This window comes from Carcharodon carcharias, chromosome 5 (genome assembly GCF_017639515.1).
Source record: "Carcharodon carcharias isolate sCarCar2 chromosome 5, sCarCar2.pri, whole genome shotgun sequence".
NCBI classification, from domain to species: domain Eukaryota; kingdom Metazoa; phylum Chordata; class Chondrichthyes; order Lamniformes; family Lamnidae; genus Carcharodon; species Carcharodon carcharias.
Window position 1 is genome coordinate 156,642,856 of NC_054471.1, and position 144,179 is coordinate 156,787,034.

General features: G+C 43.7%; 2 long non-coding RNA genes across 2 annotated transcripts; one reads left to right on the forward strand and one right to left on the reverse strand.

Moving 5' to 3' along the window:
• Positions 1-2,534: 2,534 nt before the first annotated feature.
• On the forward strand, positions 2,535-10,081 carry LOC121278323. Its single transcript, XR_005943104.1, has 3 exons — positions 2,535-2,567; positions 6,184-6,273; positions 9,040-10,081. It is a non-coding gene; the product is annotated as an uncharacterized LOC121278323 (long non-coding RNA).
• A 12,584-nt stretch (positions 10,082-22,665) lies between these two features.
• LOC121278322 lies at positions 22,666-84,325 on the reverse strand. Its single transcript, XR_005943103.1, has 3 exons — positions 84,193-84,325; positions 41,795-41,909; positions 22,666-22,761 (listed from the first exon to the last, which is right to left on the reverse strand). It is a non-coding gene; the product is annotated as an uncharacterized LOC121278322 (long non-coding RNA).
• Positions 84,326-144,179: the final 59,854 nt, after the last annotated feature.

Here is a 144,179-nt window from a genome sequence, read left to right on the forward strand (position 1 = left end):
GTAATTGCCTTGCTTCAGTGAGAGACTCTTAGCAACATAGAATTTAGGAGCATGAGTAGGTCATTCAGCCCTTCGAGCCTGCTCTGTCATTCAATAAGATCATGGCTGATCTGGTCCAAAAATCTGTCTAACCCTGCCTTGAACTTATTTAAATAAATTTAATTTTTTTAACATTTCATAATAACTCTGAACTGAATGCTATCAGTTTCCATTCCTGTGCAAGGCAAGCTCCTAGCCCTTTCTGCAACATATTGACTTCCAAGACTGTTTCCTTTCTTGGGTCATAGTATTAAAGGAAACATGTCTTCCCTGACAATGACTGCTTAAATATTCAAATACAATTTGGCTGCCTTCTTGCCACACAAACGGGACACCTATTCCTAAAAATTCTGTCAATGATGATGCTCAATTAGCGAAGTTATGTATATAGGGGCTAAGAAACTGAATAACCCTAGACATCGCTGCAAACATTCTTGGTCTTGGGATGTAGGCATAGATTGTATATCTTCTACTTTGCCTGGATTCGATGTACCCCAGTATTAGAATAAACCGAACTTAAAAAAAATTAATGAGCCTTATGTTTATTTCATACTTTTTGCTGTTAAAATCAAAGCCCTCCCTTCCAGCCGTCTGCATTAACACATGAAGATTTCGATCATGCTCTTCCCTACTGGCACCCATGACTGCAATGTCATCCACTAGACATATGCAACCTGGGGCATTTTCAGTGATCCTAACCAAATGTTGCTGGATTATATCTTGATTTACAGTTAAGCCAAATGGTAATGCCTTCCAAAAAATGCCTTCCAAATGGTGTTCTAAATGTGCTTAGTTTCTGTGATCCTTCTGATAAATGCCTGGGCCAATAACAATGTTTTGCATCTAATTTGGAGGAAAAAAAAATTGCTTCAGCAAATCTTGGGTTTAGTTCCTCCAATGTTATAAATCTACGTGGACACCTCTTAAATGCACAATTCAAATGTCTTGGGTCCAAACACACCCAAATTGTTCCATCTTTTTTCACTGTTGCACACAACGAATAATGACATCCATCTTCAGTTTTTCCTGGATGTATACACTGTACTTCCCAGGGTGGATCAGTTGAAGGAATTACATCAGCAATTAAATGCAAAATGGCAAAAGAAGCAACAGCGACATGAGGAAAGACTTTATCATGCAGCGAGGATCTTGTACTGCCTGAGAGTATGGTGGAGGCAGGTTTAATTGAGGCATTCAAGACGGAATTGGATTGTTATTTGAAAAGAAAGAATTTGCAGGGCTATGGGGAGAAAGCAAGGAGTGGAACTAGATTAATTGCTCCTACGGAGAGTCAGTGTAGGCACAACAGGCCAAACAGCCTCCTTCTGTTCTGCAACAAATTAAAACTCCGCACATCATCAAACCTGTTTGGATACTCCAGCTGCAAGTCATGGACTGACTAGATAGGGTCATTTTTAACATTCTCTTTCACCAATGGTGCATTATTGATTTCATATATGGTCACAATTTTGAGCTCCCTACACACTGCTACTAATCCTGCTACTAACGGGCCATTCGTGTCTACCAAATAGAAAACCTGCGATGACCATGCAGACTTGTGATAGCTGAATTTTAATACCATTGTACTGATACAATGGATTGGTGACCCATTGGAACTTGTCAACCTGGCTGTCATAGGCTGTACCATTGACTCCCATCGGCATTTTAAGATTCTTACTAGAGGAAAGCTGGCACTAGCTCTGCTCTTCATCTTGGTTTTGAGCATGTTTTCCATTTTTGTTCAGATACATAGGCCCATAACTTCCAAGCTCTGGGGCATCATACCCGAGGGTTACTCCAAAGATGTGCTGGGGGAAGTTCAAACTTCATTGGGAATTGCCTTGCAATGGGAACCATCCGAAACTTTGATTTAAATCAGAGTCTTTGGATGATTTCCGACTGTCTTACAGCAATATCTACCCAGAACAAGTTAGAAGAATTAAAACCATTTCTAACTCCTGGATAACTATACCACTGACCTGCACCGACCCCTCCCACAGGATTCCTCTCACACACCCAACCCTCCACAGGCCCTCCCCCTCCCCTTCCTCCACCCATCCGCAACAACTCCACCCAACCCCTGATCCCCCAGCCTCCCCCCCGCCGAAAACCCAACTACCCCGCACACCCCGACTGTCCTCCTCACCCCCTGACTACACCCCCGCCCCCCAACTGCCGTCCCCACCCTCCAACTGCCCTCCCTACCCCACCCCCCCTCCAATGACCACCCAATCCCCATCTCCTGACCACCCAATCAGCCCAGCCACCCCATACACCAAACCCACCCTACTCCCCCCACCCATCCTACCCACTTAGCTTACACACTTACCTTCACCCTAGCTTCTCAAAGTGGCTGGACCTTTAAACTTATTTGCTTTATGGCAACTAGTGCCGAAAAAAGGGGGTGTGGCATCTTTACTTCTGACTCAGCTGCCTTGACACAAGATCTTGGGAACCTGCTGCACTGCAACTTTCTCACCCAGCCTGAGTCAGAAGGTTGGGCGAGAAAGATGCTGCTACATTTCAGGGTAAGTAACTAGGAGTGGAGTGGCAATCCAACTGTGATTGCTACTCCACGAAAGTTATGGGCCTATATGGTTGAATAAGGCATAAATCTTTAGCTATGTAATCATGGCCACACATCTTGCCACGTTTGTGGTTTAGAAAGTCAGCTCACTTTCAAGTAGAAGAGTTTTCTTCTCAGCATTTTCCACCTGGTCTGTTCTGTTATCAACCTCATGTATGTGTCTGTGCTTGTGTTGACTTGTGGCACACTCCTTGTTGCTGCTGCAAGTACACTGTATGCAATTTTTATTTGATCGTTGCTTATTGTAGCCCCTGACCACACTGTCATTGTCAGATATCCTGCACTGACCTGCTCAATGCCCTTTCAAGCTGCATGCCTTGTAGTGGTCTTGAAACATCAGACAATTCTGCAGCAGGTGCAGTAGAGTGCACTGCCCACAAGGTCTATTCAGTTTTGGCACCTTGGCCACTTCATCAATAATTGTAACCACATCCAATGCTTGCAAGCATTGCTTTCCAGTCACAATGGCTTCATGCTCCCTTCTGCCTTTCAAGGTGTTGATGCCCTTTCTTCGTCTCTGATAGGTTCTCTGGAAGTTTTCAATTGGCGTTGAAGCAATAATGAGTTCCATGATTGTCTCCAACAACTCGGCTTCAGAGAAATCACAATCTCTGCCCTTATCACAGGATCAGCCTTACAAGCTGGTCAATTGATTCCTTAGGCTGTTATCTGAATGCCATTAACTCTAAACAGTGGATCCTGAAGTCACCTTTATGTAGAGCTGATCTTCCAGTCCATTCCAGAACTTCACCAGCTCTTTTTAATCCTCATCAGATAGACCTGGTGTGTTCATTCGATGGAATCCCTCATTTCCAATTGGTATTTTCATCTTCAATGCTTGTCTGTCAGGTTCAGCGATGGATAATTCCATTTTCTGGTGAGAAAAAGCTTGAACTCATATGGACATGGACATCTGTGCCCTTCTAATTCATGACAAGAAATGTAGTTCTGATGCTCCTTGCTTTTCCAGGATTTTTAGTTGAGTTTCCTCAAAACAGTACTGCAGAACCACTGTGTCTTTGCCATGCCCAGCCTGGGGCTCTGTATCACTGAAGCTCTGTGGCACTGTGGCCTGCATCGCTCACTTTTTCTTTTGCCTTGCCCATGAAGCTGTTTTTGTCAGTAACCGTATCACAACATCCAAATGGCTTGCAACCTGTTAGCCCAATTCCAAATTAACCTTTGCAGCCTGATCCTGAACCGGCTTAATATTCTTGCTGAGCACTGACCCAGTTATCCTCCTAGTCAGTCACTCACTATTTCTTTGGGCACTGATCTCCAAGGTCTCTTCTACGTCCCGGTATCTCACTGTATTTCTTCTGTGTTTGTAGCAAACTTCTTGTTTGTCTCAATTTCTTTTTTCTGGTTTTCCAGATCTTTGAACTGACTCTACTCCATGATCTCTGCACTGAAGCAAGATCCCAATTTTCACTATTGCACCTCGACTTTATTTCTGCAACCCAGATTTCAAAATTGCACAGCTACCGCCATGTTGAGTTACTGGATTCTTCATACAAACTTACCAGATCACACTGATGAATGGTTAAAAAGTACTTTGGGTTATTTTTATTGAAGACCCACAACACTATATACAAGGTACAGGAGAGCTCGACACACACACCTAACAACATAATTCCTACTGCTGAATCACATGCTGTATGACATCACTTCCTGCAGTGATGATGCACACTCAGACAACAGTGAGCATTTTTGCTATCCTCTTGTCACAAAGTTATAATGTTTTTCATAATATCTTTGTGGTTTATTGTAAAGTAGGTTTATGAGAGTATAGGATTCTGTCTGTGCAATTTAATTTAATTAGAATCATATAGACTGCAAGCTTGCAATTATCAAAAGAGGTTAGGAATAAAAGGTATTTGAAATGCTAATGAGTAAACACGGATGAAGTCTTAGCATATAGGGTGTGAAGAAAAGTTGCATTTTTAGATATGTGAAAGAGTTGTTTAGCTTTCAAAGGGATGATGGGATGCTTATAACTAACAAGATAAGCAAGGCTAAGCAGTGTGTTTATTTTTTCCAAAGGTACTGACTATATTTCTTCTGTGCAATCTATTTCTTACGTTCTTATATTGGCAACATGAAAGATTTTTATATTATGGGAAAAGTAATTTTTTATTTTCCATTCATTCATGGGATGTGGGGGTGATGGTGAGCTGCCTTCTTGAACTGCTGCAGTCCCTGTGGTGTAATATGCCCACAGTGCTGTTGGGGAGGGAGTTCCAGGATTTTGACCCAGTGACAGTGAATGAACAGTAATATATTCCCAAGTCAGGATGGTGAGTGACTTGAAAGGGAACTTCCAAGTGGTGGTGTTCCCATCTATCTGCTGCTCTTGTTCTTCTATATGGCAATGGTCATGGGTTTGAAAGATGCTGTCTAAGGAGCCTTAGTGAATTCCTGCAGTGCATCTTGTAGATAGTACACACTGCTGCTTCTGTGCATCAGTGCCGAGGGAGTGAACGTTTGTGTATGTGGTGCCAATCAAGCGGGTTACTTTGTCCTGGACGGTGTCAAGCTTCTTGAGTGTTGGGGGAGCTACACTCATCCAGGCAAATGGGGAGTATTCCATCACACTCCTGACTTCTATCTTGTAGATGGTGTGGACAGGCTTTGGTAGTCAGGAGGTGAGTTACTTGCCACAGGACTCCTAGCCTCTGACCTGCTCTTATCGCCACAGTATTTATATGGCTAGTCCAGTCCAGTTACCTGGTAACCTCCAGGATGTTGATAGTGGGGGATTCAGTGTTGGTAATGCCATTGAGTATCAAGGGGAGATGGTTAGGTTCACTGCTGTTGGAGATGGTCATTGCCTGGCACTTGTGAGGCACGAATGTTACTTGCCACTTGTCAGCCCAAGTCTGGATATTGTCCAGCTCTTGCTGCATTTGGACATGGACTGCTTCAGTATTTGAGGAGTTGCGAATGGTACTGAACATTATGCAATCATCAGCGAACATGCCAGCTTATGGTGGAAGGAAGATCATTGGTGAAGCAGCTGAAGATGGCTGGGCCGAAGGCACTGTCCTGCAACAGTAAATTGAATATTAAGTATTTTTGACTGTTCATGGCGGTTAATCTATTTGAACATAAAAGTTTCCAATGATTTTACAACAATGACCAAATGGCACCTGACTCCAGTGCCACACCTCATAATCTATTGTTGATTATTACAATGTTGTTAGCAGAGAAGAATAATAAAATATCATCATTATAATAGGTAGTACATTACTCTACAGTGCATATCTCAGGAATCATGATGTTTTGTTGTGGCATGTTTTCTCCTGTAGACCATTACCAGATGGTGTGGGTTTGTGCTTTCTGCTCCCTATCGCAGATATGAGCATGTATGTATCAAGTAAAAAGGAACTGAAAGCCTAAGTTGCTGCCCATGCTGATCCAGTTCAAACATCAAAAAGACCCACCTTATGACAGACATTTTTCATTAAGATTTATGCTTGTCATATTGATTTATAAAATAATTGGTTTCTACTGTTAAGGTACTTTTTGATTTATTTTTAATTTTAAAATTCTTGCAGATTTTTATATCACTGAAAAACTAAAGTGACAGGCCATCATGCAGGACACTGCCAAGATGAAAAGGAGAAAAAGAGAAGACTGCTTAATGAGTAAGTAGTGATTAGGTGATGCTAAGGTTAAAAGCTTGCAGATTAAAGGTGGAAGGAAAAGGGAAGGGTGTAAAACAGTCCAGAGTTTAGAGATCTAGGCACAGAATGAATTAAACGATTGTTTAAAGAGTCTTGGGACAGAACTTTTCGTCCTGAGTGCGGGCGAGTACACGATGCGAACGGGAGTGAAATACTGTGCGATGATGTCGGGCGAGCGTCCCAATATCATCATGCACTCTTGTGATCTTTTGGTCGGCGGGCGAGCGCAAGAATGCCAACAATGGCCTGCCGACAATTAAGAGACTATTAAGTCCCATAAACAAGTAATTAATTTAATTAATTCGCTGCCCGCTCAACCATTTGGTTGGTGGGTGGGGTAATAGGCCAGGTGGCCTTTGCATTTCTTACGAAACCTTATCTACGGGCGGGATGAGGTTCCAATGGTAACTAAAAAATAAATGAAAACATTTTAACATCATTTTTAACATGTCCCTCTTCAAGTGACTAAGTCTCATGACATGTCTATTTGATTTGTAAAATCTTTATTTTTTCATTTTAAAGTTCTTCAACTCCCTGAGACAGCTCTGGGCCTTCAGGAAGCATTCAGTGCGTGCTCCCCCCCCCACATGTGCGGACTTCAGTGCTCACGCTCCTCCCGCCCCCACCCCAGCAGCGCTGAGGCTCTCAGCGCACGTTTCAAGCTAGCCGGCCATTAATTGGCTAGCCAGCGCGAATTCGCGGTCAGGGCCTGATCGCAGGTGGCGGTCCATCTAGGTGCCATTCCCGGGCCAAGCCACCAAGCCCGCCCGACAAGTGGAAAATCCTGGCCTTGAGTTCAATTTTGGAAGAATGCGAAAAAGAAGCAAGGCATGTGGCACTTGCAACATAGGAGGCGCACGTGAAAAGTGCAGAGGCACACTGACCATATTGTTTAAAAGAACAAAAGAAAAATTGTGGTGGAGTAAGACATTGGAAGCCAGAATTGAAAGAGGGATTACCTGTCAATGCTTGTGTTCTTGCTTGATTTGCAAGAGAGGCACTGCCTCCACAGATACAGGAGTTATATTTAAATTCTGGGAGAACTTGTTTATGTACCATTGCAAAATTAGAAGAGATAATGATGATTATTGCATCATCAAATGATATAAATAAATTAAAGATGAGGTAACTCAGTCAATGCACTGCAAAAAAAAATGGAAGCTGTAAGCACCAAGGCATAGGACTGGATTTTCAGCCCTGCCCAGGCTGGTAATGGAGGCTGGCAGAGCTGAAAATTAGCCCCACTAGGCAGCTTGTCAGTTTCCTGGCCCCATTTTGCCTCTGGGCCACTTGTGTAGTGGCAGAATCAGGGCCGGCAGGGCTACCTGCTCACATGCAGCGGGTCATAGATCAGGCTCATTAAGATCCTAATTGAGAGCAATTAAAGGAGGTCAACTGCAAAATTCTTGTCAATGCCCAGCTCCTTACACAAGCAGGTCTCAGTTTAGGTGCCTAGAGACAGGTTGGAGGACCAGGGCTCCAGGCAAGCCTCGAGGTACCTCCCTGCCTACCTGGGGGTGAGAACAACCACAGGCCACCCGCTAGGAGGAGCTCCCCTCTCACATTGGGGCCTGACTGCTGAATTAATTTTTTAAATTAAAAATTTAAACAAGTTGGAGAGAGGGCATCACAATGCTGATGCAACCTCACTTATTTCCTCTGTGGCTCCTCTCAGTCTGGAAGGATTCTGATTGCCCCTCCAGCCTTGAGAGCCCACCCAACACCCTTAATTAGACAGCAGACCTGCCTCCATACCAATTAAGCGTGAGGGGAGGGGAAGGTGCCTTTTGAAATCCCAATGAGTGACTTCCCCCCACCCCCCACAGCAGCAGGTTCTGGACCTATGTCTCAAATTCTCTTTCCCACCCGCAGAGGGAAAATCCAACCCATATAGACTGGAATTAAACAGGGAGGAGATGGTCCAGCATCCTTGGCTGAAAAGTTAGGGGTGAGCGGCCTCCAGGAGCCCAGGAAACCCTAAGCTGATTTTACAGTTTATGGCCCAGAATAGTTGATCTGTGATTGTGAATATCATGCACTTTGACACCTGTAAACACACAGGAGGAACAAATACAGTGAGGTTCATAAACTACTAGAATTCTACTAGACAGTAAGCGTTATAATGCTTGGATATAACTGCAGATCTGCAATACAGACTCCAGAACCTTGAAAGCTTACTGTGCTCTGCATAATATCCATGTAGAAAAGGTGATTGTTTTGAAATTTAAAGTGTGACGATGATAAAAAGGAGAAGGCCTCCATCCTCACATCAGGAGGATATTGCACTGAATGGAGAGGAGGTAGAGAAGGAGCAGCATCAGTTTGCAACCAGAGAAAGGAGGCAGCAAATTAAAGCTGAATACAATGAGTAAATAGGAGTTGTGAAACTGAATAAAAGTTCCTCACCTGATTATGCCTCCCCACGCCAAATAGTTCACAAGAAATTGCATTGCATAAGGCTCCTATACTTTGTTCCCATCATCACAAGGTCACATATCTTGAGTCGATTCCACCAAGTTACAAACATCCAGAGAAATGTACTTTGAAGTTTATGTGGTCAATGAATTTTTATTTTTCACAACACAATTTACAAAAATCTTCTAATAATTTTATATATTCTAACTACAATTATATCTTACCACTGTGTTTGTGTATATATACATATAATATGTATATATATATCCTTATTAATATAATTATATCTTACCTTTGTGCTATTTACCTCAGCTCTTCCTCTACTTGTACAAGAAATTAAAGAAGAACAATGCACCAAAATTGAATCCTTTTCCATTTAAGAGAACTATAACATTAAGATGAACAAGGTCCAAAGGCGGATTCACAGCACTTACAAGAAGCTGTTCTGACAAAGGACTAGACGCTACAACTGATAGAGGTACAGGGAGATCACAATAGATATAATGGTGTTCTCTCTCTCCAGTTTATATAATAAATCTTTCTTCCCCCATCCCCTATTAAAAAGTTGGAATGGAACCAGGACACAACAGTTTATCAAAAGCATCTTAAAGAAATACAAAAAAAATCAGATTATGCATTTGGCATAGAATCACAACCATGGCTATAATCTCAACTATTCAGAAAGCTATAGTGGCGGTTTTCAAATCAACATGCTTTATGATATCACAAGCAGATGCACCCTTGTGTATGTACTCTACTCATTCTATGATTGTCTAATGCAGCCTATAATCATAATTTAGGGCCATGATTCCTAATTTTGCAAGTAAATGGCAATAAGTTGCATTGTACAGAAATAAATGAAATTATAGTAAGTCAAAATTGTAGAAATCGATGAATTAAAACCAAAGTGCTGATATGATTCTTTTGCCTCTATCAACACATATCAGAGAACTGTGGCAGCACTGTGTCTCTCTGCAAAGCTCTCTGATTATGTCCTGTCTTGCAAATTTCCCAACTGTTGCACTTGTGTGTAATAGCTCACTTGGGTGCAGCACGCAAATGAATCGGGCAAAGAGGATCATATGCTAATAATGAAACCTGCCTGATTTATGTCTATTTAAATTTGTGATGGAAAAGCCTGGAAGGGGCAATCTTTGTTTATGGCGGTGCGATGCTCCATGTCTGATTTTGTTCGATGTATTAGGTGCAATAACAGAAAAATTGGCTCATATACTTAACCTATTGGAGCAACTTGTTGATATTGTGAATAAACATCCTCTGGAGATGGTGCAGTTTAATGCATTCCTGTGACATTCCTTCATCCATTATCTTAACACAGACAGTAACCCAATTATTTTAACTGGGTTAAACCCTCTGCTAAAATAACAGATGGAAGAATTCAATATAATTATAGAATTGCTAACAGCTTGCATCTTTTAGCAACATTTTCTGTAAGAAATGCCCTTTATTTATTGATAAATATAGATGATTTAAAGTGTAATTACCTTAACGCACTAACTTCAGAATATTTGCAAAAGTCATAAAAGAAAAGAAATCAATTACCCCAGCAGTAGTTATATTTGTTAACAATTTCCTTATCCAGGAATGTAATGGTGATTTTCCATTGATATGACTTTACTTAACTGTTTTTGTAAGATTGTTATCTCCTCTTTTGAAAGTAAGTTACTCGTATGTAACTGAAGAAAAACTTGTACAAAATGTTTTAATAGGATTATTTTAATAAATAAAAGCCCAACTTCCTTGTGTGAGGAAATTGATAACATAGCTTGTTTTTTTTTAAATTGCTGATCCTAAATGTTTATAACATGCTAAAACTTCAAAGCCTCCTGCAACATCTGAAGGATTTTCCAAGCCTTCCAAGAGTTTCTGTTGATGTTGCATGTCATCTTGAGAGCAAATTCTGATCCAGTTCAATCTTTTCTCCTGCAGAGTAGCAAGACCCGAAACTGTAGAGGTTAGTTGAACAGCTGCTGCAACTGAGTGTCGGAGGTGAACTCAGAAACAGCACTTATAACATTTATTTCATTTCATTTGAGGAATGCTTGGAATATGACTTGCAGTTCAAATCATGTCAGTGGCACTTGAACTGTTCTCATGAGTACACCTGGTTATTTGCTTTTGAAGCTGTAGCTGTTTACTGCCTTTCTCTGCAGTATAAAGAGTTCCATAAGTTTTCTATTGTACTTTATATGGCACTAAACGGAAACAGAAACAAAGATGCATTTTATCTTTCAACATCTGGAAAGAAGTGACATTGTGTGCTGCTGCATTTCTTTATCCTGGGTAATCTGACTTTCAATCCAACCCAAATAGTTCAGATGATTGTCTTTTCTCTTTGTGGGGCCGGTAGGTAAGGGAGAAGAGTTTGTCCACTTTCAATCTGTCTCCCAATTGACGTGATTCACTGTGATGAAAGAATATTCTCTTTTCTAAAACATTACCCTATGTCGCATGATCTTTCTGTAAAATAGCTATACAAGCTTCCTGTAGGACTCATTGAACCTGAATTGTCAAGTATCCCATGTTCAAAGTTTCTTGGGCAAGCTTAATTTGTACAATTGTTTATTTTGTAAGATTATGAGTTTTGCACTGGAAATAATGCATGACAAGAGGGATCCTAGACTTAAGCTGCCCATCTGTTTTTTGCAGCTTTGATAAATTGTTACCTTACTGATTGACTAAGTTACTGTGAACAATTTAGGAGTTAAAAATGCAAAGCTTTAAGGGTACAATTGCCCCTTTATCAGGTAAATAATGCAATAAGAAATCCTGACAATAATGAAGCAACATGCAAAGGGAGATTTTGAATTTATATAGCACCTTTCACAACCTCATGACACCCTAAAATGCTTCACAGCCAAATAAATACTTTGAACCATTGCCGCTGTTGTAATAAAAGCCAATTTGCACTGAGAAAGGCCCCACTAATAATATGAAGCAAATGATCAGATAATGGTTGGAATCGTCCCAGTTTTGCGCTAAGTTTGGTAGCAGGCATCAAAAATTTCCAGTGCAAAACTCAAAATCTTACAAAATAAACAATTGTATAAATTAAGCTTGCCCAAAAATTATGATTTACCCACCACCTGCAATGGTGGGTTTTCATGTCATACTGTCCGCTTCCCAGTGGGGTTTCATGGGAAACACACCGGAACGCTGGCGGGTGGGCTCAGATTTGCCCACCACACTGTGACCTCAGCATTTCCTCACTCTGGGCACCATATTTAAAGATCACCAGAGCGCAGCTTACTTCATGTCTACAAACCATGACTGCTCCAAGCGACGGGTGGCCCCGGAAGCAATGGTGACGGCAGCCCCCAAATTTAGTGAAGCCTCTCTGTTGGACACAGTGGAAGGCCATCACTGTCCTCTATGCCCACTCTGGCAGCAGGAGCTCCACCAGAGTCACCAATCTGGCCTAGGAGGTGGTGACAATGGCAGTCAGCGCCGATGGAGCACAGAGGAGGTCAGCATCCAGTGCAGGAAGAGGATGACTGATCTCATCAGTTCTGCCAGGGTAAATCAGCCACCACATCACTCTCAACTCATATATTTCCAAACCTATCACACATCTACAAGGATCTCATGCCTCAAGGGACAACAACACTAACTCTCACACCTGCCCTAACATCTCCATTTGGCTCATATCCTCTGGAGCTCGTATCCTCATCCCATCCATGGCTCTGCTTACCACACAAACACTCGACGCATCCTCATCATCTGCCCTGGCATGCATCCTGCTCACTCTCTCCCCATCTGTTTTCATGCAGGAGAAGCTGGCACACAATAAGAGGGAGAGGTTCCAGACTGGGGAGGGTGGGGGGTGGGGTGGGGGGTGCGGGGGGGCAGGGGGGGGGGGGGGGTGGTGCGGTGGAGTGATGGGGGTTGGGGGGCGCAGAGAGTGGAGTGACTCATATTAGGCCCCTCACTCACTTTAAGGACTGTGCTATCATGCTGACTGGTGAGGATGTGAACTGTGCCTGCGGTGACAGTGAAGTCAGTGATGAACACCCACGTGAGGATCCTGCTCACATCATCCCTCTCTTGACACAACTGTGAGTGCTCTCTCTCCTACTTTTGAATCTGCTGCCGTGCACTAATTATCTCTACGTTGGTTCACAGGGAGCTCTGCCAAACTACCGACGCCCTCAGCCAGCCAGTCCCTCAATTCCATCCAGGTCCTCACCTCCAGCCAAGAGGACACCTCCTCCATGGAACAGCTGGAAATAAGCAGCCTGGAAGATCCGTCACATTGCTTACCCACACCCTCCACTAGCACAGAGATACACACCTTGGTGGGACCTAGATCTAGAGCAGGCTCAGAGTCACAATCTGGTGGTCACTGCACAGACATGTGTCCACAGCAGGAGGAGGCAGGTTCAGCCGAGCTCCCTGGCATTTGGAGGGCTGCTGGGCAAGAGGCACCTGTGAGGTCCTGCTCAGATGATGAGCCTCTGGATTCGGCCTTCCAATTCATCATGGAGAGTCAGCAGAAGGCAGGGAACATCACGCAGAGCTGTTGGAAGCCCACAATGGAGAGGAGTGCGTCTGCCTGCTCTCTGATGAAGTGGTGCCCACATGTGTGCACATGAAGGTCTTCATGGGAAGGATGGCAGACTCCTTGGAGACCCTGGTCCAGCAGAACATGGAGATGCGCGCAGACCTGCACTCCAGTGCAGTAACCAAGGGCGAGTTCCTGCAGTGGCAATGCAAGAGGGAAATGGGGCACATGGATGTCCCTCCAGGTGTTCATTCCTCTCAAGAAGTCAGACTGGGGTCCTTGGGTACCCAAAGGGAGGAGAAGCAGCAGCTGGGTCATCAACTCAGGGATCTCAGAGGCTGTCCACGCTCTCTGTGACCCCCTCAGCCTCAACCTCTATCACTGCAGAGGGAGCAGTTGACCCACTGGAGGGCAACCAAAGCAATCCGGGGCCCTCCAGGCCATGCCTGTCCAGAGGACGCACGCCAAAGTAATCAAAGGCAATAGGGCCAACCATTACACAGGCTGTCTCCACCCCTGCTGCAGATGTCAGGGCAGCACCTAGAAGAAGCGATAGGCCAAGAAAAGTTAAGAAACTGATCACAAGTTGTTGCATGGGTGAACACATTTTGTCACTTTTTATAATTTGAAAATATATTCACTTTCACGGGATAATGTCTAATGTTATCATTCAGCTTCATTAACTGGCTTCATGAGTCCTCCCACTGCATTTACCCCCAAAGAGCTGTTCAGCTGCACGCAGCCAGTAATTCTGGAGGGAGAAATGTATGTGTGGCAGGGCCTTTCGGAGCCTTGTGCAAGCACTCTCCCACGCATGTAGAGCTTTCATCCATCAGACTCAGATCACTGTCCCGAGTATTTTCGATGCTGCCTGTTAGGGTTCTCTTTCAGTTGTCCATCTGAACTGATCTGCATCTCTGCCCACGAACTAAACAATCTTCATCTGCAATTACACCAGTCCTCTTTGTTAGGATTGAATTCTCCCATTGTCCCCAAATATGCTTTTTGTATATTTTTCTTCAATTGTGTGGCACGCTGACTCACTGAGCTGGAACTGAACACAGCGAGCACCTGGAGCAATCATTCAAACTGCTCAAACTTCCTCAAAATCAACTTTAGTAGTTCCCAAAAGTGTGTCAGGTGTTCTTCAGTCCTTAATTTCTTAAATGAAATGTAAAAAAGATTTCCATCCCAGCCTCATCACTAATTTTCTGTTGTGTATTACACTAAGAAAAGACTCACCACAAGGACTCACTGCAAGCAGCCATTGTCGAACTAACTTTATTTACACCTCCCCAACAGAAAGGGTAGCAGAGAGGCAGCTGTAATATACAGCAGCATGAATTTCTCCATGTTGGGATTCTTGCAGGCTGGAGCAGGTGACATTTACAACGTCTCCCAGTTTGCTGTCCAATGTATAAGAATGGTGACTGATGCTCTTCATGCCAGGAGAGGGGAATATCTAGCATTTCCTCTGACCAGAAAGCAACAAGCTGAGAGGCTAGGAGAGGGACTTCCCCTAATACAGGATGTCTTTGATTGCATGCAAGTGGCTTTGTGGACTTTGCCTCTAAATGCACAGTTGGTGTGCGACAATGCTGAACACATCACATCATGAATGTCCGATATCCTGGCAGCAGTCCTAATGACTTGATTATTTTGTGAGTCTGCTGTATCAGCATTTGAGTTGACACATTAAACCTGAGGGCAGCTGCAAGGCAATAAGGCCTTTCCACTGATCACCTGGTCTCATGAAATCTATGCGTAACCTAACCACAAGTGGGCATCAATGACCTTCACTTCATCATAAGGTCAGCAGTAATGATGCTCACTGACTATAAAAACATAAGAAGTAGGAGCAGGAGTGGGCCATTCAGCCCCTCAAGCGTGCCCTGCCATTAGTAAGATTATGGCTGATCTGCCCCAGGTGTCAACTCCTCTTTCGTGTCAGCACCTCATAGTGCTCAATTCCCCAATATTTCAAAAATCTATCTACGTCCTCTTTAAATACTTTCAGTGATCTAGCCTCCACAACTCTCAGGTAGACAATTCCAGACATTCACTACCTTCTGAGAGAAGAAATTCCTTCTCATCTCAGTTTTAAATGAGTGTCCCTTTATTCTGTAACTATGTCCCCAAGTTCGAGCCTCCCCCACTAGTGGGAACATCTTCTCAGCATTTGTCCTGTCAAGCCCCCTCAAAATCTATGTTTCAATAAGATCATTCCTCATTCTTCTAAGCTCAATGAATAAAGGCCTAGCCTGTTTAGCTGTTCTTGATAAGTCAATGCCTTCATCCCAGGAATCAGCCTAGTGAATCACTTTTTAACTGCCTCCAATGCCAGTATACCCTTAAATACAGGGACCAAAACTGTATACAGTATTCCAGGTGCAGTCTCACCAATGCCCTGTACAGTTGTAACAAGACTTCCCTATTTTTAAACTCCAACCCCGCTAGCAATACAGGCCAAAATTCCAATTGCCGTCTTAATTACTTGCTGCACCTACATGCTAACTTTTTGTGTTTCATGCACAAAAACAACCAGATCCCTCTGTGTTGCACTTTTTTGGAGTCTCTCTCCATTTAAATAATAGTCTGGCTTTTGATTCTTCCAACCAAAGTACATGACCTCACACTTTCCTACATTAAACTCTATCTGCTAAGTTTTTGCCTACTCACCCAACCTTCTATATCCCTTTGCAGATTCCTTATGCCCTCATCACAACATATTCCTCCCACCTATTTTTGTATCATCAGCAAATTTGAATACATTATACTCTGCCCCCTCCTGCAAGTCATTAATATAGATAGTAAATAATTGAGGCCCTAGGACTGATCCTTGTGGCACTCCACTAGTTACGTCTTCCCAACTAGAAAAAGATCCATTAATCCCAACTGTTTGTCTTCAGTGTGTTAACCAATCCCCAATCCATGCTACCACATAACCCCCAATACTGTGAGCTCCTAATTTGTGCAATAACCTTTTATGTGGCACCTTATCACATGCTTTCTGGAAATCCAAATACAACAAAGCTACCGGTTCCCCTTTATCAACTCTATTTGTTATATCCTCAAAGAATTCTAGCAAATTTGTCAAACATGATTTCCTTTCACAAAACCATGTTGACTCTGTTTGATTGCGTTAAGCTTGTCTATATGTCCTGCTATTTCTTCCTTTATAATGGACTCAATGACAAATACTAGGCTGACTGGCCTATTGTTTCCTGCTTTTTGTCTCCCTCCCTTCTTGGACAGGGATGTCACATTAATGGTTTTCCAACCGCTGGGACTCTCCCGGAATCCAGTGAATTCTGGAATATTTCGACCTATGCCTCCACTATCTCTGCAGCCACTTCCTTTAAAACCCTTGGATGTAGACCATCAGGTCCCAGCGACTTGCCTGCCTTTAGTCCCATTAGTTTGTCAAATACTTTGTCCCTCATGATAGAGACTGTTATAAGATCTTTCCTCCCATTAGCTCCTTGCTTATCTAATACCTTTGGGATGTTTATAATGTCCTGAAAACCGATGCAAAATATTGTTTGAAATTATCTGCTTTTTCCCTTTTCCATGTTATCAGTTCTTCAGTCACATTCTCCAAGGGTCCCAGGCTCACTTTAGCTACTCTCTCTTTTTATATACCCATAGAAGTTCTTGCTGTTTGTTTTTATATGTCTTGTAAATTTACTTTCATAATCAATTTTCTCCCTCTTTATTAGCTTTTTAGTCATCCACTGCTGGTTACTAAAAATTCTTCTGGCCTACCATTAGTTTTTGCTGCTTTTTATGCCTTAGTTTTTGATTGGATACTCTCCCTGGCCACCTTTATTAACCACGGGTGGTCATCCTTCTCATCGAGTCCTTCTTTTTGAATGGGATAAATTTTTGCTGAAATATCTGCTTAAATGTCTGCCACCACTCATTCACTGGCCTTCCCCTTAGTCTATTTTCCCAGCCTGCTTAAGTCAACTCTTTCTTCATACCTCTGTAATTGTCCTTATTTATGTTGAGGAGACTGGTTTGAGACCCAGGTTGCTCGCCCTCAAACTGAGTTCGAAATTCTACCATGTTGTGAACGCTACCCACTAGAGGATTCTTAACTGTGATATCTCTTATTAATCACACCTCATTACACATTACTAGATCTAAAATAGCCTGTGCCTGGGCAGGTTCCACAATGTATTGCTCTAAAAAACAATCCCTGATGCACTCTACAAATTTATCTTCCATGTTACCTCTGTCAATCTGATTTGTCCAGTCAATATTCAGATTAAAATCACCCATGACAATTGAAGCACCCTTCTAACATGCCTCCATTATTTACCAATTTATACTTCATCCTAAAGTGAGGCAACTCTTTGGAGGCCTATAGGCGACTCCCACCCATGACTTCTACCCCTTGCTATTCCTTATTTCCACCCAAACTGATTTCACATCATAACTAATCGCACCTATATCACTACTCACCACTGCACTGATATCTTCCTTTATTAACGAAGCTATCCCACCTCCTTTTCCTTTCTGCCCATTTTTCTGGAATATCGAATATCTTTGATTATTGAGTTCCCAGTCTTGGTCACCTGCAACCATGTCTCTGTAATAGCTATTAAGTCATTTTCATTTATTTCTATTTTTGTCGTCAACTCATCAATCTTGTTACAAATGCTGCGTGCATTCAGATAAAGAGCCTTAAATTTTGACTTTTTACCATTATTCTCGTTCTGGTTCCTGCTGCACTCTCCTGCTTACATTTTCTGCCCCTCCCTGTCACACTTTCATTATCATTCACCTCTTCACTACCCTGCACCTCTGCTCTCTCATTTCTTTTTGACTTTTTAAACTTCCCTTCAACTGAACCCCCACCCCCCCACCCCACCCGCCCACTAATTCGTTTAAAGTCCTATCTACACCTTAGTTATGCAATTCTCCAGGACACTGGTCGTAGCATGGTTCAAATAAAGCCCTTCCCAACAGAACAGCTCTCTCCTTCCCCAGTCCTGGTGCCAGTGCCCAAGGAATCAGAACCCATTTCTCCCACGCCAATCTTTGAGCCACACATTTACCTCTCTAATCTTATTTACCCTATGCCAATTTGCATGGTGGGTCAAGAAGTAATCCAGAGATTATTAATTTTGTGGTTCTGTTTTTAATTTAGCCCCGAGCTGCTCATAGTCCCTCAGCTGAACCTCTTTCCTAGTCATACCTATGTCATTGGTATCTATGTGGACCACACCAACTGGATCCTTCCCCTCCCACTCCAAGTTCCTCTCCAGCCCAGAAGAGATGTCCTTAACTTAGCACCAGGTAGGCAACACAGCCTTCAGGATTCTCTGCCTTTGTTGCAGAGAACAGTATCAATTCCCCTAACTATGCTATTCCCAATTACTACTATATTTCTCATTTCCCCTCGCCACTTGAATGACACTCTGTACCACGGTGCTGTGGTCAGTTCGCTCATCCTCCCTGCAGTCTGTACCCTTGTCCACAATGGGAGCAAGAACCTCGTACCTATTGGAAAAGGGCACTGGCTGAGGCTCCACCAAAGCTAAATTTTGAATCCCCAAATCTGCCTCACTCACAGTCACACCCTCCTGTCCCTGACCACGGTCCAAATTTGATGTAGTTAGTCTAAGGGATGTGACTGTCTCCTGAAACATAGTGTCCAGGTAACTCTCCCCGCCCTGATGTGTCGCAGTGTCCGCAGCTCAGACTCCAGCTCATCAACTCTGAGCTGATGTTCCTCGAACAGCCAACACTTGTTGCAGGTGTTGTCACCGTGGATTGCACCAGCGTCCACCAACTCCAATATACTGCAATGCAACATGTTGCCTGCCCAGCCATCTCTATTCAATTTAATTAATTAATTTGGATGTTAAATTTTTTTAAAAGTGAATTTCTTAATTGTACTCTTCAGCTATAGTAGTGTATCCTGATTTAAACCACTTGGCCAAACAAAAGAGACACGGAAGAGATACTCACCAATCACCTACCTGTTTTCCTTTGACGTCACACTTCGGCTCTGACAGGTAGAAACAGGTCCTCCTCTCGCGCTCTCCTCTAGGTGCTGCTGTCTGCCTGTCCCAGGGTCCTCCTCTCACACTCTCCTCTAGGTGCTGCTGACTGCCTGTCCAGGGTCCTCCTCTCGCACTCTCGCTCAGGATTCAGTACCATTCATGACTCCTGAGATACTGAAGCAGTCCACACCTGAGCACGATCCAGACTTGGATTGTGAAGTGGCAAGTAACATACGTGTCACACAAGTACCAGTCAATGACCATCTTCAAGAAGAGAGAATCCAACCATGTTGTCTTCTCATCATCCAGTTAGGCACTTTATAGCCTTCTGGATCCAACATTGAGTTCACCAGTTTCAGACCATGAACTCTGTCCTCTATTTTGATTCTGTTTTTTTGCCATGTGCTGGTTTCGATCTTGTTTTTCATGCATTTGCTTTTGGACAGAGTTATTTATTGTTCTTTCATTTCTTTCATTTACGCTCATTCCGAACAAATTTGTTTTGTCTGTTTACTATGACCATTACCACTGCCTTTTGTTCCATGACATCTTTTGTCATTTAATCTCTCCCACCCTCTACCCTATCCCAGACCTTCCCTTTTGTTCTTATTCCTCCTCCCCACTTTTCAACAGCATAAAACGCATCCCATTTCTATCCTCCTTCAGTTCTGAAGAAGTCATATTCAAGTGGAAACATTAACTCTGTTTCGCTCTCCACAAATGCTGACAGACTTGCTGAGTATTTCCAGCACTTTCTGTTTTTATTTCAGATTTCCAGATTTGCTTTTATATCATTATTGTGTACTTGAATGCAAGTTATCATACTGATTGATTTCTGAAATCTTGAATGAGAAGCCGTGATAGTTTGTTGGCTAAACTCATTCTAAGAGCAGGTATCCTCTGAACCAATTGGATTAATTAATTGATCTGATCTTGTCCCTTTATACTGCACATCTCCCTGTAACAGAATGTGCTTATTGTAGGTATCTGAAGGATGCAACAAATACATTTTTAAAACCTCAGAATACACACACTATAAGGACACAATTAATAATATTTGGCCTATCCCATTCATTCCATAGATCATAAGCAATCTCCTCTGTTAAAGACTCTGTGCACTATTGTATTTACCTTCTCTGACTGAGATCAAGGCATTCAGAATTCAACTGGGATTTAAACCAAGGTCGTTTTGTGTACATAGAATTCAGTAATACCCCTAAGACATGCACTTACTCACATAGCTGTCAGAGAAACTTTATGATTTATGCATGAGTCCTAGTACTGCTGAATTGATGAAAACTTAGAAAATTCAGTATTTCTATTTGTAAACTTTATAAATTGCACATTTCACAATACTTAAAGGTGCATTGGAAGCCAAAATAAGGCAAATAGTGGAACAGGTCTCTATGAAGAGTGTACTGTTTCAGTTCTCCAATAAAAATTAAGTTCCAAATAATCAGGAATGACCCACAATATATCACTGCCTTGCATGATTTCAGCACTACTACTAATCAAAAGGTCTGCACTCAACAATCTATTGGTCTATTTTCTTATCTCCTCCACTCCACACCCATCCCTCCATCAGACCCCGCCAACAACCCCACCACTGCCACCAGCCCCCCATCCCTGACGCCCCCCCCCCCCCAACTCCCCACCCACAGCTTAGTATAGGAGCAGACAGAAAAGACAAAGTTGAAGTCCAGCTGAGAAACAGGAAGAGAATGGCCTAGAATGGCAGCCTGAAGGGTCCCAGGCCTAAAGAATATTGGAGAGGCTATTAAAAATATATTGGTAGCTACCTTTGTAAGTTTTCCTAGCCTCTGATCTTAGCGGGCCAGGCAAAAGGCCTATTATCAACATAGCTGATGAAAATTAAATGAGAAATTTGATGAAAATTTGATGAAAATTAAATGGGAAGGCTGTTGAGCTCAGCCCCTCCCTCACCACCCTCATTTCCATAGGGTGCAGCCTCTGCATCTGTTGGAGGCCTAAGCAATCACAATTCCTTGGGAAAAACCAGGATAACACAATGAGGGGAATGGAGGGTGTGCAAAGGCCCAATATCATGCATCCTTACCCTTTCCCTATCTTTTGTAGCTGGGAACTGAACATTCCCCTGACGCACAGATAGGTCATAGTCTAATCTGAATAGCAGATTTGTTGAACTCCAACTTTTATTAGTTGAATGTATAACTCAAAGTATTATTTTTTATTTGAAAGGATGGCAAAAGTTGAACTTCTTTTATGACATATCATCCTTTTGGTTCTTTCTTTCTATCACAGTGTACATAGGATTGAGGAAACAGGTTCATTTAGAGAAAATGGTTCAGTTTGTTTTGATACACAATAGCAGTAAAAAGGCTAACTTATTCAATTCAAATACAAATATCAAGACATATGAAGCTGCTGTCCTTAACCTGCTACTTTTTAAAATTTATCCTTTCAGGGGATTTGTTGCCCTTAAACTGAATGACTTGATAGACCATTTCAGAGACCAGCTAGGAATCAACCATGTTGCTGTGGAGTCATATGGAGGCCATACCAGTTAAGGGCCAGATGGGTTTTTATGATAACTGCCATGGTCACCATTACTAAACCTAGCTTTTACATTCCAGATTTATTAATTATATTTAAATTCCACAAACTGCTATGTTGGGATTTGAACCCATTCCCCAGAGTATTAGCCTGGACCTCTTGATTACTAGGCCAGTGGCATTATCACTATGCCATCCTAGCTATATGGATTAATAAACAGATTCATCACCAATCCTTGGTGCCGATGGGGGCAACACTGCTCACAAAAAAAGCTCAAATTCTAGAAGGATGGACAGAGCACTTTAACCGCATCTTCAATCAGCCTTCATCCATCAATGAAGAAGCAATCAACAGGCTGCAACTGGTTGCCATCAACTGCTCTCTTGAAGACTCTCCCAAACTGTTAGAAATAATTAATGCAATCAAACTCCTGTCTAGCAGCAAAGCTGCAGGAGCTGATGCTATCCCAGCTAAAGTCTACAAAGCCAAAGGTCAATGCCTGGTCAAGAAGTTCACTGAACTCTTTCAGTCTTTGTTGGAGCAGGGCACCATCCCACTCAAATACAAACATGCCTCCATTGTCCACTTATATAAGCAGAAAGGAACAATCTTGCAACAATCATAGAGGAACCTCATTCCTCTCCACCACCGGAAACATCTTTGCCGGATTCCTCCTGAACTGCTTAGTGCAAAATCTCAACCAGGATCTGCTGCCAGGCAGTTAGTGAAGGTTTAGAAAAGGTTGAGGAATGACTGATCTGGCGTTTGCATTTAGAGAGCTCCAGGAGAAACACAAAGAACAGAACATGGACCTCTTTATTGACCTGACCAAGGCCTTTGACACAGTCAGCTGTGAAGGCCTTTAAAAGGTGATGCAGAAAATCAGCTGCCTTGAGAAATTCATCACAATGGTACAACAGTTCCATGAAGGCTTGTTCATGTGTGTCCTGGATGATGATGAGTCTTCTAAGAACATAAGAAATAGGAGCAGGATTAGGCCCTTCATCCCTTCAAGCCCTCTCTGCCATTCAATGGGATCATGGCTGATCTTCTACTTCAACACCATTTTCCTGCACTATACCCACATCCCTTGGGCTGGAATTTTATGGCCCAGTTGTGGTGGGGACTGGGCCCTAAAATGCAGTGAGCCATTCTAAACTCCATTGGTTTCAGCAGGAATGTAAAATCCCGTTGCCATAAAATTCTGAGGTTATGTTTTTAATATGTAGAAATCTATCGATCTCAGTCTTGAACATACTCAATGACTGAGCCTCCACAGCAGAGAATTCTCTGGGGTAGACAATTCCAAAAGTCCACCACCCTCTGAGTGAAGAAATTACTCCTCATCTCAGCCTTAATGACTTACTCCTTATTCTGAGACTGCACCCCCAGGTTCAAGAACCCCTCCCCACCCCACCCCAGCCAGGATACATCCTCCCTGCATCTACACTGTTGAACCCTGTAAGAATTTTGTATGTTTAAATGAGGTCGCCTTTCATTCTGCTAAACTCCAGAGCATAAAGGCCCAATCTATTTAATATTTCCTAATGGGCAATCCCTCCATCCCAGGAGTTAATTTAGTGAACCTTCATTGCCCTCACTCTATGGTAAGTATATATTTTCTTAGGTAAGTAGACCAAAGCTGCACACAATACTCCAGATGCTGTCTCACCAAGGCTCTATATAATTGCAGTAAGACATCTTTACCCCTATACTCAAATCCTCTTGCAATAAAGGCCAACATACCATTTGTCTTCTTAATTGCTTGCTGCACCTGCATGTTAGCTTTCAGTGATTCATGAGTAAGGATACCCAAGTCTCTTTGAAGTTCAACACTTCCCATCTTCTCACTATTTAAGAAATACTCTGTATTTCTGTTTTTCCTACCAAAGTGGATAACCTCATATTTTTACACATTGTATTCCGTCTGCCAATCTTTTGCCCACTGGCTCAGCTTCCCCAAATCTCCTTGGAATGTCTTTGCATCCTCCTCATAACTCACACTTCTACCTAATTTTGTGTCATCTGCAGACTTGGAAATATTAACTTTAATCCCCACATCCAAATCATTGATATGGATTGTGAATAGCTGGGGCCCAAACACTAATCCTTGCGGTACCCTACTAGTCACAGCCTGCCAATCTGAAAATGACCATTTATTCCTACTCTCTGTTTTCTGTCCATTAAGCAGTTCTCAATCTGACCCATTCCCAGTCACTAATGGAGTTAATCAGGGCTGCACGCTAGTTCTATCCCTCTTCAGCATGTATTTCTCTGCCATGTTCTAGGATGCCTACCATGATAGTGACCTTGGCATCGAAATCACATGAATGAGAAGCTGCTCAATCTGAGATGACTAGGCAAAATCCAAGGTCTCCAAGAACATGCTTTGCGATTTCCTTTTTGCCAGTGACTGTGCACTAGCTGCTAGTTCAGAGCTGGACATGCAACTTAGCATGGACTTGTTCACCAATGTATGTGACAACTTCAGCCTTACAGCCAGTGTGAAGAAAATGGAAGTAATGTACCAGCCTGCTCCAGGAAAACCCTATCTCGAGCCCAGGGTTTCAGTCCATGAACAGAACCTGTCAGCAGTGGATAAGTTCACTTATCTCAGCAGCACACTGTCTTAAGTTATCTATATTAACGAGGAGACCCATGCAAGAATTACCAAAGTAAGTGTAACCTTTGACTGACTTCGCCTGGGAATGAAGAGGAGTAAGTCTGTTGACCAAATTGAAAGTCTATAGAGCAATCCTGCCCACTCTGCCCCATGCATGTGAGACTTAGATTGAGTACCAGTGTCATGCCAATAAGCTCAACCATTTTCACTTGAGTTGCCTTCAGAAGCTTCTGAAGATCAGATGGTGGGAGAAATTGAGGTGCTTACCTGAGCTGGCATGCCAAGCATCCACACTATATTGAGACAGTCACAACTGAGTTGAAGTGGTCATGTAGCCAGAATACTTTATACTTGCTTATCAAAGAGAATTTTTTATTGAGGGCTTGAGTCTGGGCTTGCTCATTAAAAAAGTTACATACAAATGAATAATAGCACTAAAAAGAAAGAAAATTATCCATCACAAAAGTCTGACTTTGATTAAAATATATTTAAAACTATTCCAGTACATTAAAATGTTCAGTCAATGAGTCATTTCACGGGGGTATATCCTCATCCATTCATCACTTCCTATTAACCGTTCTTATAGAGAAGGATGACTTTCCTGGCAGTCAAAGGAAGTACTGTCGAACACTCTGCAGACTTCAATTAGAAGTTTTGATATCGATTTTGAGTTCTGGGAAAAGTTTGCCCAGGATCACTGCACCTGGCACAATCAAATAAAATACATTGTAGCCTCCTTCGAAAGCAGGTACATATCAGAGGAAGAGAGAAAACACAGGAAGAGGAAATCTCAATTCAGCAACTCATCTAAAACTCAGTCATCTGCAGTATCCTGTCTTACTTACAGCAGAAACATCAGAGCACAGATTGGCAGTCATGTAGGTACCCAGCGGAACTCTACCAAACACTCCAGATGATGAACATGGTCATCTTTGCCTCAAAGGACAAACAAGGAAGGATGTGGATTGGACTGGTGAATCTTCTCTGTTACATCAGGTGATCTGACAATTTCTACAATGTACCACTGGCATCATGTGGTACAACAAGATGTCTAATTCAATTTAATCCAATTTAAATTTCAATTCAATTTCAGTTTATTGTCCAAATGGAAATTTGTTTTGGGTACATTGCTCGCTCCTTAAAAATATTACATATAAATGAATAATAACACTAAAAAGAAATAAAATTACCCTAACACAAAAGTCTAACTTTGATTAAAATATATTAAAAGCTATTCCAGTACATTAAAATATTCAGTTAATGAGTTCTATCACTGGTGTATATCCTCATCCATTCATCACTTCCAATTAACCGTTCTTATAGAGAAAGATACAAATACGTTCAAGTACTGGTTTGTCCTGCATTTAAGAGATTGTAGTCTTTTTCCTGAATTCAACAGTAAGACTAAGACAAGGGATGATTCTCACTGTTCATAATTCTCTTTATTTTCATCAAAATTCTTCGAGTAGATTTCATCAAGAAAGATTTGCTCATCAAATACCCTTCCTGCCTGATTCAATAACCTCTGTACCCTTAAAAAGTCTATTTTCCAAGGACAACAGTACCAGGAGAGACATCCAAAAGGATAGCACTCTCAACTACAGCCGTGTAAAGGATTTTCATGATTTTGGGATCTACTCGAAGGAATGTTAACTTTCTGAGGAAGTATAATTGTGTATATTCCATAGCCACAATACCTCTACACTGCTTCCCCCCAATTCAGCTTATCATCTACTTTAATAGCTAGATCCTTGTAGTTAGTAGCTATTTCAATGTCCACATCATGAATCTTCATGGGGACAATATAAGTAACTGGCTTTTTCCTTAAGTCAACCACCAGTTCTTTTCGTTTCTTTTGTTTGGGGGAGGTGATGGCGTAGTGGTATTGTCACTGAACTAGTAATCCAGAGATAATGTTCTGGGGGTCTGGGTTCGAATCCTGCCATGGCAGATGATGGAATTTGAATTCAATAACCATTGTCGATTGTTGTAAAAAACCTCTGTTTCACTAATGCCCTTTAAGAAGGAAATCTACCATCCTTAACACAACACTGTGGTTGAAAATGGCTTAGCAGTTGTAACAAACCAGTACAAAGCCACCAAAAAGGGAAGAAACTAGGTGGACTATCTGACATCTGAAATGTCAATGACATTCTCAGCCCTGTCGACCCTGCAAAGCCCTTTGGGAGAGCTGTCTCACAGACTAGTCAAGCAACAGCCTAACATCGTCGGAATCATAATGTGCCAGACACCATCATCTCCAGGTCCAGAGAGGTGGCAGCACAGTGGTATATGGTTGGGAGGGAGTTGCCCTGGGAGTCCTCAACATTGACTCTGGACCCCATGAAGTCTCATGGCATCAGGCCAAACATGGGCAAGGAAACCTCCTGCTGATTATCATGTACTGACCTCCATCAGCTGATGAATCAGCACTCCTCCATGTTGAACACCACTTGGAGAAAATGCTGGCAAGGGCACAGAATGTACTCTGGGTGGGGAGCTTCATTGTCTGCCACCAAGAGTGGCTTGGAAGCACCACTACTGGCTGAGTCCTAAATGACATAGCAACTAGACTGGGTCTGTGGCAGGTAGTGAGGGAAAGACATACTCATCGTCACCAACTTGCCTGCTGCAGATGCATCTGTTGATGACAGTATTGGTAGGAGTAGCCATTGCAGAGACAAAGTCCTGTCTTCACATTGATGATAGCCTCTGTTGTGTGGTACTACAATTGTGCTAAATAGATTTTGAACAGATCTAGCAACTCAAGATTGGGCAATCCATGAGGTGCTGTGGGCCATCAGCCATGGCAGAATTGTACTTGAGCACAATCTGTAGCCTCATGGCCTAACATGTCCCCACTCTACCATTACCATCAAGCTATGAGCCCTGACAATATTCCAGCAATAGTACTGAAGACTTGTGCTTTAGAACTTGCCGTGTCCTAGCCAAGCTGTTGTTGCAGTACAGCTACAACACTGGCATCTACCTGGCTTTTGTGGAAAATTGCCCAGGTATGTCCTGTACACAAAAAACAGGATAAATCCAACCTGGCCAATTACCGCTCCATCAGTCTACTCTCCATTATCAGTAAAAAAAAATGGAAGGGGTCATCAACAGTGCTATCAAGCGGCACTTGCTTAGCAATAACCTGCTCACTGATGCCCAGTTTGGGTTCCGCTAGGTCACTCAGCTCCTGAACTCATTACAGCCTTGGTTTAAACAAGGACAAAAGAGCTGATCTACATGGGTGAGGTGAGATTGACTGCCCATGACATCAAGGCAGCATTTGACCAAATGTGGCATCAAGGAGCCCCAGCAAAATGGGAATCAGGGGGAAAACTCTCTGCTGGTTGGAGTCATACCTAGCAAAAAGGAAGATGGTTGTGATTGTTGGAAGTCTGTCACCTCAGCTCCAGGACATCACTGCAGGAGTTCCTCAGGGTAGTGTCCTCAGGCCAACCATCTTGAGCTGCTTCATCAATGACCTTCTTTCCATCATAAGGTCAGAAGTGGGGATGTTCGCTGATGATTGCACAATATTTAGCACCATTCATGACTCCTCAGATACTGAAGCAGTCCACGTCCAAATGCAACAAGACCTGGAAAATATCTAGGTTTGGGCTGACAAGTGGCAGGTGACATTTGCACTATGCAAGTGCCAGGCAATGACCATCTCCAACAAGAGAGAATCCAATGATTGCCCCTTGATGTTCAATGGCATTGCCATCACTTAATCCCCCACTATCAACACCCTGGGGGGTTTACCATTGATTAGAAACTGAACTAGACTAGCCATATAATTACTGTGGTTTCAAGAGCTGGTCAGAGGCTAGGAATCTTGCAACGTGTAGCTCACCTCCTAACTCCCCAAAGCCTGTCAACCATCTACAAGGCACAAGTCAGGAGTGTGGTGGAATACTCTCCACTTGCCTGTATGAGTGCTGCTCCCAAAACACTTAAGAAGCTTGACACCATCCAGGACAAAGTAGCCCACTTGATTGGCACCACATCCACAAACATTCACTCCCTCCACCACTGACGCACAGTAGCAGCTGAGCGTACTATCTACAAGATGCACTGCAGGAATTCACCAAGGCTCCTTCGGCAGCACCTTCCAAACCCATGACCACTAACATCTAGAAGGACAATGGCAGCAGATAGATGAGAACACCACCACCTGGAAGTTCCCCTCCAAGTCACTCACCATTCTGACTTGCAAATATATCGCCGTTCCTTCACTGCTGCTGGGTCGAAATCCTAGAATTCCCTCCCTGACAGCGCTGTGGGTGTACCTTCACTGTATGGGCTGCAGCAGTTCAAGAAGGCAGCTCACTATCACCTTCTCAAAGGCAACTAGGGATGGGCAATAAATGCTGGCCCAGCCAATGAGGCCCACAGCCCGTGAATGAATAAAAAAGAGTTCTAACATGGCTGGATTTGAGGCCATAATAAAAAAAGATCCAGTGACACTGGTCTAGATATATCACTCGCATGCCTGATTGCAGAATTCCAAAGCTCTCTTCTATGGTGAACTGCAATCCTGATATTGCAACAGAGGTGGACAAATGAGATGCTATCGAGACACATCAAAGGCCACATATTTTTTGCAACATATTTTGCAACATTAACATTGATAGCAGGGAAAACTTAACCACCTATAGGCTGCAATGCCAGCATGTCTGCTGGATCAACTTGAATGAATTTGAAACCATAAGCTTGTGAGATGGCTTCCAATCATCTGGCAACTCACTTAGTGGCCTCATCTGGCTTTCAACTTGATATGTACAACCATGCATCTGGGATTGGGCTCTACTTCCAACAGTACACCCATGACAGCAGAGACTCACCCATTGATTCAACAGGAAATTCCAACATGATTACTCTGTAAAAGTGGAGAAAGGGGCAATAGAGCTCACCAAGCAAGTAATTGATGTTAGAGTAGATTATAGCACATATTATAAAACCCCAAATTAGCGACCCACTCAACCACAGTGCAATGTAAAAGGTAATATTTGGGGCTTTTCATTCAATGAATGCAATCTCAACCACTTCACAAACTACCGCACAGTACAGAAAAATGTTTAATGCTTCACAGGATTGTACAAAGTAAGTGAAAAGCAATGCACTTTCTGGAAAGGAGACAGATATAGCTTATCTCCTTCCTTCTCATGCCTTTGCTGTGTGGCAAAAAAATTTGAACCTCACAGGAAGGAACTGCTGGAAGCAACACATTATTTCAAAAAAGTTTTAAAATAGATGAAAAGGAAAGGGGGATTACTATCTTTAGATGGGTGCCCTTTGCACATTGATGGCACCCCCCTAAAGATAGTACCCTCCCCTTTCGCCCCGCTTGCACTGCAAAATGCACACCCCCACCCACTTCACTCCTTTCCCTAAGGTACCTGATCTCTCCCTACCTAATATCCCTGCTTTACCAGAGTCTGGGATCTATTTGGGCCTTCATCCTAGCCTGCTTGCAGTCCTAGCAGTGTCCATTACTGAGCTCTAGCTCTACTAGGACTGCAAGAGCTGCCGGCCAATCAGATTGGTTGGCAGCTCCTGAGGGTAGGATTTTCTCCCAGTGAGGGGTGGGTCCCATTCTAACCTGCGTGTTATTGTTGAGGGCGGTGGAGTAATTATAGTTTTGATAAACGTTAGGACTGTAGCTTTAAGAATAATACTGTGTTGTAAGATCACATGCTCTGTGTAATCCAATCAGTTAACAGCACGGGGAACCTCGAGAAGGAATTCTTCTTTAGTAATAGAGTTTGATGCACACATGTAGCTGTTGTTGTTGTCTTGTAAATAAAATTCATTGTTTCCACCAAGAAAAATTGCCTGGAAAATCAACTCTATAACAGGCGGACTTTTTCTCGTCTGTCGGTTTCCCACCGATTTTTTTAGTCGGGGTGACAAGTAGTATGTTCCCAGTTTTGTAGCCAGCTTGATAACTGTTCTGCTACTTGTCCCCTGATTCCATATGTTTTGACGTAGTCATGAATCTATTATGTGGTTCCTAATCGAAAGCTGTTCTCACACAGGGGGTAAAATATACCAACCTACAGCCGAGGAGTCATATTTTTAAGATTCCAAACTTCTAAAAGAGCAAAGATTAACATGTATCAAACTTGCATGGGTAGAGGGGATATTCCCCATGCTTGAAGTGAAGGATGAATGGGAGAAATCCACGATACACATATATAAAACAATTCAAAAATATCTCATAATCTGCGAAAAACTCTGAAAATTGTGGCAGGCCAAGAGGTAACTGCAGCAACCAGATACCAGGATGAGATTTTAAGGAAGTTAGAGGTTTTGAGAATGACAGCTACCTGTACTTCCTAAAAGTTAGTCTGAACATGTCACTCTCGCAGGACTTCCAATATTTAATTAGGGCAATTTGATCAGTACTCATACTGACCAGTAGCATCTCTAAGCCTGTGCATAGCACCAGTGGTCCGCAGGGAATTATAATGAATGTTACTTTCTTTCCTTAGACTGATTATAATCTTACTTCCTTAAGGTATTTTTCACTTAGCAAGAGAAAGGCTAAGGGAAACATAACTCACAGGGACAATGACCTCATTGAGACAAGAATCATCTCAACCCTCAAAGCCATCAGCAAATATGTCCTAGCCACTCATCTCTCAACCTCTGTCAGGGGATATCATATAGAGAAAAGTGATTAGGAGCATAAGGCTGTAAAAAGTTAGGTAAAAGCTGTAGACATGGTGGTAAGAAGTAATATTAGTATAGTGTTAGAAATTGTCATAACTTAGGAAAACATTATACTAAAAGTGAAAATGATTTCACTAAATAGAATTCCTCATGGACTGAAACTTAGTAGGCTTAGTAGATGAAATATGAGGATATAAGATTTCCATGACTGATGGAAGGTACAGATGCCTTTGGCAATGGGAAAACTTAATGAGGTAGCATGGAGGTGACCAGCCACGAGAGAAGAATTTTTATTTCTTTGTACAACTTTTGTTTTATTGAAAGCAATAGCAATAATATACTTATCTGGCAGTGTGCTGATGCATCGTTTGCTCCACTGTCTCCCAGCCAGGCAACATTGTCTCCTGTTTAGATAGAGGTCCACCTCCTTTTTCACCTTTACCTTATTATGCAGAATGCAAGATGTTACTGTAACTGTGGACATTCTTGCTGGGCTGAACTGCAGGATGCCAAATTTGTCAAACCTTCAACAAGACTTCAGAATACCAATGGTCTGCTCTATGCTACTTCCTGTAATCCCATGGGCCTCATTATATTTGTACTACCCCTCTGTCTACGGATGCCTTACTGGAGTCATTAGCCATGACCGTAGGGGAAATCCCAGATCACCAACAAACATCTTGAAACATGGTTTTGAATCATCAGAACTATATGGTGGATTGACACATGATAAAAGCATAACAACGTGCAGGACAAGATGATTGGCATCATGTATTAGCTGAATATTGATAAAACAACATCCTTCCTTATTAATGAAATTGAGTGGGTTTTCATGTGAGACTCTCAAGACCACTTGTGATTGGTCCAACTATTGCCAACTGTGGGAATTCTGCCTATCAAACTGGACAGCATGTTACCTTTGTTTTTCAGGTTTCATTGAGCCATTTAGGAATTTTGAGGGTCAGTTGAAAGAAAATCAATGATTCTTTTCACAAAATGTTTAGCTACTGCTTAATTAATGTGATGAAGGCCAACTGAGTCTGTCTGGAAAGACCCAGTAATAAAGAAAAAAAATCAAGGCAGTGGTTACTTTCATTGCTACAGGTAATTCTGTGTTCTTCAATGACGTGGACTGCAGGTCTTCAGCCAGTAGGCAGGATAAGTCTTCAGAAAAAGGTGCTGATTATGGGACACAAAGAGATAGAAAATTCTAAGTAAGACTTTCTAGATCTACAAAAACACTTAGCGTGGGTACTGACATGTTGAAAACAAATATCTTTGATGCTTTCACTTGGAGTTTTTCTAATCTAACCCTTCACATTTTTAATCTTAGAGGATACAGATTGGAAGCAAAACAAATGATAACCAATGGTTCCATGGGCCAAGAAGTGGTTTAGAACCTTGGAAAACATTTGTAAGGTTAACAGAATTTAAAATAAATGGGTAACTGGTCCATTAGAAAATCAAACAAATACATTAAGCATTCATGCACTAATAATTTGGTACTTCTTGGATCTTTTAGATGACTGGGGCAATATAAAGCAGATGCAACTTGTTGTGGTGGTGTGTTATAATTCACTCAGAGTCTGAGTTGCTGTGGAAACAAACACTTTTACATACATGTTGTAGTCTAGAGGTATGGATAGTGATGGTAGAGGCTCCAATTTTCTTCCCATCACATGACTGACCAGGAATCTCTCCAGCTTTTACCTCCTGCAATTGTCATGTGCTAGAAGGATTTTCAGGTTTCCAGATTATGAACTCACCTTCTTTGGCCATCAAGTCACTGAGGTGGGACTCAAAATCAGAGCTTCTGATTCAGAGACAGAGATGATCCACACTCTGCTACAAGATGTCCCAGATGGCCTTGGATAGGTGTAACTAATCAGGATGGGAGCAAAGACCTAAAAGGAGTGTGTGTTGGATAGTGGCATACAACTTATTGGTCATGAAATATTGCACAACAGTGAATTAATCTATCAGCATGATCTTTAGCTGCAGTTTAAAAAAGGTGATAAATGTTTAAGGTTCATAAGTAGACATGTAAGGGCTAAGTTTTCTAGCTAATGGTTTGAAAATGATGGGCAGTGTCTGGGAATTTATCTGAGGTGTGCAGCTAAACAGTGAGGTTCCCCTTTGGTGATACAAACTTGGAAAATTAACTCCATCGAATGCAAATCAAGAGAAGTTGTATTAGTGCCATTGATCAGACCCTATTTGGAGTACTGTACTCTTCTGGTCACATAGGGCAGCATTTTCCTGTCGGCGAGCGGGATGGTGGAGCCGTCGGGCGTCTCGATGTCGCATCACGTCATTTAGATTTTCAGGTCAGCGGGTGCGCAGCCGAATCGGCTGCATTTCTGCCGAACTCTCAAAGGCCTATCAAGGCCTATTAAAAAGTAATTAAAGCATTTAAATGAGCTGCCTGTCCAACCTTAAGGTTGGTGGGAAGGTGAAGAGCCCAGGCGGCCTTCACATATTTCATAGAACCTCATCTACAGGTGGGATGAGGTTTCATGAAGTGTTTAAAAAATCATTAAAACTTTTTCCAAAATTTCATTAACATGTCCCAGCTCATGTTTCAAAAGTTTAAAAATCCATTATTTAAAAGCTTAACACTGAAACAAATTTCCCTGACTCAGGGAGATCTCTATGCTCTTTCGTGCGCATACGCGAAAGAGCACAGGGAACCTCTCACGGAATCCCCCCTGCCTGCACAGGGAGTGCTAAACGCTTCCAGGCGTGTGTCACGATGGGTGGGCCTTAATTGGCCCGCCCATGTAAAACAGTGGTGCAGACCCGAACAGGGTCACCAATCGGGTTGGCTCCAGCCCCCGACCATCCCCACACAACTACCCCAACAGGGGGAATTTTCTGGCCACAATTATAGCAGGATTTTTTTGTGCTTATTAAGGCACAGAAGTGAATGACAAAGATTATTTCAACATCAGAAAGGTTAACTTATGCAGAAATTTAAAGTCAGTCTTTTTTCTTTATTTTTTCATAGGATGTGGGCATCGCTGGCAAGCCCAGCATTTGTTGACCATCCCTAATTGCCCTTGAACTGAATGGCTTGCTACACCATTTCAGAGGGCAGTTAAGAGTCGACCACATTGCTGTGAGTCTGGAGCCACATGTAGGTCAGACCAAGTAAGGACAGCAGATTTCCTTCCGTAAAGGACATCAGTGAACAACTGAGCTTTTTCTTTGAAATGTCCCTGAAGTGACCATGTCGAATTATTCAAATGATCAAAGATAACTGTTCATTCTTGGAAAGAATGAACTAGGGTTAAGATTATGAAGTTAGCAGTAAAAGAGAGGTCTTTTGGAACTTATTCATCAAAAGAGGTGCGTGGAATAAGTTAACAAGAATGATCATTGACATTGATAGATTCAAAGGATAATTAGATATATTTCTGAAGAAAAAAGGGATTAAGGAATATGATGTGATGATTGATATGGAAGAGTTGGTCTATGAAAAAGTGGAAAGTTTAATGGCATTTTCACCTTCTTGAACTGTGTTGCATCAAACTTAGACAAATGACAAGTCTGAAGAAGCGCAAAAAAGTTGGAGGAGGAGGGAGTCTTCCTTTGTAGATCTGCAAATATGTTCCTCCTGCAAAGTCATATTGATGTGTGACACATACTGCACCTTCTGCAGAAATTTCATAATGTTCTATTTTTCTATCAGGGACAGTCTTTGACTGATGCACCAACCACCCAAGAAGTTCTATTCATGAGTTTTATCAGAAATAGTTCAGAGCCTTTTTCTAATAGTTAGAAATAAAAGTAAAGATAAAATCATTTGTTCTGGCAAAAAAGGCATCAGGTATCTGATATATGCAATGCTGCACTGCAGCTTGGTGATATGGCAGATGTCACCAGCTTTAAATAAATTAATTGCACAGACATTCAAGCCACCATTGATTTTCACAGGGCTGATTACTGGAACTAGGGAAGTTAGGGAAGATGTTGGAGCTTTCCTTGATTACTGTTGAAGACCAGGGAGTATTTATGTAAAACTTTCCCTCAGTAGAACAAGTCCATTACAGTTTTATTTAAAAATATGGTCTGTGGGAGGAGAGAATGTGAACTTTACTCATTTTGTGTCAAGAAAACACACTGTACAATTTTGATTCAAACCAAAGCCAGATTTACTGAAGTCAGGAACGGTGACTTCACTGTAGTAGTGTAAAGTCTAAAAGTGCAAACCCTGGAAGATGCACCTTGCTCCCCAACAAACCAGAGAGCAACTGGCCATTTGAAGCACAAAGCTCTGCTGTCAATCTATGATAATCAATTATGTTAAAAATCCCTTGCTGCAGAATGCTGACTGGCCAAATCTGTTACTTCGGATAGATTAAGGTCAGGCTCACCCTCTGCACTCAAATTTATGAAGCTAAAGCAGACATTTGTATTTCACAGCTCTTACCAGTAGCCTATAATTCAGCTGTTAATGATATACAGTCCAGGTGTGTTCCCCCTGGCTAGGGCGGGAGGCCTAGTGAATACCATCACCTTTTGTTTTACATGTTTCTGTTGGGTAAGCTGTCATGAAAGTGCCTACGTGTATGCATGAAAACAGAGATAATCCAATTAAGAATCTGTCCACTGACTTCTCTCAAAGTTCTCAATCCTACGGTCACTTGAGGACAAAGGGCATATTTACAACTTTAATTTAAGGGCATCCAGGAAAATTAGTCAATCAAGATTCAAAAGTAAGGTAACACAAAAGTAAGGGTTTGAATTTAGACGGCACAACAAGCTTAACCAAGCCTCCCTTGACCTTTATAGCTCCTTTTGATTTTTGATCCCTTTCAAAATGGGATCGAATGCCCCAGTAAAATCCAATCAACTGCAGCACAAACTAAAGTTTAGTTTTCAAAATAACTCAAGCTTTTTGAGAAGTTTTATTTTCTAATGGAAACAATGTACTTCAGCAAAGTAATTACTAAGTGTACATCAACTTAAACACAGACCAATGGATTGATATGTTAAACAGCTGTTGCTATTAGTTTACACAAATACTAATTACTTTTGTAATAAAAATAAAGGCCACAAATGAAGTATTTTACGATTATGAAAGATGTATTTTCTTGTTCATGGAATATTTCTTTGTTTATGCTTTCAAGCTTTTACCATTGCTCCTGGAGGAAGTTGAGCTTCAGTATTTTTAACTTGTTTCATTTTTACAGAGAGTTTCAGTGACAAAGCTTTGTGTCTCCAAGGAGCTGAAGAAGTTGAAGAAACTTGGAAACACATTTCTGTCAATTGAGGATTGCTAGTCTTGATTTGACCTATGACTGAAAATTTATTCACCCCAGTTTTAGGATGCAGGCATCATGGTTTGTAATGTGCCTACACCCATTCAGATTGAAGTGTGCAACACGCAAAACTCGTATATTAACCTCATCTGAATGATTGAGGCACTAGCTGGTACACCTCCAGCGCTGCTTTCAGCTTCTTAATGCTGCTGAAAAATGCTGCACACAGCAGGAAGCCCCCAGCAGTATTGTTTGTCCATCAGTAAGAGGTGCGCGAGGAAAGAGAAGGCTACGCCTGAGTGAGACGCAGACAGAGTATGGAGTTGGGAATTTGGTTCATGTGGTAAGTTCTGGTAAGCTTTTCTAAAATAAAATAGAGATTATGAGTCAGACTTTGACAGAGAACTAACAACATTCTAATGAGTTAAGTAGCTGCTTGCCTGGTAATGGCAGCTGTCTGTCAATCAGCTGAAAGTAGTTGGTTTAATAGGGAGCGGCTGCTTGGTAACTCTTTCGAGTACAAACCCGTTTCCATCTGTTTCAGATGAAGTTACATTGTTTCATAGTTTGCCATTGTGAGATTTGAACTCTTGATCTTGGGGTTACAAACCCAGTACGATAACCACTTGGCTATTTAGGCCAAGCGCGGCTGCTTGGTAGTGGCAGTTATCTGTCAATCAGCTGAAAGATGTTGGTTCAGTTGGCATTAATTACTGTAGCAGGAAACTAAACCAGGTAGTAACTCATCTGAAGCTCTATGTGAGACAGGTTCTTCAAACCGCACAGGTCATAAGGGGTGCACAAGGAGACAGGGGAATACATTGAGTGAGATGTAGATGGAGTGTGGATTTGGGAATTTGACTCACTGGGAATTTGGTGCAAAAAAGCAAGAGATGTTCCATCTGATAGTATTTTTATCAATGTCCAGTAGTTGGTGAGTTTTTTCTTTTCTTGTCTCTAAGCTAGGAAAGTGTAAAATTCTATTATATTAGAAAAATAGAAAACCATAAAAATTTTACATAACCCTTGAGTATCTCACTTACAGGAACAAGAGAAGGAGCTGATTGGTGAGTAAGTCTACTATACTTTCTAGTCTCCAGATAATAGTGTATAGTTGAAAAGTAATCTTGAGCCATGGCAGGAAGGCTTGGCCGTGCAGAATGCCCATGCTGTGAAATGTGTGGATTCGTGGACACTTCACGTGCCTAGACGAGCATATGTGTAGAAAGTGTCACCTGCTGCAGAAACTTGATCTCCGGGTTTCAGAACTCAAGCGGCGGCTGGGGTCACTGTGGTGCACCCGCGATGCTGAGGACTATGTGGATAGTATGCTTAGGGAGGTAGTCACCCCAACAGGTTAGGATCATGCAGGCAGAGAGGGAATAGGTGACCATCAGAAAGTCTAGGAGGACCAGGCACGTGATAACTCTAAGTCTATCTTGCTCATGAACAGGTTTTCCATTTTTGGATGCCTGTGAGGGAGTTGGCTCCTCAGGGTAGCACAGCAAAAGCCAAGTTCAGGGCACCATAGGTGGCTCAGCTGCATGGGTGGGAAGAATGTAAAGTGGAAGAGGAATACTGGTAGGGGATTTGATAGTTAGGGGAACAGGCAAGCGTTTCTGCGGCTGTAGATGTGACTCCATGATGGTATGTTGCCTCCCTGGTGCTAGGGTCAAGGGTATCATGGAGCAGCTGCAGGACATTCTTAAATGGGAGGGTGAACAGCCAATGTGATTCACATTGGTACAACGACTGAGGCAGAAAGCGGGATGAGGTCCTTAAAGCAGATTTTAGGGAGCTAGATAAGCTATTAAAAAGCAGGATTGCAGAGGTAGTAATCTCTGTATTACTACCAGTGCCATGAGCTGGTGAGCACAGATATAGGTTAGAGCTGATAAATCCATGGCTGGAGAGATGGCTTGGGCGGGAGGAATTTAGATTCCTGGGGCATTGGGACCGGTTCTGGGGAAGATGGGATCTGTACAACTGGATGGTTTGCACCTCAATGGGGCTGAGACCAAAATCCTTGCTGGGAGGTTTGCTAGCACTGTTGGGGAGGGTTTAAACTAGTTTGACAGGGGGGTGGGAACCTGAGGGTAGACTCAGATGGGGCAAAATCAGAAATGTTAATGGAAGGCAGAAAATCAGTGAGTGTGTCTGGATGGCAGAGAAAACAAAATTTAGAAAATAATAAAAGAGTGTTTGGCAGTGCTCAAGGGTATACTCTTCAATGCAAGGAATATAGCAAATTAAGCAGGCGAGCTGATGGCACAGATAGAAATGTGGCAGTATGATATCATAGCTATTATGGATACATGGTTTAAAGAGGGACAAGAATGGCAGCTCAAGGTTCCCGGTTACAGGCTTTTCAGATAAGATAGAGACGGGGGTAAAAAGGGAGCGGAGGATGACAATTATTGTTTGTGAAGCAATTACATCTGTGTGGAGGGATGATATGTTGAGGCCAAATGGATTGTGCTTAAGAACAAAAAAGAGGCAGGCATACTACAGTGATTGCACTAGAGACCCCCAAACAGTAAGGAGGAGATAGAAGAGCAAATATAGAAGAGGAACAAGAATAAATCTCTGAGAAATGCAAAAACAGTAGGGCAGTAATAGTAGTGGATTTTAACTACCCCAATCTGAAGTGGGATAGTTTTAGTATGAAAGGGATGGTAGGAACAGATTTCTTGAGGTGCACTGAGGATATGTTTTTTGGTCAGTATGTAACAAGTCCATCGAGAGGGAGCGTGGTTCTGGACTTAGTTTTAGGAAATGAGGCCGGGCAGGTGGAAGGAGTGACAGGGTGATAGCATTTTGGCGGTAGTGATCTAATTCAGTTAGTTTTAATATAATTATGGAAAAGGATAAAGGTAAAACAGGAGTTGAAGTTCTAAATTGGAGCAAAGCCAATTTTAGTAAGCTGAGAAGTGATTTAGCAAAAGTGGACTGGAAACAGCTACGTGAAGGTAAATCAGTGTCAGAGCAGTGGGAGGCTTTCAAAGGGAATACTCAACGGGTTCAAAGTAAACATGTTCCCATGAAGGAAAAGGGTGGGATGGCCAAATCTAGGATCCCCTTTGGATATAAAGGAGCTACATGGTAAGATAAGGCAGAAAAAGAAAGCTTATGTCTGACACTGAGAATTCAATACTACAGAAAGTTGAGAGGAGTATAGAAAGAGGAGAGGTGAAATCAAAAAGGAAATTAGGAAAGCAAAGAAAGGGCATGAAATAATATTGGCAAGCAAGATCAAGGAGAACCCAAAGATGTTTTATCAATATATTAAGAGTAAGAGGATAACTAAAGAAAAAGAAGGGCCCATAAAAAGGTAACCGGTGTGTGGAGGTGGAGGATGTGGGTATGGTTCTCAATGAATACTTTGAGTCATTTTCACAAAACAGGGGACAATACAAACATTGCAGTTAAGCAGGAGGAGTGTGAAATACTGGATGTGATAAACAAAGGGAGAAGGGAGGTATGAAGGAATCAACTTTGAGGGACACAATAAACTGTCACTTAGAAAGGCATGGATTAATCAAGGACAGTCAGCATAGATTTGTTAGGGGAAAGTTGTGTCAGAGTAATTTTATTGATTCTTTTGCGGAAGTAACAGGAAGGATTGATGATAATAGTGCATTTGATGTGGCCTACATGGATTTTAGCAAGGCTTTTGGCAGACTGGTTAAAAAAATAAAAAAATTAAAGCCCATGGGCTCCAGGGGAATGCAGCAAGATGGATACAAAATTGTCTCAGTGGCAAGAAACAAAGGATAATTATTGATGAATGTTTTTGTGATTAGAAGGCTGTTTCTAGTGGGGCTCCACAGAGCTTAGTACTAGGCCTCCTGCTTTTTGTGGTATGAATTACTGACTTGGAAGAAAATGTAGGGGGAATGATCAAGAAGTTTGCGGATGACACAAAAATTGGCCAGGGTCTTGATAGTGAGGAGAATTGTTGGAGACTGCAGGAAGATATTACTGGACTGGTCAGGTGGGCTAAACAGTGGCACATGAACTTTAATCCAGAGAAGTGTGAGGTGATGTTTTTGGGGAAGTCAAACAAGGCAAAGGGTTACACAATAAATTGGAGGATACTGAGAAGTGTAGAGGAAATGAGGGACATTAGAGTGAATGTTCACAGATCCTTGAAGGTAGCAGGACAGGTTGATAAGGTAGGAAAGAAGGCATATGGAACCCTTTAATTTAATAGCTGAGGCATAGAATGTAAGAGCAGGGAGGTTATGCTGCAGCTATAGAAAACATTACTTAGGCCACAACTTGAGTATTGTGCGCAGTTCTGGTCACCTCATTACAGAAAGAACCTAATTGTAATAGAGAGGGTACAGGGGAGATTTATGAGGATATTGCCAGGACTGGAAAAATGCGGCTATGAGGAAAGATTGGACGGGCATGGGTTGTCCTCCTTGGAACAGAGGAGGCTGAGGGGAGATTTGACTGAGATGTACAAAATTGTGAGAGGCCTAGATAGAGTGGATGGCAAAGGCCTATGGACTTTAGTGGAGAGGTCAGTGTCTAGGGGACAGAGATTTAAAGTGATTGGTAGAAAGATTAGCAGTGACTCGAGTAAAACTTTTTTCACCCAGAGGATTGTGGAAGTCTATAGATCATTGCCTGAAAGAGTAGAAAAGGCAGAAAACCCTCAGCTAATTTATAAGTTTTCTGGTTGTACACCTAAAGTGCTGTAACCTACAGGACTGAGGACCAAATGCAGGAAAGTGGGATTAGGCTGGATGGCTTATTTTTCAGCCAGCACAAGCGCGATGGGCCAAGTGGCTTCTTCCTGTGATGTAAACGTTCTATGATTCTATGATGTGGTACAAACAGGCTACCTCTTTAAAAAAATTGCTGCAATGTCAATTGTTGCAAAATGAACACCAGCACTCACAGAGGGATTACACGAAGCTGTGGAGGCGCTAATAGTGCAGGATGGCAGGAGGAAAGATGCCATGGTCTTTCAGAAGGGAATGGGAGCATGTGGCCAGAAAGTTAAACTCCCAGAATTTGGACCTGGCAGCAATGGAACAAGAAGTCTAAAGCTGTCATGTGAGTGGTCAATGTCAGCGAATGCACCTTCACATGACATCTCCTACCCACAATAATACCTGCCTTCGAGGGTACCTCCGTGTTGAGGTGCCCTCGTGGTCCCTGACCTGCCTCAGCAGCACCCACCTCTCCTGGCAGCATGAAAAAACTGAAGGCAGTGGCTACTTTACTGCCACTAGCATGGCTTTCTCCCTCCCCACACTGCATTAGGCAGGAATCCTTCCAGGAGGCTGCAGAAATGAGTAGCTACCTGCCTGGACAGTCTCAGCCTGAAGAACTGCTCCTCAGACTGGTCCATTTAGATGACCATTGGATTTAGATTACCTTGTGCGTAAGGCATTCTACAAACAATCCCCCTCACCTGAAGGCTTTCCTCCTGCTTCTTACTGGGTCTTCTGCTACTGCTTGTTTTCTTCCTCCTCCTCTTCCATCACGTAGACCTCTACTGAACCAGCATCCATGCTCAGATTTTCAGGCTGCAGTGGGGTAAGGGTGCAAAATAAAGCGCATAAATGCAATGAAATACACAGCAATAAGTTCCTGACCCTAAATGATCAGTTTTAGCACCTGCAACCAATTTGAGTTTGAACAGATTGTAGCCACTTTAGACCTGGCAGCCGCTTTAGTGGAGAGTCAATCTGACCAGAGCTTCCCTCGATGGCTTGCCAATGGACTGAAATTCCTTGTTCTGGATGTTAAAATGACACCAGGGTCCCAAATGAATTATAGCATTTCAATTTACATAAAATTTAGGAGGTTCCCACCCATCTGCTGTAAGAGTCTCATCTCTGAAGAAATGCAGCTGGATGAAAATGGAACCATGAAGGGGCTAGTAAGTACACTCAGCCCACTTTTTAAAAATTCATTCATGATATGTGGAGGTCACTGGCTAGACCAGCCTTTATTGCCTATCCGTAATTGCCCTTAAGAAGCATTTCAAATTCCTTACTTGCCGTTTTACCACCCAGCAGGGGTTAATATTGGGGCCCATATCTCCAAAGTTTATGGTTCCCTCAGAAAATGCTATGTATTAAATCATTCTTTCAACAGGATTTAAAATATCTTCTGGTGCATTTGGAAAGTTGTCCTGTTGTAAATAATTTCTGTGCCCAGCTTTGCAAACAATGTAAATTTGTCCCACATTTATATTTGAAAGCAGTAGATATTATCTTTACTGCCCGGATAGGTGGAAAATAATTTGACCCGAGGCCAAAATAAAAATAATTCCTAAATAAAAGCAAAATATTGCGGGTGCTGGAATTTTGAAATAAAAAACGCTCAGCAGCTGTTTCCAGCACTTTCTGTTTTTATTTTATATTAAAAACAATTCTTGACTTCCATTAATTGTTACTTTTCCAGTTTTCGCATATTGGTTGCAGGTGTCACCAATTGCATGAACTATATCGCCCTGCACCTTTTATTGCCATATTTAGAATTTCTCACTTTAATGACACACCGTTCCCAGACAGAGACATCCTGTGTAGCCTCTGTCAATGCACCCTGCAGCCTCACATTAGAAAAATTGCCCTGCATCCCACTTGGACCCTCTTTCGAGATTGATGTTAACCATGGTGGAATTGTTTAAATTCACCATTCAGTGTGTTATTCATATATACAGGCCAGAGAGATCTAACATTCAGAGAACAGCAAACTAGTGTGCCATAACAGCGTTATGATTTTTACAATAGCGAACATCTGACCATCTCAACGCCTGCATTTTTCAGGCGCGATTACCTATAGTCACCCTCAATTATTCAACTTTTTAACACTAATAGCTATTTTAAGCCTTAATTTTGAAGCTGAATATCCTCCACCTCCACACATCCTAACTGTTAGATTTTTAAAACATCTCCAGATGAACTGAATTCACAAAACAAAAAATTGGTTGCATTCTATTTATGTGTTGTTTGTGTCTATAACTTTGTGGCATGCAGGTACAGAGGCAGGAAGTGCTTAAGGCCTCTTCCCACTGTGCAGGCTCAAAGCCTCACTACCAGCAGAAATTAGCCTGCTCCGGTGGCTGGTCATAGTGGTTTATTGAAATGCTTAAATTTATTGCTGGTTGAAAATCATAATCTTTCGTGGCAATGAAATTAAGCACATACATCTGGTCCAAGATATTAAGCTTGTGCTGCATGTTTTTTGTGTAAGTAAACAAATGAATAAAGTCTGTAGGAAAAAAGATTAAGGACAAGACAGCATGCACTGTCTATGGGCTTGAAAAAAAAGATACAAATTCAAAACATAACATCCAAAATCAATGTGAATAAAATGTGCAAAGGTATGTTAAGCCCTGTAGGCACAGAGAGAAAAATGTTGCACAGGCATTTATTACCTAGTGCTAATGAGGCAGCAAACCCACTGGCAACCCAAAGACTATCAGCAATTACTGTCAAAGTTGTCATGTACTGATGGCCTGTCTCCATGCTCTGCTCTGCATGGAGTCTTGACACAAGTTGGAGCTGGACACTTCCATGCTCTGTGAAATTATGTACTAGACTCCTGGCAGGATGCCCAGTGCACCTAGCATTTGGTGGTATCCGCCTATGAGCTTTCTTCAGTAGCCTGGGCCGTCAAAGTCAACATCGGAGTCTGATGCAGCAGAGCTGACATGCATTCCCGGCCTCCATCATGCTGGCACACACAGAATCATCTTCCCCTGTCCTAACTCTGGTGGTTCGTCATGGGAAAACCCCTCCTCAAGCTGACAGATGAAAGCAAAATACTGCGGATGATGGAAATCTGAAATGAAAACAAAAAATGCTACAAAAACTCAGCAGGTCTGGCAGCATCTGTGGAGAGAGACACGGAGCTAACGTTTCGAGTCCCTATGACTCTTCTTCGTTGCCGATGAGGGAAAAATTCAGGCCACAGGTTAAGTGAATGGGCAAAAAAGTTCGCAGATGGAGTATAATGTGGGAAAATGTGAGTTTATCACTTTAGAGGGAAGAATAAAAAAGCAGAATATTGGCCAGAATTCTCCCATCCCGCCCATGGCAGGTTTCGTGATGGGCGGGAGTGGAGAATCCAGCGGCAGGCAAAAAGTCGCAAATCTGCCATAGTAAAAGCAAATCGTAATTCTCCCGACAGTGTGTTCATAGCAGGTGGGTTATCCTGCCGACTATTGGCACGAATGCCATTTGCATTCATTAGCATATCATGAATGCTCATTAAAACAGTTGCTCACCGGAATCTTGCCACACCTTTTAATCTTCTGTCACACCAGCGGGAAATTATGTCGGCCTCAAATCCATTTGTAAAAGGGTGGCATGCACAAGTCAGACCTCAGTTCATTGGTAACGTCAAGGTGAGTGGAACATATCTGCTATAGTGCTGTGAGGGTCTTGTTGTGGTGAATGCCATTCTGCTGGGGCTGCAGAGTTGGTCTGCTCCTTATCTTTGCCTACACTGTCCTGAGGAACACCACTGTGCTGTGGTACTTATGCAGGCCTCCACTTTCAGAGACTAGCACATCAACCAGGGTGGGCTGTGAGGTGAGGGTTAGGTTGACAAACACTATAGGGGCAATGGGGAGGGAATGGCAGTCAGGGGGAAGGGCGAGCATAACGGGGGCCTTTCTGGGGTCGCCATCTAACCTCCTGTTGCTGCAGGAGTGAACAGGAGTCTGCTTAGAGGGAAAGGAGGAAGACTTCCTCGTAATGAAAGCCACTGAAAGCCAATGTCTTCATTAGCACTGATAAAGGACTACTCAGAACTCAGTGGCTCACATCATAGTCACCGCATCTCAAGTGTAACACATAGGAATGTAGAATTTGGGAATGCTGGCAATTGTGAAGGAGGCTGCATCATATATGGCATCCCATCAATGAAGGCCTGTCACATGTTTACCAGATGTGACACTCTTAATGGGCCAAGGGGCATCCACTCTTTGACCACGTGCAACTGATTGGTCATTAATATGCCACATGAGAGACTGGAGCATAGAGCTAGGCTGGGTCACTCATCTCACTTAAACTTTAGCATCCCATGCAGGGCTCAAGATGTTACATCTGCAATGCTATTTTGGTCACCTCAATGTGTGTGTTAGTGTCTCAGGGACAAGGCAGCATCAGCCACCATGCAAGTAGGTCAGGCGAAACTATGGACCCTTACAGATTCAAAATGTGTCATCTTCTGAGGTTCATTTTCTTGCCCATTGAGTCATTAATTTCTTCAGTGCTTCATTTCAGAGAGAAGGCAAAAGCACATGTGGATCCAGGGCTTAATGCTGCCTTTTTCAGGGTCCTAATGCAATGGAGGAGGTGAAGGAGGGGGAGGCGACACTGCGCGCAGCTCCAGCAGGAGGGACATGGTCAAGCGGAGCTGGAGCATGAACAGGAGTACCAGGAGGAGAGACCCAGATAACAGGGGCTACTTGCCAGACCTAGGGTTTATCGTCCAAGAGTCTCCCATTTTCAAATGAGTGAGAGGCAATGCCATGTACGTCTGCACTTGACCCAAGCTCTGGTACATCACATATGCCACATTTTTTGTGAAAACCTGATTCCACATGGAGTTGGAGGGTATCCCCTGCTCATGGCTTTCAAGGTGACTGCAGCACTCAATTTCTTGGCCTCTGGAGCGTTCTGAGGATCAACAGGTGACCTGTGTGGCACCTCTCAGTCCGCAACACATCAATGCATAAAGCTGGTAACAGATGCCCTTTACAGGAATGCCCATTATTATGTCAGGTTTGCTCTGGATGAAGATAGCCAGGCTGCAAGATTCACTAGCTTTGCCGCCATCTCAGGTTTCCCTAGAGTGCAGGATGCAATAGACTGGACCCATGTGGCTATACAGGTTCCATGGCAGCTGGTCCTAATGCTTATAAACTGCAAGGGCTATCATTCCATCAATGTACAACTGGTGTGTGATCACCAGAAGCACGTGTTGCATGATTGTGCACAGTTTCCTGGGAGTTGCCATGACTCCCACATCCAGAGTAACTCCCAGATACCTAAGATTTTTGAGGGGCCATAACATCTTCAGGGACGTAAGGGGATAAGGGGTACCCACTGAAACCTGGCTGATTACACCAGTGCGTCACCCTCAGAATCGTTCAGAGGAGAGGTACAATGCTGCTCACAGCTCCACATGCTCCCTTATAGAGCAGACCACAGGGCTTCTGAAGATGCGTTTTAGATGCTTGGACTGCTCAAATGCCTCAATCTAATACACTCCCAATAGGGTTTCCCACATCACTGCAGTGTGACAATGCAGACAGGTGACCCTCTGCCAGAGGATGACCTGCAGGAGGATGAAAGCTTATCAGAGGATGAAGATCCGGAGGCCCAAGTACCTCATGAAGCTGCTGAGGGTCAGTAGGACACAATCATGCCATGAAGGAAGGAAAACATGGGAGATATGCCCCTGATACATTGATTGCTGACAGGTTCCAGGAAAAGTAAAGTTAAGTGAGAGAATATGGTCACATCTCTCCTAGCCCTCAATATCATTTTCTTTCAACTCAGGAAATGTCCACCCACTTGCAGCAAGAATGAGTCCCACATTCACGCTTGCGCGTTCTGACCTCATGAATCACCAGGCCATGACCTTTGCTTTGATCCGTGGGGCCCTGTGAGTGAGCTCACTCTGGGAAATGAGAGCCCACTGAGGAACAAGAGCGATATGAGAGAAGACTTGAAACCTTCACCACCATCTAATGATACAAACATTGCTGCGACTGAGATGTGGACATGCCACGAGATTTCCTCCTACTGTGCATGTCTTTTCTTCTGCCACTACCAGTGAAGAGACACAAATGCCACTAGGTTATCAATGCTGATGAGCTGCTTGTTCTTTGAGGAAGAAGGGTTAGAAACGCTTACCTCACACATTTCCAATAAAGATTTAAGCTCATCATCCTGACATCACACAAGGGTGTGGAAACTATGTCAACTGAGGTTGACATCACAGGAATGTGAATCTCACAGTGGGACACTATCACTGAGTGGGAGGAAGTCTAAATCTCGAAATAAGAAGATTCCAAAGTACAAAATCACAACGCCTTCAGTTGACAGGAACATTCACATAACCATCGAATGTGTTAACAGAAGTGCAATTTATTTACATATCTAGCACACCTGTGACCCAAAAGTGACATCAATGTTCCTTAATTTTTCTAACTACCGCTATGCTTGGTTGCAGCCCCGACATCCACAGCAGAGGTAGAGGCAGCCCGCTGACTGCTACGTCTTGGTGTCTGTGATGACCTTGGCAGACGTCCTCTGGTGGCCCAAGGCCTGGAGGGCGCTGAACTGATAGGGATTACCTGTTCAGGGGCAGAAGCACTTTCAGCGGCCTGAGAAGCTGGAGTGGATGGGTCACAGGCAGAGGGGCTGTGAGCGGTTACACACCCTTGGAATGTCCTGAGAGGAGGTCCCTGGGGTGTCTGGCTGTTGCTAATCCTCCCTCTGGGTGCCCGACTCCTGCAGGAGATGGTACACCTGGAGTGAGGTCAAAGTGCCTCATCCCCATGTCGCCTACATCCTGATGGTGCCCAACGGGGTTTGTGGCCATGGAGTGCAGGACCAAGTGCAAATCTGGCAAGAGCTGCTGGACCAAGGTCTCCATGGTGGTCGCCAGCCTTCCCATGGTGACCTCGAGGTACTCACATGTCAGAGCCACGACATCAGACTGAACTTGGATGGACTCCTCCATCGTTCAGTCTAGTCTGCTGAGTGAGTGTTGAATCTCTGCCTGATGTTCTGCCACCTGTTGCTGCATCTCCAGCATAGATTTGGCGGCCACTTCCAGAGGATCATCATCTGACTCAAACTGAACAGGTAACTAGTCTCCAGCAGCCTAAACCCGAGACTAATTTACATCTGTGCCCCACTGATGTGTGTGTCCCTGAGCTGGTGGAGGGTGTGTGTGAGCACCGTAATAGATTTTGCAGAGCTTCCTTCTCAGATGAAATCTGGAGGCTCACACTGCTGCTGGACTGGCTTGGGGGCTTCGATCTGCTAGTGCCCAGAAAATAGAAAATAGAGTTTCAGTTAATGAGCATAAGCTAGGTAAGACTGCATTGACTCACTGCGATTGTCAGGGTTTGATGAGGTAATGTAGCTGTGATCTGTACTGGGTTGGTGGGAAACGCCGGTCTTCCCTTCCCCGCAGGAGTACCCCCTGTCCTCCCCAGCCAGCTCGGCTGCAGCATCCTCAAAATCAGTGAGGGCGATGATGTTGACCATCCCTCCCCGGTCTGCATCTCTAATCCCTGTTGTACACCAGCTTGGCCTGAATGAAGAAGGAAGATGAGAAGGAATGGATCAGAGGTTGGGTGAGATGCATGTCCCCTGTGTGTGGTGAGCCTTCCCTAGAAAGGCCAGAGGACGTAGTGTGAGCAACATGATAGATGGGATGTTGATGTGAAAGTCTCAGTGAGAGAATGAGTGTCCATATGTGTCCCCCACTAATGGTTGCGTGAGATCCCTAAAGAGAGTAGCTGTTTCAGTGCATGAAGCCATGATGAGAGTTTGCTTTTGGAGGGAGTTGAAGGACGACTTACCCTGGCGGAGCAGATGAGATCATTCATCCTCCTCCTGCACTGCTTGGCATTTTAGGCTCGGTTGCCAGCTGCACTGACCTGCTCCATGAAAACCTCCCAGGCTGGAGAGGTGAGGCAGCTATGCTTCCTGCAGCCATCCCTGGGATAAACTGCTTGCTCGGATGCTTGTACCCCTCTGATCAAGGCCTGGTGGGTGAAGCTGGTGCTGCCTTCTTTCTCAGGCTCTCAGCCTTTCTCTTCTGGCTGTCAGACATCTCTAGTGGGCTGGAGAGAGTGGGATTGTGTGTTGGACTGGCCTTTAAATATGGTTCCCGCATCTTTGAACCTGCCAACTGATGGCAACCACACAAATCAACTCCCGACCCGCCAGGTGACTTGGACTCAGCATAATTTATGAGTTCCCGCTATTCCGGGCAGCAAGGTTGATACTGCTGAAAATGCTCACCACCTCACTTAGTCTCATTTATGGAAAATTCCGTTCATTATTTAAATGGAGAGACTGAAATGTTGCAGTGCAGAGGGATCTTGATGTCCAGCATTTGTTGCCCATGCCTAGTTGCTCTTAAGAAAGTGGTGGGTGAGGGGCTGTGCAGGCTGGGGAGGCACAAAGAAGGGGTATGGAGTTTGATGCACACATGTAGTTGTTCCTGTTGCCTTGTAAATAAAGTCAAACGTTTCCATGAAGAAAAGTTGTCTGAAGGTCAACTCTATAAGAAACTGGTGACAAGGATAAATCAAAATCAGTGCTGTACCTTGACAGCGATTGTGAGTATCTAAATTTATTAAAAATAACAGATGATATACTCATCTGAACTGCCACAGTTTGGCAGAATCAATCCCTTTGAGCTGGACACAGATGACTGGCCTCAGTATATAGAACATCTTGCGTTCATCTTTCAAGCAAACAAAATCATGGAGGAAGAAAAGAGGAGAGTAATCCTCCTGAGTACTTGGGGGAGCAAAATCTACAGTGTGGTTCGAAGCTTGATGGCCCCCAGTGCCCCAGATTCATAGGCTTTCAGTGAATTAGTAGACCTCGTTAAGGGACATTTTCAACCCAAGCCCTAAGATACAATGCAGAGGTACAGATTCAATTCACGGAATAGAGCCCCTACGTGGTGAAATTAAAGCAACTAATGGAATACTGTGATTTCGGTGAAACCCTGAATGACATGCTCAAGGATCATTTAGTATGTGATGTACAGGAGGATGCTATTTAGCGAAGATTGCTGGCTGAATTGTATCATGATCTTAAGAAAGCGTTAGAAATAGCACTGGCGATGGAAAGCACTATAAAGGATTCATAAGCAATTCAAGGGACGCAAAATGGCACCGTACTCCAAATCTGGTGGGAACAGTTGGCCGAAAGCCAGGACTCTGCCACAAAGTGGGAAACAGCCCCCACTAACCGAAAAATGAGAAGGAACAGCTTACCAACTAAATTGAAAAATAACTTTCAGCGATGTGGAAACTATAATTCTTCTAGTGATTCACAATATAAAAAAAGTAGAATGTTATTTTTGTCACAGAAGTGGACATATAATGAGACAGATTTAAATAGGCTACCAAACAGCAAACAAAGTACAGTGAAGTTTATAGTATAGAAGAGTCTGAATCAACAAATTCTGACATTTATTCACTATTCAACATGAAAGTTGGAAAGACAGGGCCAATATTTGTTACAAAGCAAGTGAATGGTAAACCATGACCATGACACCTCCTCAAGGGCAACTAGGGATGGGGAATAAATGCTGGTCCTGCCAACAAAGCCCACATCCCATGAATGAATAAAAAAAAATTAAAAATGGAAGTAGACACTGGAGCTTCTATCATTGTAATAGGAGAACACACTTTCCGATATCTAAATGAAGGTGAACAATTAAATTTGGAACAACCATCTGCCAAGCTGAAAAACGTATACAAAGTTTGACATAAGTCATGCATATCAGCAATTGGGGCTGGATGACACCTCTCGGGAAGTCATCACCAGAAATACCCACAGAGGGTTATATCAATATACCCGCCTGCCCTTCGGCGTTTCCTCAGCCTGTGTGTCATTTTTCAGAGGACAATGTAAAGCTTACTGCAGGGACTACCACAGGTTGTGGTCAACCGGGACAATGTACTGACACTGGATTCACAGAAAAGGAACACTTGGCTACCTAGAGGAAGCCCTGAAATGATTTTTAGAGTCATAGAGTCAGAGGGCAGAATTTTATGGCCCCGTTTCAGCGGGGACGGGGCCATAAAATGCGGCGAGACATTCTAAACCTCATTGGTTTTGGCGGGAACATAAAATCCCGCTGTTGTAAAATTTCACCCATAGAGTCATAGAGGTCTACAGCACAGAAAAAGGCCCTTTGGCCCATCAAGTCTGCGCCAGTCAAACAAGTACCTAACTATTCTAATCTCATTTTCCAGCACTAGGCCCATAGCCTTGTATGCCATGGCATCGCAAGTGCACATCCAAATACTTCTTAAATGTTATGAGGGCTTCTGCCTCTACCACCCTTTCAGGCAGTGAGCTCTAGATTTCCACCACCTTCTGGGTGAAAAAATTCTTCCTCACATCCCCTCTAAACCTCCTGCCCCTTACCTTAAATCTATGCCCCCTGGTTATTGATCCCTCCACCAAGGGGAAAAGTCCCTTCCTGTCTACCCTATCTATGCCCCTCATAATCTTATACACCTCAATCATGTCTCTCCTCAATCTCCTCTGTTCCAGGGAAAATAACCCCAGTTTATCCAATCTCTCCTCATAACTAAAACTCTCCATCTCAAGCAACCTCCTGTAAATCTCCTCTGCACTCTCTCTGGTGCAATCACATTCTTCCTATGAAGCGGATTCCAGAACTGCACACAATGCTCTAGCTGTGGCCTAACCAGCGTTTTATACAGTTCCAGCATAACCTCTCTGCTCTTATATTCTATGCCTCGGCTAATAAAGGCAAGTATCCCATATGCCTTTTTGACCACCTTATCTACCTGTCCTGCTACCTTAAGTGACCAGTGGACATGCACAGCAAGATCCCTCTGATCTTCGGTACTTCCCAGGGTCCTACCATTCATCATGTATTCCCGTGCCCAAATGCATCACCTCACACTTATCCGGATGAAATTCCATTTGCCACTAATCAGCAAAAAACCAATTGAACTCATTAATGGACTCTCCCACCCAATCTTAAGCTTGATGAGCAGGCCAGGAGCCCAGGTGGGTTTGTGAAAAAACATGAAACCTCATCCTGCCCTGGATGAGGTTTCATGAGAGATTTTAAAAAATACAGAGTATTTTACAATAAAATTTATGGCCAGTCCCAACTCATGTGACAGTATCACATGAGGGGACATGGCAGGGAATTTTTTTTCTAATCTTTATTGCAAGTTTTAAATCGGAGCTGATCTCACTGAGGCAGCACTTTGCCTCGGGGGATCTGTGCGCTCTTTCGCTTGCATGCGTGAAAGAGTGCACTCCCAGCTAAGGGAATCCCCCCCCACCCCCGCCCACACAGGGACCACACAGCGCTTCCTGGCTCACATCATGCTGGGCGGACCTTAATTTGCAAAATGACAGCGCACCCCCAACTGGGGGCAACAATCAAAAGCCCGCCATCTCGCACCCGCTCCCGCAATGGGGTAAAGGCTGCACACTGGCTTAAAAAGCTCTCCTGGATGCATTTTAATAATTTTGCTCCCTCTAAACCTATCTAAACCTTTCACACAATGACTAATCCAGTTAATGTTGGGGAAGTTGAAATCCCCCACCATGACTACCGTATTATTTTTACACTTCTCTGAAATTTGCCTACATATCTGCCCTTCTATTTCTGACTGTTTGGGGGCCTCCTTATGAGCAGGAGTGCGCCCGAAGAAGGAAAAATATACTTTTCAAGCAACTGAAGTCATCTATTTGGGCCACTGGGTAGATGCTCAAGGGTTACATCTAGTTGAAGAGAAGGTTAAAGCAATAGGAGAGGCATCTGTACCCAAAAACACCTCTGAACTTAAATCATTTTTAGGGATGATAAATTATTATGTGTGATTTTTACCAAATGTATGCTTAGTTCTGGCCCCTCTGCATTCACTGCTAAGAAAAACCAGCATTGTGCTTGGGAGTCACCACAAAAAGAAGCCTCCATGAAAGTAAAACAGCTCTTACACTTCCAATTTCTAGTGCATTATGACCATGAGGGAATTGGTGCTAACCTATGATGCATCCCGCTATGGAGTGGGAGCGGTACTATCTCATAAAATGGATGACGGTAGAGAGGCCAATAGGCTATGTACACAGGACGCTTACCACAGCTGAATAAGGGTATCCTCAGATCAAAAAGGAAGGTCTGTTGATTATTTTTGGTGTAAAAAAATTCCACCAATACCTGCACGGGTGACATTTCATGATAGTATCAGACCACAAACCACTTCTGGGTCTGTTCAGTGAGGAAGAAGCTATACCTTCCATAGCCTCTGCAAGAATACAAAGATGGGCTCTAATTTTAGCAGCATATGAATACATCTTTGTACATAGACCAGGACTTCATATAGCAAATGCTGATTCACTGAGTCACCTGCCCTTGCAAGAGAACAATGAACATATCCCAGTTCCACAGGAACTCGTGTTAGTGATGAATTTCCTACGTTCCTCACCAGTCTGTGTCAGACACATAAGAAACTGGACGAATCGTGATCCAGTCCTATCTTGAGTGAGAGACCAAGTGTTACATGTTTGGTCCCAGGAGCCAGTCTCTGATGAATTGAAACCATTCTTCAACCAAAGACATGAGATGAGCAGTCAAGATGGTATTCTATTATGGGCTGCATGGGTAGCGGTTCCTCCACGGGGAAGGGAACCACTCTTAGTAGAGTTACACAGTGCGCATCTAGGGATCTCCCGAATGAAGACCATAGCGCGAAGTTATTTATGGTGGCCAGGGATGGATGGTGATATTGAAAAGGTGGTAAAACACTGTGTGCAATGTCAGCAGCTACAAAAGTTGTCGGTGGCAGCCCCATTGCACCAGTGGCCTGGTAGACTCAGGATGCAATTGCATGTTGACTGCATCAGTCCGTTCCTTGGAACCATGTTTCTACTGACAATAGATGCTCATTCCAAGTGCTTAGATGTTTATGAGTTAAAGTCACCAACACCAGGTGCTACTATAGAAAAACTAAGCCAGAGCTTCGCCATCCATGGATTGCTGGAGGTAGTCATCTTGGATAATGGAACTGCATTTATAACCCCTGAGTTCCAACAATTTATCAGCCTCAATGGTATCAGCCATGTGAAGGCTGCAACGTACCATCAATCATCAAACAGACTGGCGGAAAGGGCAGTACAAACTTTTAAGGCGAGAATGACAAAGTTAACAGGTGATTCGCTGGAAACCAAGCTTGCTCATTTTCGATTTCACTACAGAACAATGCCCTATACTACGACAGGAGCAACACCTGCAGAAGCACCGTCTTCAAACAAGGCTAAGCCTGATACTTCCCAATTTGAGGGGAAGGTGGAGAAAAGTCAAGGAAACCAAAAACTGATGCATGATTTGCATAGTCATGACAATTTATTATTGGAGAATCAGTATGTGTAAAGGATTTTGATTGAGGACCAAAGTGGTTACCCGGTAAAGTAATTTCATTGATCAGACCATTGTCATACCATGTGGAAGTGGAAGGCTGGATCACCCACAAGCATGTGGATCATTTAAGAAAAAGAGAGCTACTCCAAAAAAATGATGTTCCACTGTAACCATGGCTGAACCAGTGGTTCCTGTTGAAGGTGCTCAACCAAAGACAGACATGCCTGATGTCTCTATCAGAGTGGAAGACATTGAACTGCCTGTGCCTAATGAGGTACCTGATGTTAATGTGGTTCCAGAGAATGTGTTTCCTTCAAAAGAATCGGAAGTGGTGGAACTGCGACGTTCCACACGGATCAGGAAGCCACCTGAAAGACTGAACTTGTAATTTCATGACCTGTGTAAATATTGTAATGTCATGAGATAAATATCCTTGTAAATACAAAATGTTCAGAAAAGTTAAAGGGGGAGGAATGTAGTAATTATAGTTTTGATAAATGTAGGACTGTAGCTTTAAGAAGAATCCTGTGTTGTAAGATCACGTGATCTGTGCAAGCCAATGTGTTAGCAGCACGGGGAACCTCTGCAGTGAGAACACTTCTTTATTTATGGAGTTTGATGCACATTTGTGGTTGCTACTGTTGTCTTGTAAATAAAGTTAAATATTTACACTAAGAAAAGTTGTCTGAGGATCAACTCTACAACAGCCCTATTGAAGATGGAGATGAGGAAGATTATTTTCTCTCAAAGGGTCATTAATCTTTGGAATTCTCTACCCTAGACAGCAGTGGAAGTTGTGTCATTGACTATGTTCAAGGTTGAGACAAACAGATTTTTGATTTACAAGGGAGTCATGGGTTAGGGGGCCAGGCAGAAAAATGGAGTTAAGGCCACAAACAGGTCAGCCATGACCTTACTGAATGCAAGTGAATTCTTGTGGGGTCAAATGGCCGACTCATGCTCCCGTTTATTATGTTCTTATGTTCTACGCTATATAATATGCATGGTGCCTGTATCTAGACTGGTGCTTGTGAGAGTGAAATGCTGTATCATCAGAAAGCCTGGCCTCCTATTCTTCCATTAGCACACAGGCATCCATATTTTTAGCAGGCACTCCACAGGCCCAAACATCTTCAGCAGCTTCACTCATGACCTTCTCTATATATAAGATCAGAAGTGGGGATGTTTGCTAATGATTACGCAGTGTTCAGCACCATTCACAACTCCTCAGATACTGAAGCAGTCTGTGCTTGTATGTTGCAAGACCTGGATAGCATTCAGGCTTGGGCTGTTAAGGGGCAATTAATACTCACACCACACACGTGCCAGGTCATGACCATCTCCAACAAGTGAGAGAGAATAATCATCTCTCCTTGATATTCCCATCATTGAATCCACCAGTAACAGCATCCTGGGAGTGACTAAAACCAAAATATTAACTGGACAAGCCATATAAATACTGTGGCTACAACAGCAGGTCAGGGGCTTGGAATTCTGTGGTGAGTAACTCACCTCCTGTCTCCCCAAAGCCTCTCCGCCATCTACAAGGCACAAATCAGCAGTGTGATGAAATATGTTCCACTTGTGTGGATGAGTGCAGCCCCAACAATACTGAAGAAACTGGACAACATCCAGGACAAAGCAGCCCGCTTGATCAGCACCTCATCCGCACCTAAAATATTCACCTCCTCCACCACTGGTTCAACATGGCTGCAGTATGTACCATTTACAAGATGCAATGCAGCCATTCACCAAGGTTTCTGTGACAGAAAATCCCAAACCCGCAACTTCTATTGCCTAGATCAATATCTCCAAATTCTCCTCCATGCTGCACACCATCCTGAATTATCGCCATTCTTTCACTGTCACTGGGTCAACCTCCTGGAAGTCCCTACCAATGTCCCTCCTGGCCATGCAGCAATCGGGAATGTACAGTGTTGGGAACAAACAAGCTGAGCACAACCAACAATCCCTTTAACATGTGCGCATGTGTGACTGCACATCAACCTTAAAGGGATCATGCAGTGAAACAAGCAGGGCATGCATAGCAAAGAGAATTTTGAGGGAACGTTGCTAACTGAGCCTAACAGTGCTGTGGAATTACTATTGCTACACAGACTGCAGTCCTCTAAGAAGGTGGTTCGCCACTATCTTCTCGTGGGCAGGTAAGGACGAGTAATAGCTACTGGACTTGCCAGCAATGTCTCCATCCTATGAGTTAATACATTTTGAAAAATTAAAAGAGAGCTGTTTATTTACCTTGATAGACCTGATGATGCCATTGAACTTCTTCCAGAATTGTTGTAATGTCCTTGGAGTTAGGTTCTTGCCACTGACATCCTCGTAACTGTCTTTCCACTGGCAATGTAGCTTTCACTGGAGGGCTTTCTGCCCCTGGGAGCAACAGGATCTTTCTCCTCCTGTCCAAGGCAGCATCAGAGGACTTTAATTCTCTCCCAGTGCTTGCTGCATCCATTTCTCACTTAAGAACTGAGTCCTTCCTTTAGTAGCCAGAGTGCATCTTCCCTTTAAGAGGTGCTGGCTGCCTTTAAGTAACATCACAGATGCTCGCTATCCCTCAAACGGGTGTGCAGCCAGCGCTACCCACAGTATTTATTGGGCATGATAATTAGCAGGCAGGATGAACATTATATGTTGCCTGGGAGAACACAAGCTTGCACATTCAATGCTCCCCAATGAATGCTCGTTTTTAGTTGTGATCAAATTCCTAGGCCAATTTTTCAGAAGAGGAGGGGAAAACTGAACATTAGCAAGAAAAAATAAGTCAAAGAAAGAAATGCATGAATTGTAAAAATCTACAAGCCTTTTGTTTGCAGAATGCTCCCCGGTGAGTTTGTGCCTGTGATGAACTGCCATTTCTATACATAATAAACAATCTCTCACTTATTTTATGCAGCACAGTTTTGATATCTACAATGTGACTCTCATTGTTTGACTACATCATTCTAACAGATTACAGAAACCCGTGATTGCTAATTAAATAGTTAATTATTCATGGTGCTTTTCTATTTGCATAGCAGACACATGTTGGGATATGAGTTATTTGAGGTTTTTGAATCTTAAAAAATAAGGATTCCTCAATAAATTAATAAAGGGACCCAAGGGTTTCATTAAAAGGTGGCTGGAGGCAGCCAGTCCCAGAGAAAACCATAGGTGGCTCTTTCTCTTTTTTTAAAACCTTTTTGGGCCAAATGACTTGGGCCTGTGCATGCTACTCTTTCCTCAGGCATCTAATAGAACAAATTAATGAAACCACTGTTGTCTGCTGCACTGCTTTCATCCCATCCTGAATTCTCCAGTGGTTTATATGGGCAGGTCAGGGTGGGGGAGGGGGTCTAGCGCCATCCCTTCAGAAATAAGAATGGAATTGAGCAACAAATAGAGGAAGCACAGGCATTTGGATTAAAGAAAGACCAGCAAAGAGAAGAGGTGACCAAAAAGATGGAAGTCATCTATCAAAGTCTCACTGATTATAATCTACTCCAGTCTGCAAAATAAGCACAGACTTATATATTTTAAAAAGTTAATGGCCTCCCAGTTGGGCCCTACCTTTGGCGTTTCTGCAGATGTAGAATATTTAAAACCCCAGATGCTTTGAGAACTTTGTCATTGGACAGGGTTCAGAAATTACTCTCAAAGATTAATATAAGCCACAACGTTTCATAGGTACAATTTTACAAATACTGCATCCTCTTTTTCACACAGTTTATGAAATAACTCTCTAATAATTTGATGCTAGTTACTCTCCAAATCATAGAAGTACTAGGTTTCACAGGTAGGCCAACTCTACAACAATAACAATTGCTTTTATATAGTGCCTGTAACATGGTAAAAATGTCCCAAGTTGCTTTGCAGGAGTACATCAGACAAAACATGACACTGAGATAAAGAGATGGATAGTAGGAAGGATGATTAAAAGCTTGGTAAAAGAGATAGATTTTAATCTCGATCATAAAGGAGACGAGAGAACAGACAGTTTAATGCTAAAGGCAATGACTTCTGTCTTCTCAATATTGTATTGGAGGAAATTGTGGTGCATTCAGAACAAATATCGGTCAAGCAGGTTGACATCAGAGAGGCAGAAGAGATGGTAGTGAGTTAGTGTTGGATATCATCACTATACAGCTTAATTTTAGCATGATTCATGGCAGAAACAGGCAAGCAGGCAGATAAAAAAGAGGGCTGACTTACCTTCTACTTACCAGCTCTGACCCAGCCAACTACACTTTAAGGCAGCCAGGATACCTTTTCCAATATGCAGATCAAGCTCCTATGGCATCACAGACTGGCAAGAACAGAAACCAGGGATAGAAGAAGCTGAGATCAGTAAGCTTTTAACATTTTATTTCATATTTTTCTGTGCCAATAGGAGTGGAAGTGCTCTCCTGGGCTCCACATGGAAAGCTTAGACCCTTCCTGCCCCGGACTTTCTCCTTTTCAACCCCTTTTTAATGGGGTTTTCCTCCCACAAAGCGTACATTGTTTTGGCACTGTACCAACTTTGGCTTTGGCCTCCTGGTGCCCAATTTCAATGACACAACAGCTGCTTTCTGCTGACTTCTGGCCTTTTTGATAGGGAAGCTCACAACTGACAGGCTAATGATGTCTGGCTGTTAAAATCGGCCATGCCTGCATGCTGTCGATTCTGAAGGGGCGTCCCTGGCTGGGAGTTAAAATCGAATTCCATGACTTTGAATGATCTTGCTGAGAGGCAGCATGAAAATTTTAAGTGGCATGTAAGGTGCAAGGAAGAATAAACCATTAGAGGAACTCCAGAGACAACAGGGCGAGGCTGGAAGAGAAGCCATTAATGGATAATCACTGGGTACGGTAAGATAGATAAGAGTGAAAACAGGGAGGCAGTTAAACTAACAATCTCAAACTAAGTGACAAAGAAATTCATGGCCTTTGCTGGAGGTGAGGATAGAGTGGGGCAGGGGAGTGGGGGGTGTTGTTAAGAAGATGGCTGATGCTGCAGCTAAGAAGCCAGATAATTTCACCATGACCCTAGACTAAGGAATGATTTTGGTAGAGGTGAATAGAATCTGACATTCATCTCTTAACAGACTTGGGGCCTGATTTTCATGAACTTGGGAAGACTCCACGGACCATTAAAAATGGTGAATAGGACATGGTTTGGAAGTTCCACCCTCATTTCATACAGATCCAATTTTTGCTGGCAGAGGAAAGGGGCAAGGTGTGACAAAAAGGAAGCCCAAACACAGCAGGGCCATTTCAACATAGTGCTGATTTCAACCAAGCCCCATTTTACCTGGTCCAAGGACCTTGGCCCGCAGTGTGGGAGTCACAAATTGATGGAATAGATGTAAATGCTCTTGAAGGGCAGATAATGTTTGTTTAAACGTCATAATCATAATTTTTTCTAAATTACTTACTCTTTAAACATGAAAAATGGCTCAAGCTGGCCATGAGAGTTTTAAAAAATCCTCTGCTGGACTGCTTTGATTGACAGGCCATCTGGTGTAGGTTAGAAAAAAATCTGTTCATGCAACAGGCCTTTGTTGACATTTCCCAAGGACTATTAGTATGCCATTGTGAATGCTTGGCTGAGTTTCAAAAGCTACAATTTTCTTAGTGGGGGTTCTGCATTCACAGTTTGATTAAAAGTTTAAAGAAGCTTTTAAAGGATTGCTTGTTTTTATATGCGATTAACCACTTGAGGAGATTTAAAAGCTTTTAAAGGGTTTCATGAATAGGAGTTTTTTTTCACTATCATTTGTGTATGAGTGAGAGCTGTATTATATTGTTAGATATTATTTCTTTTCATTCCCACATGGCTCCTGTCGTCTGCCCATGTTGAATACTGGATGAGTGACTATGGAGGTGGCATGTGGTATGAGGGGGAAGGGGTTTATGAGGGGACATGGGTGTTGGTGGGGCATATGTTGGCATGGGGGTATGATGGGTCATGGGGATGATTAGAAGAGTGATGGCTAGTGAACCTACCAACTTTTAATACAACTAGGACAAAGTCCCAGAGAAACAAGGCAGCCCTTCTGACCAGCTCACCTTGGCACATGTCCACCCCTCCCAGGGCCACTTAGGATCTGCTTCCGGGGCTGGCAGACACAACTCTATCCTGCTCCCACCTCCTTGGAGCAGAAACTGAGTCTAACTTGGCCCTTTAAACCAAGGCGGGTCTGCCAAACTGGGAAATTTTTCGACTCAAGCTATCTGCCCCATTAGCAAAGACCAGCCCTTGTTCTTTTTTGCTTCTGTACAATTCTTGCATTCAGATTTTTTCTCACTTGTGTAGTTCTGGATTGCAGTGATATTGAATAGTTTGAATTGAATCCCAACAGTCATGTGGTTTCAATTAATTTGCCACACTCAAATGTACAATAAAGGGCAGAATTTTCTGCCTGTCGGGCGGGTGGGCCCGGCGGTCAGGCCCAACCCAATCTCCGGCTGATCCCCGCCGGAGAAGTGGGCCCCACCGCCATTTTACGTGGGCAGGCCAATTAAGGCCCGCCCAGCATGACATCCGGTGGGAAGCACTATGCTCCTCCTGTGTGGGCGGGGGGGGGGATTCCCCAAAAACGAGAGTGCGCTCTTTCGCGCATGCTCATGAAAGAGCGCACATCGCCCTGAGACTAAGTGGTGCCTCAGGAAGATCACTGACACTTTGGAAAATATGAAAAATAGAAAAAAAATTCCCTAACATGTAACGCTCATGTGACAATGTAAAATGAGATGGGACATATTCATAATTTACATAATAACTTTATTAAACTTTTTAGAACCCTGCATGAAACCTCATCCCACCGGTGGATAAGGTTTCGTGTTTTCACTATTTTCTGCTGGGGCTCCTGGCCTGCCCGCCAACCTTAAGGTTGGACAGGCAGGTCCTTTAATTGTATAATTGATCCTGTCAATGGCCTTAATTGGCCATTGACAGGTCAGCAGGCCCGCAACTGATTTTGCTGAAAATTTAAATGGGGTGGGATGACGTCGGGGTTCTGCCTGATGTCATCCCGCGTCGGTGAGCAGGCCCCGCCCCCTGTTCGCCAACAGCAAAATTCTGCCCAAAGTGTTTACTTTTTCAAAATATACTAAATAAAATAAAACGGATAAGGAAGAGGTAAAATACTGTAACTGCTATATTCCTGGGAGACTTAAATAATGGGCTTTCATCTTTTAAAAATATTTGACTGTTGTCTATGCAGAAATGATTTAATGGGCAGACTTTTACATCCTGCGGGTGAGCGTGTGCCCAACCCAATCAGCTGTAAAATTGCATGAGCTGACATTGGGTGAGTGTCTCGGCATCATTACACACTTGTGTGATATTTCGATCACCGGGTGCACGCAAAAGTCAAAAGCACACCCGCCGACAATTAAGAGGGCAATTAAGCCCATTAACAGCACACTTGTCTGCATTTTTTTTGTGGCCCGTCCAACTTTACGGTTGGCGGATGGGTCAATCAGCCAGGCAGCATTTACATTTTTCATGAAACCTCATCTAAGGGCGGGATGAAATCTCCGTTAGGAAATTAAATAAAAAGAAATATCTGGGGACAGCATTTTTATGAGGTATGCTTTCAGGTGCTTGATTGTGATGCATGGACATTTTTTATTTAGCTTTTCAGTGCTTCATTTCATTATTTGCAGGTTTGCAGCTCCCTGATGCGTCAGTCTGCCTTCAGGCTGCTCTCTCGAAGCGCTCACCTGCGTCTGTGGTGGCATTATCGCCCGCCTTCTTCCCACCCCAGCCCAGCAGTGCTGAGCTTTAGTTGGCCAGCCAGCATGAAATCAAGGTCGGGGACTTGTTTCCTGGCTGCTCCCAGGCCCGCCGACCTCACGCGCCTGACGAGGGAAATATTCTGGCCAATAAGAAAATTGGATTTTTACGCCTTTTAAAAATTACATTAATCTTGTGTCTTGAATTGCATTGTTCTGGAGAAGTCCTTTACAATAATGATATGGTGCCGAAATGACACAGTGATGTTCCACTCTAAGTTCATATGCTTGAAATTCTCATCACCACGCTAATGGGGACTTAAACTCATTTATTTAAAACTAGCTAATGTCTCTAACAAAAAAGTGAGGAAAAAAAAATAAATTTGAACAAATGGGTTAAGCATTCATTCATTGGTATCCCATGGTCTAGCTTCCAGGCCTATATGGTAGAAATTCATGTTGGCAATTTTATCATCAGAACATGCAATGTCCTTCTATTGAACTCCTCTCTGCTATTTTAATAGAGGCATTAACCAATGTATTTTAAATTGGTTAACAGCTCTCTTAAAATAGCAAAGTTATTTGACTTGACTTTGATTCTTATTGCTGACAGTATTCCACCTTTAAACTTTTATCTCTTAGCTTTTTAAGATAAACGTCCTCTCCAGCAATATTACCTTTTGCTTGTCATACAATGTTCATGAACTGATATAAAATAATAAGAAATTTTGCTGCAGTTTGATGACTTCCAGTGGCTTGGAGAAATTCAGATACCACTTTTAGCTACATTTAATTAATGCAATCAGGAATGCAGATGTCTTAGGCAAACATTAAAAGATTTGGCTGTAAGCTGTGGGCAGTACTTAAAATAAAGCTCAAATAAACTATATACAAGTTTATGCCTTCTAATAAGATATACTTTTATTGGTAGCTAGATAGGTTCCATTGGACAAGTATCTCCCATGAAGCATCTTAAGCACTGTTACGTTAAACGACTGAACAACAAATAGTTTTACAATGGCTGCTTTTCAAGCCACCCGAATGAGGAAACAAGCTTTTGGGCACTGACAGTGAATGTAATTTTTATCACATTAGTATAAAAGTTGATTTTCTATCCAGATACCTCAGACATTACCCATTCCTAAAAGCAGTTTATAGTGAATTCATAGTGAGCCCTGCGAGTTTATCACCAGTTTCTGGTAAAATTGTAACAAATTGTGCAGCATTATATTAGGTTATTGTGAATTGTGCTGAGTTCAGATATATAATTATCATTCTGTGGTGAGTTACTGTCATGTTTAATTTTTCCTTACAGTATTTTAGATTCATAAGACTTTCATGGGAAATATGATTAACAAATGTGGTTGTGTTTCTAAAAACAGTTTGTATAATTTGGTCAACTGAAAACCTTTCTGGTCTGTATTATGTTACAGAGTTTGTGCAAATGCCTTCTTTGATGGGGCAACTTCCTTTCTATTTAATTAGCTTAATTCTTTTGAATGTTTTATCAATTTCACTTAACATTAAATTGGTGAGCCAGTAAGCTCATGGCACTGATGGCAATACTGAGAAACAAAAAAAAAAATCTCCTTTCATTTCCAGATGATTTCACAGAATTGTTCCAAAAAGTAAATCTTTTCTATGTTTCCTGCAGCTAATCTCTATGATTAATTTGAAATTTCATACTGGCTTTACTAAATCAATCATAACCCTTTGCACATTTCTGTCTACCCCTCAAATCCTTTATCCCTTTTCTTGTTAGTGACATTTGCCCCCAACTGTGTGGATGGACACCACTTTCTTCCCCTTTTAATGCCATACAAGATTTGAATAAATTGACAAGATCAGATAAATAAGATTAGTATCTGCATCTTTAAGCTGCTTTTACACGCTGCAAGCTTTATGAGTATTTGTGGTGTCACAACAAGAGATCTGCCGATACGAGTAATTCTGCTTCTCCCCAGTACAAACCAGTATTCATACCTACTTATTAATGTTTTATCAAGTCACGCATTAAAAAGCACAGAAAGGAACCAAGCTATAACATTGATATATATATATATATATATAAAACTACAGGCTACTCACAGGAAAAATAACAAAAAATTGTACAAATAACTGACAATCACAAAATGCTTGATTCCAAATATGCCATTTTGGTGCAATGTTTCTTTCAACACCCAGAGTAGTAAACTCAGGAATACAACCATTCTGTGACCAGCGGAAGTTGTTTTTACCTTTAAGACCCTGTTCTGGAAAATTAATAATCAAATAATGGCTCCCAAACTCCATGCTCTGTTTCTCCTGGTTATATTTGATACGTGCTGCCTCACCAAACTAAGGTTGACTTTTAAAAGAGAGGAATTGCAGCTCCATGCATTTAGTTTTGAGTGGAGAGTCAATGGCATACTTACAAAAACACTGTCTTCATTGATGTCAGGTCTTTGTAGTTCCTGCATCTGAAATTGTACAGCGTAATGGAAAAATTGCATATCTGCCATCCTGGCACACTCCTCAGGCAAAACATCTTGAAGTTATACTGCTGCTGATATTAATTGTTTCCAATGTCATTAAGAAAGCACAATGCAAGTTGCCATTGAGGCTAATCTTCACAGCCAACCTTCTAGCACCTGAAGACAGGTAGTGAAGATTATAGGCTGACCCTGTCATTTAAAAGCAAAATACTGCAGAAACTGGAAATCGGAAACAAAATCAGAAAATCTCAGCTGGTCTAACAGCATCTGTGGAGAGAAAAAAAGAGTTAATATTTCGAGTCCTTATGACTCTTCTTCCTGAATTTTCCAGCATTTTCTGTTTTTGTCTCTGTTATTTAACATGGCTTTCTCAGGGCAAATCTTAATCCCATTTTCCTCCCCTAACTTGGAACGCTGAATACAATGGAATACAACAAAAACAATTTATTGTGCCACAGCAAAACAGGTATTTATTCAGTAAAGCTACACCATGTGCTATTCTAAAATTAAATTCAGCACCTCACAAGCGGGACCTATTTTACCAAGCCCCCGCTTAGCTATGCAACTCCAACCCAATAAATAGTTCTGTTCCATAAGGAGTAACATCCTATGTTACTGGAAGGCAAACTATCTGTTACAGAGCTATATGTCAATAAACATGGTAACAATACACATGTCCTTACACTCTCATCTGTCAAACTCTGTTAGGTTGGTCCCGCAAATATAGTTGCTTTCCCTACAGCCTCTTTTTCTAAGATCTACAACAGAGTTGAAGCGACCTTAGAACCATAATAATCTTCTTGGAAAAGTTACTTGTTCCCCTTCCACAGAGACCAGCTTGGTCATCTGTCAGAAAACCCGTTTCTTTCAAGTATTTTTTTTCTGACTATACCAAAACAGTTATGCCTCTATAACAGTAGTTTGAGCATTCAAGAGAAATGTACTGACTGAGGTATGGTCTCTGTTATTTCGGCTCTGTTGCAAATGTCTATCAAACTATCACATACTCCCATGATGCTCTGCAGTTTTGCAAATCTGTTCAGCTAGACTGTGTAAATACAAATACTAAACTCTTCAAGACTACCCGTTAGCTGCTGCAGGTATCCAGACAAGTCAAAATGACTGGAGCAAATTTCAGTGTTTAGCAAGCATCATTTATTTAATGGTGGAACCCTTGAGATTTGAATCTCTGGGCTTAACAAGTGAGGATGGACTTAAAATGTGCAACATCCGAATGAAACTTGTAAGCTTATTCATTAATTGTACTTATTTAATAGGTCTGCTTGATTCAATTTATCCAAAAAGGGAGATAAATGTGGGTAATTTTGGATAGATTGCAGGTGCTGGCCATACCTGGCCCACTGGACCATTGCTGAGGTACCCGGAACAGACCAAGAAAAAGAGAAAAGCAACAAAATGTACATCAAGGTAACATTTGAAAGATACTTTACAGCAGAATAACTTTGCAGGGCAAATCATATGAAACCTCCAGACCTGTACAGACTCCAGCTGTTGCTTTATCAGCCCTATTATGTGCTCAGTATTCATCATGCTGGTTCCTTCACTTTTATTATACCTGAGTTACTCAGGTGTGGTGGGGTTGAAGAGAAATGTTATGGGCTATATGTATGGGGTCTCTCCTTCATAGTATGGATCTCCCTTTTTCCCCAATCAGCTATTCTACTATATTCCTACAAGGGTCGAATATTGGGCGAATGGGGGTGCAGTGATAAAGTGTTTCAGGAGAAATATATCATGACAGTGACCTGGCTCCCGAGTACAACAATGCTTGATCCTGTTTCTATGATTGGACACTAATGGACATTAATGGAGTTCAGCCTTTCTTATTAACAAAGGCTTCTGGTATTTTGGAGTCCAGATGGTGTGTTGTCAGTGACTCCCTGGATATGAGGGAAACTAGCCACTGTTACAAATTCTCAAGCTCTGTCATACATCTGCAGCTGCAGGAAAAGTTGACCTAGCAGGGTTTCTTGCAGAAAATATTATCCCATCAATCCACCTCTTTCAGTCTCAGCAATCTGGCACCCAAGCACTATCAAAAGTTTGTAGAATTGAGTAGAAATTCATGGGAGTTAGATTATCCCCAGCAATCTGAATTGCATGATGTTTATGCAACAGAGGCACCACAAATTTGTCCTGCTCTTGGTTGATGTTCTTGCTTTGTTCCTTGATCTTGTCCCTTCCTGACCACAGCCCTTGAGGTCCAAGTATATGTTCCAGATAGACTGTTTCCAGCTCCTGTGTGTTCCAGCTCCTAGCTCTTCTCGGAGAGTTTTAATGATCCACCAATGTTGTTAGATTCCACTTAATGCTTTCAGAACTCATCTTCACTTTTATCATTCCTAATTTTAATTTATTCCTTTTAAGTACCCCCATATCTCAGCTATTGCAGGTCAGAGCCCACATTTTTCATCTTAGGCAGTCCTATGGGATTGAGGATGATTTGCTTCCACTCTGGTTTGATGGGTTCTGAAATGGCTGGTAAACCCAATCCATGGCCTGCAGACTCTGCCACGTGCAGGCGGATGGTTCTTGAAGGGCTGGGTAGATGGGTTGTTTGGATGTTTGTGCGATTTCTCCAACATCTCGACTTTGCGCCTGCACGTTCCCGAAGAAATCTCTCAATGTGCTCAGTCCCTTCCTGAAAGAGGCTATTCCATTTTCGTCAGTTACAAGCCTCTCCCAAGAGTTTGACCTTTTCAGGGCTGCTTTGTGGACATTCCTAAATTGTGCCCACTGTCCTACTGGGAGTGTCCCGCCATCACCCAGTTCCAACTGCAACAGTTTCTTCAGGAGTCTGGTGTCAGGCATATGAATAATATGTCTCCCTAGTGGAGCTGGTTTTAGGAGATAAGTGCCTCCATGGTGGGCAAGTTGACTTGGGAGAGGACACTACTGTTGGACTGCCATTCTTGCCACCGGATTTGCAGGAACCTGCGAAGGCAACACTGGTGGTACTTCTTCAGTGCTTCGAGGTGCCTGCTGTCGGTTGTCCAAGCCTCTGAAGTATATGATAAGCATGTGATCATTGCTGCCTTGTACACCATGACCTTAGCCTTGGGTTTGGGATACTGGTCCTCAAATATTCTCTTTCTCGGTCGACCAAAGGCTGAGCTAAAATATTGAAGACAATGATTGAATTTTGTCATCTACGTCTGCCTTCATTGAGAGGAGATGTTCAAGATAAGGAAAATGGTCCAGATTTCCAGGATTTTTTTGTTGATCTTGATCGACGGGGGTGATATATTTTTTGTGGCAGTTAGTTGGAAAAGGACCTTGGTTTTCTGGATATTTAATGAAAGGCCCATTTTCTCATATGATTCAGAGAAGGAGTCGACAATCACTTGGAGCTCAGTTCTTGAGTGAGCATATTCACAAGGGTCATCTGCATACTAAAGCTCTATGACTAAGGTTGGAGTGGTTTTGGTTTTGGATTAGGTTGAACAGTTTCCCATCCGTTCTACAGATTATCTCCACGCCTGTGGGGAATTTGCTGGAGGTGAGGTGCAGTATTGTAGCAAGAGAAATGGAGAGAATTGGTACAGTGACATAGCCTTATTTGACCCCAGTTTTCACCGAGATAGGATTTATGGTGGTTCCATTCATGAGGACCACAGCAGGCATGTCATCGTGGAGTAAGTGGAGGATGGAGACACATTTCTGCGAGCAGCCAAATTTGAGGAGTATACTCCATAAACCTTCACGATTGATAGACAAATGAGTTTGATAAAGACCATGTTTGGCAATATTTTTGGTCAGAGCCCATATTACAGCTTCCAAGTCTCCCCTTGTTTCACAGTCCCACGAGATTCCCCCAATGCGCAAATCCCATGTCTCAGTGCTCATAGGGCTCTGACCTAACCTACACACACCTCTGCACACAAATCATTTTCACCATATGAGTGATTCTAAAGTCCAGTTACCCTCAAAGTTCTCCCAGGCCTTCGATCGCCATCTCGACAGAGACAAATATATTAAGGTAAAAGTTTCTTGGCTCTCAGCAAGGGCACATATAGCAAAAGTGCACTTTACCTGCCCATAATTTTCTATTCATTAATTTTATTGGACAAAAGTCACAGGCTGCAGCAATTTTGCAACATATACCCCCAGCACGTTCCTAGGGATATGACATCATCTTTATCCCAAGGACAAAAAGAGAGAGAGGTACTGGCACCACAAAGAAATAAATATCACATTGTAACTGTAAAAATGACATTAAACACTTGAAATTTAATTCGCCTTTTTGAAAGTTAAATTGCTGCCTCCAACCTTTTCAATAATGTATTTTAAAATCCATAGAAGATGGATTTGACTTTAGTTAGCATTGAAAGGCATCCAGTGACATCTTCTAAATCATTCCAAACTTTCCCATTACAAGTCCTCGACAAAGTACACTTGTAAAAGGCTGATTAAGAATGGCTAGCATTCCGATCTGTTTGATATATTCAAAGGAAACTTTAATAGGAAACCTCCACCCCGTTATACCTTTTCCTCACAAAACATTTAGACCAACCATACAGTGTTTGCAAATTATGTTCCTTCTCCCTCTTCCACCACACACCCCACCCCATCCTGTCACCTCTCTGTAGCACCTTGGGACATTTTCCTTTATAACAGTGCTACAAGAATACAAATTGTTGTTGAGATGGAGCCTGACAGACAGAAGGTGGAAGCCAAACAGAAAGACAATGAAATGGAAATAGGAAAAAAGAGAGTAGGAAAGAAGCTGAGGCACAAGAAGATAATGTGAATTTTACATCATTGAAGAGAGCCATAGGAAATCCATTATGCTACTGCACAGTACAATGCTTCTTTCATACACAACATATCTGGTGACTCATGAGTAATGCCGTTAGAGATCCACTAGTAGGAGAAATTTCCACTTCCATGCTCCCCAGCCCATGAGTTTCTGCCCAAACTGAAATGGCAGAAAATGGTGGGCCAGGTACAGGGAAACAGAACATCCCAGCTGTAATCTTTAATTATATGTCACTTGGAACTTGGTCATGATGGGACCAAAAAATACTCTGACTGTGGTCCACTCCACCTGGAGCTTAACTGCTTGCATATAATTTCTGTCTGCTTGACTCATATCAGACTAGGACATACATTATAGCACAAAGTTTATGGGTCCAGGTCTCTATTTATTTTACAGTGATATTTTTTGTGTTTTTTTAATAGAAATCACAGCATGTAATCCATAACACATGTTTATAGGGATAGCCTTTTAGTTCTTAACTCAAACAAAGATTCAGATATGTTTCTCTATTCAACTAAATGGAGATTTAAATCTGAAGATCTAACATGTTGAATATAATTTTGTTCTGCTGGATATTCTGAGAATGTCAATATTCATGCACCCTATTAAGCATCTTAATGTACAATATATAAATTGAAAATAGCTTGAGATGACCCTAATACAAAAGTAAAATCTTCAAATGCTGGGAATATCAACTAAAAGCAGGAGATGATGGAGATACTGAGCACGTCAGGCAGCATCTATGGAGAGGGAAACAGAGTTAAAATTTCACAGGTGCTGCCTCGCTGAGAGCATTTCTAGCACTTTCGGTTTTTATATTGAGATAACCCTACTTGGTTTAAAATTGCATTTTAGACTGCATATTATGATGCCAGTGCCACATACAATTTTCTGAGAGAGGCAAAAAAAAAGACCCAGGGCCAATAAGGGAAAAATACTCATAAAAAAATCTCCTCCCCAGCATCAGGTGATCAACACAATCCAGCAGATTTCATTGACCACGTGTAACTTAAAAATATTTTCTCCAGAGGAGAACCGGCTGAATAGACACTGAAATAAATTGACAAAATTCATGCTTAAGCATAAATGTAGTTGAGATATTTTAAAACTATAGCAATTATTTAATTTTGTATGAATATCATCAGAGTTATGTGATCAGACCTGGAGATGCTACAAAACGCAGCATAGTTTACATTAAATATTTTTAAGTTACACGTGGTCAATGAAATCTGCTGGATTGTGTTGATCACCTGATGCTGGGGAGGAGATTTTTTTATGAGTATTTTTCCCTTATTGGCCCTGGGTCTTTTTTTTTGCCTCTCTCAGAAAATTATATTGCTGGGGTGGGCAGAATTTTAAAAAAGGTGACCAAATGTGAGGCACGAGGCACCTCAGCCACCATCTTGGCACCTGAAACCTGCCTGGTGTGATACTTATGTGAGTTTGCAAAGGGGAGAGCAGTCTGCTTGTCTAAAACAGGCATAAGGCAGTTTCAATATGCAAAACAGTATGATTAGCACCAATAGCAAGCAAGTGTTGATCACCAAAATCGATAGGGCCTCCCACTGGCTGTTATCGCTCTGTCCACCACCTGCCTGCTGCGCACATAAAAATCAGAACCATTGTAAGCTCCAGATGTCAGTTACACATATTTAACTGAGGGTCCAAAAAGATTGCATCTGTCAGAATATTAACAGTTGTATTTGGAATTTTTGGAATTTAAAGTTGCTCTTCTTTTCAGTATGGTTGCAATTATTTATCAAAAAATGTGGAATCACTAGTAAATCTCCTGCAATGTTGCAAACAGAAGTTATGATCAAATGAATGGTAACAATACTCTGCCCTGCCTATCCTTGCCGACCTAATTGAACCGACAATGCCTCAGATTTAAAATTCCCCTCCTTACATTTAAATCTCTTTCCTAGCTTTACTCTTCCTTCTCTCTGAAGCTGGATGTGCTGGCAGGTAAGCTGCTACTTGTTTTACCAGCCAGGATAATTCTACCTAACTGTACATTGGCTAGCAGGACTATATCTGGAGCTAAATTAATAGAATATCAGGCCTCAGGGGCAAGCCCATCACTTCACCCTCACAGTTCTAGCAGAAACTAATCAGGGAGACAACTGAGTCCTGAATATGTGACTGTGTGTTATCATATTAGAACTAACTTTCAATGGTTATGGCCCCAAATCCCAAAACTTCATCAACAACTAAGCAACGTTTTTGTATAATAGGACTTAGACAGGTTAAATGCATTGTACCATCAATTGTTAAGACCTAGATGCTCATATCTAGTGCTACGTGTTAGGCTTATTCAGCAGCAATTGCTCAGTCTAGGGCCTGAATTTTACCTTTGGTGGGCGTATGCGATCAGTGGGCCTGGGAGTGGTCGGGAAATGGGGCCCCGGCTGCGATCAATACCTAACTGCAATTACGTGCTGGCTGGCCAGTTAATGGCCAGTCAGCCTGAAACGCGAGCTGAAAAGCTCAGCGCTGCCAGGGTGGGGGCAGAAAGAGAGCGGGCGATGACATTTCCGTGGGCGTGGGTGAGCGCTGCGAGAAAACTCCCTGAAGGCAGACAGCTGCCTCAGGGAGCTGCAGACCTGAAAGTGTGAAAATAAAGCTTTAAGAAGCTGCAAAAAAAAGCCCATGCATCACAATTGACCACCTGAAAATGTAGCTGATGAAAATGCTGCCCACAGATACTTTTAATTTTTTTATTTCATAAAGGAAATTTGAACCCACCCTTGGATGAGATTTGGTGAAAAATGCAAAGTCCGCCTGGTCGATTCACCCATCCACCAACCGCAAGGTTCGTCAGAGACAATTGCGCCATTAATGGGCTTAATTGCCCATTTAATTATCAGCGGGTGCACTTCTGGCTTTTGCATGCGAACACTGAGCAAAATATCGCACAGGTGCGCAATGACATCAGGAATCTTGCCCAACATTTTCTTGCGCGATTTTGCACCCGCTCATGTTGAGTGCACGCCCGCCCGTAGGATGTAAAATTCAGCCCCAAGATCCTTGGAATTATCCAATGCTGCTGTGATTGACAAAACACCAATGAATGTGTCACTTCATTGTGAAGCTAACCATGTGGAGGTTTATTGGATCCAACTTCTGATCATTATTTGTCTGTTGCTATATATGTTGGAAATTCACATTTCATTCTGCACTCAATTTAAATGCTTTTAGTTTTTGTTTTATTATTTTGCAAGAACACACAAAGCATGCATTTATCTTTTTATTAAACTCTTGTTATATTAATTTTCCTTAATCACTGATGCACTCAATGTATTCCTTTCTTTACCAATTGCCTTTCATCTTAAAAACGGATGGTTGGCTGGTGGCTAGCACTTCCAGCTTCTGGATGTCTATCATTACCTGAGGGATTTGATTCATGTCAATTCACTGGGGCAGAAAGCATCACAGGCAAATCCCCTGTGTGACCCGTGTAACGTTCCTCATTGTTATCGCTGAAGTGGCCTCACAAAAACAAATCTGCCCCCCTCTGACTTCATTTCTGTTAGGTATAGGGGTTGATCTCAATGTTCTATTGTTGTTAGATAACATGCTGCATGATTGGAAATAAGAATAATGTAATTGCGCCTTTAAATAAAGTGCATCATACAATCAAACCTGAATTGTTATAAAAACATTCAACCTTAATTAAAGTCACTACTGATGCATCATAGAAAGAGAGAATACAAACTTTTCCTCCTCCTGTTCCTCAACTTTGAGAAGGTCCAGGAAGATCATCAGGGCCACTGCAGAGATGCTAGATGACACAGGTGCAATTCGTGGCCTCCTACCTCTGCCCACATGTTCAAGCCCTCCAGTCAACGGGTGCAAGTTACTTCTTATGGCTCCTCAAGCAATGACTGCAAAGGCAATGCTTCACCACAAAGCCATGAATCTGTTTCGTTGTTAGAAACAAATCCCTCCTCCTGGACCAATCATTAATGATGACAGCACCCTCAACTGTGTCAGACTCATTCCCCGCACTTCTGCTCTCACCCTTCCTCACCCTCCCAGAGCCATGATAGGGTTCCCCTTGTCCTCACTTTTCAACCCACCAGCCTCCTCATTCAAACGATCATTCTCTGCCATATCTGCATGTGTTTGCGTGTATATGCACATATTACCTTCATAAATAATATACTACTGCAATAATTATATGTAAGCCACTTGTCAAATAAGAGAAGATATATATTTGTCAGGTTAGTACACATATGTCTCTGAAATTAAAAATGTATGAAATGATACAAACTAAACAGCTTGTAGAAAAATAAATCTATGTTTAAAATTTAATACTGTAATTTGTAAAATGAGCTGCTGTAATTAATGGAATATTAAATACACTCTCAATGATGTTAGAATGTTAAGACTAATTAAACAACAAGTTTATATAGTACCTTTATAGATAATAAAGAACCTTACGGATGTACATATTATAGATAGAGAATAGCCCTCCTTCAAAATGACTAGCAGATTGAAAAACAATTTACCAGAATTTGTTTTCTAAAGAAGAAAACTCAGATTAGAAAACAGTTTGTGCACCATATCTTAGATGCCAGCTGCTGTTTACACGCATGTAGTGTCAAGTTTTACTAAATTAATTGAACAGTTTTAATAGAGCGCTGCAAGTCAAAACAACTGTGCTCAGCAACAAGTCAACAGTTTAACTGTATCACAGTCGTTTCCAAATGTGGCATCCAGCATAGCAAGCACAGTAACAATGATGATGGAACACGATGTCTCAGAGAGAAATCTGCAACCGTATAAATCCAGGAGCTCGGTGTGCCAGCCAAATAAGTTTCAGGTTTCAGTAAATATCAAGCAAGTTATTTTGGTATAAGGTTAGCATATTATTACCTTAAAATTAATTATCATAATAATAGTTCATATTAAATACATTTTATTCTGTGATTGTGTGTGAGAATGAAACTGGTTGCACTTTCTGGAAAGAGGTGAAGAGAAATTATATTCTTTGAAGGTGTGACAAGCAGGATGGATAAAGGGGAACCAGTAAATGTATTAGCTGGAATTTTCTGTCCCCATTGGTGTTAGGCATTTTGGCAGGCATGAGCTGATAATATGACAGGAAGGCCAAAAATTGGTTTCACGACGTTGTGAAGCCAGCTTGCAATCGTCCGCTCCACCCGTCAGTGGTGGGTCACCTTTCCCACCGCCGCACACCGGGCACATGATTTTAATACATCTGCACCACGTTATAAATCTTGCTCGCTGGAATCATCCCCCTTCATCAAATTTACTGCCCACGTTGGCAGAAAAATATGCCAACCCAGAACAAGTCTTTGACAACTGTGACATGTAGAAGTCGGGACTTACCGTTAGGGCCTTGCTCACATCACGGACATGCGAGGAACAGAAGATACTGGAGCCTGACAGCTACTGAACCCTGGAGGGACACTTGCATCACATGCTGGGTAGATTCTGATAGACATGGCTCTGCCGCAAAGCAGCTCATGGAAAGTGGAAGGTCATCATTGATGTCTGGGGTCTGCTTTGGGACATCAGTGTCTTGGCCATGGTCTTCTATTGATGATTGTTGAGGGGGTGCAGAAGAAGGTCTATGTTTGACTGGGAGAAGAAGGTGTACTGGGGGGGTGGAGGTGGGGGGAGGGCAGGTGGAGGGCAGTGAGGTTGGGAGGTGGGGAGGAAACATGGAGGGTGTAAAGAAGGACAATACGGCAACTGAGGAGCTAGGTGTAACGGGGAGGAAGGTGTAAAGAAAGAAGTTTAGAGATGGGGAGGATTCGGGAGGAGGGAGGAGTTCATGGGGGGGAGGAGTTCAGGGGCAGGAAGCAGTTAGGGGGCGGAAGGATAAGGGTGCAAAAAGGAGTACGGGGGGATGGGGGATGTCCAGGTGAATATGCTAGGGAGGGGTCTGTGAAGTCGATGACTGCATCCTGAGGAGCGAAATGATGGTGGGTGTAGTAGGAGGAAATGTTGAGGATGAAAGGGAGCAGAGTGAGCATGGGAGGGTGAGAGTGTGATGGTAGTGGTAGAAGCGACGACGAGGGTGGTTGGTGGAGACTCAGAGGCAGACAGGGACCCTGGAGACATGAAGGAGGAAGTCGGGGAGGTCAATGAAAATGGGGGTGGGATTGTTGTGAAGACAGGGAATGTGCACGTTCACCTGGACATCCTCTAAAGAAAACTGTTCCAGCTGGTAGGTGACGACAGAGAGGTGGAAGATGATGCTGGGTGGTCAAAAGTGATGGGGGAAAGTACATGGGTGACTGGGGGAGGGGAAAGGATGGGGCAGCTTAAGACATACTTCGCAGCTATCACCTTGTAAAGTCGAAAGCGAAAGGAGTCTCGTGTTGGGTGGGCACAGGTGCTGAATGGGAGTGTGATCAGTTGGTGGGTGAAGATGCAGGTCAGCTCAGATGGACAACTGAAAGAGAACCCCAGCAGGCAGCATTCAAAATGCTTAGGACATTGAGATGATTGTGATAAAAGAAGGATCTGCGTGTGTGGAAGAGTGCTTGCAAGAGGCCCCAAAAGACCCTGCCACACAGACTTCTCCCTCCAGAATCACCCGTGGGCCGGCTGCGTACAGCTGAACTGCTAGTTTGTTGGGGGGAGAGGGGGGATGCAGGAGGAGGACTTGTGAAGCCTGTAAATGTACCTGGAAGGCACCATTACACGTAATTCAATGAAAGTTGTGAGGAAGATACTGAGGGCAGCATTTTCCGGTCAGCGAGCAGGGGCGGGGTCTGCTCGCCAACCTGTAAAATGACGCAGTGTGACATTGGGCATGCGTCCTGACATCACCCTGCATCATTTAGATTCTCGGTCAAGGGCCTATTAAACCCATTAAAAAGGTAATTAAAATGATTAATGGACCTGCCCATCCAACCTTAAGGTTAGCGGGCAGGCCGGGAGCCCAGGTAAGCCTCAGAAAAAGCATGAAGCCATGGGCGGGATGAGGTTTCATGAGGGCATTTAAATTTTTATTAATTGCTTAAATAAAAGTTATGGACAGTGTCACATGAGGGGACATGGCAGTGAAAATTTTTTATTACCTTTATTTCAACTTTTCAATCAGAGCCAATATCCCTGAGGGAGCACTTTGCCTCAGGGAAATTTCTGCGCTCTTTCAAACACATGCACGAAAGAGCGCACTCCCGCATAGCGCTTCCTGGCGGACATCACGCTGGGTGGGCCTTAATTGGCCCGCCCACATAAAATGGCGGCACGCCCACAACCAGGAGCGCCAATCGTAGGTCTGCTCCCCCGCGCCCACTCCTGCACTTCCCCGCTAATGGGGGGAAACTGTTGCCCCATCCATGGGCAGGATGAGGTTTCATGAGGGACTTAAATTTTCTGTTATATTTTTAACAAAAGTAATTAACATGTCCCAGCTCATGTGGCAGTGTCATATGAGGGGACATGTCAATAAAATTTTTCTCATCCTTTATTATCTTTTTAAAAGTAACACTGATCTCCCTGAGGCAGCACTTTGCCTCAAGGAGATCTGTGTGCTCTTTTGCATGCATGCATGAAAGAGAGCACTCCCAGCTCAGGGAAACGCCACCCCCCAGCCCACACAGGGAGCACATAGCGCTTCCTGGTGGACATCACGCTGGGCGGGCCTTAATTGGCCCGCCCACATAAAATGGCAGCACGCCCCCAACTGGGGGTGCCAATCGGGAACTCGCCAGCTCACACACTCTCCCGCACAACCCCCCCCCCCACCGACAGGGGGAAAATGCTGCCCTAAGTGTCTGTAAAGGAGGGATATAGATAGGTTAAGTGAATGGGCAAAAAATTGGCAGATGGAGTATATTGTGAGGCAAATGTAAGGTTGTCCATTTTGCCAGTAAGAATAGTAAAGCAGAATATTATTTAAATGGAGAGAGACTGCAGAATGCTGCAAAACAGGAGGATCTGGGTGTCCTTGTACATGAATCACAAAGAATTGGCTTGGGTACAGCAAGTAATTAGGAAGGCAAATGGAATGTTGGCCTTTATTGCCAGGGGAAGGGAGTATTAAATAGGGAGTTCTTGCTGTTCAGAGCATTGGTGAGACCATAACTGCAGTATTATGTTCAGTTTTTGGCTCCTTACTTAAGGAAGGATATATTTGCATTGGATGCAGTTCAGAGAAGTTTCACTATACTGATTTCTGGGATGAAGTAGTTGTCTTATGAGGAAAGGTGAACTTATTAAAACAAAGAAGATTCTCGGGGGGCTTGACCAGGTAAATGCCTGGAGGTCGTTTCCTCTCTTGGGGGAACCTAGAACTAGGGAACACTGTTTAAAAATAAGGAAGCTTTCACTTAAGAAGGAAGTAGGAAATTTCTTCCCTCAGAGAGTCATTAGTCTTTGGAATTCTCTTCCACAGAGAGCAATGGAAGCTGGGTCATTGAATATATTCAAGGCTGGGCCAGATAGATTTTTGATCGACAAGGGAGTTAAGGGTAATGGGTAGAGGCAGGAAGGTAAAGTTAAGGCCACAATCAGATCAGCCATGCTCTCATTGAATGGCAGGGCAGGCTCAATGGGCCAAATGGCCTACTCCTGCTCCTATTGTTATGATCTTATGGTATTCCGGCCTAGTTTATTTTCGTGTTCTACTTTTTCCTTTTTTAATCAATTTTTGGTAGCCCTTTCCTAGTTTCTAAAATACTCACAACCCTAAGGCTTACTACTATTCTTTGCAGCATTACAAGCCTCATTTTTTAATCTAATACTATCCTCAACTTGCTCAGGAAGCCATGGATAGATTTTTCTCACTGAGTTTTTGCTTTTTAATAGAATGAATTTTTGTTCAACATGTTGAACTGCTTCTTTGAATGTTTGCCAATGTTTATATATTGCCATATCTTTTAGTCTACTTACCCAATCAGCCTTTGCCAGCTCTCCTCTCATGCCTATGTAACTGGCCGTGTTGACGTTTAAAATCCTTGTTTATTACTTTCAAACTTAATATGAAACTCAATTGTATTATGATCAATTTTTCCCAGCAGATCTTTTACTGTAAGATATTAATTAATCCTGCCTCATTACAGAATACTGCATCTAAAATAGCTTTTTCCCTAGTTGGTTCCACAACATATTGTTCCATAATGCAACATTCAGCACTTTTTCATATTCATCAGCTCGAATTGACTTTTGGTTTACCATCAGAAACTTTAAGTTAGACTTAGAATTTTCTTTTTTTATGATAGCAGTTTTTCTACAATTGTGCAACTTAATTTAAATTAAAATATAACTAGATTACTGTGTTTTAAACCGCTATAAATGGCCAAGAACTAAGTGCAGCTTCATTCTGTGTCAAAATAATGGCTCGGAAGCAATGATACAAATTAAATATAACAACAAAAAATACAGAGTCTGCCATCAATCATGATGTAGAGCCATAGATCTCCTTCGTCTCTCCACAGATGCTGCCTTATGCTGAATATTTGGTTCTGTTTTCTGTTCTGCTTTTCATATCAATCTGGGTTACTTCACTATTAGAAGATGGCAATATCATTCACTTATGAAGCCTTAAGTTAGTTGTTCTCATACAGAAGTTGCAAACAGGCAGTCTCCCCATGATCTTCTGCCATTAGCAGCCATCTTATCAAAGGTCACATGGTGGGAGGTTGGGAAAATTCCAGAAAAGGAGTAACCTGCACACATATTCACTACCTGGCTATTTATGTTAGAAAGGGAAATATCTTGCAGAAAATCATATGAGATGCTTTAAATAACATCCAATACAAAATTATTCACTAGTAAATTTTCATTATCTCATTTTCATGACATCAGTTTTCAATTTAGGACTTAATTTTGACTCATGCTAAAACAAAAGTGAACTAGCCTGGTCTTGTCCCCTTCAACTATTTGATAGAAATGAGCTGACTGAAGCTTAGTCATAAGCCTCCCAGTAACAAGCTGATGAGAACGGCAGGTATCCAAAATAAATTTCTATTTAATAATTTTCTCTTCTCTGCAGAAACCATGGAAATTCAAGAACTACATTGAAGTTGATTTGGAGCCAAAGATTTGCTCCACTCTTCTACTGAAGGAGCTAACAACTCTTTTATCTGGTTGAAGCAGGTTTGCATTCAATGGATTCAAAGCCAAGTAGATTGATAGAATGTTAACAAGCACGAGATTATCAGCACACTTTAATTACCTTTAATAATAGGTTCATACTAATTTTACTGCATTCTGCAATTGTGTGTGGCCATCTTACTGTTCTGCATCGACTGTAAGTGGTTACACTAGGTTAACTCTGATATATGATACAAACAAGGTAAATCTGCTTTCTTGATTAATGAACTTTCCATCACTAGTAAATCTGTTTGACCACCTGCCAAAGAAATGTGCAATGCAAATCTTTTATATTCCTGATTTCTCAAAACCTTGTTAGTTTTGGGAGATAGTTTTCATGATGCATTATTTATCTTTCTCCTTAAAAATATTTTTCTAGTTCAAACATACCCTGTAGGCTTTATGAACAAGCTACCTAATGTTGGACCTCATTAGTGAAGATATGAACTGGCAATGAGGAGGTAGGAGAGCAGTTTGATCATGACTTTCCCTCTAGGTTACTGTTTCTCTCATGGAGAGGAGAGCAGCTGCCATTTAGCAATTCAACTGAGAGTGGGAATTCAGTTGATTCCATAGGCCTGTTTGTTGGTGCTGTATTGTATCACCATGTTTCCTTCAGCTGTGGCTATTGCAGTTATCCAAACATTTTTCCTCATGTAACTTTTCATCAAAATGAATAAATTAATTATAAAATTAATTATTAAGTTAATAAACAATTATTCATAATAAAAGTCAGGCCCTAATTGTTTGAGAAATGTAGGGATGCATTTAATGCAGCCCGTCACGATGGAAAACATGGCACCTGGGCCCACTGAACCACAGGAAAGGCTGCACAGTCTTCTGGCACAGGAAAAACTCTCACGATTCAGTTAGAGGTGGGACGGGGCCCAAAACTCACCTGCTCACAGCAGTTTATCAATTAGACTGACTATTGAGCCAACTGACTCCAATTATTCCTGAGCCCAATTGAACTTAGAGCTGGCTCAGGGATTACATGCAAGTGCCACAACTTTCCCGTGCCTCCAGAAGGCCGCGAGGCAAACCCTGTCAGGCATGCCTGTGGCTTTCTCGGGATAGGAGTACCTCTTTCAAAGACACTTCACGTCCAATCAAGGGTCACAGCACTGGGGGCGTGGGTCAAGTGTCTTTCCACTGAAAGACACCCCGCTGTCTTGGCCTCCAACCTCCCTGCTCCCCGTCTCCGGTGTTCCCCTTCCTCCACAATCCCCCTCACTCACCCATGGCCTGGGTCCTTTGGAGATACTAGGCCTCTCCCTGGCTGCATTACCGGCAGCTTTCAGCACTCCCAGCGGTTCTGCCTGTAATGGAGTGCTGCTGGTCTTTGATTGGGCGGCAGCTTTCAGCAGGCAGGATTTCCACCCCCCCGTGGTCCTGGATCCCAGGGAAGGCCCAAAGCTAGCTAGTTAATCCGCCCTCATGCCTTCTCTTCCCTCCCAGAAACATGATAGGGTCCTCACTTATCACCCCACCAGCCTCCGCATTCAAAGGATCATCCTCCACCATTTCCTCCAACTCCAATATGATGCCACCACCAAACACATCTTCCCTTCACCCCCCCCCCCTATCAGCATTCCGTAGGGATTGTTCCCTCCGGGACACCCTGGTCCACTCCTCCATCACCCCCTACTCCTCAGCCCCCTCCTATGGCACCACCCCATGCCATGCAAAAGATGCAACACCTGCCCCTTCACTTCCTCTCTCCTCACTGTCCAAGGGCCCAAACAGTCTTTTCAAGTGAAGCAGCATTTCACTTGCTTTTCCCCCAACTTAGTCTACTGCATTCGTTGCTCCCAATGTGGTCTCCTCTACATTGGAGAGACCAAACGTAAACTGGGCGACTGCTTTGCAGAACGCCTGCAGTCTGTCCGCAAGAATGACCCAAACCTCCCTGTCGCTTGCCATTTTAACACTCCACCCTGCTCTCTTGCCCACATGTCTGTCCTTGGCTTGCTGCATTGTTCCACTGAAGCCCAACGCAAACTGGAGGAACAACACCTCATCTTCCGACTAGGCACTTTACAGCCTTCCGGACTGAATATTGAATTCAACAACTTTAGGTCTTGAGCTCCCCCCTCCATCCCCACCCACTTTCTGTTTCCCCCTTCCTTTTGTTTTTTTCCAATAAATTATATAGATTTTTCTTTTCCCACCTATTTCCATTATTTTTAAATATTTTAAAATCTTTTATGCTCTCTCCACCCCCACTAGAGCTATACCTTGAGTGCCCTACCATCCATTCTTAATTAGCACATTCGTTTAGATAATATCACCAAATTTAACACCTATGTGTTCTTTTGTCCTGTTGTTTGTGACATCTTTTGATGATCTGCTTCTATCACTGCTTGTTTGTCCCTACAACCACACCAACCCCCTCCACTTCTCTCTCTCTCTCTCTCTCTACCCGCCCCCCCACCCCCCACCCCACCCCCCACACCTTAAACCAGCTTATATTTCAACTCTTTCTTGGACTCGAACTCAAGTTCTGTTGAAGGGTCATGAGGCCTCGAAACGTCAATTCTTTTCTTCTCCGTCGATGCTGCCAGACCTGCTGAGTTTTTCCAGGTAATTCCGTTTTTGTTTTGGATTTCCAGCATCCGCAGTTTTTTTGTTTTTATGCCCATAATATGTCAACCATATTACATCACAATGATCATTTGATCATTTCCTGAAGATGCTAATAGGAAAACTTCAAGAGACTTTATTATTGAAAGGCACTCACAATGCCTAAATCTTGGAAAAAAATTAAGCCGCAGAGATTTCTAACCATCTGGCAGATCACATGAGGAAACAATGCATCTGAACGAAGATCATATCCATCCAAAGGCATTCAAAAAAAAATACAGGTGGAAACGAATAATTAATTAGGGGTGGAGAGACGTCATCTTGCCTTGAATAGGATTCAATATTTGGAGGTAAAATCAACCAAATAATGGATATTTATCATTGAGCTGCAAATAAACATATCAGCCTGAACTTTCATCCTTAAGGTGGATAAGGGGAATCAGGAAAATCCTTAGCTTGGTCCACCACCTCTAGAGAGAGTGGCCATAAAGGTGGGATCTTCATTGCCAGGGGTCGGATGCAGGCTGGAGGCAAGACCCAGAGGCTGCCAGGTGTTGAGGCAGTGGCTTAAAAGGCCCAACCTTGTGCTGTCGGACTTCTTCCCATTTATGTTAAAAACAGAAATGCCCTCCAGCCCTCATGCTCACCTTCCAAACACTCCCCAGGTCCCATCCATTCCATCTCATTCATCCCCCCCCACCCCAACCCCCCGCAAACCCAGCCCCTATGCGCCCTCATACCTCCAATGCTTACATAATGAGGTCTAGGTGAGAGCCCAGGCACCCATTACGCTTGTTGAAACAGCTGTGCCCCAGAGAAAACATTGCTTTATTGACAGCTCAGGCTCTACGAATTCTGTGGTCAATTTCACAATGTTTATCTACACAAGATTAAGTGGCTTCAAGTGTTTGTCAGTTTTGTTATCGATACTTTAAAGGGTTTGGACGATTGACACTTTTATTGCCTTCTAAGTGAAATGACTTTTAAAATTTTAAGATGTATAGTGGAGAGTAATGAATGAATTACTTCTTTAAAAGCTGTCACTATGGGTTTCATTGGTTATATACTGTGTATAATGGGTCAATGGGCATGGAAGTGCCATTACTTCTCATCTGGTGTATGGGAGGCCATGGCGGTGGGGTGGGTGGGGGGGGAGGGGGTGGCGGGATCGGGTGGAAGGGCAGGGCTTGGCAGAGGAGGCAAGATGGGCCATGGGGGTAGGTTGAAGGGCAGAGCTTGGCATGGAGACACGACACCATTTGAACTTATCTTTTTAAGGTGCTATCATGCAGATTAGCATTCATGACTCCTCAAAGGAGCCATGAACCACGACTCTTCAAAAACCTGGCATGACTCCCTGAAAATTGTGGAGTAGTAGGACATGCCTATCTCCGCAATGGAGCAGGCCAGGTCGGGACTGCTGGTTGCAGGGTTTTGGCAGGAACCAGCCTTTAACCTTTAAAGGCACTCCCAAAAATCAGACAGCCTGGGGATTGGGTCAGGAATCCTGGAATTGGGATCCATCTGCCGTTTTTATAGAGCTCCTGAGTCATCCCAACTCAACAAAAGTCCATAGGCCATCATCCCTATTCATGTACAGCAATTTATTGCAGCCACTGAATTAAGCTGTTCAATACTAAGTTAAATAATGTTGCATTGCTCCTTCAACTGGTTTGTCATATATTAACATATAAAACCGTAATTTTAAAGCAAGCTCAGGTATGGATTAAAACAACGATGATATATCAAATTCCTTAACATGGTTAGGGACAACAAAGACCCGAGGTTGAATGTGTCGCAACTAAGGAAAAATAATGTCACAAGTCATGGTGTAAAAGGTTGGGAGATATTCAACAGAATTTTCAATTTTAGTTAGATAATTAAAGCATTTGGCCTCAGAAAAAGTGACAGAGTTTAGCATATTTAAATAAGAGCTACACTCCAATAATCGTCCTCATTTGACGTTTTAATCAATTTAGCTTATTCTGTTTGCTGTGTCCTTAATAGATTATAACATTCAGCTGCAGTACTTACCCTAAGTGCTACATTATTGTCATAGGTAACACAACGCAATCAGTATTACTGTAATAACCTCCTATTTTCTCAACCCAGAACGATCTATTCACCAAGGAAATCTCTGTGCACTCAGTTTTCCCTCATGTTCCATTTTATATTGTGTCAAAGGCAGGAAGTGTGAAAATATAAACATAAAAAAACAAACCATGCTTGCGTACCAACACTAATGATAAACACACGAGAAGTAACAAGTCTGAGCATCTTTCCCAAACTTAATTGCAATGATTTGAAGTAAACCTAAAAGACTGATAGATTTTTTCCTAATGAAATATGGACACCTATGTGGATACAAATTAGACGTATTCCCCTTCAAATGTCTCAGCCAGTTAAATAATGAACAGACGAGTCACAGGCCAGGATTTTCCAGATTCAACCCCCAATCGATGCTGGTTTACTGATTTTAGCTGGGACATTGCAAAAACTATGCAAAAACATCCTCGCGTTATTAAAAAAAAGTATTGCTAAAGGCTTGCTTAATTGCATAAGTCTTCCTTAAAGAAACTCACAAGGAAGCTAATGATTCAAATACTTACTGAACCATTTTTTTAAAAACAGAAATGACCGGAGGTTTACTGTTAAGCTTTTGAGATTTTAAAAGATATCCTTTTTTTCAGTAGGCAGTCATCTACTTAAAACATTTGTACTTCACCACAGTTGTGGTTTGTTAAAAATTTGAATGATTATGATTATTAAGTTCAGACATTTTGCTCTCCATGCTACATTTCTTGAATTTTTGATTTTGTTTATCATGTTGCGGTCTTATGCTTTGTTACTGTTACAGCACAAGTCTATTATCTCCACAAGGTAAAACATGCCGTCACTACTTTTGTTTTCCCTGTAGCTTAAAGTAATGATTCATTAATAAGCTAGAACTAATAAACTCAATAGCTAACTCTACTCGTAACGTTTTCTTAATGATTGCCTTGGAAACTCTATAAGAAAGAAGATTGTGATTTTTTGGCCATTGTTCCCTGCAAGCACTATTCTGAACTAGGAACATCTTACCACAGAATCAAGCCCAAAATATCATCCTTGATGTAATGACTTGCATCTCTTGTTACAAACTTCTAAAGAGAAGGACACAGTGATCCTATCGTGTTACCGATTATGCTTGCTGCTAAATGTTTTCCTCTTTATTAAAATCTTATTTCAAAATTAAGTTAGCCACATGAAAACAAGATTGTATTCCTTTATTTCACAGACTGAGCTTCCTTTGTTTTCAGAGCAGATTTGTCCAGGAAATGAAGATAAATAAATGTTCCCAAAAGTAGCCTTTAATATATTTTTTATATACAATTAATGAGGATGTGTAACTACGTAAACCATGGGGCAATGGAGGCCTAGAAGTGAAATTATTAATGCTGTTGAAAAGGAGATTCAATTGCCCATATCTTGAAAAGTCAAGTGTTATCTTTGCTAGCATTACAGACCAGTAATATTGCATGGCTGATGTCAATAGCCCTCTTAACAACTTTACAGGACTAGTGCCAACCATTTAACTGTGTGACTTCTGAAAACATTTGCAGCCATTGCTCCTGAACTCATTTGAATCATGTAAGTTAGATTTTCATGTTGCCACTTGTCTGCACGTCAGCAGTGACAGCTTGGCTTAGCATGATTTGGTCCCTCACACATCATTGTTTACTAGTCAACTTTCAATCTGCTGTCAGGATGATATCCTGTCACTTTCCATTTAGTTTGATAGGTTAGCTTTCCTTGTGCAAGCTGAGGCAGTGTTGGACTGTCATCAGCTGTCAAACCATTAAAATCTCTTTGTTCATTGAGCTGGGAACCAAAGGATTATTAATTTAAGCATTCCCATCAATTCTTCTTCCTTACACTACCTAATCACTTCCGAACTAGCTAATATAATTTACCTAAATTATAATACCTTTGTTTAACCTTAAGGAAGGTTTAAGTTTCACATATTTCAATACTCATACATAACTTTCAGATGGCATTTAATTATCCTATTTAATTGAGCTTGAATGTAGCATCGTTGATGTTCAGTGTAATTAATGTACAATTTAATACATCATATTTAACTTTAAGAAGGCTTTTTATGTAATTTCCTTATTTTTTTTAATATTCAGCAGAGACAAAATAACCTAGACTTTACTAACCTACATTCTGTTTTTAAAAATTTTATGTTAATGTTTATGTTCATTGAAATATGTGAATAGAACAACTTTCTTGGTCCTTGTTTCTCATTTATATTTTTTAATTATTTATTATATATTTTCCTAGTTTCCTCCTCCTTCTGTGAGCTTTTGACTCCTTGCTAAGGTCAGGCTCCATGAGCATTAGTGGTATCTAGCACACCACTGATATGTTCAATGATTGACTATCATCCAGGTATGATTATTCATAGTGAGCAATGGTGACCTATTTGAAGGTGAATCTGATCGCCTCCAATATACAACCAGTGGTTCTCAAACTTTTTTGGTGAAGGACCCATTTAAAAATTGCTTAGTAATCACTGACCACGTCCCCATCATCTAAATGATGATATATCATACTTACAATATTAAAGTGATACATGTCAAAAATGTTTTAATAATGCTGTTAATAAAACACTTATTTACCTACAGATATCAGTGAGATGTGTGTGCCTAATTTTCACTGAACAATATGTAGTGCTTAATTATTTATAAAAAAACTCCAAAATCTTAACAAGGCTGAACCCACCTGATGCTCACCTTGTTAACTGCAAGTCTACCTGGTGACCTTCATGGTGCTCTCTATGCTCCTCCATGCATGCTCCCTCCCAAATGAGACCCAACCCACTCTGCACTGCATGTGTGGTAGCCGCACTCTACCCGCTTCCCAACTCGCACCAATTCCATCTCTGGCCACCATTCAATTACTTAGTGGGCTCCTGAAAGTATTTTGCAGACCCTAATTTGAGAACAACTTAGACATACATATTCGCTGGCTGTTGGATAGCAATTAGGAGTGGAACCATGGCTTATCTATTCTTCTTACCCATTGAGACCAATTGTAGCAGCTACATATAAAAATTGAACTAATATAACAAACATTTCATCTCTGTGAGAGATATTTGTTTTCCAGATTGTTGAATTCCAAGAAACTAAAAAATAGAGCAAATATCCAGAAAATGCAAATCAATTATCTCACATAGGCTATTTCTTCTTTCTCACCAATTTTCTTCCCCCTAATCCTATTATGTGAGACAATTTGATGGATACTGATTGCCCTCCAGTCTCTTTCAAGGCCATTATTCATTTATGAGTCTTAACAATGGCAATGGAATTTACACTGATTCTGTCTTCACCTGATGCCAATTCACATGTTTTCACATCAGTGCTTACTGAAGATTGATCAGGAGTGGGGTTTCTGGTCCACATTCCTTTCCTAGGGACACTGAGACCTATTGTTGTCCCACTCGCTCCATCATCACCGGGATGACCTGAGTGAGTACAATGTGGAGTTGGAATCTGGCTCCTTCTTGCTCTGTATGGCTCAGCTACTTATTGGATACACTTGCTGAGCTAAAAGAAAAGCCTTCATTCTTTTTAGAAGGGTGTTCAAAGTGCAGCATTTGATTTTTCTAGAATAGAGCAATTTTCTGATTTTACAATTTCTAAAATCAGAAGCATTAGACCACAGATGGAAGTCATTCAGCTCTTTGATTCTTTGCCAGTGGGAAATCTTCAACTGATGCTATCTACTCTAATTCCATTTCCTGATTTTCCCTGTATCCTTTTATATTCTTCCTTTTCAAATAACATTAGATTCCATTTTAAATGATGCTCTACTCTCTGCCTCAATAGCCATTTGTGGTGAAGCATGTCATGTCCTAATGACCCTTTGTAGGAAGAGGGCTCTTCTAATTTCCCTCCCATTCTTGCTAATGTAATTCCAAATGTCCCAACATCACTGATTTTCCAGCCAGCCAAAACAATCCTTCATTGTATTCCTCAAATCTTTTCATTGTTTTGTAAACTACGCTTAGATTCTACCCTTGACCTTCTGTGTCTTAGTGCAAAAAGCCATAATTTCTCAAACCATTTTTTTGTAAATAAGACCTGTAATCCTGATATTAATCTAATGAATTGTCACTCATGGCTCTTAGAGTTCAGAAGTTGTCTAACCAGTGTCTTATAAAGAATACATTTAAGAACACTGTTCATGATCTTAGGATGTCCCCAAGTGCCTCACAGTCAATAAAGTACGTTTGAAGCATCGACTGAATAAGCTTCCGATATGCAGTGAGTAACAGGTCCTGTAGTAGTATTGGATCCCAGTCACTAGTTTGTTGGGACTTATTGATCTGGGTTGCATGCTTGCTGTGGGATAGCCTGGTTGATACAATGGACAGAGTTGATCAGCAGACACTTCTTAGGTGGAGCATATTCTGTTTATTTACAAAGGTACTCAGAAGCTACACTTGTGTGCTTTCAACTCAACCCTGTCTCCATAGTTCTGGCTACTAACTACAGACGACTGACTATTGAGGCAGCCTATGCTACTCTTCTATTGGTTACATAAGATCATGTGATCTTCCTTTATACCATCCTTCTTAAAGGTATACTACACATTAAATACAACCATTATTACCACAAGTGAGTAGGAGCCCCAGAGTTAGGTGTGGCTTTTTAACCCCGCAACTGCTTTACCATAATAATTCCAGGTTTCTTGACCACTGACCATTGATGACAATCTGCATGGGTCATTTTCAGCTCCAATATTTAAAGAGACATTACAAACATGAAATTTGTTGGATTCTGGAACAGGGAGCAGAATGCAACAATTTCATAGAATGGAGCGCATACACTCAGACTCTGCTCCTCGCTTTAGTGATGTCTTCCTGGATCTGATGCTGGGGACTGCAAGGGCTCACCGGAAGATACTGTCCTCTACTGGTGAGGAAGAATCAGTGAAATCAAGAAGACATGGCTGGAAGTTGCCCATAAGGTTAGCAGTGAAATGTCATTCTATGCTCATGGATTTAATGCTGAAAGAAGTTTAATGACCTAAGCAGTGCAGGAAAGGTGAGTGCAGTGGTAAATTCAATTACATCCTGATGTTTGTATTATGCCAAACCTTTCACTCTAGTGCACTAGAGTCCACTCTAGCTCATCATTCCTCAGACTTACCATGTGGGTAAAACCGATCCCTCTTTTTTCATGAACTCCTCACATTCATCTGCCCATTAATCACCAATATTCAGCCCCATTTTTACACAAAATGTCATGCCTCTCCCTTGTTGTCATCCTCAAAAAATGCTTTCCACATATCCATTCAACACGTGTCATTAATCTCACTCCCAGCTCTCTTCTTTCCCTTCTTGCAGAAGATCAAACCAGAAAACATGAGCGGGAGGCAGAGAACCTGAGGTGGTCTGCAGCAATGTCGCAACTGATGGAATAAACCCATTAAAACTGCAGTTTTATATTCCGAACACACTGAACACAATTTTTCAAGAACTAAATTACTACAATATTGAGACTGCAGTCTGTAACTTCCATGGAGTAGAAATCACAGTTGGATTGCTACTCTGCTCCTAGTTACTTACCCTGAAATGTAGCCACACCTTTATCGCAAGACCTTCTGACTTGGGCTAGGTGAGAAAGGTGTGGCGCAGCGGGTCCCCCAGGCCTTGTGCCGAGGACAGCTGAGTTGAAGGTGTTGGGTGATTAATGGAGGGTTCTGGTGGTCAGTCAGGGATTCAGGTGGTTAGTGGAGGCTTGCGTTGTCAGTGGGGGTGGTAGTCAGTGGGGGGGAGGGTGGTCAGTGGGAGGATGGTGAGTTGCTGGGGATGGGTGGACAGTCGGGGGTCAGGTGGTTAGGGGTGGTCAATGGGGTTTTGGGTGATCAGCAGGGGGTATGGTGGCAAGGGTAGTCAGGCTTCCATGGGTAGTCAGGGGGCTGAGGTTGTTGTCAGGGATGAGCGAGTGTAGTCATGGGGGTTGGGGATGTAGTCAGAGGTGTGGGAGCTAGACCCGTGGTGGGGTCAGGGTGGGGTCAATATGATAGTTATCCAGAAGTTAGACGTGGTTTTAATTCTTCTAACTTTTTCTGGATAACCGTTACTTTAAGACACTTAGAACCATCCAAAGTTTGCAATTTAACTCTCAGTTTCTGATGGTTTCCATTGCAGGGCAATTGCCCAACAGAAGTCTGAACTTCCAAGGCAATTGCCACGCAATCCTTATTTGGGGATTTCTGGGGGTGGAATGGGGGATGGGGGGTGGCGGGTGCAGCACATCTTTGGAGTGCTCCCTAAGTACAACGCTTGGAGCTTGGAAGTTATGGGCCATACTGGATGGACACAAAAGCTAGTTCCCCTACCACCTCCCACAAACTTAAATCCCAAAACAAATGACACTTGGTTTTGATTGGAAAGTGGATTAATGCTTTTTCGATGAAACTAATAACCCACTAGCAAATTCATGCGAGTGCATCATTTTGAAATGGGCAATTTTGGAACTTGTTTTTGTTGGCTGATTATTGATTGGTTCTGGAGAAAATGGGAGTTCTTTCATCTTCCGCAAAGGTAAATTTTTTCAGCTATAAATCCAGCGCCCAGCCATTGTTTGGTATTCTTCTGATCCTGTACAATTGCTACCTACATGTAGATTTTGCCTCTGACCACACCTATCTGAATTGAGCTTATTCAAGTAACCAGGTTTCCAGTCAGGTTTTGTCTGATCATATTTCTGCAAGCATGCTTCTCATTGCTAAAGCTTCCAAAACTTTATGGCATCGCTGCTCTGAACAGGCATTTTATTGTCTCTTTAACTATTTTACATTCTACAGGGATTATCATACGGTGATATCATTGATGTAAAATGATCTCACAAGAAAAGGCTGAATCATTCATGGTTCGAAGTAAAAATAAAATCCTATCACATCCTGTCTTAAATGAAGAGGAAACTCTGGAGGTTACCATTGACCAGAAAATTAACTGGACCAGCCATATAAATACTGTGGCTACAGGTCTAGTAGTTTTAGAATAGCCTCGGGATCACAATCTGGTGAGTGCATCGCATTGTTTGATCCACAGCAGCCGATGGCAGGGACTTCCCAGGTTTCCAGCACTTGGAGGCCATAAATCTGCTGAGTCCGAGTCAGATGAGGAGCCTCTGAGCTCGGCCATACCTCAGTTGCTGAAGCTACAGAGGCAAGCTCAGGAACATCAGGAAGGGATGCCTGCTGCACTCTTCAGATTGCAAGGCACAATGGAGGATTCCGTCTGCATTCTGAGGTGATAACACTGGCATTACAACGCACCGAGGTCAACACTGATGGGATGGTGGCTGCTTTAGAGACCTTGGTCGGGGACATCACTCATGCACTGCTGCACGGGCTGAACTCCATAGCTGATGCCATAGTCGGCTTCGAACAGTGTCAATGTGAAAAGGGTGCAGACCAACTCAATCTCACTCCAGCTTTCCCTTCTCCTGAAGGAGCCAGCTAGGGCCCTTGGGCACCCACAGGGAGGAGGAGCAGCAGGTGTGTACCCATTCATCCAAGTGACTCCAGGAGTGTCAACCCATCCAAATCTCCTCTTCCAATGACCCCAGTAGCTCTGCAGGCTGAGGAGGGAGACACTGCCACACAGCTGGACCCTGAAAGCAGGCCGGGACCCTGCACATCTCGGCCCTCCAGAGGACCCCCGCCAAGGTCAACACAGACAGGCCGTACCAGTCAGCAGTCTGTCTCCACCTCCGCTATGGATGTCAGAGGAGTACCAAGACTGGCCTCATTGTATCATCACTCTGCTGCAGTCTGAGGCCGCCACACAGGTGTCATCAGCCACTTTCTCTGTGGGTAGCCCTTGTCCCCGAGGAGCCAACCTCTGTGGACACTGGAAGATGTCAGGGATCTAAGGATGTAGGAGCTGTGGATGATCCCTGGGAATCATGCGCAAACCTGCAGGATGCGGTTTTGGTGGTCACAGAACAGCTGAACATTCAGTGCCCTTGCGGTTGACGTATTTGACTGCTTGTTGCCACGGAGATCTGAATGCCACATGAGTGCAGTCTATGACACCCTGCACCTGTGGAAAACCTGAGATCTGTGCAAAGCCCAGCACTCTTGCATCCTGGCTTTCCTGATCCCGGAAGAAATGCAAAGTTCTGGTCCTTCACAAGGATGGCGTCCATGACCTCCTGGATACACTTGTGCGCAGAGGTTTGTGAGATCCCACACAAGTCACCTGTGGAGCCCTGGACGGAGCCACTGGCATAAAAATTGAGTATCACGGTCACTTACATGACCACTGGCAGTGAATGCCCTCCATGTCTCCGTGGTTCCAAATCCTGCAGAATATGTGACCGGCCTGTTCCCTAGGCATGCACAGTCTTCAGTGACACTGGTTCTTAGCTATCTGCAGGAATGACAGGCACTGTCTATCGACCTTGGGTCTAGCGCGGTGTCTATGATCAATAGCTCTCTGTGGATCTTCAGCTGATTGCGCAGCAGGCCCTGCCACTCCTTCATCTTGAGGGAGGTGCTCCTCCCTTTGCTGAGCCAGGCATCTCTGCCGCTCTCTTCTTCTTCTTTGGTCTCTGTAAGCCATGAGGCACACCGCTAAATCATCAGGCTCCATGATCCTGATGTTCTCCTCTTGCAGGATCAAAGAAAGAGTGGGTTAGTATAGGTGTATTAAAGCCACTCTTGGTTAGGCCTTCACTTATGCAGGAGAGTGCTAACCACCATTTGGATGGCCAGTGTGTAGTGTGTTTCTTAGCTGTCGGAAATCCCACCACCTCCGCCCCACTCCATTTGATCGGTTGGCAGCAGCTTCCGTCACTGGACTGCAGGCTGTGCTCTCAGCTCAGGTGCAGGCATTGTCCTAAGCTGCACTGCAAGGCTGCACTGTGAGCTTGAACTATGATGGATACTGGTGCAAACCTTAATAAACACATCGTAAGGGGCTCTGAGCACCTCCAACAGAGACTGCGCCATGGCCATCTTTCACAAGGGGATTGTACAACCTGCCCAGTTGGCCAATTGCTCTGCTGCCCCCTAAAATGCATATTAATTTGCAGTTGGCGATTGAGGGGTGAAAAGATCTGGAGTATTTGATGGCACTTTCATGCTTTTTTGCTGCTTGAGTGGGCAGAAAAGCTTCAGAGGTCGAACTCCAAGCATGTCAATGGAGCTGCTGCCTAACAGTCTCGGCTCCAGGAGAATGCTCACTTTTGACCAGCTTTTCCAAGTGCAAAGCCACGTTCCACACACTTCCTCCCCCCCACGGCCCCCTACCCCCTCCCCCCACACCCTCTGGCATGCGCTTGAATATTTCCTTCAGTCTGCCTGGGCTGCTTTGCCCCCCTTACCCCCGCAACTAATCGCCAGCCTGACCTGCCCTGGAGCCCTTGCCCCAGGACTGCACTGAAATCCAGCTGGGAAAAAGTGACTTGCCAAGTGGCCCCCATGAATGCACGGTGCCTCTTCCTTGACATCCTATGGGTAACGATAAGCAAGGTTGTATGCAGTCACCTCCAAGTTCCTCGTAAAGTTCAGATCACTAGATGCACGCCTTGTAAAGGCAGTTGTGAAGCAAGCCGTTCTGAATTTACGCCGATGTGGGCGGTAAATTTGACATGGGGAGATGATTCTTGCGAGCAGGGCTTACAATTAGATGCAAATGTATTAAAAGGAGGTTCCCAATGTGCAGCGGCAGGAAACGCGGCCCGTCATGGATGGATGGAGCGGACAATCACAAACTGGTTTCACAGCGGCACAAAACCAATTTTTGGCCTTCTCGCTATATTGTTCCTCCCCCCGCCCCACCCCCCACCACCCGCCCTCTCTGACACTAATGGGGCCAGAAAATGCCGGCTACAGTCTTCATCAGTTCTGGTCCCAAATTATTCTTTCTGGTCAGGGTCAGCCTTTCATCATTATGATGCCATGACATCAAAAGCTAACAGCTCCAACAGTTGCCTGTCTTATTTCTGACCCTGTGATACAACGGACCTGAGAGATCTTGATAAGGACGGCAGGTGCAAAAAAAGGAGAAAATGTTCCAGGTCTCAGCATTCACATTCTTTTTCTTAATAAGCACAAACTCCACCTCCCACTCTGGGTGCTACATGATTGTGTTTTGAAAATTTAAGCAATGAAGGAAAAGAGCAACAAAACTTAAGTCCTCCTTCAAGCAGCTAGAATTTCTCAGTACAAAGTATAAATTAATTTGGGGCCAAAATTTTATTTGAGAAACCTGTCTTACAGAGGCTGAATTCAGAGCTGTCAGCTTCTAATGTCTGAGTTCTTTGGCGCCGAAGGGAAAGGACTAATTTAGTTGAAGAAGAGCATTTGTTGTGGAGATAGCTACTACACCATGACCGAATTCACAGATGGGCATCAAACCTCAAACTATAATTGGTGGCTAGATGTGATTTGGATGACATAACTTTTTTCAGATAAGATGATTTTTATATAATCTCGTTTCACTCCAAATAAGTCAATCAGTTTGTCTTTTCTCTGTAAGGTGGAAAACGCTACATCAGCAAGATACAGCACTACCCAATTTGCTGAAAATTAACTCTGCTCTCTTGCATCATCCAGTTTTCCAGGTGACTGGAGTCATCAGCAGCAAGCTTTCAGACCAAGAGGTAACACAGTTTGACCAACAACTGTTACTCCTTCAAAAACAGCAGACTGATCTGCCGAAATTTCTGAATCATTTATGGCCATTAAAATGAGCTAGGGCATGACGTTCATGATTTTGATCACAAAATTTTCACTAGATACTTTGTCTTTATTTTATTGTGCCTTTATTTTGCCTTTAGTTTTAGCACTGTTGCAACCAGATCAATTCATTATAAACAGAACGTTACCAATATTTGGTAATGCTTGTATAATCCTCAATCACCCTTCTCAACAGTTATCAGTCCAGCTCTCATTTAATCCTGGATCAATTCCTTTCACTGGGATTCCGTTCCATAATCCTGCTTAATCTTGTTATCCCTCGGTCTGAAAATTTGCTGTTGATGGGTTTAGTTGTCCGGAAAACTGGACAGTATATATTAAATGTGTGAGATGTGATTCTGCATTTTCCCAATCATGTAACCATTATAGCTTCTTTGGACAGTGGAAAAAAAACTGATATATTGTGTTACAGATAGGAGGGGGGGGTTAATTTAAGCAGCATTAATTTCTCTTCTCACAATCCACCCGTAAACAGGAAGGTGTTTTGATTTGTTTCCCTTTTCATAAGCAATGCCATATTTCCCCACACTTTGCTTTTTGTGTGATCCAATTTTCCACTAATAACCCCACAGCAAACCCAAACTCAAAGGATTAGTTTATTTGCACACACTCAAAATGCAGGAGGAGGGTCGCAACTTGGCCTCCACGCAGAGTGAAGTGAGAGATAGAGAAGAGAAAGATTTACAGTACAGAGACCACAGGGAAAATAAATATTGGTTCACATGAGTTCCAGAGTCCAGAATCAAAATCCAATGAGGTTTGCCTTCATAGAGGTCGGTGGGTTGAAAACCGATGCTGTATAATTCACTTCTCTGGTGGTGTTGACTTTACACAATAAGATAGGCATGCAGAGATGAATCAGCCTAGTAGGCAATGGTACACTAATTTCACCTGAGGCAGGATAGATAGGGCTAGATGTTCAACCTGGGACAAAGCTCCTTCAGTATGGCATGCTAGTCAGATGTTAAACAGCAGACTGAGCAGTACAACTCAGTAAGGCATTATTAACTGGTTTAACAAGCCAGAGGCTTAGGTCACATGACATTATCTCACTGCAAGATATTCAACAAAGAATAGAATTACCTGGAAAAACTCAGCAGGTCTGGCAGCATCGGCGGAGAAGAAAAGAGTTGACGTTTCGAATTTCCAGCATCCGCAGTTTTTTTGTTTTTATTCAACAAAGAATGTTTGTCCAGGATCTAGAATTCGGCTTGGTCTTCAGGACTGCTATTATGGGTTAAAAACAATGTTTGAGAGGCCATTGTCTTAGTAGATGTTCTGTCTCCGCTAACAAGCCTGGGTTATCAAATACAAAAGGCTTTGGATGCAGCTCCCTTTGAAGTTGGGCTGTGCAGTCCCCAGGTGATCATTAGTATCCCCTTGGAGATAACAAGGGGTGAGATTTCCGAAACTGCAAAGTGGCTTCTTTTGTTCTGGGGTCACAGACAGACAGAGTTTCAGCCATTTGAAGGATCTTTGTTCAGTTTTAAAAATTTTAGAAATAGCCATGAGAATATCTATATATATTTTATAACAATATACAGTGTGAGGTCTTATTCCCTCACAACTGTATTAGAGCAACCCAATGATATAAATGTATTCTCATAAATGATGTTATGTATGGTCACACTTCTAACATATCATTTCCAGCACATTGTTGACATTAGAATGGAATTTTTACATTTTTGTATCTGTAAGTTGGTAAGTATTAGTTTATACCACATTACCACCCTGTAATGTCTGTGCTACAGTTTCAGAGCACTTCCGAGCCTTTCCTGAGATGCACCCATGATGCTGACTGGAACTCATACTAAATGACAATGACAAAGATCATTATTTCCGTTGTAGGAGTGGCTTAAATACTTGACTTGCAACCCTAATGCATGAATTAGACTTGTTGCCACATCAGCTGACACCAGCAGAAGTACTTCATGCTACAGCCTGGAGAGGCTTTGATTAATTAGCTTGCAAGATTTTGGGCATTTTCTTAATATGTTGAAACAGATCTTGCAGTCAGTGGCTACATGCTACCACTTGCCGCTGATCTCAAAGAAAGCTGTCTACAAAGATCTAGCAAGCTCTTTGTTGTGGATTTCATATTTCCTGAAATTAATTTAATTTGAGCAGCAAATATAAAGGATCACTGGAATTCACCTTTGAGCCAGGAGTGGTACAGTAAGGAAAATGTTAAATTTGTTAAAATGTCTGTGGAATCTGTAATTATTTTTAAGAATATTTGAAAAGGACTTTTAACAGTTTGTACCAATTATAAAGGGATCAATTGTAATTTTCATGGATAATAGAAATCCTGGTGGTGACCTTGACCTTGAAGCAGTACCAACAGGAAGGAAATTAAAACAGAAGCCATGAAGCTAGGCACAAAGGATAGCTACAAGCAGGAGATATGGAGGGCGAAGGTGCTCAACACATGGATGCAGCCACAAAGAGAAAGTAGAGAGAAACAGAAAGAGGAACACAGAATTTGTGTGAGGAGAAGCCAGCAAATCTCTACAAAAAGGTCAGTTTCTGTTTGTCAGTAAAAGGAAAAATAGAGTTCTAGAAGCTTTTGGGGAAGTGATATAGGAGTGAACCAAAAGGGATTGATTCCAAAAGAGTAGTGCAAATATCTTTGGCATATGAAACAGCTGAGAGTTTGTATCAGCAGACCAGGTTGTGAACTGAGTGCTGTTGGTTTGTCAGTTGAAAATGAACTCTGGAAAGCTACACCATCAAGACTGATGTGACCTAAGCAAGAATGGGTTGGTAGACATGCACCAGGTCGGTACTAACTGTATCCAGACACCTCACATAGAATATGCCTGTTGGTGAATGCAACTCAAGGCCTGAATTGATTGAGTTGGAAATACTATGAGACTGCATGTGGCATCATATCTGTGTGGGGAGTGATGTGGACGCTTGTGATTGTGTAAGACATACCTTTATTTTATCAAATATTTAAAGTTAAGTTTACTTTTTTACTTGAAGTGTTATTTGCCTGTTAACTCATGAGTAATTGACGTTGGCTCTGATTCATGTTAAAATAAAAGTTAAAAATGCAAGTTTTGGTAATTTCTTCATTTAGGGGTTGTTTGATACATTTAGTAATTTAGGTTTATGGTTCCCACAGGAATCGTAATAAACAGAAGTGATTTCAATAAACATTGAAGATTTCTCACGACAGTAAATCAGAAAGTAACAAAAAGGTTTTGTTATTAATTTATTTTATAATTTTACAGAAAGCAAAATAAAGATTGGGGCATACATATTCAATTCAGGTAGAAGTTGAAATATCATTTAAAAAAATGTTAAAGTTAATTTTTATTATTTTAAAAATCTATTGAATTTTTATCATGGATGGAGAAATTTGACACTCCACTACTATAAAATTAGTTTATCATGGCCAGACAAGTTGTTTTCAGTAATTAAGATTTAATATACTGTTAAAAACCTAGTTACACCTCATTCAATGAGGAGTAAGTTTTTCAAGTGTTTTTAAAGTGAGAATAATACCATAAAAAGTGGAAGTTCACATCAATTCAGTAATTTCTAGTTGATTCTCATTCCTAAGGAGGTCAACATTACATCCTGTAGAAGAGTATGGAACTACTGAAAGCAACTTTTAAAATTTGTGCTTTGAACTGTGCATGTGCAGATGTCAGAAGTTGCTTTCAGTTACACATAGGAACATTTGGGGAAAATTTTTCCTATGGCAGGTGGGCTGGGCGGGAGCAGGCAGGGGTGGATGCTGAGCCGATCGCCGCCCGCGATCAGCTGCGCGCCATTTTATGCAGGCAGGCCAATTAAGGCCCGCCCAGCGTAATGCATGGCCGGTAGCGCTCACCGCTACCTCTGTGGGCTGGAGGAGGAGGGAGAGTCGAGGCCTGCACTCCTTCGTGCATGTGTGCGAAAGAATGCAGCAATCTCCCTGAGGCAGTTCTGTGCAAGAGGGAGATTGAATGGATTATAGAAGTTTTTAATAAATAAAGTAAAAATTTACTTAAGCATGTCCCCTCATGTGCAAGTGTCAAATGAGCTGGGACATGTTTGTGAAGTTTGGAAACTTTATTTAATTATTTCATAAAACCTTCAGGAAACCTCATCCCACCCGTGGATGAGCTTTCCTGAAAAACGCGAAGGCTGCTTCGGCCCTTCACCTGCCCGCCAACCTTAAGGTTGGACGGGCTGCATTCTTAACAACTTTAATTACTCTTTTAATTGCCTTAAAAGGCCATTGACAGTTTGGCGGGCACGCAGCCGCTTCTGGCGCGCACCTGCCAAATTAAATATCGAAATGACGCTTGATGACGTTGGGACGCATGCCCAATGTCATCGCGGGTCATTTTACGCGCAAGCGCCTCGGGTCTGCCCCTGCCTGTCGATGGCAATATTCTGCCCATGAACTAGGAGCTGAAGCAGGCCATATGGATCCTCGAGCCTGCCCCGCCATTTGAAAAGATCATGGCTGATCTGATTGCTGCCTCAACGCTACTTTCCTGCCTACCCCACTAGACCTTTTAACTCTTTTCTCAGTCAAGAATCTATTTAATTCAGCCTTAAAAATATTCAATGGCCTTACCGCCAATGCTCTCTGGGGAAGAGGATTCCACAGATCTATGACCCCTCTAAGAGAAAAAAAAATCTTCTCATCTCTGTCTTAAATGAGAGACTCCTTATTGTTAAATTGTATCCCCTAGTTCTAGCCTCTCCCACAAGGGCAAACACAGCATAATGGCAACAAATGCTAATGATTTTGCTGTCATTACAGCCACAAAATCTGGACCATCATTTCTGAAGAGAGCTGTCCTTTCTGACCTGTTAGACCATTGAGATATTCTACTTCACCCCCCTGCCCACCACTCCATCATAATAAAGTTCCAAGTAAAAATTATGGGACTCTCAATGGGACTAAATGATTCTATATATTAACAGAGAATGGGGAAAATCAGTTCAGGATGGAGGAACAGACAGAGGAAGCTTTTGCAGATAATATGCCTGAAAAGTTATCACTCCCACCAGCCCCCCCCCCCCCCACCCGCCCCAACCCCCCGCCACCTCAAAGATTTTACAGGCCAAGCAGAGCTTTCAAAGATTTCAGTATGGAGCTCTGCGTAAGAAACATCTACCTCACTGTTGTGAATGTAGGAGAGTTGGGCGTGTTTCTGCATGAAGACCTGTAATCAAGATCTATCTGGGGCTATGAGAGTGACCACTTCATTTAATTTTTGTGCCACTGTCTCATTTCAAACAGCGACTATAGATCTGTGCAATGGCACCCAGAGCACCACCCAGGTGTGCATTTGTCAGGCACCTATGGTCAACTCCCTCAACTTTTATAATGGAATTCAACTGTCTAATTATGTGTGGCCAGATATCGGATTTCTCCTCAGGAATTCTGCCCTCTCTATATTCTTCAACAAAATAATCAAGTGAACTGATGACTTGTAGGTGACAATTGCTACCAGGACAATGATGTGTCAATGAATGGCAAGAACAACAGCTGAGGAGCATGACAATGAAATACATGCTATATTATTCCATAAACCCATTTAACCTTTACCACCTGCAGCAAAGGGTCATATGCCTTCCAGCTGGGCAGTTCCTAAAATATATACTTCACAGGTGAGGGAGGTATTCTTGACTTATATGAAAAGACTATGCATGATTAATTTTCCCATTAAATTAGAATGACTGAATACTATGCTGCTGATTTTCATTTTATGTTGTGTTTATAAATTGGACAACATTTAGGTGATTTAAGTAACACATTCATTTGATAACCACAAAATTTTACTATTCCTTACATTTTATAATGAGAATATGTATAAGAAGTAGTACTGTATCTTTGCAGGTAAACAGGAACCAGAAGTTATAGTAATTAATTAATTGTGACAATTCTCGTCTCACTAATTAGTCAAATTATTATGACTGAGTAGCAAATATTTTGGAATTTCTATGTTCACACTGTAATTTTGAATATCAGTTTCCAGCATAATTTTCTGACCAACAGAAACATAGGGGCAGAGTTTCACCCTTGTTGGGCGGGCTCGGTGGGGGCAGACAGTCGGGGTCAGGAAACTGACTGCTGCCTGCGTTTGGGGATGGACTGTGATTTCATGGGGCTGGTGGGCCAATTAAGGTCCACCCAGCATGAAGCACTCAGCGCTGCCTGTGCAGGCAGGGGAGGGGGGAATGCGAACTTTGTGTATGTGCGCGAGTGAGAACTTGAAAATCTCCTTGAGGCACAGAGCTGCCTCAGGGAGATGAAGAGTTTAAACAAAAAATAATGAATAAATTAAAAATGTTATAAAACATGTCCCTTCATGTGATTCTGTCACATGAGCAGGGACTTGTTATTAATTAAGTTTAAAATGTTTTATTTTATTTTTATTTGCTTAGGAAACTTTATCCCGCCCGTGGATGAGGTTTCCTAAGAAGTGTAAAGGCCAATTAACAGGCCTTTTAATTGTCAGCGGGTTCGCAATCGACTCTGGCACATGCTCGCCAAACGAAATATCGTGAACTGCACGTCGACATTGGGACGCTTGCCCGATGTCAACGTGCTTCGGTTTATGCTTGAGCAGATCAAGCACATGCCCGCCCATGGAGCTAAAAATTTTGCCTATAAAATACTACAAGATCTTACATACTGTGGCCCTGAATTCACAAATTCTGATTAATGTTTGCAGAAAATTTGGAAAGAACTTTTTTTCAGTTTTACCAGATTTATGATTAATTGCCGTATGAGAGAAAAATCCATTAAAAGATTAATTGATCTCCTGTGGCATTGCTCTTGGGCATCATAAAATAAAATTGAATTGGCTGTTTCATCAACTGATATCTGATTCGTAGTAATCTAGTCTACATTAGTCATGTGATTTACACAGTGTTTCCAACATTCACAATTTTATTAGCATTTTATTCATTTTACACTGTTGTTTTATTGTCTATGATTCACCAATATGGAAGAAAAGGAAGAAAAACCAACTGCTATCCTGATGATTTGCATGTGTTAAAACAATAACAGAAAATTTACACATTGTGATCCAGTCAGGAACTGTTAACATTTGAAGAGGAATCCAAACATCCAGTGGTTTAATCAACAGAACTAAGCCCCAAGATCTCACATTTTTCAAAAAACAAATGTTTTTGTATTTAATGAATTAAACAAAACAAGCAGTCTTAAAACTATAAGTTATAATTATGTATTTTATGCACTCAGTTTTACTCCTTACTTCGCCCAAGTGTTTTCCTTATGACACATCAAACTTGAAGTCACTGACTTCTGTAGGACAAGTCAAAAGTGTGCCACAGTCTCTTGTTTTGGTTGCCTTCTCAATACTTCCAAATTAATCAGCTGGTTGCTTTCTTTTGCCACAAGACTCTATGAGGATGACTGTAGATTTTTCCATTAGGTTCAAAGTAGACAATTTTCCAGCTTCTTTTGCCTCATGAGAAATCCAAAGTGAGATTAAGTCCTTCCTGCATTCCACATGGCAATGTGTTAAAGTTAGCTTTTTTTGTTTGCTTACTGTGCAGGCCTAACTATTTGTCATTTACTTTGGCTATCTTCTCTCAGTAAGTTGCAGCTTACAGCAAATCCAAGCTGCAACTAAAACTCTTAGCAAAAACCCAGGTAAATTGAAACCAGAGAATCTCTATAAGCTCAAACCATCTCCATGACTACCTGGCATGCTCCATGATGTCCTCCAGCAGACCTTTAAGTTACGGATCCTTTATTTAAAACTCTGTCTTTGATCTGAAGAAGGAAATGGATTTTATAACCCTTCAGGGATTACCAAATGATTTTAAACTAATTTAGCTCTAACTCCCAAAACAAAAGTATCTCACTGGACTGGCTTTATGGCAAGGATACCCTTCCACTCTGACCTTTTGAGACAACATGTCCCAGCTTTTCAATAAACATGGCCCATCCTTTGAATTGTAATTAACTCAGGCTTGTTTAAATTGCATTCACCTCAGGTGTTTAGCAGAGTTAAGTTACATTTTCCCCCAGTTCTCTACAGTTAAACTTTAATTCTTCAGGTCACAAGTTATATTCTAAAACATAAATTATGAACTAAGTATTCCTGACAACAGATGGATGATAATTGTAAGTTTTGGCAACATTGATTAACATAGACTGCTTATAAATCAAGTCCCAGGCAACTACAGAGCTAGATTTCTCAGGGTGCCCTGTGATTGATATTTCAGACAAAACTTAAACTTTGAATTCTGAAATTTGCTTCACTTACTTAAACATTTAGTTACAACTTTTAAATTGTTACAGTCATTTCAGCACATTGGGTGGAATCTTCTGAGCTCGCTGGTGGTGGGCATGACAGGTGGCATGCGGGGAAAATATGGTCCGACCTGCTTCACGATGATGTGAAGGCAGGTTGCGATCGTCCGCTCAGCCTGCCAACAGCAGGACGCACTTCCTGCCATCAGTTGGCAGGGAGCTAATTGTAATACATTAGCATATAATTAAAAGGCCAACCCGCCAGCCTCTTGGAACCCTGCCGTATCATCCGTCCACATTGGCGGGAAAGCACACCGTCATGTTTCACAACAGCACGCAGGCGACGTGCACTTGGTGGCCTTCGCTTGGGGAAACTGAGGTGAGTGAGCAGCAGCGTTCTCCTCAGCTCGCCCATTGTTCACAAGCCTCAGGGGTGCCGGGGGGAGGTGGCATCTGATGCCTGGCCTCGGAGGTGAATGCTTGTGGCAGGGGCGGGGGGGGGAGGGTGTCCAGGGGCAAGTGCTGGCCAGCCTTGGAGGTGACCATTGTCAGTTGGCGGGTATATGTGCTGCCCTGCCCTGGCACTGTATATCATGCACAGGCAATTGTAGTGGGGCAGAGTAAGCAAGGGAAGTAGCCACGCATTGGGGACACCTGTATAAACGGACCATGTCTCTGCAACTAAGACAGATCAGGCGAAGCCACAATGATATGATTGGGTTCAGGCTCCTAGCTCGCCCACCCATGCAAGCATCACAGAGGCACCTAAGGGCCACCAAGTGCTCCATACAATACCCACCACCCCTCACCCCCCTGGCACAGCCTTCGAGTCCTCCACCACTCTATTGGACCGTGGAGCAGTTGGACTGCACACATTGTACAAACTCCTCGCCAACGCTGGCCATGTAACAGTCACTGCTGGAGGCATTCACAGCCCCTTGCAATTTCAGCGTCCTGGTTTGGACTCTGTGTCGCAGTTCACAGGCAGCCATGCAGCACACTCATCTCTGGCCATCCAAGGGGTGACCAGCACTCTCCGGGAAGTGCTAAGGAGCAGTCACACAGGGCCAGGAAAGGTGCTAAATACAGCCATGATAATCACATCTCTCTTTCTTTCATGCTGCAGGAGGACCACATCAGGATCATGGATCCTGGTGAACTAGCTTATGCAGAGACCATAGAAGACGGAGGAGAGAGCAACTGAGGCACCAGGCCGTGCAAAGGCAGGAGCAGCAACCTCATGAAGAAGGGGCAGCAGTGGCTCCTGCACACGCTGCCCAGGAGTGACAGTGAGCCATGGCTGATCAGTGCCTAGCAACACCCAGGGACTACACACACCACCTGCCATCCCTGCAGACGACTGAGAACCAGAGTCACCGACGACTGTGCATGTCTAGGGACCTGGTGACTCCCATCTGCCACTTACTGCAGGATTTGGAAAGGGGACATGGAGGACATCCACTCCCAGTGGCCATTTATATGCCAGTGGCTCCTTTCAGGGCTCCACAGGTGATCTCTGTGGAATTTCACAATCCTGCACCCACAAATACATCCATGAGCTCATGGATGCCATCTTCCCCATGGGCACACAACTTTGAGCATTTCACCCGGGACTGGGACAGCCAGGATGCAAGGGCCATTGGATTCACCCTGATCTCAGGATTCCCACAGGTGCAGGGTGCGATTGACTGCACTCATGTGGTGCTCAGGTCTCCATCGTTACACTCAATGGACTTCATCAGCTGCAAGGGCTTCCACTTACTGAACATGTAGCTGGTATGCAACCACCAGAAACACATCCTACAGGTCTGCGCACAGCTTCCAGGGAGTGTGCACGACACCTACATCCTCAGTTGCTCACAGATCCCTGATGTCTTCCAGGGTCCACATAGGCTGCAGGGTTGGCTCCTTGTGGACAAGGGCTACCCGCAGAGGCTGTGGCTGATGACACCCATGTGGCGGCCTCAAGCTGTAGCAGAGTGATGCTATAATGAGGCTCATGCAGCTGCTCGCAGCTTAGTGGAACAGACCATGGGGATGCTGAAGATGTGGTTCCGGTGCCTGGACCAGTCTGGTGGAGCACTGCAATACAGTGCGCAGAGGGTGTCACACATCGTCGTCATCTGCTGTGCCCTTTACAACCTGGCGCTGCAACGTGGAGAGGAGCTGGCTGAGGAGGAGATGGAGGAACTGGAGGTCTCCTCCGATGAGGAGGACGCTGATGGGGGCCAGGGTGATGGGGTCCTTGGTAGTGAGGATGATGGGGATGAGGCCCTCGCACTGGATAGACGGGGCAGGCATGCTTGGGAGGCCCTCATAACTGCCAGATTTGTGTAGGATGATGACAACATGCAGTGAGATGTCCCCATAGATCCTCACATCGCCTTTGTGAACATTTGACTCCAGTCTGGCTTATTGCAGCGCCAATATCCTCTGTGAGAATGCTCCTGTCGTGGAGATGCAGTGGAGGCCCTAATAGCTGCTTGATCGTAGGAGGATGATGACGACATGCAGTAAGGACACTCCATAAATCTTCACATAGCCTCTGAGAATGTCTGACTCCTGTCTGTCCGAGGGCAGCTCGATTGTGCTCCATGATCAGGGCCAACTCAGAGACACAGCCATGAAACTTTAGACGCATCTGATGCTGTGTCTGCCTTCAGCACCTCAGCCCTTCAGGAGCTGGTGCACTGCATCACTGGTCGCAGATGCTGTAGTGATGGGGGCCAGCCCCACTTTAAAGGTGCTGAGAGCACACAGAGAGTATGAGAGAATTCTGGTGCCTGCCCACTACATTCTGGCAGCAATGTCCAGCACTGCTAAGGTGCAGGCATCAGTAGTGTTTCCAGGGAGTGTTAGGCTGGACCATCACTGTGGTCTGAAGGCTGCACATAGCACAGGGAAGAGGCCATGAACTGAGACACCTGCCTTTTAACTTGTGCAGAAAGATTTCACATCTGAATGACAAGAACACTGCTCAGCAGAACAAGGAGCCACAGGCAGGGAGATATTCTTGGGAGTTTATTGACAATAATGAATGGTATGTACAAGTGATCAACACCCATGCCCAGGCTGTGCAACTACTTTTACTGAACTTTCCTAAACGTGCCACTACTTCTTGGTGCTCCCCAGTCATCCACAGTGGAGGTGGAGGCAGCCTGCTGACTGTGTTGCCCTGTCTGTGATGACTTTGGTGGGCGTCCTCTGGAGGGCCAAGACTTGGAGGGCCCGGCCTTCTTTCAGGGTCCTGCTGTGTGGAAGTGACACCCTCCTCGGCCTGTGAAGCTGGAGCTGCGGAGGTCACAGGAAGATAGGATTTGGATGTGCCAGTCACTCTCAGAGTCACTGGGTGGATGCCTGGAGCGTGCACCTGCAGATCCTCCTCCCTATGGGTGCCCGAGGGTGCTGACCCCATGAGCGGAAGGGTTAGCTGGAGTGAGATCGAGCTGCCCAGCATCCCTCTTACTTACGTACCGTTGGAGGCCAACTTTGGCATCAGTGATGGAGTTCAGCCCATGTAGCAGTGCAGGAGCGGCATCCTACACTAAGGTCTCCATGGCGGCTGCCATCCTACCAGTGTTGATCTCAGTGCGTTGGCATGCCGGCACTATCACCTCAGCCTGAAGGCGGATGGACTGCTCCATCTGCCTTGCAATCTGATGAGTGAGTTGGACATCCCTTCCTGATGTTCCCTAGCTTGCGTTTGCAACTCCAACAACTGTGACATGACTGAGTCCAGAGGCTCCTCATCTGACTCGGAATCAGCAATGTTCTGGCCTCCAGAGAGTGCCGGGGATCTGGGAAGCCCCTGCCTCCACCTGCTGTGGATCAGAAAGTGCGACGTGCTCACCAGATTGTGATCCCGAGACTACTCTAAAGTAGGTCCCACCGAGGTGTGTGTCTCTGTGCTGGTGGAGGGTATGGGTGAGCGCTGTGATCAGACTTCAGGGAGGCTGCCTTCAGATTCCTCTTCAGAGGTTTCTTCGGAGCTTGACTGGAGGCCCTGGGACATGGACTCAGTTGGCTATGTTGGCAGATGTGTCTGCGAAAGTAAGGGGAGATAAGGGGATAGCAGCGGCCCGTGAAAGAGGACACATCACTCATGGCTGGTTGTCTGATGGATGTTGCACTCCTGGATCCTCACTTGGTAGCATCGATCTTACTGTCAGCAGGGGACCAGCCCCGGTCATCACCAGCCAGCGGGATGGCTCTGTTTTCAAATTCTGTCAGAACTTTGATTGATTTCAGGCCTCCTTCCACCTGTCTGTGACCTTTCCCTCCAGTTGTAAGCCAGTTTGTCCTGCTTGGATAGAGTTGGGGAGAGTGTATCAGGACGCCTGCTGGGCCAGAATATAAATATGCCTGGCCTATGTGGGCGGTGAGTGGTGCCATGGACGGGATGAGGACAATGATGGTGTGCATGAAAGAGTGAATGGTGATGTCCCTTGGACTGGCAGTGAAACTGGATATTTGATGGGTTTGTGAGTGTGTGAGTTGGGAGTGATGAAAAGAGAGATTAACCCTGGTGGGATGGAGGAGATCGTTCATCCTTTTGCGGCACTGGGTGGCTGCCCTTCTCTGCAGGGCATTTGCGCTGACAACCACTGCCACCAACTCCTAAGCTGAGTTGGTGACTTTGCTGCCCCTCCTGTTACCAGAGCCAGGGTAGATCATATCCCAGCGGGCCTCCACGGCATCCAGAAGTCACTCTAGGGAGCTGTCATTGAAGCGGGGGGGCTGAAGTCTTTTTTCCTTTGCTGGCCATGTCTCCCAGGCAGCAGTGGTGAGCTGGTGGTGATGAGCGCTTTGCTGACAGCTGCCTTTTAAAGATGGCAGCCAGCGTGATGCAACAGTGGGGCAATGGAAGGCGGGTGGATGAAAGCTCACTCATCAAGAAATGGCATGTTTCATGGGAGTGAATAAATAATGAGGTGGGCTTAGGATGATATGGCATGAAAACCTGCCATTTTCAGTGGCAAGTAGGCCTCCATTGTACCCGCCCACTACCGCACTTAAGGCAATTCTGGGAAGGTTCCGCTTGTTGTTTACAGTTATTGTAATGCATGTATATTCTGGAATGGTTCCTACTTTTCAAGTCACCAATAACACCATTATTAACTCTTATGGAGGAGTGTTCATCTCCAATATTAAATTTCAACTTAACTGCTGGACTCACATATGGAACTTTTTAAAAAGGAAGTTTGAACAGTTAAAACAAAGCCACTGACTTAAGTTGGCTGCCATGGTCACCTGACACATCTGAAACTGCAAGTTGGTCCAGATTCTGGAAATTTCCAATGTGGATTACAATTAGGACTTGTCCAGGCACATCTCCTTTGGAGTTTCATACTTTTGATGTCAAAGATTACTTCAAAGATGGACTGAAGCTTATAATAGCTTACACAATTTGCATCACTCTAAAAATCACATTCATAGGACTAAAAGTGTCACATGAGCTGGGACATGTCTATGAATGTTATTAAAAATTTTTATAAAACTTTTAATACCTCCATGAAACTTCATCCTGCCCCATGATAAATTTGAAGGCTGCCTGGGCTCTTCGCCTGCCCACCAATCTTAAGGTTGGATGGGCAGCTCATTTTATTGTTTTAATTGATATTTAAATGGCCTTAATAGGCCTTTGACAGTTTGGTGAGTGCACAGCCGACTCGGGTGCGCGCCCAACAAATTGAAAACCTGAATGACGCGAGGTGACATTGGGATGTCAGGAGTGAACTCTCTATTTATTTGCCTTCATTATTGAATCTTAATTTGGCCAGAAGTTAACCTCCTCCACTTTATAAGCTGTAATTTTACATGTTTATGTGTGTGTGCATGTGTGGGTCGCAAGTATCAGGATATGTGCTCACCTTTTAAAGTATTTTTATTTCTGTACCTGGCTGTTTTTTTTACACAATGAAAACTAACCCCTTTTGTGTTTAAACTTGTCACAGTGAGTTCTTTAAAATCAGCATGTAAATGGTTAAGTGCATACACTATATTGGCACATTCATCCTCATAAATTTTTTAAAAACCCTGCCACAATCAGTTGGGGAGTGGGGGAAAAGGGAAAGTCCCTGCATCTGTCCTCACCTGGTTGTAATGTAACACAGATTTATCTGAACCCAAATAGGGACCGCATCTCACTTTCCCGCATCTTTGTTTCCCATTCTGCTGCGCATTCTGTTACTCTCTAGACACATGATATTCTAATTGGTCTCTGTATTTGATTACCAAGCAAATGCAAGATGCATCACAGTCCTTTAATTGTTGCTGTGCTATAAAAGAAACACAAGCACCTGATGGTGCTGCAGTTGTTTTACAATCGCTACGTCTGTGAAGAGTCTTGTGGATAAATAGGGTGGATCTTTCTTAAATTAATGTCAATTATTAGCCTTTAAACAAGGTGCAAGACTTTAAGACCCATACACACTGATAATATTACCTGCATGCTAATTGCAATTTCTGGCATAGCGATAAGTACAGGAGCAGCAGTACTGCACACTGCCACACATGAGAATATACGGAAAATATAACAACACCATATAGTCCTGGGCTTTTGTTTCTATTTGATGCTGAAGTTATGGATATTTCTCTAACACTCAATTTTTTGCTAATTTTCAATAACATTAAGGTAAATAGAATGGCCCAGGTCTTCCGGTCAGCAGCAATAATGGGTGCATTGTCCCTGCCTGCAAAGTTTTCTGTATCCCAATAGAACTGCCCATTTTCAGCAGAAATGGGACAACACAACCTCTCCAAGGTAAGTCCAGTGAGTGCAGGAGAGTTGAAGGAAGGAGAGGACAAAATCTCTTTTTACAGCGCTAGCCACTGTATTCAAGCAAGTTTTTAAAGGCCTCAGGTCTTTCAATGAATGAGTGTGGGTCAGTGAATGGATGAGTGAATGGATGAATGAGTGAGCGAGTGAGTGTATGGGTGAGTGGATGGGTGAGTGAGTGGTTGGATGGGTTAATAAGTGGGAGCTGTGTGAATGAGGGGATGGGCTGTATTTTACACGGGGACTTATTCCCCCACCCAAAGAGGCCATCGTCTACCCCCCACCTGAAACCAAGCTGCCACGCAACAACATTAGGTGAGGGGGGGGGTGTTGGGGTCGGGGGTCTTAGTTTATTAAGTCTTAATTTATTTAGAGTGGGAATTCCACCTCTGCCCCCACCATCCCCCCAACACCGCTCACATCCCCCCACACTGCTCACACCCCATAATAAATCTGAGAGAAAGCCTCATCCTAGAGAGCTGCCAGTCAATCAGATTGGGAGAAAAATTCAGACTATTAATTGATTTACCATAATCCCTTATTTGGGACCATGGCTCATCATAGATGTGATGTCACATGATACCTTAGCCATCTTGGCTCCTTTCTAAAGATAAAGCAGAAAGTTCAAACTGCTTTTCAGAAACATCTTCAGAGACACAGACAGAATTCCATCAGAGCGAGAGAGAGGTAGTGAGAGAGGATACGACAGGCAAAGACTTCGACTGCTGATGCCAGTTAAGCAGCCAAATAACTACTTAGGTGGGTAAGTGGGTGAGTAAGTCGGTAAGTGGGTGAATGAGTGAGAGAGTAGGTGAGTCAGAGGGTGAGAGAGTGAGTGAGTGGATGAGTGAGAAGGTGAGTGAGTAAGTGAGTGAGTGGGTGGATGTGAGTGAGTGACTGACTGAATGATTGAGTGGGTGAGTGAGTTGGTAGGTGGATGAGTGAGAGGGTGAATGACTGGCTGAGTGAATAAGTGGGTGAATGAATGAGTGAGCAGGTGGGTGCGTTGGTGAGTGAGTGAGTGGGTGGATGAATGATGGGTGGTTGAGTGAGTGGGTGGATGAGTGATTAGGTAAGTGAGTAAGTGGGTGGATGACTGAGAGGGTGAGTGGTTGACCTATTGAGTGAGTCAGTCAGTCAGTCAGTGAGTGGGTGAGCGAGTGAAATAGTGAGTAAGTGAGTAAGAGAATGAGAGGGTGACTGTGTGAGTGAGTGGATGAGAGAGTGTGAGTACATGAGTGAATGAGTGGGTGAGTGAATGAGTGAGCAGTCGGTTCAGGTGGACAGTCAGACTGGGGGAGGGGTGGGTGTGGGAGGTATGTTCGGATTGTGGTGTGTGGTTAGGTTGAGTGGGTGGTCATGTCAGCTTGAGGGACCACGTGAATGGGTATGGTAGAGTTGGTGGTAAAAGCAAAAACTGCAGATGCTGGAAATCCAAAACAAAAACAAAAATACCTGGAAAAACTCAGCAGGTCTGACAGCATCTGCGGAGAGGAACACAGTTAACGTTTCGAGTCCATATGACTCTTCAACAGAACTAAGGAAAAATAGAAAAGACGTGAAATATAAACTGGTTTAAGTGGAGTTGGGACAAGTAGAGCTGGATAGAGGGCCAGTGATAGGTGGAGATAACCAAAAGATGTCATAGACAAAAGGACAAAGAGGTGTTGAAGCTGGTAGGTAGTCCAATGGAATCTGGTTTAATTGAGAAAAAAATATTTCAAAGTTTAAAGTGAGTCCAAAGCGTTGCCTCTGTGGAAAACTGGGGTCCTGTGGGTGTATGAATTATCTACAAATTTTGGGCTTGTATGTAATGTGCACAGAACAAGGAATATGTAAAGTTTATTTCAATAAATGAAATGATAAGATCTACCAATTAGAAAAAAAATGACAGATTTTCATCTTGGCACAATTGTTTTTTTAACAGCGAATGAAGTCAGAGGAGTTGTGCAGACAGACAAACCAAACAGTAGGTAAAGAGAGAGGGAAAGGATGTTACAGCTGGACAGCTGAAAAAGCAGAATGATATTAGCTATCACTCTTTGATCATATACCATGTTGTTTTATTTGAGGGTGGAAAGACAGGCATCTGGAAATATTAATTTTTTAAGTGGCTGGAATCGAATGCATAACCCATGCCTTGCTAATTGAATAACTGCATGAATCAGCTCTGAGTCAGCTGCCACAACATTGGATGGGACCAGAAAACAGGCACAATGATTGTGATGTGGGTTTACTCCATGGCTGTTGCTTCCAAGGCAGGCAACATACATACTTCGTGCTGCCTGCCAATTTACATGATTTAGTGTGCAGCCTTGCTTGGAACATTGTTGAGTGGCTGCATACATGAGCAGAAGGTGCAAAATCATGAGAGGTTGGCATGAGTTAAAGCTAGCATGCACCACTTAAAAGGAAGATGCATTGTAACTGGAGCAGGTGCTGGAAGTTATTCTGCAAATGATTCTGACCTGGGAAAGACACAAGAATGGCACAACATGGCAGAGAGCAGGTTCCCATGAAGTTACCGTGCATGCATGGCTGTGTAAGAAAGCTCTGAATGGTCCTTACACCTAAATGAATCAGCCGCACACGACAAAAGAAATAATTAGAGGGTAAGTTGGCATAGACCTTCTCCAGAGCAATGCAGGCAGCGGAAACATTGCTTCAACACCCCAAAAGTCTGCTTTATTGCATTTCATGTCGGGGTGTGGCTTCTGTTATATGCATGCTGCTCACCTGTGTATGGGTTGTGCACCTGAAGCATGAGTCCTGTCTTTATAGCCCTTGTCACCCTGTAGCCTCCCTCTTATTTGTTGTGATGTTCCAATTCAGATGGCACACTGGACCACCGCAGAATGATGGCAGCATGTTGGCTGCCAGGATATCAGGAGTTGATCTGCATGAATTGCTGTCTATGGTTATACATCAGCTGGATATTGAGGAAGTGGAATTACTTTCACTAGCTGCATATCCCAGAGTTGGCATGTGGCACCCACAAAGAGATCTGTACGCAGTCCACCGCACCCTGCATATAGAAACACCAGCAAATCTCACAAAGACACATGCTTGTTCTGCCAGCTTCACTCTGACAAAAAAAAAGAACTGTTTTCAGCTCTCCTGAACTGCGGTGCCTTACTGACCTCCATTAAGCAACAGTGGGCAGCAAACTGGGAGATGTTACAAATATTACCTGCTCCAGTCCGGCAGCATGAAGGAGAGAATGCCTCAATACCAAAGCATTCTCGAACCAATCATTATGTACCCTAAAAGTAGTTGATGATCCTTTGAAAAAGCACTGATGAAGGTGAGGTGAGGGGTCCTTCCTGCTGCTGAGCACATGTTGAGCATTGAGCTCCAAAATGGCAGGACTGGTATATCAGTGTTACATGTTATGTTGATTGATGACCTGCCTACACTGCTTCACAAGCCAAGCATGCATACACTGCATATTTATGGCAGACGGCCCCTCCGCTAGTGCTAATGCCCTTACCAAAATGGCATCTTGTATGACTAGTACCAGAGGTACGTGTGCGCACCATGGTTTTGGCATGGTAATGGTACTCTACTCCCATTTCTAGTGTTATGTGTTAATGTCCTCATGTACAGTTACAACAAAGTCTAACATAAGCTTCAGGAACAAATATCTCCTCATTCCCCCGAGCAGCTTGCAATATTCTGGTCTGTATCTTGGCTTCAGTAACTTTAAACTTTCCACGGGTTTTCCATGCTTTCAATTGCTCACATTTTCCTCAAATTTTTCCTCCGAAAATTCTGGCACCATGAAGCTGAATATCAAAGCCAGCATGCTCTCAATCATATGATTTGTGAAGTTTCATTAGGAGTTACAAATTACATAGCCATAAAAAACCTACTGAATGTTTTGTGAATCATAGACATTCTTACAGATCACAACTTTCCCTGCTTTACATACTCATTATTATAACTTATATAATTTTTTACCCACATTTCATATTTTTTCAGTATTCTGTTGTTTTGAAAAGAAACAATTATTATAATTTTAAAGCCCGCTTCAAAGATGCTACCTGTGTGGCTTTCTATCTAGTTACTAAACAAACTACATTTGATTAACTTCCTAACAAGAAGTTACTTTACACTGATAAAAGAATTAACTCTGATAAATGTACACTTCAACCAATTATTACAACATGATCCTCAAGAGCTAAACATTTTGCCTGTTACAGGAGGGATCTAAGCTATAATGCATCATACAGAATATAGCATCAGATGAAAAAGTTGAAGGCCAAAGACTGGGAGTTTTATAATGTACAAGCTTGCAATGACTTAAAAATATCTGGCATATACCCAGGTATGAAATATTAGAATTCAAATAAGGAAGTGAATTTTCTGTGGTGTTCTAAATATTTGGGTAGGAAAACAAGTGTATCGTGTGGCATAATTGTTGGGTGTGTATTCGTTTCAGAAATCATCACTAAATCTGAAGGAGTCAATAATGATTTTTGTGAGTTACTGTATTTGTGTAGGAGGTTTTTTTTGTGGCCTTGATTGCAATTGGCTTTGTTATGGGAACTTGGAATGTGATCAAGTTTATTTGAAGCAGCAGCTTATGGAAGGCAGCTGTGTCGTTCAATAGGAACAAAATGGGCATTAAGACCGACTCACAACTCCCTATTAGGAGAATCAACTAATACGATGGAGGGAGGGAATCACCACTCTATTCCCATCCAGCTCACTTACTTCATGGTACTGCCTGAAAATTGGGATGCGCTGACTGTTCCATTCTGCCTGCTTGCTCCAGAATGCCTTGTCCATACACCACCATTGAAAAACACCACCTACCCTTTAAGAACAGAAAGCTGGTTTTAGGAAACAATAGCCCAGGCGGATTTCTCACCTTTGCAAATTACAGTGGTTGCAGGATAGCTAGCCCTCCTCAGAAGATAGAAAAATAAGTCTCATCCTCTATGCTAAATCTGCAATGTAAACTGGGCTAAATTCCCAAGTAGTAATTGTTGCCAGGGATGTGATCAAAAACAATATCTATATTGATACCCAAGCGTGAGCGTATTGTGGTTTGTAGATCAATATTTAGAAGCACATTAAAAATCAAACAGTCAGCATTCAAATTCCATATAAAAATGACAAAGAGAGCGAAACTGAAGATGTATTCCTATACCAAATCTTTAGGCAGCCGAGGATAAATCACCTACATTAATCTGTGTTGGATCACCAAGGAAAAAACAATCACCTACCTGGTTCAACCCCTCTGGCATTGTATGCGGGGCTGTGTCTGCAGGCCCCAGAAGCACAAGGGAAAAATTCGACACACCGAAGCTTTAAAGAGCTGTAGGCTGGTTAGGTGTATTCAGCCTGGCCCATTGTCTCAAAGGAAATGCACAGGCCAAAAACTAAATGGTTCAGCTCATGCTAAATTTCTGAATATTCCTTAAATGCAATTTTATGAAAGATTAGGAGTGTATGGAGTTTAACTTTGGCGTTTATCCCTACTGATAACTTGCAAGTATCTATAAAAATAAATCCATATAATTACTCTATGCCCCTTATATGTGAGCGTCTTGATGCATGAACATTTCTCTTTAAAACAAGGCAGTTTATGATATATCATTCTCTATAACTACATAATTATAAATAAAGAAAACTTATTGCTCTTCCTGTCAAGCTAGTATGGGGCTCTGTTACTAAGAATTACAAGAGAGACTAATTGATTATGAGTTTTAAGACTCCAAGCGCTTTAAACTGACTCATTGTCATGCCTTGAAGCCCTAGTTTGCATCTTTTCTTTTACACTGTTGCATTTGACCTGAAAACAATGAAAGAATAATGTGTCCCATTCTTGCTTTCCATCACAGCTTACAGAACTGATCCTGTGGCAGTGGTTTTAGACAGACATAATTAATCGCTCATCTTCCCTCTGCCACATCTATACATCACCCTGGCAGCTGGAACTGCCTCTTGCTTAAAAGGCATCACTTTCATGAGGTGCTTGTCTGATGTTCGGATATGACCACAGGCAGAGATTTGTGATGTGTTGAATCATTTTAAATACGAGGGTGGAGATATTCTGTGCACCCAGACTCCAACATGCCTTCCCAGGAAATCAATAGATGCCTCTGCGAAAATCAGTCACTGAGAAAAAAATTCTGCTACAGCAAAGCCATGCAAAAAGTAGGGTTTGACATTATACAGCACAGCTGGAAACTTTAAATCCTAGAAAATTGATAATGTTAAAAATACATTTTTGCAACTCAGCAAGATCATTACCTTTCGGAAAAGCTGTTTATAATCAATATTGTTTAATGACTTTCCAGAATTATTGAGTTTGCCATTATTAGTATTCGGATAAGATTTGCTCAATAAGCCACTAATAAGAAGAAACTTGTTTTGATTAATGTACAAATTTAGCAGAACTTTGGAATTACCTTCAGAAAATGTTAACCACTCCCCACGCCCGCATGCACCTCACCCCCGCACACCACCCCACACTACAAGTGGGATAGATCAGTTTATAGCTGTATTGCAAGAAGCTGCTCACTAAATCTACACTTCACAAAATTATAAAATATCGTTTTCCTTCAGTCTTGGAAGATTTGGGCTGGATTTTACCAATGTGGCAGGGGTCTTGCCACCAGAGCTGAAAGTAGGAGGCAGCCCAGCTTTGGCAGGCAGCAGAATCCAGGGCCACATTTGCCAGTGGCTGCCAGGGTTATACCATCTCTACTAAAGACCATGGCAAGCCCCAAAGAGCTGCCAGAGCCACCGCTAGCAGTGGCCATTGCTCGACCTGTACCTGGTAAGGGAAGAGAACTGGGGGAAGGGGCCAGACAGTCAGTCAGTCAGTCTAGCGAGTGGGGCAGGGGGTGCCACAGAGGGCCGGCGGTGTTTTTGCTGCAGGGCCGGCCATGCCACTGGGTGGACTCTCCCTGGGTCAAAAAGTGCCTTAAAAGGAGCCCCATGGTCCCAGAGCCTACAGGGAAGGTCACCAGGTCTCACTGCATGGTCATCCACACGATGTAAGGCCCCAGCAGCAGGTAAAATACTACCAGTGGCAGTAAGCCCTTAATTGGTTATTTAAGTTGGGCTCTGGGCAGGTGGGCAGGCCACCCACCTTTCGTGTCACTGGCAAAATGGTATAGTGGCAGGACGATGAAGGGCAATGCCACCTGATGCCTTTCTGTACCATTTAGTCAGCTTTCCTTCCTCCAGTCCATCCCCAAAAGGCTGGTAAAAGTCAGCCTTATTTTGAAAAATGGACGTTCCATAGAACAAACTGAGCTGTTTGACGATATTATCTGCATTTTAGAGTTGCCCATAACCCCCATTATAATTCTTCCTTTTAAACGGTTCAAAAGATGCAAGGTGATTTATTCCCATGGATCGTCTGTGTTGTACAACAGGCAGTTCCTTCATATTTCTGTGCCTCTTTGTTCAACTCTTATCTTGCCTACTTTACACAATTTGCTGTTGCATTGAGCATTTTGCTGCAATTTTCCATTTTAAACAGAACACAGAAGCAACTAGGAATATAATCAAAAGCAATTCCCACAGATGCAGCGTTCTTAATTTGATTTCTAATTGCCAGGGATTGCTTTCTAAAGTCTGCTGTGCTACTGAGATATTTGGAAGGTTGAAGCGATGGCTAGAGAGGTGGTCAGAATGTTGCAAGTACAATTTCAATCTCAAAGAAATGAGAATTAAATTGAAGAGAACATAGGGCTGAATCTTCCGGTCGGTGTGCAGGGGCGGGGTCGGGCCCGACATGTCGACGCGTAAAATGACACACAGTGACATTGGGCGTGCATCCCAATGTCATCACGCGTCATCTCAATATTTTATTAAGGCCATTAAGAAAGAAATTTTACTTGTTAACAACGCTGCCAGTCCAACCCTAAGGTTGGCAGGCAGGCAAAGAGCCCAAGCGGCCTTTCCATTTTTCAGGAAACCTCATCCATGGGCAGGTGAGATTTCCTGAAGGTTTCATAAAATAAATAAATAAATTTTACTTCCTTCACAAACACTTCCCAGCTCATGTGACACTGTCACATGAGGGGACATGTTTAAATAAATTTTCACTTCATTTATTAAAAAGTTTTCACAACCATTCAATCTCCCTGAGGCAGCTCTGTGCCTCAGGGAGATGGCTGCGCTCTTTCGCATGCATGTGTGAAAGAGCTTAGGCCCCAACTTTCCCTCCTCCCCCGGCCTGCACAGGTAGCACTGAGCGCTACAGGCCGCGCGTTATGCTGGGCGAGCCTTAATCGGCCCGCCTGCGTAAAATGGCGGCGCGCAGCTGATCACGGGCGGCAATCGGCTCTGCACCCCTGCCTGCTCCTGTCCAACCCGCCCGCCATAGAAAAACTTCTCCCCATAACCTTTTGAAACAGAAAGACCTCAAGAATATTTGTGCTGATGGTAGTGGTGATAATAATGAAAGGCTACCAGCACCACCACCATGGCCACATTTTTAACTTAACCTCCCTGGCAGGAATGGGGCAGATTCAGGGCAGGTGCTAGTTTTATACTTCAGTTTTATACTTCGGTTTTAGTCTTAATTGAAGTCAAGATAATCTGTCATGATTTTCTACACACAATAGTGACTACACTTCACAAGGTATTCATTGGTTATGAAATGCTTTGAGGAACAGTGAGCAGAGTTAAAGAAGCTCAACCGACTCAAGTTCTTTCTCAATCACTTGCATTCAAGAAAGAACATTTAACAGAATTGTTTATTAATGCAGATGCATTTTTTAAGGCTTCCGTCACAGTTTAAAGCGTTGCTTGCATCAGGAAATCAAGCTTCTGATCTACACACTGCCAATGACGATTCAGAATCACAGAATTGTTACAGTGTAGGAAGAAGCCATTCGGCCCATCATGTCTGCACTGGCTCTCTGAACATTTTAGCTTAGCACCAATCTCCTGCCTTTTTCCCGTAATCCTGCATATTGTTTCTATTTAGATAATCATCCAAGCCCTCTTAAATGCATCACTTGAACCTGCCTCCACCACACTTCCAGGCAGTGCATTCAAAATCCTAACTATTTGCTGTGTGAAAAAGTGTTTTTCTCACCTCGCATTTGTAGCAAGGTAGGCCTCACTGTGCCTATCATGGTAATAAGGCCCATACTGGATTTTTTGGCCTTTTTGAAAGGTTCCACCCACGGTGATGTATTTGCCCTTATATAACATGGAACCTATTTTAAAATGTTCTGGCCTACTTGGGAGATCTTTTTACAACTGACGCTATTATATTTATCATAATTTCAGAGAGATTTTGTTGGTTACAAAGGGAGCTGTACTGGATATTTTGCATATTGAGTGAAGTATCCATTATTATTCATGCGTTTTGCAAAATAGAAAGTTTCTGCAAGTCAAATTTGGCTGCAGATCTGGCTGATACTGATGGTGTCCTAAGGGAAGGCCAACAAAGTGTAAGGATCGGAAATTGTTGGCCCTTTGCATTCTATCTCCTTTCTATTTGCATCTTTGGGTGTTTCACTATAGTAAAGGTGTCGTGTAACTGTAAGTTACAGGTTGACTGCTGCATGCAGAACTGGTGGAGCAGGCCCCCAAAAGATAGGATCCCATCCTTCTTCCTACACAGCTACTCTCTAAAACATAACAGCCTACCCACCACCCCCACACTGCCTAAACTGGCCAAACCCTTCCCTCCCAATGCCCCAGACTTAGGTTACTCCAAGTGGAGCAGGCACAGTGTCTGATTTACATATTCAATGTCATAACCCCTGTTTCAGGTGGGTATCAGGCATACCTGGAAAACTATCATTCGAAATATGGCACCATCCCATAACCAGGAGCAGATCAGGCACAGGACATTATGCCTTGATATTGGTCCTTTTTATTCCCCCCCACTACCCAGAAAATGAGCATAATAAAGACCAGTTTCTACCCTTTTGAATGTGTTTTTACCCCCCAGAACCATATCCCATTTAGTTACACAGAAATTATAATCCCAACACATGCTGTTTGGCCTAACCAGTCCATGTGGGTAAATGTCCCCCATATATGAGCAGTAGTCTTGATCCCATTCTCATGTCTCTATTCTTCAACAAGCTTTCTACTCTGTTCATAAAAGTTTACATGATCTATGGTTCAATCACAAATGCCAGCAGAGAATTCCACAGCACCACAATCTCCTGTTAAAAGAAGAGCTTCTCCTCCTATTTGCCCTAGATCCCTCAAATTAAATTTGATATCCATACTCCCTCATTCTAGACACCCCAATCACTGGAAACAGTGGTCTCCATTTTACATGCCCCCATCGGATGTTTTCAACAGGACTGGGGGCATGTAAAATGGACTGGTTGCCCATCCCACTGCTCTCCCTCCCAACCCTGAGCTCACCCCCATAATATAGCAGGAGGGCGGGCACCAAAATCAACATCTTGCCCGCCATATTCAAGTAAATAATCAAGGGTCAACTGAGCTTGTTAACAAGCCAACTGACCCCGATAGTACGCTGTTCACGCCATAATATGATTGGCGTGGACAGCCGGGTGGGAGTGGGCAGGCTTGGTAAAAAAGTTTTTTAAAGGACTGGAAGGATGGAGGTCAATATCATTGGAGGGTGCCCATCGCACATCATGGGCAGACCCCCCAAAGATAGGACCCCACCTTTCTTCCTACACAGCTACTCTCTAAAACACACTACCCTACCCAACAACCCCCTGCCTAAACTAGCCAAATCCTCTCTTCCCAATGTCCCAGACTTACCTTACTCCAGGATCCACTGGGCCTTCTTCTTGGAGCTTGTTACAACCCCCAAGGTCTGGTCTCCCCCAAAGCGAGGGGTGAAAGGCCCACAGTAAGGCAATCTAACCTGCCTGCCACATGTTATGATTTTATTTCCTTGGGGGGTGGGGCAAGCCATCCACCCGCCTTCTCCAACCCTGTAAATGCAGCCCACTGTTTCCTATCCCTTGCTGATTAAAAGCAGCTCCAATTTTACATACCTATTTTCATGAGCAGAATTTTACGTTTGTCGGGCAAGAGCGGGCAAGAGCGGAGCCGATCACCACCAGCGATCAGGACTGCACCGCCATTTTACACGGGCGGGCCAATTAATGCCCGCCCCAGTGTAACATGCGGTGGGAAGCGCTATGCGCCCCCTGTGCTGGCGGGGGGGATTCCCTAAAATCAAAAGTGCGCTCTTTCGCGCATGCGAAAGAATTGCACTAAGGGCATCCAGAATTGCACTAAATGTGGTAGTGGGCATGAAAAATGATATGTTAGCTGCTGGTCTCAGTGGCGAGTTTTCACACCATCTCGCCCACTTCCCTCCTAATTAATTATGCAGCCACAGGAAACAGGCCTCCTCGCTCGGGGGCAGCCTCTGAATCACCCACCATGCCGTTTCCTCACTGTTTCCTCACTCCAAGTGCCATATCTAAACTGCAGCCATACACATAGTTCTCAATGCTTGCAGCTCAGGACTGCTTCAGTGAAGACGTGGCCCTGAAAGCCAAGAGGAGTTCAGTGACTCGTCACTGGAATGCCTTTTGGAGGCCCGCTATGATGTCGACCCCCGCCTCTCTGGCCGCAGGAGATCCAGCAATCTGGCAGTGGTGCTCAGTGCCAAATGAGCTGGCAGTGGTTGGCTTTCCAGTGCAGAAAGAGGATGAATGATCTCATCCATGCTGCTAGGTTAAGGCAACCATCTCATTATTCTCAACTCACACACTCACAAGCCCATCACACATTCTCTGACATCTCACTCATTGCCAGCTCAAGGGACATCACCGGACACTCACTCACATACACCCTCACACCTCCATCTGGCCTCATCTCCTCTGGAAACTGCCTCCTCAGCCCTCACCCTCGAGGCCGCTTGCATAGATCAACTTGTGCCCCCACACACAGCCTGGGATACCCCCCTTCTCCAGTACAGCCCTCGCCCTGCAGCCTCTTCCCTTGCCTGAAGCCACTTCTCCCCCTTCCCCAAGCAAGCCACAGCCCTGCAACCATTGAAAAGCCACCCCCGCCTTATGGCTGGTCTGGTAGGTAGAGATGCACCCATGAGCTCCCCTAAAAGTGATGTGATGCTGCCCGCGAAGGCTGGCACTGATGGCTGCAAGTACTGCTGAAGCAAGGTCGGCTAACAAACCTTGAAGTTGCGAGTGAAGTGCAACTCGCCAGGTGCACGTTGCAAACGTGCAGTTGAGAAACACATTGGCGTGCAATCATGTTGACGTACCCGGATGATCCAACATGGGGGGATGACTCCGATGAGCAGTGCTTATAATGAGATGCTAAAGTATTGAAGTTAGGTTCCTGACATGCGGCGGCGGGAAATGTGGCCCTCTATTGACAGGCGGAACACATGATCACAAACTGGTTTCACCACGGTGTGAAACCAATTTTTGGCCTTCTCACCATATTGTCTGCTTATGCCCATCATGACATCCACTGCCAACGGGACACGAAGATTCTGCTCCTTATGTTTGCCTCTCAACCCGTCATTTGGAAATCGAGATTTCGCATCCCACCTAATTAAGTCACCTCACATGCCGTATTTCCCATTCTTGCAGACTCCATAAAATGTTCCCCATAGAAGCTAGTGTCATCTCTGCATAACACTGAGATATGAAATGTACAACAGGTACCAAGTCATGGATCACCAGAGATTAAAGGACAAGGGAAATGTGACCCAGGGATTGGTGCCTGGGTTGGGGTCAAGGCCCAGGCAATGGATCAGAATCAGTGTTGGGGATTGTAAGACCAGTACAGGGAACATTTATTGTCAAAGAAACTTGATCTCACTTTTAAATTTCTGATGTTTGATGACCAATATAAAATAAAAATACACAGTTTAAGCAACTTTGCATGTTTGCAAAAAAAAAAAATGAATATTTAAGTTTATATCTTAATCATTTCCAAGCTTGGTGACTATATTTCCCAATTATTTTAACTGTTTCTTAATAGTCTCTTGCTTCATTCAAAACAATAACTCTTTTTACTGATATGTTCTGCATTTGCCCTGTTTTTTTTTTAGCTCTGATTGTTCCCCCTGACTTTCCCACTGTGCTGTTGATAAAATTAAAAACTGAAAAACACACAAAAACCAGTGTTTTTGAAACAATAAATATTGATTTTTAAAAATCTATAATTTGCTGTAGATTACTCTCAGGAGTTCAAATGCACCTAAACTGGTCTAAGCTACTTGTACCTGAAAAAGCCACAAGTTAGCCTCACCCACCTGGTAATCACAGTTCAGCACTTCCTCAGTGCCGCACAATTCTTTTCCTGTTGCTGCTGTACAGCCTGAGGAAATATTATAATTTAAAGCAATTCTTGAGAATTTACCATGGAATCCAGAATCAGGAACACGTAGCGAAGTCTATTGGACACTTAGAACTTCATTTTATTTTCTCTCAGCATGGCTCCTGAGATTGTCTGTGGTGGGTAGTGAGTGAGATGGCATGGAGGACGTGAGTGCAAAGGGAGGTGAGTGGTCACATGAGTTAGCACTAAGTCAGCATAGTGACTACAATGGGCCATGGGGATGGGTGGGGGCATGGAGGGTATGAGAGGTGATCTGGGGTGAGTGGAGGCCATGGATTGGCATGAGTTGGCACATATGGGCATGGGGAGTAGGATGGGAGTGAGCGGCTGTGAGAGGTGAGGGCTAAATGGCCTAATGTTCAAGAAAACAACAGGGGTGAACCCCAGAAAACAAAGATGAGCCTCTTAAAAAGCCCACATTGGCCCTTGGCAGCCCCTATAGCCACTTCCAATCTGTGTCCAGGATCCAGCATAACACTAGTGCAGTACTGAGGGAATGCTGCACTGTGAGAGGTACCTGCTTCCAAGTTAAATTTTAAAACAAGGTCATGACTGCCCCCTGAGGCGAACATAAAAAATCCCATGGCACTATTTTAAAGAAGGACATGGAGCTTTCCTTAGTGTTCTGGCCAGCATTTATTGTTCGACCAACATCACAAATACAGCTGATCAGGTTATTATCATATTGCTCTTTGTGGGAGTTTGCTGTGCTGTATTTCCTACATTACATTAGTGACTACACTTTAAAATGTACTTCAAGTTGATTGTAACAGTTTTAAGATTTCATGAAAGGTGCGATATAGATGAATGCTCCCAGCTCCAGGTTAAAACCACGGACCATTATTGGCCACTGCTCAGCTTCCTCCTGATTGCTTCTCCACTTCCCACTGACTCTCCTGAGGCTCTTGGTTGATGTCTTCATTGGCTGTTCTCATTGCTCCTCCTGGCCCAACTATCAATCTGCCTCTATAGCTGTGACTGCGTCCATACCTCACCTGTACTATGGTGATGGACCAATTTGCTGATGATCCTACCACAGCCACACTTAGGGCTGAGTTTTACGCTCCAAGATCAGGAGTGTTTCCCACTTTGTGGAGCGTATTATGGGACGTGAGGATGTCGGACGCCATTTACATGTCATCATGCCAGTTTCCAATAATTTGGCAGGTTAGAGGGTCAAAAAGTCAGGAACCTGCCTGTGTTATTTAAATATTAGTTTAAAAGGAGTTAAGCTAATTAGCTATCCATCTCACTGCAATAATACAGTCAGAAGGCAATAATACGCCCCCAAGGCAAGATTTACGACAGGTGAAGAATCCACTTTTTTAAGGGCAAGCTTGTTTGGACGGGTTTTAAACCTGCAACTGAGACCAGAGTCTCAGTTTTGCAGCTCAAACTCTGTTGGCTGCAGGGACTGTTCATTTGAGTGGACAGAGGAACATTTTGGACATTTTTCATGAGAAGAGCTCTCCTCTGATTCAGAGGGCTCTTTTGATAGATTATTTTCCTGTAAGTTACCCAGCAGTGAGGGGCAAAAAGTGTCTGAAACATGTGGGGCTTGTTGTCTTAGTTGGAGACACCACCTCCCATAAGGAGGAGAGAAGGGTTAGGAGGAGGAGAAGGGTGAGAGGAAGGAGGGAACACAGGGAGGCTCAGGACACTGTGGTTCCTCAGGAAGGGATCAGAGCAGCACCAGACCCCAAGGGTCAGGAGGAACCCAGAAACCTCAGTGGCGGTGCAGGCAAACTTATGCCGCTCCAAGGGTGCACAAGTATATATCTAGTTCCCTGCAACTGACCTCAGGAGGCCATTAAGCCTTTTCTGGCATTGGGACTAAGCACTCCTCACCACCTCAACACTGTTGACCTTGTTGGCTACCTCCTCCCATGCAGCACGTGTCTGCCTGGGCTTCCTCCTCTTTCGAGTGCTTGCCATGATCTGGTGATGTCTATCATATACTGCATGCAGGAGGGCACCAAGGACAGCCTCACTGAATCTGGGGGCAGCTTTGCCCCTTCTAGAATGCCTCTCCCTTGCTCCAATGGTGCAGATATCTATGCATGGCAATATGTAATAAATATACAACTTCTAAATGCCAAAAGGTAGGACAGTTGAAGAATTTTATAACTTCTGCCACCTATAAAGTTTGACATGGTTGTTAGGGTTAAGCTGAAATTTAAAAGAAAAACAGGAAATGCTCGGAAATGCTCAGCAGGTTTGGTAGCGTCCATGGAGAGAGAAAAACAGAGTTAATGTTTTGAGTCCATATTACTCTTCTTCAAAGCTGAAGTGAGGTAGAAATGTAATGTGTTTTTTACTGTTGAAGAGCGGGGATGGAGCAGGTGGAGCAAAATAGAAGGTCAGGGACAGGTGGGAGCTCAGGAAAGATTTGACAAAGATGTAATCAACAAAAGACAAAAGAAGTGGTAACAATAGAGTTAAAGACTAAGGCAGGTGCTAATAGTGGCACAAAGGACAGATAGCAGAATGTGTTAATAGCAGCATAAGGGTCTTGGACCTCTGACAGCAAAACATAAAAACAAATTACAGACTGGCCCTGTGATTGGAGGGTGTTGGGAAAAGAATATCAAAATAGAGGGCAGAGTTCATGGTCTGAATTGGTTGAACTCATTGTTAAGTGCGGAAGGCTGTGAAGTGCCTAACCAGGAGATAAATTGCCATTCTTTTAGTTTGCTTTGGGGAACTGGAGGAGCAGAACTTCAACTTCGGATTAGGCACTTGAGTCGTAACTTCCAACTAGCGTCGGAAAGAGATGGCTCACAGGAATTAGAAGAAACAAATGCATACTTACCTACCCTTGAAAATTACACTGATACTTCTATTCACTGGAGCTGCTTGGGGCCTGCATCGAAAGACTCCTGTCAGGTCCCAGTGAAGTGCAGCTCCAGTGGATTCAAGGAGGCTACCCCCCCCCCCCACCCCCCCCAGCCTTTTTATGGCATTAGATTGTATAAAGCAGGTAAGTTTAAAGAGCCAGTGAAATTGGCAGGCCAGGAGGAGGCCGTGGTGGGTGGGGGAAGTCAGAGTCTGGTGGGGGGGCGTTGTGATTGAGGGAGTGGGAGGTTGGGGTGAGGGGTCAGAGGTCACAGGGATAGGGGTGGAGATTTTGGAGATTGGGGATGGTTGAGGGTGTTGGGGGAGTCCCGTGGGTGTTGGCCTGTGTCTTTACAATCGTTACCCAGAAGTCAGAAAAGGTTTTGATTCTTCTAACTTTTTCTGGGTAGCTTTTGGTGTAATCCTAGCAGAACCATCCAAATTTGTGATTTAAGTCACATTTTTAGATAGTTCCCAGTGCAGGGCAATTGCCCAGAGGAAGAAAGCATTTCTGGGAAATTGCCATGCAAACCATTAGCTGGGAATTTCAGAGAGGGATTCCCCAGTGCATCTTTGGTGTACTCCCCAAATCTAACACTGGGGAGCTCAGAAGTTATGACAACTTCAGACTATAAACTCTGCCTTCTATTTTGATATTATTTTCTCAATTCCTTCCCGCACAGGGCCAGTCTGTAATTTGCTCTTATTTTGCTTTCAGGGAGCCAAGACCCTTGTTCTACTATTAACAATTTGTACTGTCTGTCCTTTATGTCACCATTAACACCTGCCTTAGTCTTTAACATTATCATTACTACTCACTTTGTCTTGTGTCCATGACATCTTTGTCAATCTCTCCTGAGCTCCCACCTATCCCTGACCTTCTAGTTTGCTCCACTCTTCAGATCTGAAGAAGAGTCTTACAGATTCGAAACATTAACTCTGTCTCTCCACAGATGCTGGTAGACCTGCTGAGTTTTTTCCAGCAATTTCTGTATTTATTTCAGACTTCCAGCATCTGCAGTATTTTCCTTTTATTTTGGCTAAAATTTAAATTGGCTTACCTTATCAGACTGAAAGATGCACAAATCTTCACTATGTATAGCAGATACACTTGATTGATCGTCTGATGGGTCAACTGACACTGTCACGTGCCAGGGGGCCCTTCAAAATGCTACCCATTACCTTGTTCCTGGTGCCCTGCAGCTTCCGAGACTGGACATCCCGCCCTCTAGCACTCTTTGAGTGGGATGATGGTCTGCAAGCCACCTTTGCCACTAATCCGTGGCAATTAGTGTATTATCAGGCACACACCCACGGCAGGCTCAAAAGTCGGAATACCGCCAACTTCTGGGTGTGGACCCCGCCATCGAAGAGCAACTGTATTATTCAGCCCTGAGTGTGTGCACTGTGCTTTGCACCACATCACACCCCAATTCCAATGTGTTTCAATTTCTAGGCCAAAATATTCAATGATGATATTGATTGACTCAGAAAATTTGGCCAGGATTTTCAATGCCCACTGGCGCCAGATGTGCTCGGTGGTGTGAGCCGACAACATGGCGAGAAGGCCAAAAATCAGTTTCACAAAGGCATGAAACCAGTTTGCAATCATCCACTCCACCAACTGATGGCAGGTTGCATTTCCCATCATCAGAAGACAGGAACCTCATTATGATACTACTGCGTATTATTATAAGACCAGGCGCTGGACTCATCACTCCCCATGATGGATCGCCTGCCCACATTAGCAGGAAAACACATTGACATGTTTCACAACAGCACATAAGCGACATGCACCTGGCAAGCTGCACTTCACTCAGGATCTCAAGGTTTGTTTGCCTGCCTTGCTTCGGACAGCACTCACAGTCATCAGCGCCAGGCTTCACAGACAGCACCACATCACTTTTAGGAGGACTCACAGCAGGTCTCCACCTGTAAGATCAGCCATATGCAAGTGGCTTTTCAACGGCTTCAGGACAAGTGCTTGCTTAGGGAAGTAGAGAAGTGGCCTCAGTCAAGGGAAGAGGCTACAGGACGAGAGCTGTATTGGGTAAGGAGGTTATCTCAGGGTGTGTGTGGGGGCACATGTTGATCTGTGCAAGTGGCCTCAGGATGGTGAGGGCTGAGGAGGCAGTCTCCAGAGGAGATGAGGCCAGACGGACATATGAGGGTGTGTGTGTAAGAATGGGTGCTGATGTCCCTTGAGCTGGCAGTGAGTGAGATCCCAGTGAATGTGTGATGGGCTTGAGTGTGTGAGTTTAGAGTGATGAGATGGTTGCCATACGCTGGCTGTACAGATGAGATCATTCATCGTCTACCTGCATCAGATAGCGCAGCATTGGCACTGACAACTGCTGCCAAGGCCTGCAATGCTGGATTGGTGATGCTGCTGCCCATCCTGCGGCCAGAGTGGGAGTAGGGGAAAACATGGCAGGCCTCCACAGCGTCCACATGGCATTCCAGTGATGCGTCATTAAACCTGGGCACTACAGTCTTTTAGCCTTTCGTGGGCATCTTCCCTGCAGTAGGTGTGGGCTGGAAGCACTGAGATGTATGCACGCGGCTGGAGCTTAAATATGGTGCCTGGCATGATGAAGGGCGAGGTGATGGCAAGGCTGGCAAATGAGAGCCTGTCTGCCATGGAAGCGACGTGTTTCCCGGAAATGCATAACTAATGCGATGGGTTTGGGATGATAGGATGTGAAAACCCGCCAATGCAGCCGACGGGTAAAACATCGTTTTTCCTGCCCGCTACTTCACTTAATGCGAATCTGGGATGATTCCACCCTTTAATTCAGGGATAAGCCAAGGAATATTCCCCATAACACTCCTAAGCAATATATTTATAAATAATCAGTCAACATTTTCTTCCTTAACACTACAGTTATGAGCAGATGAGTTGGGGTTGAATCCTCCCCTCTTTTTTCTCACCTTGTTTGACTGCAATAGGTTATTTTTGTTTTGAAAAGGACATACTTGCCAATTTAGTGAATGTTTAATTATTTACATGCTGTGATCATAAACAAAAACAATCAAACAGGTTTCCCTGGGTTTAACAAAGAAAGAGAGTAGTTTTATTATACTTGATCTGCAAGAGTGGGGAAGGTTAGGTTGGCCAAATTAGAGTCTTCAAGTCAGAGAGGGCGCCCCCATTTGAGATGCCCTCGCAGTCCCCGGTCTGCCTCAGCAGTACCCACCTCTCCTGGTGTTACTGCTGAGGCTCAAGATGCCAGCCCTCTGATTGGATCTACAGTATCATGACCCTGCCCAGTGAGTTCCATGAATGAAGATTTCTGAAGTGGCCTCACTGCCAGCATGTGTACGGTTAGGGTGGCTATTTGGCTCTATTGTTGGTTCTATCAGGAAAATCAAGACCGCAGTATCATGCAGTGCAGAAGGAGGTCATTCAATCCATTGTGCCTGGTCTGGCTCTCTTTAAGAGCTACCAGTTACTCCCACTTCCCCTCTCTTCCCCAGCGCTTTTAAAGATGCAAAATTGGATCAATCTAAATCAATTATTCTATATAATTAATCTCTTCATACACAACAGAAACAAACTGATCATTTTATCATGTAATAATGCACCAATATTAAACAGTTTGTGTCATGTTTAACATTGAAATTGACCCCAGTGATTAAGAGACCTTAAATATATTTATGCATGGCTAGCTTTGGTGGAAAAAAATACGTTTGGTGATTTCATTCTGTTGCTTGGCATCGCTGTGTTTGCTTAGAGCTGTGTATGTCTACACTGGCTGAAAATATCTATATTCAGCAATGCAGCTTCACTTAATGTCCCTTTGGTGCTTTGAATTGTTAGTACAAAATTCTAACACTGTTCAGTGTAATTTGCATCAATTTACCTCAGTGAAGAAACATGCAGACATCAAATCCTCGAATGCCAACAAATGGTACCTTTGTCAGATTTATTGAGCTGGTGCAAAGGAAAGAAACAATCTTTCATAATGAATAAGCCAGCGTTACTCTGTTAATTGAACAATACATACTTTGTCATATTTATTGCCTGTGTGCAGGGATACTCCTTTAATACTCTGCGTGTCACTAGATCTGACAGTTGCCTGTGGCTTCAGACTGCTAGAATGTTGATCTCAAATTCTGCATTAGGATCCAAATTGTATTCATGTGCCAAAGGGGTTCTGTATGAGACTGAGATCAATATGAATGGTGCACCATTAAGTCATGTGATACTACATGCTTCTATTATGTCAGTCATCATTGATGCCCCAACTTACCTGTGTTTTGTCTCTGACCTACATAAGCTATTTCTGGTTGTCTCACCTGCTGTAAACCATACTCAATTGCACGCAATGGTATTCTTCCAAATCCAATAATTGGGGTTACTGATTTTGACAATTACAGGATTTCCTGATTAAATTTACTTTGAAATAATGAAAACTGTTGCAGAATTGAAGGTGAATGCAAAAATAATATTTTCTTTTATTATTTAATTTTCGTTGTCTATGATCATCTCCATTGGCACAGTTAATAACTGATTTGCTTCTTCTGTAGATTGTTTGTGTAAACATTTGATCATTGAAGTGAGGAGACTCAGGTGCCCGTCAATAACAGAAAAGTTTTCCATTTTGTATCAATTAAACAGTGTGCCACCCAACATGTTATCTTTCAAATACTAACAGATATGTTGTGTCCTTTCTGATTTTATTTCACTCGTCTCAAATTGAACAGAGCATTTGTCAGGTGCAATATTAAACCGCTTCTGTTGCCGTGATATTCTGCCTCACTTCAGCCTGAGAGAAACATACTCTATCACAACTGTGTGACATTTTCATTTCTGTTGCTTTCTCTCCTTTTAGCCATCTCTGAGTGAGATTGCTGACTAAGTGCCAATTAAAGTCAAATTTGAGAGAAGTTTGGTGCAATAGACTTGCATCCACTGGGAGCTGGATTAAAGCCACACAAATTCACTTCTCCATGAACCCTAGTCATCCACTACATCTGAAAAAGATCACAACCTAAATACTGCAGGGTAAGCTTCCACATTCAAACACATTGTGTCACTATTCCTTCAAGGCAGCAGTTTCTTTAGGGCAGCTAAAATTAAGTCAATCTCCCATTTTCCTAACTGGCATTGAATTCTCCCACCTTCAGCCACTCCCCACAGCTAGTCAAAATTATAAGCAACAAAGCAAAAGCCAAATAATGGGGAAAAAGTCACATACAAATTAAAAGTGATAGGTTAGTCATCAGAGCACCCACTGTCATTTCAGATTAGGGGGATAGTAGGACAATGCTCTGGACTGAGTTTATGCGACTTAAAGCCGGTTTCCAGGTTGTTTCAAGAGCTACACAAACCTGTTTCTCAAATACACCGACCGGAGTCACAATGAGATTTGGTTGGACTTAGGATGATAAGGTGGCGAGTTGTCCAGTGGCCATGTATTCAATGAAAGATTCAAGGGAAGATGTTACACTGTCCACCATACATCTTAGTGATTGACGACCAGCAATACCAATACTGTCAGCATCCCAGCATTAAATCTCTTTCAGGTACTGCCAAACCTGCTTAGTTTTTCTAGCATTTTCCGTTTAATCGCAACTTTAATTCTTGTCTATAATTCAGATGTGGTTGGCTAGAGGTTTCTAATATTAAATTCAATAGTAATTGCTTCTTCCCTCCCTCAATCTTCTTTTCTGATTTTGGTTCCGTGTTAATAAAACAATGGGCCGGCTCGTCGGGCCGGGCACGCACCTGACCCACTCGAGCGTGAAATGATGCGCGTTGATGTTGGCTGAGCATGGCGACGTCAACATGCAGTCATGCAATAGTTTGGTAGGTGGGGGAGGGCCGGAGCTGGCTGCGCGCCCTCCAACAATTAAAAGGCCTGTTAAGGCCATTAAGTAATCAATTAAATTAAACTTCTTGCTGCCTATCTAACCTAACGGTTGGTGGGGCAGGCGAAAAGGCCAAGCTGCCTTTGCAATTTTTTGGAAACCTCATCCACAGTCAGGATGAGGATCCCAAAATCAAATAAAAATATAATAAAAACTTTAATTTTTCATATAATGTGTCTCTGCTCATGTGACAGCATCACATATGGGGACATGTTTTATTACATTTCTATTTTTGTTATTTTTTTATATATATATATATATTTCTCTTCATCTCCCTAAGGCAACTCCGTGCCTCAAGGGGATTATGCAGCGCTCACTCAACGCACGCGCGAGGTTCGCGCTCGGCCTACTCGCACCACCCCCCCACTGTCCCTCCCGCACAGGCAATGCTCAGCGCTGACCCACCAGCATGGAATCACGGTCCGGTGCTGATCGCAGGCGGCAATCGACCTCACACTGTCCTCGCCCACCCCCGCCGAGCACTCCAGCCAAGGCCAAATTTCTTCCCAATGATTTCTGTGAGTCTCTGCTAATCAGAGCCTGCAAATTCTGCACCTCATGAACACTAACAGTGATGGATGATTCTGCAACTGCATCTTGAGTCTGGAGTATTAAGTTTCCATTTGTCTGAAGGCATCGGTAATACACCTGAAAACTATTGTTATATAACTGACAGAATGCAGGTATCTGGCAGAAGGAAGATGAATGAAGTAGAGTGTAAACAGAGCACAAATGTGAAAGAGATGGAGAAGGACCTCCTCGCCCCATTAGCATCACCAGTGCCATAAATTTAAATAGGGACTTTATGCAATCTAATATTGAATAAGTCTCCCTGAGAATGGGTCGAATATTAATCCATTGTAAATTGAGTAACCATTTGATTTATGTTTATGAATTGCTGTCAATAAATATCATGTTTTTTTAAAAGCTGCTCTCTCTTAGAATTCTTTAAAAACAAATAGTTTACAACCAAAAAAGTTTGGATTACAGTGTGCTTTATTTTTGAAATGCTGTATTGGCTTTCCATTGACAGGAACAATTATTTGCAGCTACTTAAATCAGACCTTTGCCAACTGTAGTTGTACCAGCCCTGCAATGAGGGTTCTTCTGTTGCTCAGTCAGGCACTGGCATCACATATAGTCAAAACTATGACTGCAAAGGTATAAGATAACCAAGATAGATATGACTGACTGTTGTTATGAGTCTTCCCTGGTTAATGGAGTACAGAAGCAATTTGTGGCCATGATTTTGCTGTAGTAATAATGAAGCTGTCAGCACTCTGTTATTACAGGGTAAAACTGATCGCAAATCCTGCTGTCTGTACAAGTGCAGTTAAACAAGGAAACTCAATGGTTACAATCAGGGAAACTCCATTCCTCCACAGGGTGTGCTGCTACAGTCTTCATTGATAGAATCTGCACAAAGATTACTTCAATGGTCTGAGCTTATGTTAATTGCCCACTATTCTTGCACATTAGACAGATAAAAAAGGTTAGAGCTTATACCATCAGGAGAACCCATGTTTATCATGGTGCAATATAAGTGATAATTACTGCTGAACAACCAGTCTGCCCTGAAAATTTACTTTTCACTATTGTGGGGCCACGTTCCCTTAGGAGAGCATTAATGTTGCGTGTTGTTAAAAAAAAAATAGTTCATTTGTTTTCCTCTTTTATGTCTCCTTCTTAATCTAATCTCTATGTCTCAATCTTAGTCTGATAGTACCCAATGAGTTTCCTTGTTTAACTGGACAATGATTTAAATGTAATTTTTACTTTCTGTTTTTCAGTTTGCAGTCTACATGTCTCAATGAGGATTCTTCAGTCTTTTTAGGTTTAAGAGCCTCCTTGCTGCCTTTTCTGTTCACAGATGTCACAGACCCTATGTAGCTGGTGGCACGTTGGATCAGATGCATGAAAACAGGATGGCTTTGGCTAACAGGTCTCTGGGCAATTGTATATGAAGTGGACAGGAAAACCCAGACTATGTAATTAAACTGTCGCAATATATCAAGGTAAGATATAAAGGTAAGAGAGGTGGAAAGGTTTAGGGAGGTAATTCCAGAGCTTGGAGCCGAGGCATCAGAAGACACAGCCAACATGGGTGAAGCATTTAAAAATCAGGGCTGAATTTTCTGTTTGGCCGGGGAGGGGACTGGAGGGGGCTGGGGGGGTGGGGTGGTGTGGGAGTGGGTATGGGCAGGTGTGGACACAATTGCTGCCTGCGATCAGGTCTGCACCGCCATTTTACGTGGGTGGGCCAATTAAGGCGCCACTCCCGAGTATAGCAGGAGTGGGTGGGCGGCGGTGGGAGTGCATTGTCCGGCGGGTCCAACAGTGACCCGGCGGCCTGTTTATCTGAAGCGCCGGCAGCCTGTGCAAGGATGCTCACAATGTCAAGTGGAAGGGCTCACCAGAGGGCTTCTGGTGAGCAGGCCAGCCCAGAGGGTAGGCCAGCGGGACAGGCCAAGCTGGAGGGTAGGGTGGGAGGCCAGTGTGCCCCTCGTATTTCAGATGAGTGCCTTGTTGTCCTCCTCGAGGAGGCGGCAGCATGGTGGGGGGTGCTTGTTCCCCAGGATGGGAGGAGGAGACCCCCCCCACAAGACGAAACGTGCCTGGGAGGAGGTGGCGGAGGTGGTGAGCTCCCGCAATGTGATGCGGCGCACTGGGATCCAGTGTCGCAAGCGCTTCAATGACTTGTTGCACTCTGGCACGGTGAGTACCATGTCGGCATTGATCAGGTAACCCATGTAACCCAGCAGGTCAGCTTAACCTCATCTGCTGCCACCAACCCCCCCCAACCCCCGCCAAAGTCTGAGTGTAATGACTTCATTGAATCATCGACAGCATTTGTCCTTTGCTGGGTGAGCCAGCAGATATTGCCTATGCTGAGGTCAGCCTGAGAGGGCGATGAAGAGATGGGTTCTGCCCCCGCAGCACGTCTTACATTGAGTCCCACGTGACTGGTGTGGGGACAACCTGGAGGAGCTGCACCTAGGAGCTGTGGTTGAACTGCAGGACATATCCAAGTCAGGGTGATGACATGCTGGGAGGGGAGCTTCAAGTTGGCGTGGCAATAAACCATCTGCTGCCCTCTGTGATCCACGTGCTTCCTTGCTATGGAAGGATATACCCTGTGATACCTAATGTGATGAAGGCAGCATGTGCCCAAGGAGGGGGTGGGGGGGTGTGGAGCAGGCCCAGCATCTTTATGTGAGTATTTGGCAGCATCGGGGTGAGGAGGCTCTGGAGCCCTGAAATGTCCCACTCTGGCTGGGGTGGGCCGTGCGCGAGGAGAGTCCATGTGCAATTTTCACTAATCAATGCTCGTCTCTCATTTTCAGAAGATGAATGCTCATAACGCGGCAGAGCGTGCGAGGACTGGCGGCAGCCAAGCGCAGATTGCCATTCTTAGCCGCTTTGAGCAAGAGGCCTGGATCTGGAGAGGCGCCATGTGCTAAGGTCCACTGGTATTGGTGAGGCTGGGGTGCCACGGCCAGGTATTTATGCCCAACAGTGAGGTCAGCATTGTTCTCCCAACAGCACTGGCACTGCTGAATGTTAATTGATTTAATTTTGCAACATGACTTGACCATTGGTTATGGAAGGATGAGAGCATAATGATCTCGGGGCAGGGATACACTTTGACGTTGTCTCCACATTAACTGATCCACTGTCCTTGTTCTTCCTTTCAGCATCATCAGGGCAGGGCTGGGAGGAGGAGCAGCAGAGGCTCCCTCTCATACCTGAGGGGCCTGAAGCCTCACCAGCGTCACACCATTTCTATGAGGCAGGCACCAGCGCAGATATTAGCACCTCGGTGGGAATTTGAATATCAGCTTGTGTTTTGGGGCACAGCGGTGAGGGCACTTCACAGTCGCTGGAGGAGCTGGCAGAGACAGAGAGTGCCCATGGCGCCAGCAGTCGGAAGACTGCAGGGAACCAGAGACATGCTCAGTCGGTGACTGATGATGTGCCTCTGGAGTCATCCGCAATGCAGCAGCTGAAGGAAATGTGACCAGGTGTGCAGGAGCAACTGTGAGAGATACATGAGGCTATGCTTCGCTTGGTCTCCGTGGTGGAGGAGCCTACGCGGATGATTGCTGAAGCAGTGAGCCACATGTCCGAAGGCCATGCATCTTTCATGGAGTGAATGGCAACTCTCGTGGAGAGGCTCCTTCAGGAGACCCATCAGGGCTTCCTGGGAATGCATTCGGACCAGCAAGCCCTCACATTGGCATTAACCTCAGCTGGTCAGTACCAGTTTGGGAGATGGTTTGGACATGAACTTTCCCAGTTTGGTGTCCATCCATTCACGGTGAGCAGGGAGGTCCGAAGTGACCTCACGTTGGTGCAGCAGCTGCCTGTAGTCACTGCGGGCACCTCTCCGGGCACTCCAGATGAGGGCAGCAGCTCCTCCACCTCTCTCCCAGTGACTGTAACATCTGGTGAAGATGCGACCACTGGGGAGATGCCAGCTGTGGAACTGGCAGCTCCCTCCCAGGTGAGGCCAGCTCCACAGGTCAGAGGACGCCCACCAAGGTCATCGAGGCCAATAGGACAGCAGAGTCAGGCTGTCTCAGACGCCACTCCGAGTGATGGGGCAGCATCAAGACGTAGCACCCGGAAACGTAAACATAAGGCACCTTAGGCACACCACGGGTTTATAACTGGTGCTTTTGTGTTGGCCCGAGATGAGGTCCTTATGATTTGTTTTGTAACACTATTCTCTTTTTGTTGGAATAAGTTGGTTTTCTTGACAGAATAAATTCAGATATGGCACCATGGCTGAGGGTGCCTCTTTTCTTCTGCATGTCTATGATTTCTATAACTGTAATGAGTGCTTTGTTGGACAATCGGTTTTATTAACAAGGCCCTTAGTTACTGCTCCTAACCTGGCAGATTTTTGCACTTAGGTGTTGAGTATCGAGCCTACAGCCCAGGCTTGTCCTAGTGGTCCATCTGTGCTTTTTGCTGGATTAAAGACTCCCGGGTGTCCCTGCCTCCCTGGAGTATGCCCAGGTCAGCGTCTACCCCCTCAGCATTACCCTGTGCCTGCTCATGCCCAGACTCACTGCTGGACTCATAGTGTGCAGCCGCAGCCACTGCATCGATGCCTTCATTGTCCACAGTGTCCCCCCATTCCAGCACAAGATTGTGGAGAGCGCAGCATGCAACCACAATCACTGACACATGATCTGGGGGGTACTGGAGTTGTCCAGGCATCAAAGTGCATCTTGAGAAGACCGATGGTTCTTTTCACCACAGCCCTTGTGGTGCCCTGGCTCCTATTGTACCGCTGCTCAGCCTCTGTTCTTGGATGGTGGAGAGGCATCATGAGCCACCTTCTGAGGTGACAGCCCTTGTCACCCAGCAGCCATCCATCCAGCCGGGCTGGAGCACTGAAGAGCGCCGGCACCTGGGAGTGTCTGAGGATGTAGGCGTTGTGGGAGCTGCCTGGGTACCTTGCACAGACTTGTAGAATCTGCATCCTGTGATCACACATTATCTGCATGTTCATGGAGTGGAAACCCTTCCTGTTGACGAAGGCACTGGGCTCACCTGCTGGCGCCTTGCTGGCCACATGTGCGCAGTCTATTGCACCCTGGATGCAGGGGAAGCCAGTAATGGCCATGAAGCCTCTGGCTCGCTCTGTCTGGCTAGCCTCGTCCTAGCGGTAGTGGATGAAGGTCAATGCACGTCTGAACAGAGCGTCTGTAACCTGCTTGACAAAAGTGTGGACAGCTGATTGGGAGACACCGTAAAGATCACCCACGACCCCTGGAAGGAGCCAGAGGCATAGAGGTTGAGGGCAGCTGTGACCTTCAGAGCCACTGGCATGGGGTGTTCACCCACACAGTTAACAGAGATCTCAGGCCCAATCATCTGACAGGTTTAGTTGATTGTCTCCCTTGGGAGTCAGAGCCTCCTTCGGCACTGCACCTCAGACATATTGAGGTAGCTGCTTCACCGCCTGTATACCCTGACAGGATAGTGGTGTCTTCTGTGGCCCCTTCCACCTTGGACTACCTCTTGGTCCTACGCCCCTTGTGCCTGCACCTGTCCTCCCAAAGGTGGCTCCCCTGGAGTCTGAATGTGCAGTCCTCATCTCCTCTCTCTTCTAACCCTCCCTTCCTCCTCAGAGGAGCTGCCTCCAGTGGACAGTACAGCTCCCATTCCCAGGCTTAGGGAAAGCTTCCTGAAACCTGCAGGCCCAGAAAATATTCCTCCCTACAGATTGCTGACCTGAAGGTTAAAAGCCCAGAAAAAGCAGCTGGTATGTGTTTTGAAGCACTACAGATTACACAGGCAAGTTTCAAAAACTTTCATAAATAAATGCATGACTGTGCACATTCATGACCCCACTGAGCCCTCTTATCCTGCCTGTGGATGAGGTTTATACAAATGTGTCCTACCCGCCTGCCCTTTGCGCCTGTGCAACGACCCGAAGATTGCACAGGCGCCGAAAAATCAGCGCCGATTTGGGTCTCAAGGGCTTTAACTGGCCCGCTAATTAATGGTGGGCGCACACCAGATATCATCACACGCCCGCCCAGCGAAATATCGCGATGGCACACGGCGATGTTGGTACATTCGCCCGACATCACCGCGCATCATTTTATGCACGGACATGCAGTGCCCGCCCTCGCATACCAAAGGGAAAATTCAGCTACACCAAGGTTACAAATATTCTAGTTCTGCCTTGGACAGAGGCCAGGGAGAGGGAGGGAGTCAGTTTGTGATGAGGGTTAGAGCCAATGGCTAAACAAAAAAGTAAATAGCAGAAGTGCCCACAAGTCTCTTTAATTATGGTAAATCTCATAAAATAAAAGTAGAACACTACGTAGACTTTTTTAAAAAAAAATCTATACTGGATAATAACATTAGACATTGCATAGTTTTCTAGTGATGAGTTAATGAGTTTTCTCTGTAACCTTTCAGTGGTGACATCACATACTCACAACCTGCTCACTGAAACCACAAAAATTTATTCATAGTGGGACCAACTTTCTCCCTCAGGTCTCATCAACACATTCTGCATGAATTGTTGATGCTGGCCTCACCTTTACCGTCAACTCACCCGAGTGATTGGGCTGCCTGCCTCGCCAGTCAAGGGGGTAGTGCTGATGGTGACTCCTGAGATTTCAGGGGTGGGGGCAGTGAGGGGATGGAACCTCCTGCAACTCTGACTCCAAGGGCAGAATTTTGCCCTCGTCGGTCGGTCATGGCAGGCTGGCCCGGGGGTGGTCATGAAACCACCTGCCGCCCGCGATTGGGCCCCGATATGAATTTTACGTTGGCTGGCTAGTTAACGGTCAGCCAACATGAAATGCGTGCTCTCCGGGGTGGAGGCTGGATGAGTGCGAGCACGGAAGTGCACGCTTTAAAAGCTCCCTGAGGGACAGTGCTGCCTCGGGGAGCTGGAGAATTTTGAAAATAAAGAATTAAAAAATTCCCTATGTCTCCTCATGTGGCTCTGTTAGACGAGCAGGGACATGTTAAAAATTAACTTGAAAATTTTTTATTTTTTTAAGTCACTGATCGCAATCTCGTTCCACCCGTGGATGAGGTTTCGCAAAAAATCCAAAGGCCGCCTGGCCTTTTCGCCTGCCCGCCAACCATAAGGTTGGATGGACAGCGGAAAATTCAATTAATACCTTAATGGCCCTAATAGGCCTGTTAAATTATGGCGGACACACTGTTGACTCCTGCGTGTGCTGCCCCAGCCGAAATATCTCACGAGTACGCAATCACATCGGGACGCTCGCCCGACATCATCATGCGTCATTTTACTCTCATTCAGGTCGGACGCACGCCCACCTAATTTTCTTCCCAACTGTTTTTATTTTATTAAAAAGCACTCGCAACCTATCTATGATTGGCAGCTACCGGAAGCTGCTGATGATTTCTGAGTAGGGCAAGGGCCTCAACAACACAGAGACACATTTCTTTTCAAAGATATTAGGCCCTTCATTTACCCATTCAAGGAGCCTAATGCCAGTTTTAGGGTATATGCAGTATAAAGTGGATGCAAAACATAAAAATTTAGCAGTAGGATATCTTTCACTCAACCTGCACAGGCATTGATACCCCTGCTTATAGGCAGCAGCCCACTGACATTATATCCTTTAAATATAAGGACCCCAATACCTGTAGTGGGCCACTTTTACAATGTGAAAGCTGAATTTTAAAAGGAAGTTTAACACCATAGGCTAATCCATTCAGATAAAGCAGTAAAACTAATGCCTGCATTGATTGGGAATAAGCCATCTCACTACTAAATTGGTATGCTTTATACCCCTTGCACATAGTGAAACCACTATTCCCAGATAGAATGAAGAAGATTGGTAATTCCCATTAATTATGCCTGGACTCTGATCTGCTGTACGTGACTGGGAGGATTTAAGAATGAGTTCTGTTTATTGCAGTTCATTGCCACTCTTTAAAAATGAATTCTGCAATAAACTTTGTTTCTTTGCTGTTTACTGAGTAAATAAAGTTTGCTTGCTGAAAAAGACACTGCAAATGCCACCCCATCTCCAGCTCTGTGGCTAATATAATGGTGTCAATAGACAATGGTCAGAATATTATGCTGGGTGTGTGGGCACGAGCCTGACATGCTCGAGCGTGAAATGATGCGCGATGATGTCGGGAGTGCATCCTGACATCATCGGCAGTCTCGCGATGTTTCATTGGGCGGGTGTTAGAGTAGGCTGCATGCCCGCCAATGATTAAAAGGCCTAATAAGGCAATCAACAACCTCATTAACTTGAAATTTATGCTGCCCATCCAACCTAATGGTTGGTGGGCAGGCGAAAAGGACAAGTGGCCTTTACATTTTTTAGGAAACCTCATCCACGAGCAGGATGGGGTTTCCTAAAGCTAATAGACATTGAATAAAAACTTTATTTTGGAACTAAAAACATGTCCTATCTCATGTGACAGTGTCACGTGATGGGGACATGTTTTTTTAAATTTTTATTCTCTAAATTTTTTTTTACACATCGCTTCAATCTCCCTGAGGCAGCTCCGTGCCTCAGGGAGATTGAAACATTCTTTCACGCGCATGGACGAACCGCGCACTAGGCCCGGCTCTCCCTCCTCCCCCCACTCCTGCACAGGCAGAGCTCAGCGCTGCCACTCACGACTCATGCAGGGCAGGCCCCAGTTGGCCCGCCCGCGTGAAATTGTGGTGCAGAGCTGATCGGACTCCTGACCACCCCCCGCCCAGCCTCTCTGAGACCGCCCAACGAGGGAAAAATTCTGGCCAATCTGTTTTAGGCCTGAAAAATGGGCCCAATGCAAACCAGTTTCTACCCCAAAATATTAAGGGGGAAAAATTAGTGTGTGTGATGCTACTTATTGTGCTGTTATGGAGGTTACTATAATTTGCCAGGAGTAGTCAGTGCTGTGGGACGCTGGGTGGAATTTTCCCAAATTTGCACTAAGTGCGGTAGCAGGCGGATAAAATGATGTTTTACTGCCGGTCACGATGGCAGGTTTTCACGCCTTATCTTCCCAAACCACCTCATTAATTATGCATTCCAGGAAACATTTCCATGGCGGGTGGTCTCTCATTCACCCTCCTGCCATCACCTCACCGTTGCGTCACACTGGCCGCCATGTTTAAAAGGCAGCTGCCAGCACACCGCTTATCGCTACCAGCTCACCACAGCCTCTGTGGACCACATTGCAGGGCTCCACCAGACTGGCCCAGGCAACAGAACAATCTTCAGCATCCTGATAGTCTGCTCCACCAATTTTCGTGCTGCAGCATGAGCCTCATTATAGCGTCGCCCTGCTGCACTCTGAGGCCACCACACGGGTGTCATCAGCAACGACCTCTGCGGGTAGCCCTTGGCCCCGAAGAGCCAACCCTGCAGCTTCCAGGGATCTGTGACCGATGTAGGCGTTGAGCACACTCACTGGAAACCATGCGCACACCTGCAGGATGTGTTTCTGGTGGTCACACACCAGCTTCACATTCAGTGAGTGAAAGCCTCTGTGGTTGATCTAGTCCACCGTGTGCAGCAACAGAAACCTGAGCACTACATGAGTGCAATTGATCACACCCTGCACCAGAGAATCCAGAGATTAGGGCGAATCCAATGGCCCTTATATCCTGGCTGTCCTGGTCCCGGGCGAAATGCACAAAATTATGCCCATGGAGAAGATGGCATGGATACATTTATGGGTGGTGGGTTGTAAAATCCCACAGGGATCACCTGTGGAGCCTTGAAAGGAGCCACCGGCATAGAAATTTAGCGCCACGGTCACTTTCACAGCCACTGGCAGTGGGTGCTCCCCATGTCCCCTTGGCGCCAAGTCCTGCAGTAAGTGGCAGATGTGAGCCACCAGGTCCCTAGATATGCAAAGTCAGTGGCGACACTGGTTCTCTGTCATCTACAGGAATGACAGGTGGTGTTTATAGATCCTGGGTGTCGCTAGGCCCTGACCAACTATGGCTCGCTGTTGGTCCTGGGCAGTGTGTGCAGGAGCTCCTGCTGCCCCTTCTTCCTGAGGTTGCTGCTCCTGCCTTTGCACAGCCAGGAGCCTCAGCCATTCTCTCTTCCATCTTCTTCGCTCTCTGTAGGCCATCAGGCATAAGCTAGATCACCAGGATCCATGCCCCTGATGTGATCCTCTTGCAGCATGAAAGAAAGAGAGATGTGGCTGTACTTAGCACTTGTCCTGGTCCTGTGTGACTGCCCCTTAACGCTTCCCAGAGAGTGTTGGTCACCCCTCGGATGGTCAAAAGATGAGTGCACTGTATGGCTGCCCTGTCAGCCTACAACATGAGGGAGACTGCTCCTAACTGGGATACTGAGATTGCAAGGGGCTGTGACCACCTCCAGCAGTGACTCTTACATGGCCAGCGTTGGTGAGGAGAATGTCTAACATGTGCAGTCCAACTTTTCCGTGGTCCAGTAAAGCGGTCACAAGCTCCAGGTCTGCGCCAGCCGGCTGGGGGAGGGGGAGAGTGGGGTGAGGGGGATTACGGTGGTAAGGTCTGGAGTGCTTGGTGGCCCTTTGGTGCCTCTCCATTGCTTGTGTGGGTGGTCAGTCTAGGAGCCTGACCCCAATCATATCACTGTGGCAGCGCCTGAACTGTCTCAGTTGCAGAGGAATGGTCAGTTTATACAGATGTCCCTAGTGTGTGGCCAATTCCCTCACCCACCCTGCTCCCACCTCGATTTCTTTTGCGTGGGATCCAACGCCAGGGCAGCAGTTGCCCCCGGATACCCCCACCCCACCTCTGCCAGCAACAGTCGCTTCCGAGGCAGGGCGGCACTTCACCCAAGCACCCCCCCCCTCCCCCGCCCCCCTGAAGCCTGCAAAGCAACAGGCGACCCTGGAGAGCTGTGGAGAACACTACTGTTCACTAACCTCCTGTTCCCCCAAAGTGAAGGCCGCCAAGTGCACGTTGCCTGTTTGCTGTTGTGAAACACGTCAGTGTGCTTTCCCGCCGACGTGGACGGACCATACAGCGGGGTTCCAAGAGCTTGGCGGGATGGCCTTTTAATTATATGCTGGTGTATTACAATGTGCTCCCCAGCAACATTTGGCGGTAAACGCAGCCCGCGATTGGCTGGCTGAGTGGACAATCGCGGTCTGCCTTCCCACCGTCATTAACCAGATCGTGCCATATTGTCCGTGCATGCCACCTTTCAAGCCCACTGCCAGCAGGCAAGGAAACTTCCACCTGCTATCTGCATGTCTCGAGCAACATTCTTCAATGATATCAGACTTGGCATAACGCTGTGCCGCAGCGCTACACCAACAGGTTTCTTCTCCCTATATTCTTCATATCACAGTTAGGATGGATAAACATTTAACTGGTGAGAAAGAGAATACAACTAAACAATGATAATGAAGTCACGGAGAACAATTATTAGTAAAAGCACAAAGGGCTGAGACCAGCCAATACATTCACATGAATATTGCTCAGTACATAATGCTTGCTAACTCTCTCTGTTCTCTTGCAGTCTTTGCCCGTGCACCTAAACAGCATCCTTTAAATCTGACTTGTCCGCTTCACTCTTTATTGATCTTATTCTTGTATCTTTGAAAAACAGACGTTTGTAACAAAAAGGTAAGGAATTAAATGAACCATTTAATTAGCATTAGGGCCAACAATAATTAATGCTTTTTCCTATCCCACTCCAAGCTGTGCTCTAAAATCTATTAAGGTTTTAGCTTTTTTTGTCTGAAAAGTCCTTAAATTAGAGG